General features: G+C 45.0%; 2 protein-coding genes and 1 long non-coding RNA gene across 7 annotated transcripts; 2 read left to right on the top strand and 1 right to left on the bottom strand.

The window, feature by feature from the left end:
- Positions 1-36442: 36442 nt before the first annotated feature.
- On the bottom strand, positions 36443-48679 carry BRD2 (bromodomain containing 2). 4 transcript variants are annotated; one of them, XM_040442592.1, is made up of 13 exons: positions 48261-48679; positions 47397-48161; positions 45767-46070; positions 44539-44676; positions 43904-44048; positions 42894-43093; positions 42440-42808; positions 41777-41905; positions 41475-41681; positions 40526-40761; positions 40117-40421; positions 38139-38282; positions 36443-37748 (listed from the first exon to the last, which is right to left on the bottom strand). In XM_040442592.1, exons 2-13 carry the CDS (start codon positions 47426-47428, stop codon positions 37615-37617), a joined length of 2343 nt encoding a protein of 780 aa, XP_040298526.1. In that variant the 5' UTR covers positions 47429-48161; positions 48261-48679; the 3' UTR covers positions 36443-37614. The 4 variants fall into 4 exon arrangements, with proteins under 4 accessions (XP_040298526.1, XP_040298527.1, XP_040298528.1 ...); XM_040442593.1 differs by having other exon boundaries at positions 42440-42805; XM_040442594.1 differs by lacking the exon at positions 45767-46070 and adding an exon at positions 45203-45307.
- On the top strand, positions 46077-75992 carry LOC121009470. The gene is made up of 4 exons (XR_005780765.1): positions 46077-46207; positions 64449-64454; positions 72042-72051; positions 75982-75992. It is a non-coding gene; the product is annotated as an uncharacterized LOC121009470 (long non-coding RNA).
- A 32751-nt stretch (positions 75993-108743) lies between these two features.
- Positions 108744-143549, top strand: LOC121009464 (class II histocompatibility antigen, M alpha chain). 2 transcript variants are annotated; one of them, XM_040442590.1, is made up of 6 exons: positions 108744-109192; positions 111194-111454; positions 113664-113945; positions 127704-127985; positions 139645-139767; positions 142546-143549. In XM_040442590.1, exons 1-5 carry the CDS (start codon positions 109114-109116, stop codon positions 139755-139757), a joined length of 1017 nt encoding a protein of 338 aa, XP_040298524.1. In that variant the 5' UTR covers positions 108744-109113; the 3' UTR covers positions 139758-139767; positions 142546-143549. The 2 variants fall into 2 exon arrangements, with proteins under 2 accessions (XP_040298524.1, XP_040298525.1); XM_040442591.1 differs by lacking the exons at positions 127704-127985; positions 139645-139767; positions 142546-143549 and adding exons at positions 116056-116184; positions 118382-118563 and having other exon boundaries at positions 108748-109192.
- The last annotated feature ends 630 nt before the right edge of the window (positions 143550-144179 follow it).

Raw genomic sequence — 144179 nt, 5'->3', positions numbered from 1 at the left:
GCTTGGGCCTTCCTTTGGGCCTAGGCTGCCATGCCAAGACATCAGCACCCCACGATTTCATTAGTGGGGTACCGATAGGACACAGAGGGAGTCTGTTCTCTCTGTAGCCACTTAAATGCTGCGGTCACTATTCAGAGGGGTTAAACCACCCAGATCACTGCTTCTTCCAGCCCAGGCTGTTACTGTCCCCGCTCTCCGCTGCCCAGGAGACCCATGCAGAGCTTATTCTGGGCCACCTAAGGCCCCTTAGTGACCTCCATAAAAAGGTGTATTGGTGACCACTAAATCACTAATATTTTTTCCCTTATGGTGGAGGATCCAGTGTTTATACTTTTTGTATTACTACTACTGATGTCCATAAAGGACTATTTAACACCACTTTTTCCTACACCTTTATAGCACTAAAACTTAACTTTTATTTAGATTTGCTATTAATAGTCAGTCATTAAGAAAGTGTTTTTAAAACTCTAGCTAGTCACTCAGTTTCCTCTATGCCTGTTGGTAAGGTATTCCTTCTATTATCTCATAGCTAGGATGGATACATTGTTCCCCTACTGGCTGCACGCTGCCAGTTGTCAGCGGGATACATTGTTTCAGGTTGAAGTCGTACTATTCTTTCTAGTCAGGTATCATATACATAAATATTCATGACTGAGTGCTTGCTATATTAAAACTAGTAAGCGATGCTGCCCTCCGACATGTTTCGCCGTGTACTGTGACCACTAAGGGGTTAAACAAATTTGTGGACATAGGCTTTGTGTGAAATTTGATCTTTATATTTATAACATAGGAAGAACATAACATGTATGTAGTGTGACAAGAGGCACTGTACTGTTGGGGAAAGGGGGCCCAGCCCACATCCCTTCGCTTGCTAATTAAAAGCCTTTTATAAAAATGAAAAAAAAATTCTAAATAAATATCAATTGTTTATATCATTGTTGCCCCTCCTGATTCTGCCTTGTTTTACTTTTATATGGGATGTAAAATGACAACGTATGATAAAGAAATTGTACAGTCTGAAAATAATCTGTTGTTTAGATTACATTTTTAGAATAACGACATTAAAAATGAAGAAGAAAGGTTTTTATCTACGTTAAAGAATGTGTCAGGTCCTTATGCACCCAGCCAGTAGTCTCAAATGATTTTGGTTAAAATACACTGCTCAAAAAAATAAAGGGAACACAAAAATAACACATCCTAGATCTGAATTAATTAAATATTCTTCTGAAATACTTTGTTCTTTACATAGTTGAATGTGCTGACAACAAAATCACACAAAAATAAAAAAATGGAAATCAAATTTTTCAACCCATGGAGGTCTGGATTTGGAGTCACACTCAAAATTAAAGTGGAAAAGCACACTACAGGCTGATCCAACTTTGATGTAATGTCCTTAAAACAAGTCAAAATGAGGCTCAGTAGTGTGTGTGGCCTCCACGTGCCTGTATGACCTCCCTACAACGCCTGTGCATGCTCCTGATGAGGTGGCGGACGGTCTCCTGAGGGATCTCCTCCCAGACCAGGACTAAAGCATCTGCCAACTCCTGGACAGTCTGTGGTGCAACGTGACGTTGGTGGATAGAGCGAGACATGATGTCCCAGATGTGCTCAATTGGATTCAGGTGTGGGGAACGGGCGGGCCAGTCCATAGCATCAATGCCTTCGTCTTGCAGGAACTGCTGACACACTCCAGCCACATGAGGTCTAGCATTGTCTTGCATTAGGAGGAACCCAGGGCCAACCGCACCAGCATATGGTCTCACAAGGGGTCTGAGGATCTCATCTCGGTACCTAATGGCAGTCAGGCTACCTCTGGCGAGCACATGGAGGGCTGTGCGGCCCTCCAAAGAAATGCCACCCCACACCATTACTGACCCAATGCCAAACCGGTCATGCTGGAGGATGTTGCAGGCAGCAGAACGTTCTCTACGGCGTCTCAAGACTCTGTCACGTCTGTCAAATGTGCTCAGTGTGAACCTGCTTTCATCTGTGAAGAGCACAGGGCGCCAGTGGCGAATTTGCCAATCTTGGTGTTCTCTGGCAAATGCTAAACGTCCTGCATGGTGTTGGGCTGTAAGCACAACCCCCACCTGTGGACGTCGGGCCCTCATATCACCCTCATGGAGTCTGTTTCTGACCGTTTGAGCAGACACATGCACATTTGTGGCCTGCTGGAGGTCATTTTGCAGGGCTCTGGCAGTGCTCCCCCTGTTCCTCCTTGCACAAAGGCGGAGGTAGCGGTCCTGCTGCTGGGTTGTTGCCCTCCTACGGCCTCCTCCACGTCTCCTGATGTACTGGCCTGTCTCCTGGTAGCGCCTTCATGCTCTGGACACTACGCTGACAGATACAGCAAACCTTCTTGCCACAGCTCGCATTGATGTGCCATCCTGCATAAGCTGCACTACCTGAGCCACTTGTGTGGGTTGTAGACTCCGTCTCATGCTACCACTAGAGTGAAAGCACCGCCAGCATTCAAAAGTGACCAAAACATCAGCCAGGAAGCATAGGAACTGAGAAATGGTCTGTGGTCACCACCTGCAGAACCACTCCTTTATTGGGGGTGTCTTGCTAATTGCCTATAATTTCCACCTGTTGTCTATCCCATTTGCACAACAGCATGTGAAATTGATTGTCACTCAGTGTTGCTTCCTAAGTGGACAGTTTGATTTCACAGAAGTGCGATTGACTTGGAGTTACATTGTGTTGTTTAAGTGTTCCCTTTATTTTTTTGAGCAGTGTATTTTTATAAGGACCTCATATTCATTTATATAATGAATATAGCATTAGTTTATATATTCTATCTTTGCTGTATGCATTTTGTATTATCAGCCAGAGTGATGTCGATAGGGCATACACTTATATCTTGGGACACCAATAATAGGAATTATACATATTATATCATACAGAAGCACACGATCCTAAAACTTGTTGCTGGGAACATCTTTCTCTTATAGGTACAGAGATGCATCCACTGCCAATCCTCCAGAAGTATACCACAGCAGGATCCCATAGTTGTCTACGGGGGCAGTATTACAGCTCTTTGTAACATCTCTGAGCAGTAACATAGCCATGAGCCCTTAGAAACATAGCTAATACCTGTAACAAGTGGGTGTATATATGTGTGAGGTGCAGGTGGACCAGCAACACAGAGACTTAAAGGCTATATATACCTTTGGGGGCATTCTTTTTATTATTGCATTGTACTCATTTTGAGCTAAAAGTAATTTTTAAGCTGGTCTTTATTAAAAATATGGCATCCTTTTTTCCTGTACAGAGCGGTGATGCTCTAAGTAGCACCCTTTGGATTTTCTGTCTTTCCATCAGACCAGGAGCTGACGGACCCCTTATCTCTGCTCTCTGACATTATAAACACTCCTTATAACTCAGTTCTTATCTTAGTGATCAGAATGTGGCTTAAATAAGTGTTTATGACCTCTCAGTAGTTTAGAGATAAGGTTTATTATATGACCGTCACAAAGTGAACGTGAAAGTACCATTCAAACAGCTAGAAAATCAGTTTGTGACAGAACAGCTCAATATTTTTAATAAAGTCCAACAGAAAAAATTATCTTTAGCCAAAAATCAGTAAGATGAAATCCTAAACAAAAATTGCCTTCGAAAGTGTACATAGGCTTTAAGACGCAGTTAAAGCTTAAGGAACATTTCCAATGCGTTGATGAACAAACAACTGTCGGGAAGGAAACGTTCCTCTCTGACAATTATCTGCTCGTTAGTGAAGGTGATGCTCTTCATTCACATGAAGTGATCATCCCTACAGTATGAGGAAGGATGAGCAATGGCTACTGCTGCATTGTCTCTGGACAGCAGGGTGCAGTGTAGACAGCATGATTTGCTGCCCAGAAACAATGACTGAGGTGTCCACCCCAACATTAGTTTCACCCGATGAATGGCTGTTTCGCTCATTTATCGGGGGATCTGCAGCACCTTTAGAAGGGCAGTTTTTCAGGAACAAGTCTTTGTAAGAATGTTCGTTCCCGTTAATCTGCCCAATTTGGCAGTCTAAATGAGGCATTACTTTACTGGAACAACTGGACAGTGCCATTCTAGGACAGTCTCTTGAATGAAAGGAGAGCAAAACTGTGAACAACCTAAACACAGTAACATAAAAGTCCACAAGAGTGAACCAGGAGGCCGGTTTCTTGCAGTCGTTGGCACCACTTCTCCGTAACGAGGCCCTGAATACCCAGGGTATTTCCTCTGATGTCACAGATATTACCAGGGGCAGACTGGGAACTTAAAGTGGCCCTGTAAAAAAAAAAACTAAAAGTGGCCCTAATGTTGTAGGTCGGTCAAAATTGACAGATGTGTCAACACAAGTAGGTAAGGCCAACACAAATACATGGGTCCCACACAAGTAGGTAGGGATAACAGAAGTAGGCTGGGCCTGCAATACCATAGTGTAGTACAAAATACTGCCACCTTCACCACAGTATTCAACTGTATAATTGTCCTGAGGATGGTGAAACAGTTGAGTTCAGGACGGCACCTGCGGCTGTTGGCCAGGTGCATAATAAGTACTTGATGCCAGCAGTATTTATTAATGCTGAGAGCATCAGATCATTATGTACCCAGCCGGTGGGCGTGGGGAGGGCTTGAGTGACCCCATGGTCATCGCCCCACCAGGAAATTTCCCTGTAGGGTCTATGGCGCGTCCACCTTTGGAGATTACACAGAGACTGAGCCTTCTCTCTGGGATGTACCGCTGTACACAAATCATACATGCACACTTTCTTCACTGGACACAACAATGGCCAGAACACCTCCTGATGTGATTTGCATTTGAATAGAAGTCAATAGGCAGATGCATCCAACATACCCTGTTTTGGATCTATCTAGAAAAAAAGCAACAGCACCACACAAAAAAATGCAATAAATAGTGCAGGTTTTTTTGCATTTTTGTGCATTTTTGGTACAGATTTCATGCAGATTTTCTGCAGCCACCCTTAGGCTGGTTTCACACAGGCGTTGCGGAAAAAGATGCGGGTGCGTTGCGGGAACATACGCGATTTGTCACTGTGCTCATCACATGGTCCATCACATGATCTTTTACCATGGTGATGGATCATGTGATGGACCATGTGATAAGTGCAGTGACGTCATCAAAGGTCTTTTTCCTGTGCACAGCAAAGATGAAGACAGAAGAGAAGCCGGGCTGCGTGAGCAAGTGGATTAAGGTGAGTTAAATAATTTTTTTATTTTTTTTTAACCCCTCCAGCGCTATTGTACTAAGCATTCTGTATTAAGAATGCTATTATTTTCCCTTATAACCATGTTATAAGGGAAAATAATAATGATCGGGTCTCCATCCCGATCGTCTCCTAGCAACTGTGTGTGAAAATTGCACCGCTTCCGCACTTGCTTGCGGATGCTTGCGATTTTCACGCAGCCCCATTGACTTCTATTGGGCCTGCGTTGCGTTAAAAACGCAGAATATAGAGCGTGCTGCGATTTTCATGCAACGCACAAGTGATGAGTGAAAACCAACGCTCATGTGCACAGGCCCATAGAAATTAATGGGTCCGGATTCAGTGCGGGTGCAATGCGTTCACCTCACGCATTGCACCCGCGCAAAAATCTCGCCCATGTGAAAGGGGCCTTACAGTTTTATAAATGCATAAGGTAACATGGAAATTCGCTGTTCTCTGCAGTCTCTGTCAAGAATGTAAACAGCCACTAGAGGGCAGAAGAGGTTTAACAAGTTTTAAAAAAAGGGGAATTCTGGGGACCATATGTTAGTTTTATTTTTTTTACTTGTAACTATGAATGAAATCAAGTTTGGTGTACAGGAAAGGACCGAAGAAGTGGCGGGCAATTCAGAACTTTTAATATACCTTTTGTGTGCTAAGAAGAAAAATAATTAAAGTGGTATTCCCATCTTAAAATGTATGGCATATTAATAGAATATGTCATAAATGCCCTAAAGGTGGGGGTTCCATCTCTGGGACCTGCTCCTATATCAAGATTGAAGCCCTGTTGTGAGCGGAGATTCTTGACATAGGAATGGGTCCCAGAGGAATTATATAAGCAACATATTCTCAAAAGTTGGCTGATTTCATACATGGCTTTTCATTTCAGGTGTATTTGCTAACCTTGTTTTTTTTTTGACCTGCCTTTTTTGGTGTTTAAAAAATAAATAAAAAAATCAATGCTACCTCCCTATGTTACCTGTAAGTCTATAGGAATTTTGAAACGCAGTACACACACTTGCTGCTTTTTTTTTTTTAGCAACATTTTATTTGCACTTGCTGTGTTTTTTTTTGGGGTTCATGGTGTTTTCTTTGCTCTGGGTACAGTGTCCTTTTTGCAAGTTTTTACCCATACGCTTGTCTATAGGGGGAAAAAAGCTAAAATAAAGCATACATCAAAAATGCATGTGAACAAAAATAAACTCTAAAAAACTATTATAAAAAACAAATGCATACAACGAATTAATTTTTACAGGTATTTTGACAAAAAAAGGTACTACCAAAAAAACAAAAAAAGAACTCCTAGCATGCTGTGACAGTCGTAGGTTGTTAGGGCATGCTGGGAGTCAGTCTCCCAAAAGACAAATAGCCGCAGGTTGAAGACCTGAATTACTGTTTTTCCAAACGTAAATGATCAGTTTAGGCCTCATGCACACGGCCGTTCTGTTTTTTGTGGTCCGCAAACCGCAGATCCGCAAAAAACAGAAGCCGCCCGTGTGCCTTCCGCAATATGCGGAACGGGAGGCTCATTGTAGAAATGCCTATTCTTGTCCGCAAAACGGACAAGAATAGGACATGCTATATTTTTTTTGCGGGGCCACGGAACGGAGCAAAGGATGCGTACAGCACACGGAGTGCTGTCCGCATCTTTTGCGGCCCCTTTGAAATGAATGGGTCCGCACCCGAGCTGCAAAAACTGCGGCCCGGATGCGGACCCGAACTTCGGTCGTGTGCATGAGCCTTAGATGACAGATGTTAATAGAGGTCACCACTAGAGGGTGCATAAAACTGCATCTGATTACGACTTCCTTCACATCGGCTAAGAGAGGGATGTGGATCACGCCAACACTTCTGAGGAATACTTTCCACAAAAAGCGTCAATTTTGACGTAAATTTGTTTTCCCTTAGTCCTAACAGCAGCACAAGTGGGGTATCCGCCCCTGTGAAGCTGGTCAGGACAGGCGGAATTTTTGCTGAATAAAATTCTGCATCTCTAGTAATTAATTAATTAATTGACTCCCCCCCCTTATATAGGCCGCCCTCACACAGGGCTAGTTGCTTTTTTTAACAAGTAAACATAACAGCATAGAGGGAGGGATATTTGTGTGCTGCTGTTAGGACTAAGGGAAAACAAATTTACGTCAAAATTGACGCTTCCCTTTCGTCCTAACCAGCAGCACAAGTGGGGAAGTAGCAAGGAACCTCACACAAATCTTGGGAGGGCAAAGGACTAGCACTAAGTAGCTAATAATCCCACAGGAGTTAGAGAGCTGACCTATGGACGAGCAGCATCTAACACGGACCGTCCAAAGGCTGTTCCCTCAGAACGCCTATTCTCTAGGCGGTAATGGGCAATAAAGGTGTTTTGCGTGCTCCACGAGGCAGCCGCACAAATTTGCTCTAAGGGGATTAGCTTCCTTTCCGCATATGATGTAGAAACTGCCCTTGTAGAATGGGCAGATAAGAAAGATGGCGGTGGTAAGTCTTGGGACGTAAAAGTCAGCTTAATAGCGTCCTTAATCCATCTGCTCAAGGTGGGCTTGGAAACCTTGAGCCCTTTATTGTTCCCCGAATAAGAGATCAGCAGGTTTTCTGATCTCCTAAACTCTTCCGTTCTATTCAAATAAATTCTAAGGACTCTTGGGATGTCCAAGGAAAGTAATCTCTCCTCCTCAGGAGAGTTAGAGGTAGGAGAGAACACCGGCAGTGTTATCGTCTGGTTGGTGTTCGCAAACGAAGGTACCTTTGGCAAAAAGGTAGGCAGAAATCTTAACAGGACCTTGTCCTGCAGAAAACTTAAGTATGGTTCCGCTGCCCCCAGAGCCTGGAGCTCCCCAACCCTCTTGGCTGATGTTATGGCCAAGAGAAAGGTAACCTTGAGGGAAAGGTACTTTAAGTCTACCTGTTCCAAAGGCTCGAAGGGGGGGGAGCACAACCCCCTTAGGACCACTGGCAGCTCCCACTCAGGGATTGGTCTCTGGATGCTGGGCCTAAGCCTCTGAGCACCCTTAAGGAACCTCTTAATTAGGGGGTCCTGAGAAATTGGCTTACCAAGGCATGCTGACAAGGCAGCGACGTGAGCTCTCAATGTAGATGGGCTTAGACCCTTGTCTAGACCATCTTGCAGGAATTGAAGAATCTCAGAGAGAGGAGGATCTGAGGAAACTACCTCTCTATCCGTGCACCATCGCATAAATATCTTGAATATGCGGGAATATTTCTGATTCGTAGAATCCGCTCTGGAGTGAGAGATTGTTCTCAGGACCTCCACCGAAAGCCCTCTAGCTACTAGAAGGGACCGGTCAGTCTCCAGGCTGTCAGACTGAGCCTCCTCAGATCTAGACAGGGACCTGTGTCCTGATACACAAGGTCCTGTATTAGGGGAAGTCTCCAATAATTGCCCTGACTCATCTGCATGAGCTGGGTGAACCAAGACCTCTTCGGCCAGAATGGGATGATGGCTATCACTGAGGTCTGGTCTTGCTTGATCTTCATCAATACCCTTGGTATCATGGAAATTGGAGGGAATACATAGGCCAGCCTGAACCTCCATGTTATGGACAGAGCATCTATCGCTACCGGATTGTCCTCCTTGTACAAGGAGCAGAATTTTCTTACTTTGGTGTTCAGACGGGTTGCCATCAAATCGATCTCTGGAGTCCCCCAGCGTTGGACTATCCTGGAGAAGATGTTGTCGTTCAGGGACCATTCTCCTGGTACCGGAAGGCCCCGACTTAGGCGATCTGCTACTATATTGAGATCCCCTCTGATGTGAACTGCCACTAGATGAGATAGATTGCTCTCTGCCCAAGATAAAATCAATCCCACCTCCCTCAGGAGGGTCCGGGATCTCGTTCCTCCCTGTCTGTTTAGATAAGCAACCACAGTCGTGTTGTCGGTCCGTACTCTCACGGCTTGACCTTGGATGAGAGGTGAGAAGTGATTGAGGGCTAACCTCACAGCCCTTAGCTCCCTCAGATTGGACGACAGGAGTCTCTCCTGAGGATTCCAGGTATTCTGAACTGTATTGTGTCCCAGATGGGCTCCCCAGCCCAGAAGGGAGGCGTCCGTGGTCAGGATCACCCAAGTAGGTTGGGTTAGAGGCATTCCATCTACTAGGTTCTTCCACCACCTGAGGGAGGAACGGACTTCTGCAGACAGGGAGTGGTTTCGATCTAGGTCTCTGGGTTTGCGATTCCAAACCGCTAAGACTTCCTCTTGTAGTGGCCGAAGATGCCACAAGGCCCAAGGTACTGCCTCTGCAGATGCTGACATGTGGCCTATCATCCTCATTAGAACCCGAATAGACACCCGCCTGGGGGGTAGGAGAAACTCTGCAGCCCTTATTACTTTGTCTCTCCTCTGAGGAGATAGATATAGGGTCATTAGTTGTGAATCTATCACAAACCCCAGAAATCGCCTTGTAGTAGAGGGGACCAGCTCTGATTTGTCCCAATTCACGAGCCACCCTAGGTTCTGCAGAGTGTGGAGAGCTTGTTGAAGCTGGGCTTGTAAGATGCCTGCGCATGCGGCTTTTAAAAGCCAGTCGTCTAAATAAGGGACGACCTCTAAGCCGAGGAGCCTTAAGTGGGCGACCACAGGAGCCACAACCTTTGTGAAGGTGTGTGGAGCAGAGGAGATGCCAAAGGGCAACACAGCAAACTGGTAGTGCTTCACTACCTCCTTTATGCAGACGGCAACTCTGAGAAATTTCCTGTGGGCCGGACAGATAGGAACATGAAGGTAAGCATCCTTCAGATCTATCGTCACTATCACGTCTGCCGGGTTCAGGATGTTGAGGACTGAGCGAATGGTTTCCATCCGGAAACGCTTCTTTCTGATAAACCGATTTAGGTAACGCAGATCGATAATCATGCGCCAGTCTCCTGACGGCTTTGGAACGAGAAAGATGGGAGAATACACTCCCTGACCGAGCTCTTGAGGAGGAACCTCCTCTAAGGCCCCTTTGACAATGTACTGGAGTACAGAGTCTTCCAGGATCAGTTGTCTGCTGGGTGTTAGACGTCCTGTGAGGACGAACCTCTCTTGAGGTTGGGAACTGAAATCGATCCTATAACCGGTGCTGATGACCTGCAGCACCCAAGGATCTGGAATTATTTTTTCCCAAAAATTTCTGAACAAAAATAAACGACCTCCTACTGGAGGATTCAGGCAGGGAGATTCGTGTGGGAGTGAGGGGGGTGGGGACGGGGAGGTGACGGGCTGCCGAGAGTCATTGCTCAGCCCTGCGGTTCCCGCGACCGCGACCTCTACCTCTCTTGTTAATTTCGGAACGTCTCTGGTTCCTCTCTCTTCCTTGGAATCTCCCCCCTCTGCCTCTCCCACGTCCTCGAAAGGACTGCTGAGGGAGTGATTTTCCCTTCTTGTCTGCTAGACTCTCCATGAGGCGGTCTAGCTCGGAGCCGAACAACCTGCCAGGCTCGTAAGGGAGGGAGCACAAATTACATTTTGACATGTTGTCCGCTACCCAGGGCTTCAGCCATAAGGGCCGTCTGCTGGCAGCAGACAAAGCCATTGACTTGGCAGCAAGCCTTAGCTGCTGCTGAGACGCATCCGCCAAAAAATCAATGCCTAATAGAAGGGTCTTGAATTGATCCAGAATGTCATCTCTGGCGATTCCCGAGTCTATGTCTGCCTGGATCTTCAGCGTACGGGCGCGAATGAACTCAGACACCTCGGTACCGGCTATGGCCACAGAGGCAGAGGCGGACGCCGCAGCATAGTTGCGCCTAAGCGAACATTCTGCGCGTCTATCCAGGGGATCCTTCAGGTTACTCCCGTCATCGGAAGGTACCAAAGTTCTTTTAGAAAGCTTGGCTATCGCCATATCCACCTTAGGCGGAGGGACCCAATCCAGGGAGTCCCCGTCCTGTAGGGGGAACATCAGCTTAAACCTCTTGGTTAAGACCGGTCCTTTTTCTGGATGTTTCCATTCGGTCGCCATTAGTTTTTTAAGCGACTCGTCCACTTTGAAGGCCCTTGGCCCCCTAGCGGTGGAGTGTGGAGCTTCCCCATGCTCAACATCCTGGTCCCTTGACCTGATGGAGCGCAGTAATCTTTGTGTCTTCTCCGCCGGAAAAGAAAAGACCGACTCCTCTTCCTCAGAGGAAGAATTCTCGCCAAGCGAGATCACATCTTCTGACATAGGAACAGGCCCCGGCGAGGCCTGCCTGGGTCTCTTGTTGGAGACCGCCCCCTTGATCTCTGCGACGGAGGTGTCCAAGAACTCCTTCATCCAGGAAAACATTTCAACAACCGTCGGCTCAGGATTGGCTGGCCTAGGGCGGCAGCCTGGACAACGATGAAACTCGTAGCTGTCGGGTAACGGGGTGCCACAACTGGAACAGGCCAGGTGCTTCTGCTTGTGGGCGACTTTTCCTAGAAAAGAAGTAGGCACTATTAAAGCTGGTTTCAACGCGCCCAGAGGGTCAAGCGCAGACGTCAATCTTACCTTGAGATGGTGACGTCATGACTCTAAGAACTCTGAACAACCTAGAACCTTCTGATCAGAGTAGGTACTCTCACAGCCTTAGCACTGGATCAGCAAAAGTCAAGATCAGCTGCACACAGGAACTGAGTGCAACACTGACCCTGCCAGCAGCCTGGCCTTATATAGCAGGAAGGGGAGGACCAGGGGGAGGAGGAGTAACAGCTCCTCCCCCAAAAATCTCCAGGCTCCCCACTGAGGGACCCATTTATAAAAAACGAAATTTTATTAGCAACTTAATCGAATTCGCTCCTCCCCCCCTCCTCCACAAGTACATCAGCTAATTTGCGCTAATTCGCGCTAATTTTTATCGCGGCGGCGTCTCTTTTTTTTTTATTTTTTTTTTTTTTCCGGACCGGAAGTGACAATGACGCACTTCCGGTCTCGTGTCCGATACACCGGAGCTGAGAACGATCTCAGGGCCGGCCGCAGATTACAGAGGAGGTAGGAGGGGAGCGCAGGAGCGGAGCGGAGAGGAGACAGGGGGGAGGGAGCTCCCAGCTCCGCTTACTGAGTACACCCTGTCAGAACTTACCGGCTACCTGCAGCCAGACCGTTTCCATACTTACGCTCCCAGCCAGGCAGGGACCCTGTAAAAGAAAATTGTAACATTAAGACAAAATAAAAGCAGAACTTCAGCAAGTTTTTCCCCCCAACTACTGAGGGAGAGACTCTGAATAGAGTCGAGCCTGTCAGACCAACACACAGGACAAAATAAAAGCAACTAGCCCTGTGTGAGGGCGGCCTATATAAGGGGGGGGAGTTAATTAATTAATTAATTACTAGAGATGCAGAATTTTATTCAGCAAAAATTCCGCCTGTCCTGACCAGCTTCACAGGGGCGGATACCCCACTTGTGCTGCTGGTTAGGACAAAAGGGAAAGCAAGAGTTCCAACATGAAAACAGTTCTTTCTCCGAGAATCGTTGATGCAAGATTTCACTGACGTCGCGGGTGGAGTTGAAAGAAGATATTGAGGTCGCAGAGGAGGAGGCGGACTGGAAGGTACTGGGAACAAGTGAAGAGGCGGGCTTAGGCTACTTTCACACTTGTGGCAGAGTGATCCGGCAAGCAGTTCCGTCACTGTAACTGCCTGCCGGATCAGGCAATCTGCATGCAAACGGACAGCATTTGTAGACTGATCCGGATGCGGATCCGTCTTACAAATGCATTGCAAGAACGGATCCGTCTCTCCGGATGTCATCCGGAGAAACGGATCCGTTATATATTTGTTTCACATTTTTACCGGTCTGTGCATGTGCAGACTGGAAAGACGGATCCGGCATTGGGGTATTTTTCAATGTAAATTAATGATTCGGCATTCCGGCAATTGATCCATAATTATGGACGGAGATAATACCGCAATTTCCTCCGTCCAAAACGCCGTTCAGTGACTGAACTGATGACATCCTGAATGGATTTCTCGCCATTTAGAATGCATGGGGATAAAACTGATCAGTTCTTTTCCAGTATTGAGCCCCTAGGACGGAACTCAGTGCCGGAAAAGAAAAACGCTAGTGTGAAAGTACTCTTAGGTTCCCGGAATCATTAAAGCTATGTACACCTTTGGGGGCAATTTTTTTTAACCGCCTCACGTCCGCCCATAGACTATAAACGTCCTATGGGTGGACGTCTATTTCTGACAGCACGTTTTAGAACGTCCTGTCAGAAATAGCAGCTGCACGCTAATCGTGCAGCTGCTGATCGGGTTGCCCGCTGTCAGTGACAGCAGGGCAACCCTAAGACAAGGCAGGGACAGTTCCCAGGTGTCCCTGCCTTCACGATCGCTGCAGACACAGCGCTCACCGAGCGCTGTGTCTGCAGAGAAGGAAGCGCACAGCTCCGGACCGGAGAGTGCAGGGGCTGTGTGAGGTCTCTCAGAGACCTCGATCAGCCCTGCTGTGAGGCTGTACACCGCAGGATTGCTGCTGTACAGCCTCTATAGGGGTGCATTTCTTCTGTAACTGGGGCTACTATGTCAGCCCCAGTTACAGGAGAAATCAACAGTGAAAAAAAAAAGAAAAAGTGAAGTAAATGTCCCCCAGAGGTCTTGTATGACCTTATGGGGGACGAAAAGTGTAAAAAAAAAAAATAAAAAAATAAAGGGTTGAAAAAATAAAATAAAATAAAGTTTCACATGTAAAAAAAAAAAAGTTCCCAAGTAAGGAATAAAAAAAAAAAATTAAAAATAGAAAAAATAAAATAAAATAGACATATTAGGTATCGCCGCGTCCGTAAAAACCAGCTCTATAAAAGTATCACATGACCTAACCCCTCGGGTGAACACCGTAAAAAAAAAAAAAAAAAAACTGTCAAAACAAGCAATTTTTGTCACCTTGCATCACAAAAGGTGCAACACCAAGTGATCAAAAACGCGTATGTCCCACAAAATAGTACCAATAAAACCGTTACCTCATCCCGCAAAAAATGAGCCCCTACATAAGAAAATCTCTTAAAAAATAAAAAAACTATAGCTCTTAGAACATGGAGACACTAAAACATCATTTTTTTGGTTTCAAAAATGCTATTATTGTGTTAAAGTGAAACAAATAAAAAAAAGTATACATATTAGGTATTGCCGCGTCCGTAAAAACCAGCTCTATAAAAATATCACATGACCTAACCCCTCGGGTGAACACCGTAAAAAAAAAAAAAAAAAAACTGTGTCAAAACAAGCAATTTTTGTCACCTTGCATCACAAAAGGTGCAACACCAAGTGATCAAAAATGCGTATGTCCCACAAAATAGTACCAATAAAACCGTCACCTCATCCCGCAAAAAATGAGCCCCTACATAAGAAAATCTCTCAAAAAATACAAAAACTATAGCTCTCAGAACATGGACACATTAAAATATAATTTTTTTGTTTCAAAAATGCTATTATTGTGTAAAACTTTAATAAATGAGAAAAAGTATACATATTAGGTATCGCCACGTCCGTAACAATCTGCTCTATAAAAATGTCACTTGACTGAACCCCTCAGGTGAACGCTGTAAAAATAAATAAATAGAAACTGTGCTAAAACAACCAATTTTTTGGTCACCTTGCCCCATAAAGTGTTATAATGAATGATCAAAAAATCATATGTACCCAAAAATAGTACTAATAAAACTGGCACCTTATCCCCTAGTTTCCAAAATGGGGTCACTTCTTGGGAGTTTCTACTGTAAGGGTGCATCAGGGGGCTTCAAATGGGACATGGCATCTAAAAACCATGTGGAGTTCCTTTTCTTCTGCGCCCTGCCGTGTGTCCATACAGCAGTTTATGACCACATGTGGGGTGTTTCTGTAAACCGCAGAATCTGGGTAATAAATATTGAGTTTTGTTTGGCTGTTAACCATCGATGTGTTAAAGAAAAAAATTTATTAAAATGGAAAATCTGCCAAAAAAGTGAAATTTAAAAATTTGATCTCCATTTTCCTTTAATTCTTGTGGAACGCCTAAAGGGTTAACAAAGTTTGTAAAATCGGTTTTGAATACCTTGAGGGGTGTAGTTTCTACAATGGGGTCATTTATGGGGGTATCCACTATGTAGGCCCCACAAAGTGACTTCAGACCTGAACTGGTCCTTATAAAGTGGATTTTGGCAATTTTCTTAAAAATTTGAAGAATTCCTTCTAAACTTCTAAGCCTTCTAACGTCCTAAAAAAATAAAATGACATTTCCAAAATGATGCCAACATAAAGTAGACATATGGGGAATGTTAAATAATAAATATTTTATGAGGTATCACTTTCTGTTTTAAAAGCAGAGAAATTGAAATTTTGAAAATTGCAAATTTTTCAAATTTTTGGGTAAATTTGGGATTTTTTCATAAATAAAGGTGAAATATTTTGACTCAAATTTATGACTATCATGAAGTACAATGTGTCACGAGAAAACAATCTCTGAATGACTTGGATAAATAAAGGCGTTCCAAAGTTATTACCACATAAAGTGAGATATGTCAGTTTTGCAAAATTTGGCCTGGTCAGGAAGGGGGCAAAGGGCCCAGATGGGAAGTGGTTAATTATTGTATTGTACTCATTTTGAGCTAAAAAAAAATCTTTTTTTCAGTTGGTCTTTATTAAAAATATGGAGTCCTTTTTTGTGTACAGAGCTGAGATGCTCTAGTAGGAGCCTCTGGATTTTCTGTCTTTTCCCATCAGTTGGGGAGCTGACGGGCTCCTTATCTCTGCTCTCTGACCTTATAAACACTCATTATAGCTCAGTTCTTATCTAAGTGATAGGAATGTGGCTTTAATAAGTGTTTATGACTTCTGAGTAGTTTAGAGATAAGGTTTATTAGGGCACAAAGTGAAAGTAGGATTCACACAAGCTAGAAAAACAGTTAACCCTTTGTGACAGGACGGCTCAATATTTTTAATAAAGGCCAAATGATAATATGATTTTAAACCAAAAACGAGTAAAATGCAATCATAAACAAAGCCGAAGGTGTACATAGCCTTTAATGGCCCCACTGAGCAATTTGAGACTGCTTATCATACCAAAGTTAATTTTCTGGAAAGGTGGATAATAAGGCCTTATTCACACGTCGGTGTTTGATCAGTGGTTTCCATCAGTGATGTGAGCCAAAACCAGGAGTGGAAGCTACACAGAGGTTAGGGGGAATTGTTCATACCAGCGTTTCGTTTCCATTATAGTATTAAAACGAAAAATAAAGGAATTGCTATAATGGGAAGCCAAACGGAACTCGTTAAGGCATTACATTTTAATCCGTCCTAATAGCGTTGAAAAGAGGAAAAAATGGCATTGCGTCTGGTTTCCGTTATTTTGGATGGAAAAAAGTCCTGCAGACTTTGACGGTTTGATGTGTATCAAACCTTGTGACTTTTTACCTCCAGAGGCTACTAACTGTCCCACTTTGTCTGTAGTGATTTTTATAATACACTATAGACGTTAACATCTGGCAAGATGGAGAAAAAAAATGCAAAAAAATAAATAAATGCAAAGACACACAACAAAAACTCTATGGGCCAGATTTATCATTAGCTCAGGTCAGAATAATGGAGTGAAAAAGTCCCAAAAAAAGTCCCAATCGCTAAAACTGCGCACAAATTTGCGACTTTTTTCTGCTCTGCACTATGCTCGCTAGTTTTCTGAAAGTGGGCGTGTTTTCTTATGTAAATGAATCTCTAGACAGATTTACTATTGGGACTATTTAAAAAGTCGCAAAAAAGTCGCAATTTCACTCCAGTGAGGACCATGCTTATCTTATGAGACTTTTTAATAGAACATGCGACTTTTTCATAAAAACGTGCGACTTTTTCGTAAAGATGTGCGACTTTTGTAAAGCTGCTTACTGACGGATAAACTGCTACCGTCAAACCACATAGAAACATAAAAACATAGAATGTGTCGGCAGATAAGAACCATTTGGCCCATCTAGTCTGCCCAATATATCTGAATACTATGGATAGCCCCTGGCCCTATCTTATATGAAGGATGGCCTTATGCCTATCCCATGCATGCTTAAACCCCTTCACTGTATTTGCAGCTACCACTTCTGCAGGAAGGCTATTCCATGCATCCACTACTCTCTCAGTAAAGTAATACTTCCTTATATTACTTTTAAACCTTTGCCCCTCTAATTTAAAACTGTGTCCTCTTGTGGTAGTTTTTCTTCTTTTAAATATGCTCTCCTCCTTTACCGAGTTGATTCCCTTTATGTATTTAAAAGTTTCTATCATATCCCCTCTGTCTCTTCTTTCTTCCAAGCTGTACATGTTAAGGTCCTTTAACCTTTCCTGGTAAGTTTTATCCTGCAATCCATGTACTAGTTTAGTAGCTCTTCTCTGAACTCTCTCTAGAGTATCTATATCCTTCTGGAGATATGGCCTCCAGTACTGCGCACAATACTCCAAGTGAGGTCTCACCAGTGTTCTGTACAGCGGCATAAGCACTTCACTCTTTCTACTGCTTATACCTCTCCCTATACATCCAAGCATTCTGCAGGCATTTCGTGCTGCTCTATTACATTGTCTTCCCACCTTTAAGTCTTCTGAAATAATTACTCCTAAATCCCTTTCCTCAGATACTGAGGTCAGGACTGTGTCAAATATTCTATATTCTGCCCTTGGGTTTTTACGCCCCAGGTGCATTATCTTGCACTTATCCACATTAAATTTCAGTTGCCAGAGTTCTGACCATTCTTCTAGTTTTCCTAAATCCTTTTCCATTTGGCGTTTCCCTCCAGGAACATCAACCCTGTTACATATCTTTGTGTCATCAGCAAAAAGACACACCTTCCCATCGAGGCCTTTTGCAATATCACTTATGAAGATATTAAACAAAATTGGTCCCAGTACAGATCCCTGTGGAACCCCACTGGTAACATGACCTTGTTTTGAATGTTCTCCATTGACTACAACCCTCTGTTGTCTGTCACTCAGCCACTGCCTAATCCACTCAACAATATGGGAGTCCATGCTCAATGACTGCAGTTTATTGATAAGTCTTCTATGTGGGACAATGTCAAAAGCCTTAATAAAATCTAGATATGCGATGTCTACTGCACCTCCACCGTCTATTATTTTAGTCACCCAGTCAAAAAAATCTATAAGATTTGTTTGACATGATCTCCCTGAAGTAAACCCATGTTGTTTTTCATCTTGCAATCCATGGGATTTTAGATGTTCCACAATCCTATCCTTTAATAGGGTTTCCATTAATTTGCCTACTATTGATGTCAGACTCACTGGTCTATAGTTGCTCGATTCCTCCCTACTACCTTTCTTGTGAATGGGCACGACATTTGCCAATTTCCAATCTTCCGGGACATTTATTACAGTCTTAAAGGGCCGATCATAAATCTGACTTGGCTATAACTGACTTTAGCCATATGTTAAAGTGGAGTGAGCTGTCAGAGTCATGATAAATCTGGCCCTATGTGTGCAGAGACGTAGGGAGCACATTATTGCACCTATTTGTTAAAGCGACATGGTGGCACTTGGCTAAGAATAATAATATAGCAGACTTACCGCTCCGCTGTACTCCTCCACGCTCCCCCTCTTTGCTATGACTGACACATATACCTGTGTATACAGCTGCCAGTTAATCCCTGTCCTGACGAGGTCATAACTATGACGCATAGATGGTTTTTTGAACAAAGTTATAACTTTTTATTTGCCACAAATACTTCAAGTTCTTTGCAGGGCCTGATTCTGACTTCTGTGCATGCAATGCCACGAATGCCTTGTTAACCTTTGTGCCAAGTGCCTGTGATACTATGAAATGCCTAGTGACAGCCACTCTATTGTACCCTTTGTGTTCCGTAACCATTCTCTATAATTGTGCAAAAAAAAAAACTGAAAGGAGGTGCCCATTTTTTATCTTCTGTCCAATGGGTGATACAAAAAAAATCACACGAATCAAACTGCATTCTATGGATCAAAAGGGAAATCTGCTGTTTTTTTTTTTTTTTACCAAACATTACGTTGTGATACACAAGGTGCCCATGAACGAAGAGTGCCGAGTGTGTCTGTATTCAGAAAACACATGGGTGTGACGGCATATTGTGAACATTTTATTATTCGGGCTATTGGTGTATGTAAAAGTGTTAAAACTTGTCTTTATCTTGTCTTAGACTTCTTTAACATGAGCAATACGGATTGTGTTCAGGAAAAAACAGATGGTTTTATACGCAAGTTTAATCAGTTTTTTCTGAAATAACATTGTGTTTCCATTTTTCTATCCAGATTGTATGTGTTTTTCACACACTTGAAGAAAAACCTGAAGAATTAAAAACTCTCCTAGCAGCCATCAGGGAAAAACGTATTGCATCCGGATGCCTCCGGTTTGTAACGCGAGCCCCATTCACTCCATGGAGCCAGGGTTTGCGTGAAAAACGCACAATATAGAACACGCTGCAATCTTTCCTGAACTCTGAGGTGATGAGTGACAAAACAATGCGCATGTAGATGGACCCACCTAAATGAATGAGTCAGAATTCGTCCCAGATGCGGTGTGTAGTTAAAAACAGAAGGCATCCGGATGCAATGCGTTTTTCACTAGATGTAGGGGGGGTCATCTATGGGGGCACTAAGAAGGGGTATTTTATACTGGCACAACATGGGGGCACTATGGGGGGCATTACAAGGGGGTATTTTTTGTCTATTATAAGGAGAATTATTACTACTGGGGGGGCATTATGGTGGGCTTTATTGCTCCCCCATGGTATGACCCCCTAGTAGCAGAACCAGCCTCTCCCTGCTCTGCTATCCCTCTGCCCATTCTCCAAATCCTTATTATGAAATCTTTCTCATTAGGATAAAACACAACATCAGCTCCGCCGAGCCCCCCAGCCAAGTGTTGAAGTGGCGTCCGAGATCCCCAAGGGCCAAGCCAAGTAACTGTAAGTTTTCATGTGAAATATATTTATGTTATACACATATAGCATACACTGTGCCACACAATATACAGTATACGTCTACGCTGTGTAGTCTTGTGGCAGCGGACAGAAAATAATCTGGAAGTGCCCCTCCCGAGACCAGGCTCTGGATCTGCCACTGCACTGAACGGCAAATAGGCCCTTACATTTTTCCACTAATACATGCTAAAGAAGGCTTTAGAACATATAACTGCACTGCTGAAAGGCAAATAGGCCCTTACTTTTTTCCACTTAAACACGCCACAAAAGGCTTTAGAACATGTAACTGCACCATTGAATGGCAAATAATATATATTTTTGTGCCACTAATATACGCCAAAAAGGGCTTTAGATTATATAACTGCACCGCTGAACGGCAAATAGGCCCTTTCTTTTTTCCATTAATACACGCCACAAAAGGCTTTAGAACATATAACTGCACCACTGAACGGCAAATAATATATATTTTTTTGCCACTAATACACGCCAAAAAGCGTTTTAAAACATATAACTACAGCGCTGAAAGGCAAATAGGCCCTTACTTTTTTCCAATTATACACAAAAGGCTTTAGAACATATAACTGCACTGCAGGAAGGCAATTAATATATATTTTTGTTTTACTAATAATAATAAACACCCCAAAAAAGTCTGTAATTTTCTCACTTCACCACTAATTAGCCCTTTTTTTTTCCACTAATACACGCCAAAGGAGGCTTTAGAACATATAACTGCACCGCTGAATGGCAAATAGGACCTTACTTTTTTTAACTTATACACGCCACAAAAGGCTTTAGAACATATAACTGCACCGCTGAATGGCCAATAGGCCCTTACTTTTTTCATATAACTGCGCCTTTGAACGGCAAATAGGCCCTTACTTTTTTCCACTAATACAGTTGCAAGAAAAAGTATGTGAACCCTTTGGAATGATATGGATTTCTGCACAAATTGGTCATAAAATGTGATCTGATCTTCATCCAAGTCACAACAATAGACAATCACAGTCTGCTTAAACTAATAACACACAAAGAATTAAATGTTACCATGTTTTTATTGAACACACCATGTAAACATTCACAGTGCAGGTGGAAAAAGTATGTGAACCCTTGGATTTAATAACTGGTTGAACCTCCTTTGGCAGCAATAACTTCAACCAAACGTTTCCTGTAGTTGCAGATCAGACGTGCACAACAGTCAGGAGTAATTCTTGACCATTCCTCTTTACAGAACTGTTTCAGTTGAGCAATATTCTTGGGATGTCTGGTGTGAATCGCATTCTTCAGGTCATGCCACAGCATCTCAATCGGGTTGAGGTCAGGACTCTGACTGGGCTATTCTAGAAGGCGTATTTTCTTCTGTTTAAGCCATTCTGTTGTTGATTTACTTCTATGCTTTGGGTCGTTGTCCTGTTGCAACACCCATCTTCTGTTGAGCTTCAGCTGGTGGACAGATGGCCTTAAGTTCTCCTGCAAAATGTCTTGATAAACTTGGGAATTCATTTTTCCTTTGATGATAGCAATCCGTCCAGGCCCTGACGCAGCAAAGCAGCCCCAAACCATGATGCCCCCAACACCATACTTCACAGTTGGGATGAGGTTTTCATGTTGGTGTGCTGTGCCTCTTTTTATCCACACATGTTGTGTGTTTCTTCCAAACAACTAACTTTGGTTTCATCTGTCCACAGAATATTTTGCCAGTACTGCTGTGGAACATCCAGGTGCTCTTGTGCAAAGTGTAAACGTGCAGCAATGTTTTTTTTTGACAGCAGTGGCTTCCTCTGTGGTATCCTCCCATGAAATCCATTCTTGTTTATTGTTTTACATATTGTAGATTCGCTAACAGGGATGTTAGCATATGCCAGAGACTTTCGTAAGTCTTTAGCTGACACTCTAGGATTCTTCTTCACCTCATTGAGCAGTCTGCGCTGTGCTCTTGCAGTCATCTTTACAGGGTGGCCACTCCTAGGGAGAGTAGCAGCAGTGCTGAACTTTCTCCATTTATAGACAATTTGTCTTACCGTGGACTGATGAACAGCAAGGCTTTTGGAGATACTTTCATAACCCTTTCCAGCTTTATGCAAGTCAACAATTCTTAATCCTAGGTCTTCTGAGAGTTCTTTTGTGTGAGGCATCATTCACATCAGGCAATGCTTCTTGTGAAAAGCAATCCCAGAACTGGTGTGTGTTTTTTATAGGGCAGGGCAGCTGTAACCAACACCTCCAATCTCATCTCATTGATTGGACTCCAGTTGGCTGACACCCCACTCCAATTAGCTCTTGGAGATGTCATTAGTCTAGGGGTTCACATACTTTTTCCACCTGCACTGTGAATGTTTAGATGGTGTGTTCAATAAAAACATGGTAACATTTAATTCTTTGTGTGTTATTAGTTTAAGAAGACTGTGATTGTCTATTGTTGTGACTTAGATGAAGATCAGATCACATTTTATGACCAATTTGTGCAGGAAATCCATATCATTCCAAAGGGTTCACATACTTTTTCTTGCAACTGTACATGCCACAAAAGGCTTTAGAACATATAACTGCACTGCAGAACGGCAAATAATATATATTTTTTTGCCACTAATACACGCCAAAAAGCGCTTTAGAACATAACTACACCGCTGAAAGGCAAATAGGCCCTTACTTTTTTCCACTTATACATGCCACAAAAGGCTTTAGAACATATAACAACACCACTGAACGCCAAATAATAATCTACTTCAACAAAGCCAGAATTGAATACATAAAAAAGATAAGGTGTAATTCCAACCACATACGCTCAAACTATTCTGCAGGTTTCCCTTCTCTTTCCCTTAAAGGGTTTGTCTCACTTCAGCAAACGGCCTTTATAATGTAGAGAAAGTTAATACCAGGCACTTCCCTTACGTCCTAACCAGCAGCACAAGTGGGAAGTTCTCCTCTGTGAAACTGGTAGGACAGGTGGAATTTTTATTGATTAAAATTGCTACCAATACAATTAAACAATTAACCCACCCCCTATAAAGGGACGCCCGCCCCTAAACCAGTGCTTTTTTATCTGTCCTATGGACTGAGGACAGGTTCAGGCGCTGCCTGTTACCTTACAGATTCGTTTGCTACCAAGTCTTGGTTCATGTGGCCGTTTTTTTCCTAAGTTCGGCCGGGTTGCGGCCTCTGCCGCAGTTACATGGAGCGGGGGGCCTGTTAGCACCTCTATTTCCCGGCTATATCCCTTTGGGTTCGGCCTGTACTCGACCACGGTCCCGGCTGCCGCGCTCGGCGTTTCCCACGCATGCGCGCCATACCCGGAAGTGCGTCAGATGACGACTTCCGGTTCAGCGGCGCGCGTATAGTCAGCGGCTATTTTAAATGCGCTTTCGGCCCCTGGTGTGAGAAGCACCTAACTTGTGCCAACTGCGAGATGCCGATGCCGGACTTCTATGAATACAATAGGTGTCCTATATGCCGTCCTCCTCCGACGCATCCCACGATGGGTGACATGTTTGGCTGGATGAAGGAATTCATGGGTAATTCCATTATGGAGATCAAGAGCGCCCTTTCTTCTAAGAGGGCCAGAGTTTCATCGCCAGGTCCTTTACCTATGGCTGAAGACGTCATTTCGATTGAAGACCGTTCCTCCTCCTCTGATGACGATGCCACTTACCTTTTTCCTGCTGAGAAGACGCAAAGACCTCTACTCTCCATCCGATCAAGGGATCATGATGTTGAGCAAGGGGAAGCTCCACCGTCCACCTCTAGGGGGCCAAGGGCCTTTAAAGTGGATAAAGATTTTAAAAAGCTTATGTTAACTGAATGGAAGCATCCTGAAAAAGGTCCAGTTCTCACGAAGAGATTCAAACTGATGTTTCCTCTCCACGAGTCGGAATCAGAACTGTGGATACCGCCTCCGAAGGTCGCTATGGCGATCTCCAAGTTGTCTAAGAGGACCTTAGTTCCTTCTGATGGCGGAAGCAACCTTCAGGATCCATTAGATCGGAGGGCCGAGTGCACTCTGAGGCGCAGCTATTCCGCAGCTGCAGCCTCTGCTTCAGTTGCTTCCTCAGAAGTCGCGGATTTTGTTCGGTCCCGCGTTCTCAGAATCCAGGCGGACCTGGAATCTGGAGTCTCCAGAACTGATGTGCTAAACCAGTTCAAGAACTTGCTCCTTGGAACTGACTTTTTGTGTGACGCTTCCACACAGCACCTGAAATTAGCCGCCAAGCGCATGGCTTTCTCTTCCGCCAGTCGGCGGCCCCTATGGTTGCGTCCCTGGGTTGCCGATAACGCCTCCAAATTCAATCTGTGTGGCTTACCATATAAACCAGGAAGACTCTTTGGTTCAGAATTAGATAAGTTAATGGAAAGCCTGGCGGATAAAAAGGGAAAGTCCCTCCCCCAATAATCCTTCCGGGGCCAGAGTAGGCCCAGAAGTTCTAGAACCCAGGGGCCCTCCAGGTCTCAGAGACGTCAGGAGTCATCCAGACGCGGATGGGGTCGTGGAAAGGACCGTAGAAAGGAAGCAGATCTATGTCCTGGGTTTTCTTGTAGACTCCGAACGGATGACCCTTTCCCTCTCTCCAGAGAGAAAGGATCGAGAGATAAGAGCCGCGCAGTTCCTCATGGCACCTCAGCGGGTGTCCATCAGAACACTCATGAAGATGTTAGGCCACATGTCAGCATCTGCGTAAGCAGTTCCTTGGGCTCTATGGCACCTACGTCCACTTCAGGAAGAAGTGTTAGCAGTCTGGAATCGCAACCCCAAGGGGTTGGACAAGACGGACTATCTGTCTACCAAAGTCCATTCCTCCCTCAGGTGGTGGAGGAACCTATCAGATGGGAGGTCCTTGATTCAACCTCGTTGGATCACATTGACCACAGACGCCTCCCTTCTAGGTTGGGAAGCCCATCTGGAGGACAATCCAGTACAAGGTACCTGGAGTCCGCAGGAGAGGCTTCTCTCGTTCAATCTGAGAGAATTAAGAGCAGTTCGTCTCGCTCTCTACCACTTTGCTCCTCTTATCCGCGGGAAGGCGGTAAGAGTCCACTCGGACAATACGACGGTAGTCACTTACATCAACAGACAGGGAGGCACAAGATCTCAACTTCTTCTCCAGGAAGTTGGTTTAATTCTTGCTTGGGCAGAAATCAGTCTATCCCACCTTTCGGCTGTTCACATCAGAGGGAATCTCAACATAGTTGCAGATCAGCTGAGTCGGCGTCTGCCAGTTCCAGGCGAATGGTCATTGAACAGAGACGTTTTCACCCAGATCACACTCCGATGGGGTTTTCCAGAGATCGACTTGATGGCGACCTGCTTGAACACCAAGGTGGACAGATTCTGTTCCCTCTACAAGGAGGACAATCCTCTGGCGATAGACCAGACCCTGGTCACTGCGATAATACCATTCTGGCCGAAGAGGTCTTGGTTCACCCAGCTCATGAAGATGAGTCAGGGTACATATTGGAGACTTTCCCTAACGCAGGACCTTGTGTATCAGGACACAGGTCCCTGCCTAGATCTGAGGAGACTCAGTCTGACAGCCTGGAGATTGACAGGTCCCTACTAGAAGCTAGAGGGCTTTCTGCGGAGGTCTTGAGAACCAGGGCGGAGTCTACAAACAAAGCTTACTCAAGGATATACAAGATCTTCCTTCAGTGGTGTGCTGATAAAGAGGTTGTACCCTCAAGAGCCTCCTCTTTCAGTGATTCTACAGTTTCTGCAGGACGGCCTGGACAAGGGTCTAAGCCCGTCAACGCTCAGAGTTCATACCAGTGCGCTTTCTACCTTTTTAGGCAGACCTTTAGGTCAAGACCCCCTACTCAGGAGGTTCCTGAAAGGAACCAAAAAATTAAAACCTAGAATCCTGAGACCAATCCCTGAATGGGATTTATCTGTGGTTCTGAAGGGGCTATCCTCTCCCTCCTTTGAACCCTTAGAAAATGTGGACCTTAGATTTTTATCTTTGAAGGTCACATTTCTACTGGCCATAACTTCGGCCAAGAGAATTGGAGAACTTCAGGCCTTAGCGTCCGCTGAGCCTTATACCCTCTTCCTCCAGGACAGAGTTCTGTTGAGGTTTCTACCGACCTTTGTCCCCAAGGTACCATCATTTAGAAATACTAATCAGACCATACCGGTTTTATGTCCCTCTCCCTCATCTCCAGAGGAAGAAGCCCTCCATTCCTTGGACATTTCAAGAAATCTCAGAATCTATCTGAACAGAACTGCGGACTTCAGAAGATCCGAACACCTCCTGCTGTACTTGTCGGGGAAAAACAAAGGTCTAAAGGCCTCTAAACCCTCTTTGAGTAGATGGGTAAAAGAGGCAATCCATGAAGCTTTTCTAGCTCAGGGGTTAGCTCCTCCATACTTTGTCACTGCCCACTTTACAAGGGCAGTATCTACTTTGTGCTGCAGCCTCTTGGAGCTCCCACAGTACCTTTATAAAGCATTGCCGCCTAGACTCTAGGTGCTCTGAGGGAGTGGCATTTGGACGTACCATTCTCAGTGCCGCCCTCTCATTTATATATATATAAAAAAAAAAAAAAAAGAGAACGGGGAACCCTCCCAATTTGTCTGTTGCTCCTTGCTAGGTCCCCACTTGTGCTGCTGGTTAGGACGTAAGGGAAGCGTTAATTGTAACGTTAATTTGTTTACCCTTAGTCCTAACAGGAGCACACAAATTTCCCACCCTATTTTTGTTTGTGTACTTGCTGATAAAGCACTGGTTTAGGGGCGGGCGTCCCTTTATAGGGGGTGGGTTAATTGTTTAATTGTCTTGGTAGCAATTTTAATCAATAAAAATTCCACCTGTCCTACCAGTTTCACAGGGGAGAACTCCCACTTGTGCTGCTGTTAGGACTAAGGGAAAACAAATTTACGTTAAAATTAACGCTTCCTAAAGTATTGTGATTCTCCATATTGCTTCCTTTGCTGGCTGGATTAATCTTTTCCATCACATTATACACTGCTCGTTTCCATGGTTACAACCACCCTGCAATCCAGCAGGGGTGGTCGTGCTTGCACACTTTAGAAAAAAGCATTGGCCACGGGAGTGCACATCGGTTAGTGCGTTTTAACCGCCTCCGGACCGCCTAACGCAGGATTGCGTTCCGGAGGCGGTCGATTCATTCCTCCTTGACGCGCCGGCGCGTCATCTCGCGAGACGCGAGATTTCCTGTGAACGCGCGCACACAGGAGCGCGCATTCACAGGAACTGCAGGTAAACGAGCTGATCTACAGCCTGCCAGCGGCGATCATTCGCTGGCAGGCTGTAGATCAGATTTTTTTAACCCCTGAAAGGTATATTAGACGCTGTTTTGATAACAGCGTCTAATATACCTGCTACCTGGTCCTCTGGTGGTCCCTTTTGCTTGGATCGACCACCAGAGGACACAGGCAGCTCTGTAAAGTAGCACCAAACACCACTACACTACACCCCCCCCTGTCACTTATTAACCCCTTATTAACCCCTGATCACCCCATATTAGACTCCCTGATCACCCCCGTCATTGATCACCCCCCTGTAAGGCTCCATTCAGACGTCCGTATGTGTTTTGCGGATCCGCGGATCCGCAAAACACATACAGACGTCTGAATGGAGCCTTACAGGAGGGTGATCAATGACAGGGGGGTGATCACCCCATATAGACTCCCTGATCACCCCCCTGCAATTGCGGACAAGAATAGGACATGTTCTATAGGCTCTACAAAAAACGCAGTGTTCGCCCGATCAGGCCTGATCTTGTGCGCACACTTGCGTTCAGTCCGCCCCACCGCAATGACAGAATATTTTTTTTTCTGATCACTGCAAAAACACCGTAAAATCGCAGCGGCGCTATAAAAAGATCACTTTTAAGGGGCATGGCGAGTTCATAGAAGATTTATTTATTTTTTTGTCACAAGTTAGCGGAATTTTTTTCTTTATTTTTTTTTCTTACAAAGTCTCATATTCCACTAACTTGTGACAAAAAAATTAAATCTCACATGAACTCACCATACCCCTCACAGAATCCAAATGCGTAATTTTTTTTAGACATTTATATTCCAGACTTCTTCTCACGCTTTAGGGCCCCTAAAATGCCAGGGCAGTATAAATACCCCACAAGTGACCCCATTTTGGAAAGAAGACACCCCAAGGTATTTCGTGAGGGGCATGGCGAGTTCATGTAAAATTTTATTTTTTGTCACAAGAAAAAAATAAAAAAAATAAATAAATAAAAAAAATAAAAATCATTTTCCGCTAACTTGTGCCAAAAAAAAAATATTCTAGGAACTCGCCATGCCCCTCACGGAATACCTTGGGGTGTCTTCTTTCCAAAATAGGGTCACTTGTGGGGTATTTATACTGCCCTGGCATTTTAGGGGACCTAAAGCGTGAGAAGTAGTTTGGAATCCAAATGCGTAAAAAATGCCCTGTGAAATCGTAAAGATTCTCATTGGAATTTGGGCCCCTTTGCGCACCTAGGTTGCAAAAAAGTGTCACACATGTGGTATCGCCGTACTCAGGAGAAGTAGGGCAATGTGTTTTGGGGTGTATTTTTACATATACCCATGCTGGGTGAGAGAAATATCTCTGTAAATTACAACTTTTTTAAAAAATTTATACAAAGTTGTCAATTTACAGAGATATTCCTCTCACCCAGCATGGGTATATGTAAAAATGCACCCAAAAACACATTGCCCTACTTCTCCTGAGTACGGCGATACCACATGTGTGACACTTTTTTGCAGCCTAGGTGCGTAAAGGGGCCGAAAGTCCAATGAGTACCTTTAGGCTTTACAGGGTTGCTCACAATTTAGCCCTGCCCAAAATGCCAGAACAGTAAACACACCCCACAAATGACCCTATTTCGGAAAGTAGACACCCCAAGGTATTCGCTGAGGGGCATATTGAGTCCATGAAAGATTGAACTTTTTGTCACAAGTTAGCGGAAAGGGAGACTTTGTGAGAAAAAAAAAAAATAATCAATTTCCGCTAACTTGTGCCAAAAAAAAAAACTTCTATGAACTCGCCATGCCCCTCACGGAATACCTTGGGGTGTCTTCTTTCCAAAATGGGGTCACTTGTGGGGTATTTATACTGCCCTGGCATTTTAGGGGACCTAAAGCGTGGGAAGAAGTCTGGAATCCAAATGCCCTCCTAAAAGGTACTCATTGGAATTTGGGCCCCTTTGCGCACCTAGGCTGCAAAAAAGTGTCACACATGTGGTATCGCCGTACTCAGGAGAAGTAGGGCAATGTGTTTTGGGGTGTCTTTTTACATATACCCATGCTGGGTGAGAGAAACTGGGAAAAGTTGACTTTTAGAGAGATATTTCTCTCACCCAGCATGGGTATATGTAAAAATACACCCCAAAACACATTGCCCTACTTCTTCTGAGTACGGCGATACCACATGTGTGACACTTTTTTGCAGCCTAGGTGCCCAAAGGGCATTTTTTAGGCATTTGGATTCCAGACTTCTTCTCACGCTTTAGGTCCCCTAAAATGCCAGGGCAGTATAAATACCCCACAAGTGACCCCATTTTGGAAAGAAGACCCCCCAAGGTATTTCGTGATGGGCATAGTGAGTTCATGGAAGTTTTTATTTTTTGTCACAAGTTAGTGGAATATGAGACTTTGTAAGAAAAAAAAATCATCATTTTCCGCTAACTTGTGACAAAAAATAAAAACTTCTATGAACCCACTCACTAAATGACTACCAGATTTAAAGAACGAGGATACCCTTTAGATATATTATCTAATAGTGGTGCTGACCAATCGATTGTGAGAGTAAAATACAAGAAAAGGGATGATACTAGAATAGCATTTTTTTATTTTTTATTCTTTATTTAAATGAATACGGAAGTCCAACCGTGCATTAGCAAAGTCATACAGTACAACCATTGTATCAGAGATATAGCACATCAACGATATCACCTTATACGTCAGCTAACATAACAATATCTAATGGCACTTGTGGTATAATGATAGGAACCTCGCCTGAGCAGGAACCCTTTCGACTGATCCATAACCACATCAGGTTAAAAAAATAAGAACATAATCCTGGCATTAAAACAAAGTTACCAGGAAGAGTAAAGCGCATAAATGCACAAAGACTAGAAGGAGCAACCTTTAGACAATAAACAACAAAAGGAGGGAGACAATACATACAGACAATAGACACTAAAGGGGGGGTGGGTACTGAATAGGGGGTAAACCCACAGAGTACAGAGTAAGATCCGCAGCTTAGGCCAAAAGGTCCTGAAACTCCTGAAAAGAAAACCAGGGAACCCATGAATCAAGGAAGGCTTTATGCTTGGCTCTCAGCTGCGAGGTGAGTTCCTCCATTCTCCGGATCTCCTCCACCTTTTGGATCCAACAACTGATAGTTGGAGGCGCAGAGAGCTTCCATCTCGCAGGGATACATGATCTAGCCGCTATCACCAGGGAGCACAAACATGACTTCCGGAGCACACTCATTGGCAGATCCGAGAGAAATAATAACTAGAAACCAGGGGTGTGTGGTATCGTAAATCGGAAAATTGAGGACAAGGTCTTATGGACCAACTGCCAAAAAGGACAAATTTTTGGGCAATCCCAGAAAATGTGCATCATGGAGCCCATACCGGAGTCACAGCGCCAGCAAATAGGAGACGCCGATGTGAACATTTTCTGCAATCTGGTTGGAACATAGTACCATCTGGACATTATCTTATAACCCGCCTCCTGGAACCTACTCGCTATGGATGACCTGTATAGCAGACTGAAGAGTTTTGACCAGTGATCGGGGAAGATGTTCACTCCCAGGTCTTGGGACCATTTAGCCACAAACGGTGGAAGATAGTCTTGTCGAGGGGCTACCAAGGACTGATAACATTCAGAAAGGGAATGTCTATAGGTGCCCACCCCAACACAAATTTTTTCAAACGAGGTGAGAGCCCTGTCATACCCCGTGGAGGTCGGAATAGAGGATAAAAAATGCGTCAGTTGTCTGGATCTCCAGAAACCCAAAGAGCAGGGATCTGTTATACTCAAAATCTTGTCATAGGTGTGCCATCTGCCTGAAGTTCTGAAGAAGGGAGCGCGGGACCTACCATTAGTCCTCCACTGCAAGAACGGTCCGCCCTTGCAACCCGCTGGCAAAGTAGGATTCCCTAAGATGGGAAATAAAGGTGAGGGGGAGATCAGGGGATTATCTCTAATTCTATGGAACTGTGAGATAGTGGGTCCGATTGTGGGATGATTAGCCAGGGCTGAAGGTGGTTTCAAATCCACCCAGGGCAGGGACGCTAACGGACAGTTCGAGCATAGTTGTTCAATTGATACCCACTGCTTGAGCTGAGAATGCCTACACCAATCCACTATCCTTTGGAGCAGGGAGGCTGAATGATATTTACGTAAGTCAGGTACACCTAGCCCTCCTTTGTCCCTCGGTATGTGTAAGAGAGATCTGGCGAGTCTCGGGCTACCCTTTGCCCAAATAAACCTAAATATGTCCCCATGAATCCTGTTGAAGAAACTAGCGGGTAGTTTGATGGGAAGGGTCTGAAAGAGGTATAACACTCGTGGGAGAATATTCATTTTGAAAATGGCACATCGTCCAAACCACGTGTGCAGTCCTTTCGACCACTTCTTAAGATCTTCTCTAATCCGATCCCGGAGAGGGATAAAGTTTCTGTGGTACACCTCTTTCAGATCCGTGGGGATAAATGTGCCTAGGTATTTCACTGCACCAGAAGCCCACTTGAAAGGGAAGGAGGCAACTAGGTCGGCCACGAGCGTGGCTGGAAGGGACACATTCAAGGCCTCTGATTTCTGGAAGTTAATCCTCAGATTCGAGAGGCCATGAAACGTGTGGAATTCCGCCATCAAATTCGGGAAGGAAGTCTTGGGATTAGTTAGAGTAAACAACAGATCATCCGCATATGCCGCTATCTTAAATTCTTTACCCTCCCCCGAGAGTCCCGATATATTCGGGTTCTGTCGGATTGTCCTCAGGAGCGGCTTCAGGGTAAGAACAAAGATCAATGGGGAGAGGGGACAACCCTGGCGGGTCCCATTCCGTGTCGCAAAGGACGGAGAAAAAACACCATTCACCTTTGCGGACGCAGAGGGAGACTCATATAAAGCTCTTATCCATGATGCCAAAGGACCGGTGATACCGAGATATCGCAACACCGTGAACAACCAAGGCCAACCCACCCTGTCAAAGGCCTTTTCAGCATCTGTGGACAGGAGACAGAGTGGGGTATCTCAGATCCTGGCATGATGAATCAGATTTAGAACCTTAGTGGTATTATCCCTCGCCTCACGCGACGGAATGAAACCCACCTGATCATTGTGTATGAGATCAGAAAGCAGTCGGACCATCCGCGTGGCCAGAATTTTAGCGAACAACTTAAGGTCCACATTTAATAAGGAAATGGGACGATAGTTGCCGCATAGTGTGGGATCCTTCCCTTCCTTATGTATCACGGTAATATGAGCATGTGACATGTCAGCGGGGAGAGGACGTCCTGTGCTAAGTGTGTTGAGAGCCTTAGCTAGCGGGGTCTGGAGCAGTGGTAAGAATCTCTTATAATATGACGCAGGGAGACCGTCTGGTCCCGGGGCTTTACTGGGTTGCATATTTTTCAAAGCCTCTGCTATTTCTTCTGTCGAGATCAGTCTATCTAAGTCCCTAAGGGAGTCTGCAGGTAGTCTCGGCATGCCCGAATCCACCAGATACTGGTTCATCTTTTAGAATAGCATTTATATATAAATTTTACCCTTTCAATATACAGATCGATAATATTGTCAGAAAACACTGGCATTTGTTGGGTAAGGCCTATCCAGAGGTCTTGGAATTTAAAAGTCCACCCCTAATCTGCAATAGGAAGAATCCTAGTTATAGGGACATGTTAGTTAAAGCGGACATAGGGGGTACCAAACATCGGTTGCGCCAAAGTGTACTATCGACACCACGTAGAGGTACGTTCCCCTGCCTGCACTGTCTCCAATGTTCGCATATCATAAAGGGCCCTACATTTTACCATCCACATACTGGACATCCGTTTGAAGTAAAAGGTTTTTTTTACATGCGAGTCCTCAAAATTCATTTATCTTATCAAATGCCCTTGTGTCTGCTGTACATTGGTGAGACAATGCAGGCAGTGAGGGACAGAATTAATAAACACAAATCAACTATTAGAGCCAAAAATCTGTTATTACCCATACCAAGCCATTTTGAAAAATGTAGACACTATTGCCCAGCTGAAATTTCAGGTTCTAGAACAGGTGACTAGACCACGGAGGGGGGGGGTGACATCAAAATAATTTTGTTACGGAGGGAAGCCTTTTGGATCCATACGTTGGACACATTACACCCTAGAGGCCACAATAGGGAATGCATTTGTAAAGAAACAATTCTGTTACGTGTTTACAATATATGTATCATTTATTTTTCAGACGTCGAATATCTGAACATGCATAAGAAAATTGTCTACAATATGTAAGATAGAATATGTATCCAAGTGTTTTTTGCTCTGTTCACTTTATATTGATTGCACCTGTCTTTTTGTGGCCACTCCCTTTATGGGATAGACCTCCTGCCCCTGTGGGTGGTGACTATAGTATATATAGCTTGTTAGAATTACTTTTGGATATACCTTTTGATAAAGGCACATCGCCAAAACGCATCCTGGTTATAGGACTATTTCCATTTATGGAATAAAAGATACCTGATTTGCATCAAGACACGACTGCTGGGAATCCATCCCATTGAGTGGTATGGCTTCGGCTACTTTCACACTTGCGTTCGGAGCGGATCCGTCTGGTGTCTGTACAGACGGATCCGCTCATATAATGCAGACGCTTGCATCCGTTCAGAACGGATCCTTCTGCATAACTTTTTTTCAGATCTGATTTTTCACTTCGATCGGCCCCCCTCCCTCCCCTATATTTAACTCATTGGTGGCCAGTGCAGCCGCGCCGCCCCCCTCCATTTTTAACTCATTGGTGGCCAGTGCAGCCGGCCCCCCCTCCCCTATATTTAACTCATTGGTGGCCAGTGCGGCCGGCCCCCCCTCCCCTAAATTTAACTCATTGGTGGCCCGTGTGGCCGGCCCCCCCTCCCCCCCTAATTAAAATGAGCGACCCCCCCATCATTGGTGGCAGCGAAGAGTTCCGATTGGAGTTTAATCACTGGGACTCAGATTATGGCAACCAGAACGCTACTGTATTCCTGGCTGCCATGGTTACTTAGCAATTTTAGAAGCATTAAACTTACCTGCGATGTCTGTGACCGGCCGGGCGCTCCTCCTACTGGTAAGTGACAGGTCTGTGCTATAAGCAATGCGCCGCACAGACCTTTCACTTACCAGTAGGAGGAGCGCCGGGCCGGGCCCAGACATCACAGGTAAGTATAATGCTTCTAAAATTGCTAAGTAACCATGGCAGCCAGAAATGCAGTAGCGTCCTGGGACTCCGATCGGAACTCTCCGCTGCCACCAATGATGGGGGGGGGGGGGGGGCGGCTGCACTGGCCACCAATGAGTTAAAAACGGGGTGGGGAGGGAGGGGGGCTGGCCGCACTGGCCACCATAGAGTTAAAAACGGGGGGGGGGGGGGGGGGGGGGGGGCGGCCGCACTGGCCACCAATGAGTTAAAAACGGGGGGGGCGGCCGCACTGGCCACCAATGAGTTAAGAACGGGGGGGAGGGCGGCCGCACTGGCCACCAATGAGTTAAGAACGGGGGCGGCAGCAGTCGGCAGTCATGTACACAGTTCTTTTAGTATATTCTAACTTGAAGCGTCCCCATCACCATGGGAACGCCTCTGTTAGAATATACTGTCGGATCTGAGTTTCACGATCTAACTCAAATCCGATGGTATATTCTAACAGAGGCGTTCCCATGGTGATGGGGACGCTTCAAGTTAAAATATACCATCGGATTGGAGAAAACTCCGATCTGATGGTATATTAATAGGGACTCCTGACTTTACATTGGAAGTCAATGGGGGACGGATCAGTTTGCAATTGCACCATATTGTGTCAACGTCAAACGGATCCGTCCCCATTCACTTGCATTGCAAGTCTGGACAGATCAGTTTGGCTCCGCATGGCCAGGCGGACACCCGAACGCTGCAAGCTGCGTTCGGGTGTCTGCCTGCTGAGCGGTATGGAGGCCAAACTGATGCATTCTGAGCGGATCCGCATCCACTCAGAATGCATTGGGGCTGTACAGACCCGTTCGGGGCCACTTGTGAGAGCCTTCAAACGGAACTCACAAGCGGAACCCCGAATACAAGTGTAAAAGTAGCTTTAGGCGTGATTACATCTGCTCATCGCTGCGGATGTGACGGCGTGCATGTAAACCAGGAGGCAGCGCTGGAACAGCTTGCGCTCTCTTTAAACAGCTGATCGGCAGGGGTGCAGGGTGCCAGCCGCCACGCCTATCTGATATCGGTGACCCATCCTGAGGATAGGTCATAAATATAAATAACTTTGACAACCCCTTTACCTTTTACTACATAATACTATTTTGCTTAAGCCTCATTCACACAACCGGATTTTGTTTCTGCATTTTTTGCAGATCCCAAGTGGACCCATTTTTTTCTATCGGGCCGCACAAAGTGTCATCCATGTGCTGTCAATCCCCCAAATTATAGAACATGCCCTATTGTCATTGATAGGCTATTTCTAGTACTGGGCCTGCGAAAAATGCAGCATGCACAGGTCCATAGTTTGCAGTGTGCAACCTGTGGATCAGCAAAATACACATAGTTGTGTGCAGTAGCTTTAGGCCTAAAAACACTAATGAAAAATAGTATGTGAAAGTGGCCTACCCTACAGGACAGGCTGAGAAAATCCCTCTACTGCACGTTTTAACTGGCCTAGATGTGTGCTGTACATACCCCAACTTTTGTTTCAGTTTCAAGCCACTAATCTGTGCACCAGTACAGGCCTCATGCACACGACCATTATTCGGTCCGCACCCGAGCCAGTTTTTGCGGCTTGGGTGTGGACCCATTCACTTCAATGGGGCCGCAAAAGAGGCAGACAGCACTCCGTATGCTGTCCGCATCCGTTGCTCCGTTCCGTGGCCCCGCAAAAAAAAAAAAATATATATAAAATAGAACATGTCCTATTCTTGTCCGTTTTGCAGACAAGAATAGGCATTTCTACAATGGGCCACCCTGCTGCTGTCTCAGACATACAGGAGAAGAGAAGGAAGACGGCATGTGCGCACTGCGGGCACCATCTCCCCGTACAGCCGAACGGTTGTTCAAATGTGTATGGGCGGCTTTAGAGTGACAAGTCTCCCTTTCCAGTTACCAAACTTACTTTCTAAGACCCAGGAAAATGACAATTTTTTTTATATAAAAATGAAGACAACCATACATTTGGAAGTATATTTTTTTCTTTATTTACATGTTTCCAAACTAAAGGGCTTGAACAGATACAAGAGACAAATAGTAAAGACATCATACGTAGCGACAAACAAAACGGTCAATAGAAAGAAAATAAAAACATTTGCTTCCAGGTAAAAAATAAAGTCACCCTTTATATTGAGAAACATGCCACTTGTGCAACTTGTAATATATATAATATATATATATTTATAGATATATACAGGGCTTATAAAATCTTACATCTACACTGGCCCCTGTATCAACAGGAGCCTTCTGTAATTATTTTACATTATAAAACAAAAAAAAAAAAAAAGGTTATTTCCTTCTCTCAAAATAAATACAAAAAAAAAAAAACCACACAAACATGAAAGGCTATACAACACTTCTGTAGATGGGTTTGGATACAAGTAGGCAGTGTCCAGAGATAGAACTTGTCTTCTAATACACTGCATGCATTAGAGAGCTGAAGGGATTACGTTAAGTGTGTTCGATAACATTAGGTATAAAATCTCATCCAAGCGTCTTAAACTTTAAGACATTTTGAAGGCAAATCTTCAGGACCCTTGAACAGATCTCTTTGCTGTGCTAAAATTCCTCTATCTGTAATTCTCCTGCCATGGAGTGAATACTCCAGCAAAGTAACCATCCTGTTACACACCAAATAGGAGGGGAGAAGAAAAAAAACAGGAGAATACTAGATGAGTCAACTGTACACTGTAAAAAGTAAAAACTACCAGAGGCGCTCTTCAAATTGTCCCAGTGCCAAGACGAGACCAACCAAAGACTCCACTTCCTCCGGGTATCTGTGCGTTCCATGAGAACTTGTAAACAGAATAATGAAAGGACACTGCATCAATGCCATCACTCGCCCACCCACTCTCAATAACGCTTATGCCAACATTGGAGTCCAACATGAAGGGTGATGCCTCATGCTCCAGGAACTTCCCCAGCTGCGTTTATATGTGTCCCACTTACAGTGAGAGAGAAAGGCAGGGAGTTCAAACATCCAAAGGCCTCAGTTTGCTTATCCCCCTGCTTTAAAGGGGCGTCAAGTCTGGTTCACAAGGGTTCTGTTCCTGCAGATCCTTTAAGAACCATATACAAAGCATAACCCCCAGCCTTCCTGCCCTGTTCCAGTGAAAGGTGAATCGACGTCACATAACCCACCCTTCAACCAGAATCAGAGTCACTTGTATCTGAGGAGCTGGACGTGGAACTGCTGCTACTGTCAGAGTCTGAGCTAGAGCTGGAAGCACTGAGACGGGAGACGGAGATCGGCTGCGCAGATTCTGCCTTTTCATGCGCTGCAAAAGGAAAGAAAAAATTAAATTAAAACATGACTTGGAAAGTAAATAACATTGTATACAAGTAGTTGCTGAATCATTTACAAACCACCATGTTCGCACCCGTTTAAATCTCAGTAGCAAAGCTAAAACCGCATTACAAAGGAAGGGAAGAGGGACATGCGAGTCCTCCTCGTTCTGTGGGCGCCATGACTAAGACAGGCGCCAGCCAGACCTTTTTTTGACAATTGAGCTACAGCTGTAGTGCAAAGCAGTAAATGGACTTTACCGGCATCGGGGCTAATCCCAGTGACAGGATCAGTTAATATGATACTTATGTTTTCAAGGCAATGCAGTATGGTTTTAACCAGATTTAATTCTGCTCCATCATTATAGGTTCCCACCACTCACGTTTTTTGGGTGGCTTTTTGGTTGAATTTAGCTGCCCGCTGACATCCTGTAGTCTTTTCTCCAGCTCCCTTTTCTTCTCCATAGCAATCTCTTCTTTTGTTTTCCCCATCGGCTTTTTCAGTGCAGAGAGCACAGAGTTAGGAGCTGAAGAGAGAACAAACAAGAACATGTGTTATAAAACAGCAAAGATATTCTCTTCAATATAAAAAAAACTGCATAATCATAAAGACAAATCTATAGGGTCATGGTAGTTCATAGACAAAGTAAAAGACTACAGGCCGCAGTACGCCAACAGTCTGGGGCCTTATTTTTTTCCGTTTTTAATAAACATTTTATGAACTTTCTATGCTACTGGAGGCTATTATGAAAGTAGGACATTTAGGAGCCTCAGTGTATTGTAACCAATAAATCTGCACATGGACATCAGAGGTGACCTATCCGTCCAGCTTTATCTGGTTGATGACCAGTAATGTGATTTATTACATTAACATTTAAAGGGGTTGTGCAGCAGGTAGATATTGATGACCAAGCCTGAAGTGAACATATTACTATGCGCAGCAGAGTCAACATGCAGTGTAATCTTGAAGAGGACGCAGCACTCGCTTGAGCGCCACCTCGCCTTAAAACATCTGATCTGTGGGACCCCTGATCAGCTATTTGAGAAGGCACTAGCGCTCACAGTAGCTCTGCGGCCTTCCCTCCGCTTTTCTTAGGCCAGTGACATCACATTCGTCGTTTAAATGGCCTAGGAACAGATTGGCCCATTCAGGTGAATGAAGCTAAGATCTGCAGGGGTCCTGGGTGTCAGACCCCCAAGGATCAGATAATGATTAACCCTCCTACTACACAACCCCTTTAGAACTCTACAGCACATGCAGCTTAGGCCACTTTCACACTTGTGGCAGAGTGATCCGGCAGGCAGTTCTGTCGCCGAAACTGCCCACCGGATCCGGCAAAATGTATGCCAACTGATGGCATTTGTAAGACTGATCAGGATCCTGATCAGTCTTAAAAATGCATTGAAATGCCGGATAAGTCTTTCCGGTGTCATCCCGGCATTTATTTTTTTTTGGTTTGCGCATGTGCAGACCGGAATATCGGATCGGCATTCTGGCATTTTGAATGGAAAAAAATGCTGGATTCGGCATTCAGGCAAGTGTTCATTTTTTTTTTTTTTGGCCGGAGATAAAACCATAGCATGCTGCGGTATTATCTCTGACCTGAACAGTCAAAAAGACTGAACTGAAGACATCCTGAACAGATTGCTCTATTCAGAATGCATGGGGATAAAACTGATCAGTTCTTTTCAGGCATTTAGCCCTTTTGACGGAACTCAGTGCCAGAAAAGAAAAACGCTAGTGTGAAACTACCCTTAAAGGGGTTCTACAGTTTGTTTTAACTGAATGGAGCTTAGTTCCCGTCCAGGCGTTACTAGTCGTGACGTCACTGGGCCAGAGGTAAAACAGTGAGAAGGCCGCGGCGCTGCTGCCTTCACAAACAGCTGATCGGCAGGGGTCCCGGGTGTCGAACCCCCGCCGATCAGATGCTGATGAGCTATCCAGAGGAAAGATCATCAGTTAAAACAAACTGTAGAACCCATTTAACAATATTGCACCCAGTTTATGAGGAACTGTGGCCATCTTAAGAATACAAAGAATTACAAAAATTGGTTACGAACAGGAAGGAGCATAAAATAACCATAATACCGCTATTAAATATCCTGCTGCTACAGACCTGCAGTGATGACATCACATCGTTCACGTGACCCCTGCAGACAGTTCTTAACCATAGCGGTCATGTGCAGCTTGTGCCAGAATCAGTCTAGAGGTCACGCAAACGACTTACATGACATTGCTGTATGCGCGCGCCTGGAGACTTAACAGGTAATGTTTTTTTTTTTTACCGATTCCTGCTCTAATCTACACTAAACCATATTTCCAGTTGTTCCCAGTAAAGTAGTTGGGGATAGGACACTCACCGTAGAGCTTTCGTGGCTTCTTTCTTAGACAAGACATCACGTATCTTTCAAGCTCCCGAAGAGTGGAAGGTTTTAGAGTCTCAAAGTCAATTTCAATCTCCTCAGGGTTGGAATCTCGTAGTGAAGGTTCCCGGGACTGAATAATGTGTACGACGCGACCCAGCTTCTCGCCAGGTAGCTTGTTGATATCTAAACTCAACTGCCGCTTCTCATCATAAGTCATGGGCTTGGTTTCCTCCTCTTCTTCAGAGTCATACATGACTGGTGGAGGTGGAGGCAGCGATTTTGAAAATTTCTTAGAACTCCTGAAGGAGGAAGTAAAAAATTTAATAAAAATAAAACTAGTCAAAATACTGCAGAACGAGCATGTGCACGGTGTAAGTAAACCGCAAAGGATGAAAAAGCTTACTTTGAAACTGCTGGAGCTGTGCTGCTTGTGCTAGCGGAACCTCCAGATGAGGATTTCTTGGAGGACTTTTTATTCTGTGATGGGCGTGCTTTGCCACACCGCCATTCATCGTCCTCTTTCACTTTCTTCTTTTCAGATTTCTTCTTTTTCTTTTTTTCCTTCTTTTCTTTCTTCTTCTTTGGCTTCGAAATTGGACCCTGTGATAGTGCAGCGAGCTGCTCATGTACTGCGCGAAGCTGTAAACATTAGAAAGTGTTAAATAACAACCAAACTGCATTAAATCCCAATTTGTAGCTGGTCCTTAAAAACGTTGTCCAATACTAAGGATATTAGATGGGGTTCCAGCTCTGCACTGCCACCAATCAGCTGTTTGAAGGAGCGGCTGTACTACAGCAAGCGCTGTATCCGTCACTGGTTACTAGGCATAACGCCATACATTTTTTTAATGGCTGGCAATTCCATAAAGGGGAAATGGTGCTTATCAGATCGCCACAGGCCCCTTTAAATAGCTGATCAACAGGGAGCCCAAGAGTCACCCCCTCAATATTGATGCAAAGGCAAAAGGATGGAGAAGACCCAATTCTACATAACCAGGTAACTCCCATTAATACAACTTACTAATTATATTCCACATGAAATGACCCATCTGGAGTACCTATTCTAATTATGTATGTTATGCTGTTCATCTATTATTCCCACTAGAAGCTTATGAACTGCTAACTGAGGGTTACCAGTCTGGGGGGTGTCCTTGTAGTCTGAAACAAGCCAGTGCTGACAGCAAACTGTGCAGAGACACTGGAATGATCCGAAACAAAACGTCACCCTTCAAAAGTATCATGTAAACGCTACGGCTTGCACAGCACGCCTTGTGCGCGAAAACTAAAATTTTTACATATGTACAGTAAAGCACCCCTGCTCCGACATAATTACTCGACTTATGGAAGCATACCTGCTCCTGAAGTTCTGCCAGTCTGTTCGCTCTCTCTTCCTCAGAGTCATCCGAGCTCTCGCTCTCATCAGAGCTGTCGCTGCTACTCTCGCTGGAAGATTCAGACGAAGACTTGGAGTCAGAGGGAGGCTGCTGTGTGGAGGTGCTCAGAGGAGTAACTACGAGTGGCTCATCTGGCATTTTAGCGTAACGGAATTCAAACACATCCTGGAAGGAAGACAGAGCAGATCAGTCTAGATGCCCATCAAAAATACATTTTTTTTTTCAAGATTTTAACACAAACCCACCCTTCTCATTCTCACCTGCAATTTCCTTGCCATGGCAACAACGTCATGATCTGGAGGATTATACTTGTAGCAGTTTGAGAACATGAGCCTGACGTCTGCTGCGAACTCTTGCGCATCGCGGAATTCCCTATTTTCCATTTTTTTCTGTACAAGAAAAACATCAGTGAATACCATTATAACCAAACGCGAATGGTATAAAGATCATATATTCCTTACGACAGCTCAAAAGATTATGCATAAAGAGGACCTTTCGTGATTTTTTTTATTAATTGCGATAAATACCTTTACTTGCGGAGTAGCCCCCTGATTATGCTGCCACCCTGCCTGATTTTTTAAAATATCGCTCCTGCGCCCCACTGCACTTTTCCCGCTCAATGGGAGTCTCCTTCTCCCTGGCTGTGCCAGAATCCAATCACATCGGAGAGCGTCACAGCCAGAGAGAAGGAGATGCCCACTGAGAAACCCTGGCGTCTCCTCATCCCTGTATCGATGCTCGGTATTAGCATACTGGGAAGGAAAAGTAGGTTCGGTGCTACAGCGGGGCGTAGGAGCGATGATTATTTAAAAAAAACTTTCCTTGTACCTCGCAAGGAAAGTTATTTCTCTCAGAAAAAAAACAAAACATGAAAGGTCCTCATTGATGCAAACACGTGTGGCTATGTCTGTCCCTCAACCCACCTTAATGGTGCTGAGATCCATGGGATATTTAATGATATCATGATAATCATGCAGTCCCAGAGCAGAGGCATCCACAGGTTTGTAAAAAGGCCAGGCATAGGCAGCATGTTTCTTGGAGAGAACTTCTTTAAGTATGCCGTTGCAGTATTTGAGTTGCTCGGAAAGCTTGCCTTTTTTAGACGTTTGATGCTGCTGAGAGTCCGGCAGGTCTTTTCGAGGCGGCTTGATCGGCCGGCCACTTTCCCTACGGGCAGGGATCTTAGCAGGCTTGTTTTCTGATGGAGTTAGAGGGGAGGAATCTCCACTGGTGGCAATAATAGCAGGGGTGGTTGGAGTTGTAGTGTCTGCTTTTCTTTTCACCCCTTTCTTCTGAGGAGAGGAAACCGTGTCAGATACAGTACAAGCACTCTCTTAGAGAAAAGAGGAACAGGTTAAATAAGAAGTGGCAGCTTACCTTAGAAAGTGGCTGTGTGGCTGCTGGAACAACTGGCAGCATTGTCTGAGCAGAGGCCATGGATTTCAGCATGGGGCTAGACAGGACTGCAGGATGTGGTAAAGTAATGACTGTCGTGGGCACTTCAGGAGAACTTGGGTATAGTGTAGACTGAGACATGGAGGAGACAGCTGGCACTTGGTGTGCAGATGTGATTCCACCTGTAACAACGGATAAAGTGTCAATATTAAAGGGACGCGTCCAACAACCTATATGTGAATATATTAAGTACCTGAATGTTTTCTACTTCCTGTCCTGGCTCTTGAACTTCCTTTAGCACAGCAATTGATTTTTTTTTTCAGATAGACCATAACCGCGCCCGAAAAACACACCACCCCATAGTTACTCAATGAGATCATACATTACACTAATCAGTGCAATGTTTCCCCTCACAGCAGCAGTAAACTGCATCTATATAGAAGTGTTTTCTCTATCCTAACTGCAATAGGAAGACAGTGGAAGCCATTTATCATGGCCACTGGCGCCAGTTTTAGGCATAAAAACGTGCGTGGGCTTAAATTTAGGCGAACACAAAACATTTTACGGCATCCTCGCCGGTTCCCAGGTGCAACGGATGTTCCAAACCTACTCCAATTAGGGACAAGAGTAGATTTCAACCTAGACGCACAGACTACCAGAAGATGTGCCTAATTTATGAAAAGACCAGAGTTTCATCATGGGGGCTTCCAAAGACTGCTTAGAACGGTAATCTTTGATAAATGACCTCTAGTATTCTGTGTAGATCTTTATTATTATATATTTTACTTCAAATTCATAGAAACCACCTTGACCATTTTTCCCTTGTGATTTACACACAAGGGAAAAATGGTCAAGGTGGTTTCTATGAATTTGAAGTAAAATATATAATAATAAAAATACTTTCTGATGTTCTGATGAAAGTAGCCTAAGTCAGCTTTGCTCCTCATGTGGGTAAACAAGAGAGATCTATAAATGAGGTTTGAAAATCTTACCTGGCGACTTGGCATCTGGCGATTTCACATGTTTGCTCTTAGTAGCGGTATTTGGGATCTCCTGCTCTTCCTGGGGCATCTGAGCCACTTTCTGCAGGAACATCTTCTCCAGGCTTTGGGCCATGAGCACAATATCATCTGTGGGCTTTAGTAGAGATAGTAAAATAAGTTACTAACTAGGTTACGTTAACTATTCTCAGTAAATCTCTTCCATCACATTAAAAAAAGGGACCGTCTTATGGCAAAAACCATGTCATCAAATGTAGCTCCCCCACCCAGGAGCGCCTCTGTAAGGGCCGATTCACATGACCATGACATGGTCCAACCAGGGCCATTGCACTGTACTTACATGGTCATGTGAGCACACTGTAATAGTCCCACCGTCAGACGGTAATTTAAGATACAGTCAGTCTGGGTTAGGGGAGCCACCGGTCGCCCAGGAGATGGGGCCAACACACAGACCATATTTTCCAGGCCGATCAAGGCCGCAGGCCCTAAGCCAGAATCGAAAGTGAATCTGGGGCCTGCCACGCAAAGCTAAACATTTCCTGTCCGGCCATGGTTCTGCCACAAGGGGGGAAAAAAAACTATGAAAATCAACTGTTATCTGATGCGACAACAGCAGCGACACATACCTTGTTATAAATGTAGCAGTTTGTGAACATAGTATTGAAGTCCTGCATACACTCCAAAGCGCTCCAGTAGTAGTTGTTCTCCAGCCTCTTTTTGATGGTGCCCATATCCATAGGCTGCTTGATAATTTTGTGATAATCCTGTAACGCCAGCAAAGAACCACACAAAGCGAGAAAAGAAAACAATGAGCCCTTTATATCGTATCCAGCATCGGAAGGCATGGTTAAAATATAATCATGGAACTGGGGGATTTTATAACTGCCAAGCAAAAAGTTGTGCGGCTACAAAAAAAATAAAAATAAACCCACACACATCTCCACGACTGACCAACTCAAAGGATGACTGCTTCTGTGTACAACACGCCTGGTGACAGCTCTGGGATATTGTGAGGACTGAATTATACACGTTTCCGAGGCAGTTTAAATACCAGAGTAACACCAGTTATGAAAGAGACCGCCATACAGCCCCCAAAACTCTGAATGAAACCAAAGCGTCTTGGCATAAAAGATCCATCAACAGATGAACGAGTTGTCAGCTCCGCAGGACACTGCTCGTCCCATACGTGTACTGATATCGCCAGGGTCTCGGGGCAAACACAGACAGGGCGGTGATGTGGTGCAGGGAGAATATAACTGTACTCTAAAAGCTAAATAATAGGACACCTACCAGTTTAATGTACCTTCAAACTTCTAATCCAAGACATCTCAGTATGTGTAGCTTTAAATACTTTGTCACAGTTGGGGTCCTGTACAAATTCATGGATGGGCAGATCTGCAAAATGTATCAATTGGAAATTTGCATTTCACAAAGTAAAAAAAAAAAAAAAAAATTTCAACCAGTTCACAAAATATAGGGTTTGTGGCTACGTTCTATGAAGCTTTGAACTATGCGGCGCATCGAGACATCCATACAATCGTAGGGATGAATGGGAAGGGGCAATGGAGGACAAGATGGGAGCGCCCTTTCCTTCACATGAGAACTAAATATGTTACAGACACCAAGGAACGACTCTCCTTCAAGATGCAATAACATGTCCGGTTCCCTGTGCCCCACAGCACCAGATGCCTCAAACTGTCTGCAAACCAGAGCTGTCACCAGGTCGTGTCAACAATACATCTCAGTACAGTCCACAGAATGACAAACCCGTCACCGGGATAAAACGGTGGTTATTAAATGACTGAGGCCCACCGTACCTGCCCCCAACCTAAAAGTCACACCCCAGGAACGTACCGGCAAGCCGAGCTTCGCAGCATCCACGGGCTGGCGGAAAGGCCAAGAAAACTGGTGCTTCCACAGAGACTTCATCACCGCCTTGTGCAGGTACTGCAGCTGATTGGTGGAGCGCCCGGGCTTCTTCGGATTGCTGACTTCTGGAGGTGGTGGACTGACTTGTGGGCTGTGACCAAAGACACCCGACGTCATGTTGTTAGGTCCCTCAAAGTCCTCATACAGCAGGGAGGGCTTGCGGATACGTTTTCCTGGTGTTCCCTCCACAGACTGACCCATTATAGCATGGTTTATATCCAGAGGTGGCCTGCGGACGGCAGAAAGCCTAGTGAGTGACCAGTACCCATCACGAGCTCCTGTCATAGCAGAATAGTCAACCGCAAACCTACAGCTCATACCCCAAAGGACACAACAACAAAATTAAAAAAAACAAATAGACCTCCTGTAGTACAGCCCAATCTGCCATATTTAAAAGAAATACCGGGGAAGGGGCTGCTCCATAAGTCTTGGCTCGTAACCACATGGTGTGTGGGAGGAGCCCCCCGCACCTTACATAACGTAACTACAAAGCTCAACATCCGGGAGGACTGAGACCAACGAGACTCAATGTGCCCCGGTGAGGGCAAAACTGCTATCTCTGGGACACAAGGCGCGTCTTACGGCGATCACTGTTGATCTCTGAAACTGAGGGCCGAGCAGAAATAACAGCAATGCGACTCCACCCGGGGCGAGCACCCAATCATTCTCTGAATCGGGGGAAGTGTTGACTCATCCCCCTCCAGCCCAGCGTATACGGGCAGTGACATCATCACACCGTGTGATCCTTCTCGCTGAATACAAACAAGTCATCTGCTCGGTATCGGGGGTCACTGATTACACAAGACGCCCCCTCCCATCACTAGGGTGTAAACACGGGGCACCCAGCACCATCATGCATAGTGGGCGATAATACACACCTCAGGTAAAAAAAAAAAAAATCTGTAAAAAATATAATTATACATATAAAAACAATACACTCATCTTCAATAAAACCAAAGGCATTGGCCCCCCGAGTCTCTAGTGAGGGCCAGAGACTGACATACGAGGCAGCACAGAATACCAGAAAGTGAAGCCACATACACCTAAAGCCACAACATAACCCTGTGCACCCAGAGCCTGACCCCGGGAGGACCAGACAGCCGATCGTGAGGACACGCACTCCACAGACAGCAGTGGCCGGTGCGGGGCTGGTGTTAGCGCCGGGGCCGCCTGTTGCCGGGAGACGCAGCGTCCCCTCCCCCGGGGTATAAAGGTCTAGCCAGCCGGAAGAAAATGGCGGCGCCGCAGAGTTACTAGGGCGCAATTACAGATCTCAGAAGCGCAGTGGCTTTGAAGGCCGGCGGATAATACAAATCGATATATTGATGCCGGCTCTGGGTCCAGTGTAAAGCCAACGGCGGCCGGAAGCCGTGAACCAGACAGATTGAGTCGGATTGTATCGTTGATAGGGGACGCCATCTCTATGGATGCAAGGCCGGGGAAGGAGGGGGGGGGGGGGTACTGCGGGGAGTCTACGATTTCTAGAAAAAAATACGGATTTCTGTAACAATATCGGTTCTGTTTGGTACAACATAGCTCCATCGGTAACATGTACCTTTTAAACGCAGGGTTGAGGGTTGCCTCCATGCGGATGGATACGGATTGTGAAGCCGCCCGCTCTCCGACCGAGGGCGTAGCGTTCTCTTTGGCTCACACCACCGCTTTTTTTTTGTTCCCCCCTTCCAGCTCCGGCTCTCCGCTTCAGCGAAATGGCGCCTCGAATGCCGAGGCCGGTCTTATATAAATACAGCGGCTGTTTCCTATTGGTTGAAGAGGGCCAGCCCCTTGTAGAGCTCCATCGTTTCCATTGGCCGACGCGCCCATCTATCACAAGGTCATCCGCCCACTCCGATCGAAGCAGCTTCCCATTGGTTGCCGGGTAACACGTTGTTCGACTGCCCCTGGTGGTTGCCTTGAGCACTGCTACTGCAGCAGCGAACGAGGACGCGCCCTTTCCATCGTAGGACTCCAGGACTAGTGACTCAGCGCGGCTTCCACGTCACCCAAGAAAACCTCCTCCCTCATTGGCTGGAGCTAGGCAGAACTCGGCGGCCCCGCTCGGCGCCATTGGCTGTTACTAGGCAGCAGAGCTCAGACGGGGCGGTCTTCCCGCATCACGCGACGTGGCCGTTGTTTTCTCCTTCTCCAGCTTGAAGGGGACGGCGCCATCTTGTTGCGCAGCTCTGGTGTTCTTCGCGAGACAATGGGGAAGCCGCCATTTTGTCCTTCACTTCCCTCGCCGAATGTGTCGCGTAAAAGCGGTTTCCACCGTGTCGCGAGTCCCATTTCACAGCTTCACGGCGAGGGGATGGCGGCAAATCTGTAAAATAACCGTCAAGACACGTATAAGTTTAAACGACAACACTAAAAAGACGTAAAACAAACACATTACCACAGAAAACGATTGAACTGAACTTACCGTAAACCGACATCGGTCCGTTCTCGTCAGGTCACCTCCACAGTCCACGCAATGCGACTCGACGGTTTTACACGAGAACCAAAGCTTTTAGGCGAAAATAACCTCGGTGCCCGGGTAAATCCGGCTCCGCTTGTTAAAACGAGCCGGTTCTCGACGCATTCCGCCGTCGGAATCTCGTCCACCGTCCCCGCAGGCACACGCCGCCCCCGCCTGCTTATATCCGCCGCCATTTTGTTGTCAGGAGCCGAGGCAGCGACGCTGTGCCTCTCCATCCTCCTCCTCTAGCTCTCCTCTCCCCCTGCCGCCGCTCTCCCGCAGCTCCTGGGACGCCCCGGCCCCCGGATGCTTGTTCCCTTCCGCCACCTACTGGCGGTTGCATTATCATTTCCTCCCCCTTTTCGGTCCACACCTCCCTTTCCTCCTCTGATATGTGCACAGTCACTGCTCTAAGATGGCGGCTGCTCCGTTGTTCTATTCATTTCCCTGAACGCAAGGCGGCGGCGAAAAAAACAAACAAAAAAAACCCGCGAACAAGGCGGGAAAGAGTGGATTAGATAAGCCACCGTCAGCCCAGGTCGGTGTGAGAGCGCCATGTTCCTGGCACACGCTGTGGTGAATAGGAGCAGAGAAAGCAATGGGTGGCTGACAGAAAAGAAAGGAGCCGCCATGTTCTGTGATGTCTGCCTCACACTCCCTATAGCTGGGGCTGAACAAAGCCTGATGGATGTAGGCAGTGAGGGGACACTGAGGGGCCCCTCAGTAAATGTGGCTGCTCCACAGAGACTCCAGTTGTAAAAAAAATCGATTTGGAGACATTTGATAGTGTAAATGAGTGGATTTGAAGCGTCCTCTCCCCCCCGAGCATTGCGCCTCGCTTGCATCAGACGGCTGGTGTACTCTGAAGCGTGTCCTCCTGATCACCATGACTGTGGAGAAAGTCTAACTTGGCTTCAGAGTATTTATAATCCTTTAAGTCGACGATTGACGTGATAATTTAAACAATTTCGTGACGATTACGAGACTCATTTACAATTTAGCGCGGTTGCTAAATATTTTTGTTTTTTATCCTATTTGTTGGCTTCTTTGGTGATTTAGAATATCGCCTGTATGCTACATGCAAACAAGATCTGCATGACTTTCCCTTTCGATTTATATGGCTTTTCTGCAGCATATCCGAGCCAAAATCTGTAATTTTTGCTGCAGATCTCACACTTCCATTGAAAATGGTGGAATCCGCAACCTGAAAAGAATTGACGCGCGGTTTTGGAAATCTGCACTGTAGGTTAATTTCTGCACAGAAACAAAGTGTACATGACATTTGTGTAATCTTATACACTTTTCAGGTACTGTACTATGCTGCGTATCAACACAAAAAAATTGTCCGTGTTCCGCTACTTTCACCCTCGCGTTTGGTGCGGATCCGTCATGGATCTGCACAGACGGATCTGTTCAGATAATACAACCGTCTGCATCCGTTCAGAACGGATCCGTTTGTATTATCTTTAACCACCTCCGGACCGCTGAACGCAGCGACGCGTCCTGGAGGTGGTTGATTTATTCCTCCTGGACGCATATACGCGTCCTCTCGCGAGACGCGAGATTTCCTGTGAACGTGCGCACAGGATCGGAAGGTAAGCGAGTGGATCTCCAGCCTGCCAGCGGTGATCGTTTGCTGGCAGGCTGGAGATGCGATTTTTTTAACCCCTAACAGGTATATTAGATGCTGTTTTGATAACAGCGTCTAATATACCTGTTACCTGGTCCTCTGGTGGTCCCTTTTGTTTGGATCAACCACCAGAGGACACAGGCAGCTCAGTAATATGTAGCACCAAACACCACTACACTCCACACCCCCCCTGTCACTTATTAATCCCTTATTCACCCCATATAGACTCCCTGATCACCCCCCTGTCATTGATCACCCCCTTGTAAGGCTCCATTCAGACGTCCGTATGATTTTTACGTATCCACTGATACATGGATCGGATCCGCAAAACACATACGGACGTCTGAATGGAGCCTTACAGGGGGGTGATCAATGACGGGGGTGATCACCCCATATAGACTCCCTGATCACCCCCCTGTAAGGCTGCATTCAGATGTCCGTATGTTTTTTACGGATACATGGATCGGATCCGCAAAACACATACGGACATCTGAATGGAGCCTTATAGGGGGGTGATCACCCCATATAGACTCCCTGATCACCCCCTGTCATTGATCACCCCCCTGTAAGGCTGCATTAAGATGTCCGTATGTTTTTTACGGATACATGGATCGGATCCGCAAAACACATACGGACATCTGAATGGAGCCTTATAGGGGGGTGATCACCCCATATAAACTCCCTGATCACCCCCCTGTCATTGATCACCCCCCTGTAAGGCTCCATTCAGACATTTTTTTGGCCCAAGTTAGCGGAAATTATATATTTTTTTCTTACAAAGTCTCATATTCCACAAACTTGTGTCAAAAAATAAAATCTCACATGAACTCACCATACCCCTCACGGAATCCAAATGCGTAAATTTTTTTAGACATTTATATTCCAGACTTCTTCTCACGCTTTAGGGCCCCTAGAATGCCAGGGCAGTATAAATTCCCCACATCTGACCCCATTTCGGAAAGAAGACACCCCCAGGTATTCCGTGAGGGGCATATTGAGTCCATGAAAGATTTAAATTTTTGTCCCAAGTTAGCGGACAGGGAGACTTTGTGAGAAAAAAAAAAAATATATCAATTTCCGCTAACTTGTGCAAAAAAAATAAAAAATTCTATGAACTCGCCATGCCCCTCATTGAATACCTTGGGGTGTCTTCTTTCCAAAATGGGGTCACATGTGGGGTATTTATACTGCCCTGGCATTTTAGGGGCCCTAAAGCGTGAGAAGAAGTCTGGGATCCAAATGTCAAAAAATGCCCTCATAAAAGGATTGTGGGCCCCTTTGCGCATCTAGGCTGCAAAAAAGTGTCACACATCTGGTATCGCCGTACTCAGGAGAAGTTGGGCAATGTGTTTTGGGGTGTCATTTTACATATACCCATGCTGGGTGAGATAAATATCTTGGTCAAATGCCAACTTTGTCTAAACAATGGGAAAAGTTGTCTTTTGCCGAGATATTTCTCTCACCCAGCATGAGTATATGTAAAAAGACACCCTAAAACACATTCCCCAACTTCTCCTGAATACGGCGATACCACATGTGTGACACTTTTTTGCAGCCTAGGTGGGCAAAGGGGCCCACATTCCAAAGAGCACCTTTAGGATTTCACAGGTCATTTACCTACTTACCACACATTAGGGCCCCTAGAATGCCAGGGCAGTATAACTACCCCACAAGTGACCCCATTTTGGAAAGAAGACACCCCAAGGTATACTGTGAGGGGCATGGCGAGTTCCTAGAATTTTTTATTTTTTGTCACAAGTTAGCGGAAAATTATGATATTTTATTTTTTCTTACAAAGTCTCATATTCCACTAACTTGTGACAAAAAATAAAAACTTCCATGAACTCACTATGCCCATCACGAAATACCTTGGGGTGTCTTCTTTCCAAAATGGGGTCACTTGTTGGGTAGTTATACTGCCCTGGCATTTTAGGGGCCCGAATGCGTGAGTAGTGGTTTGAAATCAAAATCTGTAAAAAATGGCCGGTGAAATCCGAAAGGTGCTCTTTGGAATGTGGGCCCCTTTGCCCACCTAGGCTGCAAAAAAGTGTCACACATCTGGTACCCTGTTTCCCCGAAAATAAGACAGTGTCTTATATTAATTTTTGCTCCCAAAGATTCGCTAGGTCTTATTTTCAGGGGATGTCTTATTTTTCCATGAAGAAAAATACGGTACACATTTATTGTTGAACAAAAAAAAAGGAAATCAGGGTGGGGAGGGGGATCACTTAAAATGGCACAGGGTGATCAGAGAAGGGAATCAAAATGACACAGGGGTATCAGGGTGGGGAGGGGGATCACTTAAAATGACACAGGGGGATCAGAAGGGGGAATCAAAATGGTACAGGAGAATCAGAGGGGGGGGGATTACTATAGCATTTTAGTACCCCCTTATAATCCTCCTGTGTCATTTTTATTCCCCCTTCTGATCCCCCTGTGTCATTTTAAATGATCCCCCTCCCCACCCTGATCACCTTGTGTCATTTTGATTCCCCCCTCTGATCACCCTGTGTCATTTTAATTACCGTTTTTAGTCTCTCCCGCATCTTCACCAGACATCCCCCACCTTCCATCAGATATCCCCCCCCCCCCCCTACCTGTCACCCCGTCCCCTGTGTGTCCGTGCCAGCCAAGTTGTGAGACTCCATCAGGGCAGAGCGAGCAGCGGGCGGAAGAAGGCGGCAGCTTGTCCTGGCGGTGGCTGCGGCCAATCAGTGAGCTCCTTACATTCTGGGGTGGCTTGCTTTATAATCGGGGAGGCATTATGTCCGGCCGATGCTTTATAATCGGGGAGGCATTATGGTATGTTCGGCAGATGCTTTGTAATCGGGGAGGCCTTATTTTCGTGGGATGCTTTATTATCGGGGAGGCCTTATTTTCGGGGGGATGCCTTATATTACAGCAATAGGCAAAACTAGAGGTATGTCTTATTTTCGGGGGATGTCTTATTTTCGGGGAAACAGGGTATCACCGTACTCAGGAGAAGTTGGGCAATGTGTTTTGGGGTGTCTTTTTACATATACCCATGCTGGGTGAGAGAAATATCTTGGCAAAAGACTTTTCCCATTTTTTTATACAAAGTTGGCATTTGACCGCTAACTTGTGACAAAAAATAAAAAGTTCTATGAACTCACTATGCCCATCAGCGAATACCTTAGGGTGTCTACTTTCAGAAATGGGGTCATTTGTGGGGTGTTTGTACTGTCTGGCCATTCTAGAACCTCAGGAAACATGACAGGTGCTCAGAAAGTCAGAGCTGCTTCAAAAAACGGAAATTCACATTTTTGTACCATAGTTTGTAAATGCTATAACTTTTACCCAAACCATTTTTTTTTTTACCCAAACATTTTTTTTTTTATCAAAGACATGTAGAACAATAAATTCAGAGAAAAATTCATTTATATATGGATGTCGTTTTTTTTTGCAAAATTTTACAACTGAAAGTGAAAAATGACATTTTTTTGCAAAAAAATCGTTAAATTTCGATTAATAACAAAAAAAGTAAAAATGTCAGCAGCAATGAAATACCACCAAATGAAAGCTCTATTAGTGAGAAGAAAAGGAGGTAAAATTCATTTGGGTGGTAAGTTGCATAACCGAGCAATAAACGGTGAAAGTAGTGTAGTGCAGAAGTGTAAAAAGTGGCCTGGTCATTAAGGGTGTTTAAGCTAGGGGAGCTGAGGTGGTTAACATAGCTAAGACGGATCCGTTTGTATTATCGTTAACATAGCTAAGACGGATCCGTCTTGGACACCATTGAAAGTCAATGGAGGACGGATCCGGTTTCTATTGTGCCAGATTGTGTCATAGAAAATGGATCCGTCCCCATTGACTTACATTGTCAGAACGGATCCGTTTGGCTCAGTTTCGTCAGACGGACACCAAAACGCTGCAAGTAACGTTTTGGTGTCCGCCTCCACAGCGGAATGGAGACAGAACGGAGGTAAACTGATGCATTCTGAGTGGATCCTTTTCCAGTCAGAATGCATTAGTGCCAAACTGATCCGTTTTGGACCACTTGTGAAAGCCCTGAACGGATCTCGCAAACGCCAGTGTGAAAGTACTTCCACACGAACGATACAGATTGTGGCAGGATGCGTTCAGTGAAACTCGCACCATTTCGCAAGTAAGTTCAGTCAGTTTTGTCGGCAAATGCGTTCAGTGTTTCAGTTTTTTTCCACACGGGTGCAATCAGTTTTGATGCGTTTTTCACTGAAGACATACAAACCAACATCTCTTAGCAACCATTAGTGAAAAACGCATTGCATCCGGATGAAATGCGTATTTCACTGAAGCCCCATATGCTTCTATGGGAACAGGCCAGGGCTGCTTGAAAAACGCAGAATATAGAACATGCTGAGATTCTCACGCAACTCAGAAATGATGTGTGAAAAACAATGCTCAAGTACACACACCCATTGAAATAAATGGGTCAGGATTCAGTGCTGGTGCTATGCGTGTACTTCATGCATTGTACCCGCGTGGAAAACTTGCTTGTGTGAAAGAGGCCTTAGGGTACTTTCATACTTGCGGCAGAGGATTCCGGCAGGCAGTTCCGTCGCCGGATCCGGCAATACAGATGCAAACGGATGGCATTTGTCAGGCGGATCCGTCTGACAAATGCATTGAAAAAACGGATCCGGTATTTTTTTTCCCCACAGATTTAAAGGTCTGCGCATGTGCGGACCGGAAGAACATATCCGTCAATGCGGCATTTTTAATGGTACCCAAAATTAAATCTGCAGCATGTCATTTGTGCGGATGTGTGGCTGATGCAATGTGGTTTCCCAAAAGGCGTAGAGCTGTTAACATACATCAAAAAGTGCAGAAAAACCATGATAAATAGTGCAGATTAATGGGCGTTTTTTTAATCCCTTTTTTTGATGCTGTTTTCATGATTTCAGATTTTCTGCATACCAATCCGCACAGTGTCCTTTTTACCCTGATATGGTCACGGAACAATTAAAACACCTGTGTGAAGTTGGCACCCCATGTTCTTAAATTTCAAAAATAAATACACCATTCGTTTGTGCTGCAAAAATGAACGTTTGCGCCGCTTTGGGTTCCGAGATATTGCGCGCTTGATTTGCTGAAACCCCGCCCACTTTCCACCCCATGTTCTTAAATGTAAAAAAAAAAAAAACATTCGTTTGTGCTGCAAAAATGAACGTTTGCGCCGCTTTGGTTTCCGAGATATTGGCCTGGTCATTAAGGGTGTTTAAGCTAGGGGCGCTGAGGTGGTTAACATAGCTAAGACGGATATTGCGCACTTGATTTGACGAAACCCCGCCCACTTTCCACCCCATGTTTTTAAATTTCTAAAAGAAATACACCATTCGTTTGTGCTGGTTTGTGCCGCAAAAATGAACGTTTGCGCCGCTTTGGTTTCCGAGATATTGCGCGCTTGATTTGCTGAAACCCCGCCCACTTTCCACCCCATGTTTTTAAATTTCAAAAAGAAATACACCATTCGTTTGTGCTGCAAAAATGAACGTTTGCGCCGCTTTGGTTTCCGAGATATTGCGCGCTTGATTTGCTGAAACCCCGCCCACTTTCCACCCCATGTTTTTAAATTTCTAAAAGAAATACACCATTCGTTTGTGCTGCAAAAATGAACGTTTGCGCCGCTTCGGTTTCCGAGATATTGCTCGCTTGATTTGATGAAACCCCGCCCACTTTCCACCCCATGTTCTTAAATTTCAAAAAGAAATACACCATTCGTTTGTGCTGTGTTTGTGATTTTTTGTGCTGCAAAAATAAACGTTTGCGCCGCTTTGGTTTCCGAGATATTGCGCGCTTGATTTGATGAAACCCCGCCCACTTTCCACCCCATGTTCTTAAATTTCAAAAAGAAATAGACCATTCGTTTGTGCTGTGTTTGTGCTTTTTTGTGCTGCAAAAATGAACGTTTGCGCCGCTATGGTTTCCGAGATATTGCGCGCTTGATTTGATGAAACCCCGCCCACTTTCCACCCCATGTTCTTAAATTTAAAAAATAAATACACCATTCGTTTGTGCTGCAAAAATTAACGTTTGCGCCGCTTTGGTTTCCGAGATATTGCTCGCTTGATTTGATGAAACCCCGCCCACTTTCCACCCCATGTTCTTAAATTTAAAAAACAAATACACCATTCGTTTGTGCTGCGTTTGTGCTGGTTTGTGCTGCAAAAATGAACGTTTGCGCCGCTTTGGTTTCCGAGATATTGCTCGTTTGATTTGATGAAACCCCGCCCAGAAATATCTCTCTAAAAGACAACTTTTCCCATTTTTTTATACAAAGTTGTCATTTGACAGAGATATTTATCTCACCCAGCATGGGCATATGTAAAAAGACACCCCAAAACACATTGCCCTACTTCTCCTGAGTACGGCGATACCACATGTGTGACACTTTTTTGCAGCCTAGGTGCGCAAAGGGGTCCAAATTCCAATGAGTACCTTTTAGGAGGGCATTTTTAGATATTTGGATTCCAGACTTCTTCCCACGCTTTAGGGCCCCTAAAATGCCAGGGCAGTATAAATACCCCACATGTGACCCCATTTTGGAAAAAGACACCCCAAGGTATTCTGTGAGGGGCATGGCGAGTTCATAGAAGATTTTTTTTTTTGGCACAAGTTAGCAGAAATTATTATTTTTTTTTTTTCAACAAAGTCTCCCTTTCCGCTAACTTGGGACAAAAAGTTCAATCTTTCATGGACTCAATATGCCCCTCAGCGAATACCTTGGGGTGTCTTCTTTCCAAAATGGGGTCATTTGTGGGGTGTTTGTACTGCCCTGGCATTTGAGGGTCTCTGCAATTATTACATGTATGGCCAGCATTAGGAGTTTCTGCTATTCTCCTTATATTGAGCATACGGGTAATGATTTTTTATTTTTTTCCGTTCAGCCTCTGGGCTGAAAGAAAAAATGAACGGCACAGATTTCTTCATTCGCATCGATCAATGTGGATGAAAAAATCTCTGCCAAAAAAAAGGAGGGGAAAGGCGTCTGCCAGGACATAGGAGCTCCGCCCAACATCCAAACCCACTTAGCTCGTATGACCTGGCAAACCCGATTTCTCCATTCACATCAATCGATGTGGATGAATAAATCATTGCCGGGATTATTTTTTTATAAAAAATGTTTGCCAAAGCATATGAACACCGCCCCTCAGCTCATAAGCCTCGGCAAACGTATGTTTTTTTATAGGACAAACCTCTCCTTCCCCATGGAACAATGTGCAAAGCGCAAATCGCCCAGAGATGTGGCGAAGTATATTATGCACTTTGTCCCAGGTGAAAGGAGAGGTTTGCAGCAGCTCTGTGTGAAAGTACCCTAAGACCCCTGTGTGCCTGTCCTGTGTCACGTGATCCCTACACTAATAGTGTACCTGTGTGTGGTACTTGCGGAAACACTCCCCTATGCATAGGGCAGGGTGGTCAGGACAGTCAGGACAAAAAAAGGTGGTGTCACGCATTATTCCACCCCTGCTACAGACAGGGCCGGACTGGCCTACCGGGATACCGGGAAATTTCCCGGTAGGCCGCTGGCCCTGGGGCCGCTTTAAGATATTCCTGCACTTATTCGGCGGCCGGCAGGCCGAATCCGAAAGCTCTGACTCTGAGTTCTGTAGTGGTGGCCGGTGGGTGGAGCTGAGCAGGCCGGCCGGCCTCCGTGGGAGCGGCACTACTCCCTCCGACCACCTGGTGTCGCTGTGAGCGGCAGCCCCTGATCCTCCTGGCCCGGCCTGGCTGGCTGTCCTGTGTGTGGGCGGCCGCCCCTCTCTTCCTGCAAGTGGCCTCAGGCTCCCACCGCCTCACCTCCAGATTCAATATGCCGGGCCCAGGCCGCAGACCGGAAGCAGAGCCAGACCCAATGGAACACAGCCCTGAGAGGACTTGAGGAGCCGCAAATACTGGGGGTAAGAAGGGGCCAGGCTGTGCCCACATGTGACTGTGCAGGCTGTCAGGGTTATGTAGTGTATATTATTTACATACAGTCTTATAAATTATAAGACTGTATGTACACTAATATACACTACATAACCCTGACAGCCTGCACAGTCACATGTGGGCACAGCCCTGGCATCCAATACATGTCACAGAGAGCTATACTGTGCATTATAAGCTATACTGCACAGTATAGCTCTCTGTGACATGTATTGGATGCCAGGGCTGTGCCCACATGTGACTGTGCAGGCTGTCAGGGTTATGTAGTGTATACTATTAGTGTACATACAGTCTCCAGTTTACAGGAATCTCCAGGAGTGGCATCAGCTGGGCAGATCAGCATCTAGGATCTGGGCTCCATGGGCCCTCTGTGGCCCTCACATGCATCACAGCAAGGAGATGATTGGGGCAGTTGACAGCAGGGCTCTGGCTGGAGGTAACACTTTGTGAAAGGTTGTCACACAGGTTGTCAGGGGCTGGGAGGGGAGAACATCTTGGTGTGTAACCTGGTGTCACTGTGCTGTACCAAGGATCTGCTGGGCATGGTGCCTCCACAGAGGGCAGGGAATCAGATTGACTGAGGAGGGCTTGTACTTTGGAGAAGAATATGTGGCTTCATGTGACAGAGCAGATGAATCGCACAGAAGAGTGTGTGGATGAGGATACGTCGTGTCTCCAGGAGCTCTGCCCCTGACATCTCCAAGTGACAGACACTGCTGGACATCCCTGGCACCCTGTACACATTATACATGCACAGTATAGCTTTCCCTGATATGTATTGGATGCCAGGGCCATGCCCACATGTGGCAAGTGGCGGTGCATTATACACAGCAGCACGGTGTCCGGTACTCACACAAAGACGTGGTAGACAAATGCCCAGCCCCGGGGTCTCTCCAACACGTTGCGCAGGTAGTTATGCAGCCTCCGGTACTTCACGTTCCTCCGGCAGCTCTGGCTGCTGTTATACGACAGCGGCTTCCCCAATAAGCTCATGCAAGCTCCCTGCTTCCCCCGGCGGCTCTCCTGCAAGCCCCCTCCCGATCCCACACCGCTGCCCCTGTCAGTGTCACTGGTGCCCAGGAGAAGCAGCCCGTCCCCTCTACTGGAGTTCAACAGCACCCTGTTGCCCCGACCCGTAGTAACGGTCCCTGCCCCTGCCTTAACCTCCAGAGCTGCTTTTTATCCAGAGCCTCCCACATCACCTCCACTATGGTTGCGGGACATGGCATCACCGGCGTGGGCACAGAGGGCTCCGGGTGCATGCACAGGGACAGGGTGGCAGCGCTTCCTGGCTGCAGACTGTCAGATCTGATCACAAGTTTGCACCAGCCATACATACATGAAGGCTCTGTGTGCAGGGTGCCAGGGGGGTCCAGCAGTGTCTGTCACTTGGAGATGTCAGGGGCAGAGCTCCTGGAGACACGACGTATCCTCATCCACACACTCTTCTGTGCCATTCCTCTGCTCTGTCACATGAAGCCACATATTCTTCTCCAAAGTACAAGCCCTCCTCAGTCAATCTGATTCCCTGCCCTCTGTGGAGGCACCATGCCCAGAAGATCCTTTGTACAGCACAGTGACACCAGGTTACACACCAAGATGTTCTCTACTCCCAGCCCCTGACAACCTGTGTGACAACCTTTCACAAAGTGCTACCTCCAGCCAGAGCCCTGCTGTCAACTGCCCCAATCTCCTTGCTGTGATGCATAAAGAAGCATGTGAGGGCTACAGAGGGCCCATGGAGCCCAGATCCTAGAAGCTGATCTGCCCAGCCGATGTCACTCCTGGAGAGTCCCTTGCTGCTCTCTGTACAGGAGGGGACAGTGATCACACAGCTCTCTGCATCCAGCAGGCTGCTCAGCCTCCACACAGGCAGCTCCCAGCAGTCTACTGTGCCTTCATACATAGAAGCCTGGAGGTCACTTCCAGGCAGCTGAAACTCCATGCATGATGGTCAGAGTGGCTGTGAGAAGCTTGGAGCCCACCACCTCCAGGCAGATGCACTTCAACAACTTTTCCAGGAGAATCCAGCAACTCTGTGACAGCAGGAAGGGGTTGCCAGTCACTCACTTGTCCCTGTGCAGCCTGCAGCTCCAGTCCTTCTCCTGGTGCTGCTGCTGACATACATTCAAGGGGGACAGAACGGGAAGGGAGGGGGGGAAGGGGGGTGAGGAAGAGGGGGAAAGCCAGGTACTTACAGGAGGACTATATCTGAGTATAAATTAAAGGGGTTGTTCGGGTTCAGAGCTGAACCCGGACATACCTCCATTTTCATCCAGGAAGCCCCCCTGACTTGAGCATCGGAGCAGTTCATGCTCCGATGCTCTCCTTTGCCCTGCGCTAAATCGCGCAGGGCAAAGGCATTTTTTGAAGATCTGGTGACGTACCGGGGCTCTCCATGGGGCTGCCAGGAAGCCCAGTGACGTCACCGTCGGCCGGGATTTAGCGCTGCCCTAGCCAGTAAAACGGTAATATGAACAATGGGGTTCTACAAAAGAGCTATTGTGGGGCAAAGTTCATATTCGTGTTTACACACGTGTTTTAAAATGAATGCTTTCCCCTTTTATAAACAAGTAAATAATGACGCAACGCCGTGGGGCTGGTGTGCAACTTTTTCCAGGGCTGGTTTTTATCCCCAGTCCGGCCCTGGCTACAGACACGACATATTTTTCTTGGGGAACGTTGAGTTGGGTTACCAGGATAGACAGACGGGAAGTGTCTGCCATGTAGCCGGATCACTACATCAGGGACTTGGGGCACAGACCCTCCTGGATACAGGATACAGGATTTCTGAAATGATCTCTTCCTGGAATTTTAGGAAGGATCCTGTTCTCCCATCCTTACTGTAGAGAACAAAACTATTATATACAGCCAATTGAATCAAATATACAGACACCTTCTTATACCAGCGTCTGGTGCGTCGGGAAACTAAATAGGGAGCAAACATCTGGTCATTGAAGTCCACCCCTCCCATGTGAAGGTTATAGTCGTGGACAGAGAGGGGTTTCACAATGACTCCAGTTGCCCTTTCAATTTGGACAGTCGTGTCTGCGTGAATGGTGGACAGAAGGTAAACGTCCCTCTTGTCCCTCCACTTCACCGCGAGCAGTTCTTGGTCACATAAGGCAGCCCTCTCCCCCCCGTGCAAGTCGGGTACTAACGAGCCGTTGGGGGAAGCCCCGGCGACTAGGTCGCGCGGTGCCACAGCATTGAATTCCGACTAGATGTAAGTGCCGAAAGAGGGCCACGCTTGAGTAAAAATTGTCCACGTATAAGTGGTACCCCTTGTGGAGTAAGGGTGACACCAAGTCCCAGACAATCTTGCCACTGCTCCCCAGGTCGTCAGGACATCCGACCGGCTCCAGTTTTGAGTCTTTTCCCTCATAGACCCTAAAATGATACGTATAGCCTGTGGCCCTTTCACAGAGCTTATACCGTTTGACCCCATACCGGGCGCTCTTGCTGGGGATGTACTGTTTTATGCCAAGGCGCCCGGTAAAATGTACTAGGGACTCATCTATGCAGATGTTTTGATTAGGGGTATACGCACAGGGATGGACTGGGACAATAAAGTGGCCCTGGACTTCAGCCAGACCGGCCCACTTTATTTTTCCCAAACACACTCAAAAAAAAATATGTGAATGGCGCTGTTATGGAGGGGATCTGTGAATGGCACTGTTATGGAGGGGATCTGTGAATGGCACTTTTATGGAGGGGATCTGTGGATGGCACTGTTATGGAGGGGATCTGTGGATGGCACTGTTATGGAGGGGATCTGTGGATGGCACTGTTATGGAGGGGATCTGTGGATGGCACTGTTATGGAGAGGATCTGTGGATGGCACTGTTATGGAGGGGATCTGTGGATGGCACTGTTATGGGGGGGATCTGTGGATGGCACTGTTATAGAGGGGGATCTGTGGATGACACATACCGTATATAGCATCTTATGCTATGTGTCATCCACAGATACCCCTCCATAACAGTGCCATTCACAGATACCCTCCATAACAGTGCCATCCACAGATCCCCCCCATAACAGTCATCCACAGATCCCCCCATAATAGTGTCATCCACAGATCCCCCCATAACAGTGTCATCCACAGATCCCCCTCCATAACAGTGCCATCCACAGAACACTGTTATGGAGGGGGATCTGTGGATGACATTGTCATGGGGTGGATCTGTGGATGACACATATAGCATAAGATGTTATATACGGTATGTATCATCCACAGATTCCCCATAACGGTGCCATCCACAGATCCCCCTCCATAACGGTGCCATCCACAGATCCCCTTCCATAACGGTGCCATCCACAGATCCCCCTCCATAACAGTGTCATCCACAGATCCCCCTCCATAAGTGTCATCCACAGATCCCCCTCCATAACAGTGTCATCCACAGATCCCCCTCCATAATGGTGCCATCCACAGATCCCCCCCATAAGTGTCATCCACAGACCCCCCCCCATAAGTGTCATCCACATGACAGACCCCCCCCCCATAACAGTGCCATCCACGGATCCCCCTCCCTATAACAGTGCCGTCATCCATAGATCCCCCTCCCCGCCACTCACAGTAGTATACATTAATAAATCGGTATCCTGCAGGCTGCAGACAGTAACTTTAATTTTAACACAGCGCTCATCTCTTTACTACCTTACATTCAGCTCCCTCCAGCCTCCAGTAACAAGTGCGGGCGGCAGCGCTCACTCACTGACGTCACGCGCCTGCGCCGCCTAGTGGGAGGAGCAGGCGTGTGACGTCAGTGAGTGAGCGCCGCCCCCACACTGCCTGCTGTTACTGGAGCTGAGTCAGTGTAAGATAGTAAAGAGATGAGCGCTGATTTTAAAGTTAACACACTGACAGCAAAAAAATTAAAATGGCTCGGGACCGGCCGGGCCCCCCCGGGGTCCGGGCCCCTTACTGGGGTATCGGCTTTACCCCCCTGATGGCGGCCCTGGCCGGCCCATAATTCGATCGGCCCACCGGGATTCTCCCGGTACTCCCGATGGCCAGTCCATCGCTGTATACGCATCTGCAAATCTTGATGACAAATGGTCTATAAGGGGCCGAATTTTGTGGAGCCGGTCATAAGCAGGGTGGCCTCTTGGATGACAGGTGCTATTGTCAGCGAAATGCATAAAGCACATGATGACCTCAAAACGTGCCCTGGACATTGCAGCAGAGAACATGGGCATGTAATGTATTGGGTCTTTAGACCAATATGACCGCAATACATTTTATTTAGTTAGACCCATGCTGAGGATAAGGCCCCAAAAAAAATTTAACTCGGAAACTGTGACTGGTTTCCACCGGTAAGGCTGGGCATAGAGGCTTTCCGGATTGGCGGTAATAAACTGTGTGGCGTAGCGGTTGGTTTCTGCCACAACTAGGTCATAGAGATCCGCGGTGAAGAACAGCTCAAAAAACTAAAGGGCCGATCCTAAATGAGCCGTCTCCACGCAAACTCCAGGCTGGCCGGTGAAAGGGGGCAATACGGGTGTGGCGGAAGCAGGGGAGTGCCAATTAGGATTTGCCAGCACCTCTGGGATACTAAGGGTTCTACGGGCCTGTGAACGCGGTGGCTGCGACGGGGGAGTTATTGCACGTGCCACCGTACCAGCTGGAACTGCCCTTCTGGTGCTCACCACTTCACCAGGGAATACGGCAGTGCTGGTAGAAGGTCCAGGATGTGCTGCGCTGCTGGTGTATGCCGCACCATAAACAAGATCAGCGCTAGCACCACTCTGCTGCAAATGAGGCTCATCATGCGGGGTATGCAGAACACTGACATGGGATCGGGTACGCCTGACTGTAGCAGGGACCTCTACCTCGTCATCTTCGCTAGCGGTTAGAGTGCCACTGCTGTCTGCAGGTTCATATTCTGAACTACTGGATTCAGCGGGTGAGGCGTCCCCATCGCTTTCAGCCATCACGGCCAGAATCCTGTAGGCCTCTTCAGCGGAATACCCCTTGTTTGACATTTTGGGTTCACTAAATTTAGGGGGTATTCCTCTGAGACTACCCAGGAAAAAGAGCAAACCTACTTAGTAAAAAGGAGTGCTTGCGAAGTAAAGCTGCGTTCGCTAATAAAGATCCAAAAAGCTCAAAAGTGATCTTTATTGCGGCGCAGCGATTTTACTGTGTTTTTGCAGTGATCAGAAAAAAATAATTCTGTCACTGCGGTGGGGCGGACTGAACGCAAGTGTGCGCACAAGATCAGACCTGATCGGGCAAACACTGCGTTTTGTAGAGCCTAAGGTGACCCTAATGTACTTATATAGATCTGATTGCGATCAGTCTTGATCACTTACAGATACTATATAGTACTAGTGCTGATTAGCGACAGCGATGACGCTAATCAGCGACTAATCAGTGACTGCGGTGGGCTGGGCGCTAAACTACCTAGCAAGTAGCTAACTACCTGGCGGTGATGAGGGACCCTTACAGGGGGGTGATTAATGACAGGGGGGTGGACAAGGGGGTGATCAGGGAGTCTAATATGGGTGATCAGGTGCTAAATAAGTAGTTAATAAATGACAGGGTAATGTCTAATGTGTAGTGTGGTGATTTGGTGCTACTTACAGAGCTGCCTGTGTCCTCTGGTGGTCGATCCAAGCAAAAGGGACCACCAGAGGAGCAGGTAGCAGTTATATCAGACGCTATTTTCAAAATAGCGTCTGACATAACCATTTCATTGGTCATTTCAAAAATCCACAGCCTGCCAGCCAATGATCGCGGCCGGCAGGCTGCAGATGAACTTGTGAACTACGCGATCCTGGCTACTTTCACACTAGAGTTTTTTTGCGGATCTGTCATGGATCTCCAAAAACGCTTCTGTTACAATAATACAACCGCATGCATCTGTCATGAATGAATCCGGTTGTATTATGTCTTCTATAGCCATGACAGATCCGTCTTGAACACCATTGAAAGTCAATGGGGACGGATCAGTTTTCTATTGTGCCAGATTGTGTCATAGAAAACAGATCCGTCCCCATTGACTTACATTGTCTGTCAGAACTGATCCGTTTGGCTCCGCTTCGTCAGGCGGACAGCAAAATGATGCAGGCAGCGTTTTGGTGTCAGCCTCCAGAATGGAATGGTGACTGATCGGAGGCAAATTGATGCATTCTTATCGGATCCTCTTCCATTCAGAATGCATTAGGGAAAAACCGATCCATTTTGGACCGCTAGAGCCCTGAACGGATCTCACAAACGGAAAGCCAAAACGCTAGTGTGAAAGTTGTCTAAGGCTACGTTCACACAGTGAAAAAAATGGCCATTGAAAACTGACACACTGTCAGAATTTCATGGCCATTTTTCAACCATTTGTGCAACCATTTTTTGGCCATCTGTCTGTTTTTAATGGCTGTTTTGCATCTGATTATCGTGGCTGATAAAAATGGATAATTTACATTGGCTTTTTTTTCCCTCATTTATTTGAAAGCACTGTTAATTTTATGCTGTGCATCAAAAGGGGGTTAAAGATACATAATATAAAACACAAGGGGGTACAGAGGGGGAAAGGACCCTGCCCACAAGAGCTTACAATCTACAAAGAAAGGGGGAAGAACCAGGCAGGTGAGGGTAAATGCGGCTCATTTGGCTGTCTGGTGGCAGCATGCTTATTGCAGGTGGTAGAATTTTCTGAATAGGTGGGTTTTCATGTTACTTTTGAAGGTTTGTATGTTGTTGGGGGGGAAGGAGTCTGAACAGAGAAATAGGTCTTGCAGAGATTGCGTGTGGGGATGTATCGAGAAAGCAGGTCAGAGACGTAAGAAGGGAACAGGTTGTGGACAGCTTTATATGTAGTTGTAAGTATTTTAAAGGGGTTCTGCAGTTTGTTTAAACTGATGATCTATCCTCTGGATAGATCATCAGCATCTGATTGGCCGGGGTCCGACACCCGGGACCCCAGCCGATCAGCTGTTTGAGAAGGCAGCGGCGCTACAGGAGCGCCGTGGCCTTCTCATTGTTTATTGCAGGCCCAGTGTGACGTCACGAATAGTATCAACTGGCCTGGGCGCGGCTAAGCTACAATCAAGTGAACAGAGCTTAGCTGCGCCCAGGCCAGTTGATACTAGTCGTGACTTCACTGGGCCTGCAGTAAACAGTGAGAAGGCCGTGGCGCTCCTGAAGAAAATGTAACAGACAAATTAGTGATTATTTTTTACCTGTCTACTAGATATAGCAGGGGTATATCACACCCAAAAATTTGTGAATTTCACCCGAGAATGTAACAAATTAGTGAAATTTGTTTACCTGTCTACTAGGTATAGCAGTGGTATATCACACCCAATAATTGGCGAATTTCACCCGAATATGTAACAAACAAATTAGTGAAATTACATAAAATAAAATACGTACAAATAAAAATAAAAAAAACTTGATTTAGGAGGTGGAGGTCCATATGTAGTAGGAGTTTGAGGAGGCGGTGGACGTATCGGTGTAGGTAGAAGCGGCGGTGTCGGAGGACGAGGTAGCCAACACTGTTTTTTGGTTATAATTTATATATTTTTTTTAATTAGGGTACACTCCAAAAGAGTGTGAAATATCCAAAATACAACAATGAGCAATTGCGCTGCAGTATAACAATGGCTGGTTAAGGCCGGTATACATGTCTATTCTGCACAAGGTACGGACAAGATGCCTGGTTCATTTTAATGAACATGAGCTTGTCCACATTGGCTGTGGACAGGCGGCTGCGCTTGTCTGTGATGACGCCCCCTGCCGTGCTAAACACACGTTCAGACAATACACTGGCTGCAGGGCAGGACAGCACCTCCAAGGCGTAAAGGGCAAGCTCAGGCTATGTGCCCAATTTAGAGACCCAGAAGTTGAAGGGGGCAGACCCGTCATTCAGTACGTGTAGGCGTGTGCACACATACTGCTCCACCATGTTGCTGAAATGCTGCCTCCTGCTAAGACGTTCCATATCAGCTGGTGGTGCTGGTTGTTGTGGCGTGCTGACAAAGCTTTTCCACATTTCGCCCATGCCAACCCTGCCTTCTGAGGTGCTGGTGGTGCCCCAGCTGCTATGGCGACCTCTTTCTCCTCCTCTGCCTTCGCCTTGTGCTTCCACTGTGCCCCCGCTGTCAGGTGGGAATGCCACCAGCAGCGCGTCTACCAGCGTGCGCTGGTACTCGCGCATCTTACGATCACGCTCCAGTGACAGAATTAAGGACGGTATGTTGTCCTTGTAACGGGGATCCAGCAGCATGTTAGAATGTGGGCACATGTTAGAATGTGGGCAACTCGGCGGTCGTTGCGGAGACATTGCAGCATGTAATCGCTCATGTGTGCCAGGCTGCCCAGAGGCAACGAAAAGCTGTCCTCTGTGGGAGGTATATCGTATGTGTTCTCTGTATCCCCCCAGCCACGCACCAGTGATGGCTATGAGCTGGTTTGGGTGCCACCCTGCTGTGAACATGGTTCCTCCTCCTCCATCTCCTCATCCTCCACCTCGTCATCCTCCAGAACTGTGCCCTGGCTGGACAATTGTGTACCTGGCGTTTGTGGGTGCAGGAACCCACCCTTGGAGCCACTTGTGAATGACTGGCCGGAAACCCTATGAAATGATCCCTCTTCCTCCTCCTCCTGTGCCACATCCTCTTCCATCATCACCAGCAGCGCTTTTTCAAGGAGGCATAGAAGTGGGTTGGTAACTCTGAGAACAGCGTTATCGGCACTGGCCATGTCGGTGGAGTACTCGAAACAGCGCAACAAGGAACACAGGTCTCGCATGGAGGCCCAGTCATTGGTGGTGAAGTGGTGCTGTTCCGCAGAGCGTGCTGCAGCTGAAACTCCACTATCCCCTGCTACTGCTCGCACAGTCTGGCCAGCATGTGCAAGGTGGAGTTCCACCTTATGGGCACGTCGCATATGAGGTGGTAAGCGGGAAGGCCAAAGTTACCCTGCAGTGCTGACAGGGGAGCAGCAGCAGGGTGAGAACGCCGAAAGCGCACAGACGGCCCGCACTTTCTGCAGCAGCTCTGACATATCGGGGTAATTTTTAAGGAACCTCTGCACCAAATTCAGCACATGCGCCAGGCAAGGGATGTGCGGTCAAACCCGCTAGTCCCAGAGCACCTAAGAGATTTCGCCCATTATCGCACACCACCAGGCCGGGCTTGAGGCTCACTGACACCAACCACTCATCGGTCTGTTGTTCCATGCCCGTCCACAGCTCCTGCGCGGTGGGGGGGTTTGTCCCCCAAACAGATACGTTTTAAAACTGCCTGCTGTCATTTACCCCTGGCTGTGCTGAAGTTGGTGGTGAAGGTGTTACGCTGACCGGATGAGGAGCCTGTAGAGGATGAGGAAGCATGGAAGGACATGCGCCAAACTGCTATCCGCCTCAGGCCCAGCCACCACTGCATTTACCCAGTGTGCTGTTATGGAGATATAAAGTCCCTGACCGTGCTTGCTGGTCCACGTATTCGCAGTTAGGTGGACCTTGCCACAGATGGCGTTGCGCAGTGCACACCTGTTTTTGTCCCCCACTTGGTTGTGCAGGGAAGGGATGGCACGCCTGGAAAAATTGTGGCGGCTGGGCACGACATACTGTGGGACAGCCACCGCCATAAGACTTTTAAAACTCTCAATCTCCACCAGACGGAATGACAGCATTTCAAAGGACAGTAATTTTGAAATGCTGGCATCAAGGGCCAGGGATCGCGGGTGGGTAGGGGGCTACTTCCTCTTCCTCTCCAGTGTTTGGGAGATGGAGAGCTGAACGCTTCCGTGGGACATTGTGGAGATGCTTGGTGACCCAGGTGGTGGTGTTGCTGGCAGATCCTCTGTTTGCAGGGTGGCACTGTCACTCCAGAGGTGGATGAAGAGGCCGCGACTGCAGCAGAAGAGGAAGCAGGAGGAGCCAGAGACCTTTCTTGGTTTTTTAGGTGTCTACTCCACTGCAGCTCGTGCTTTGCACTTAGATGCCTGGTCATGCAGGTTGTTCTCAGGTTGAGAACGTTTATGCCTCGCTTTAGGCTCTGATTGCACAGCGTGCAAAACACTCGTGTCTTGTCGTCAGAACATTGTCTGAAGAACTGCCACGCCAGGGAACTCCTTGGAGCTGGCTTTGGTGTGCTCGGTCCCTTGCTGCGGTGGGCAGTAGCAGGTGTACTGTCTAGGAGACGGCCGCTCCGCTTTTGCACCCTGCTCCCTCTTCTGCTGTGTTGGTGGCTCTGTGCGACCACCGCCTCTTCCTCCGAACTACACAGGTCACTCGCATGACCTTGATTCCATGTGGGGTCGAGGACCTCATCGTCCTCCACATCATCTTCCACCCAGTCTTCACCCCTGCCCTCCTTGTCGGTCTGCACACTTTCGAAAGCCAAAGCAGTTGGCACCTGTGTTTCGTCATCATCCGAGACGTGCTGCGGTGGTCCTCCCATGTACTCAGGTTGCAGGTGCCAACTCTGATCTTTCAGCAGACTGGGTGGGAGACAATGTAAGGGAACTGGAGGCACTATCAGCAACCCAATCTACTATCGCCTGTACTTGTTCTGGCCTCACCATTCGTAGAGCTGCATTAGGACCGACCAAATACCACTGAAGGTTCTGTCGCCTACTTGCATCTGAGGAAGGTGTTTCACTTGTGCGTGTAGCTGGCACAGATCGACCACGTCCTCTCCCTGCAACAGGAGCTCCACCAGCAGCACCACGGACTGGGGACACGTCCCTTATTTGACGCTCTCATATTTCTCAAATTTAGGATCTTGCTCAAAATGGTTGTTTTTTAATAACAGAATAGAACAACAGTATCTAATGCGTGTATCTCACAATGACAGATGCAGCAAAGACTGCAAAATTAAGATTTTTGCCCTAAATGGGTGTTTTTTTAATAGCAGAATAGAACAATAGTATCTAAAGCGTGTATCTCACACGTACAGATGCAGACAAGGTCGCAAATTAAGATTTTTGCCCTAAATGGGTGTTTATTTTATACCAGAATAGCACAGCAGTATGTAAATGCTGTATCTCACAATGACAGATGCAGCAAAGGCTGCAAAATTAAGATTTTTGCCCTAAATGGGTGTTTTGTTTATTAGCAGAATAGAACAGTATCTAAAGCGTGTATCTCACACGTACAGAATCAGACAAGGCCGCAAATTAAGATTTTTGACCCAGCCCTCCGTAATCAATTCTGTCAAGGGTAATCCGAGAACATGAAGGACGCATTGGCATTTCACAAATATCCAGAGTCATTGGAGGTGGCCATGTCTCTGGCTGTACGTATTGATAGACGCCTGAGGGAGAGATCTAAGATCGCTCGAGTCGCACTATTATATGGGAAAGCAGCCTTTTCCGACACTTTGGGTAGGGAGGCACTTGAGCTAATGTCTGATGATGAGCCAATGCAGTTGGGAGAAGTCACTCCTGGACCTGGTGATAAAAACATTAGGGTTAAGAAAAGACTCTGCTTTTTCTGTGGTAAAAGGGGACATCTTGTTAACTTATGTCCTTATGTTAAATGTCAAGGTGAGAAAGAGAACCAATGTGTTTAGTCCTCTTCTCACTCTTGGTAGTGTGGGTGGGGAATCTGAGAATGTACTTTTTTTCATTTACCGGTAGTACCGATTTCTCCTGCCTGCCAATGTGGCGCTAGACTCCAAAACTGTGGGAATTGAAGTATTTATTGACAGCGGGGCAGGGGTTAAAGTATTTGTCACAAATTGTGCAGGACATTCCCCTAAAGGTGGGAGATTCTCATCAAGAATCTATTTCATATTTTGTGCTGGAGGGTCTGCCTGCTCCTCTGGTGCTAGGTTTACCGTGGTTATCCAAACATAACCCTACCATCGATTGGCATGCGAGACAAATTCTTGATTGGAGTGATTTTTGCATAAACAACTGTCTTAGGGCTCTTTCACACTTGCGTTCTTGTCTTCCGGCATAGAGTTCCGTCGTCGGGGCTCTATGCCGGAAGAATCCTGATCAGGATTATCCTAATGCATTCTGAATGGAGAGAAATCCGTTCAGGATGCATCAGGATGTCTTCAGTTCCGGAACGGAACGTTTTTTGGCCGGAGAAAATACCGCAGCATGCTGCGCTTTTTGCTCCGGCCAAAAATCCAAAACACTTGCCGCAAGGCCGGATCCGGAATTAATGCCCATTGAAAGGCATTGATCCGGATCCGGCCTTAAGCTAAATTCGTTTCGGCGCATTGCCGGAGCCGACATTTAGCTTTTTCAGAGTGGTTACCATGGCTGCCAAGACGCTAAAGTCCTGGCAGCCATGGTAAAGGGGAGCGGGGGAGCAGTGTACTTACCGTTCGTGCGGCTCCCCGGGCGCTCCAGAGTGACGTCAGGGCGCCCCAAGCGCATGGATCATGTGATCACATGGATCACGTCATCCATGCGCATGGGGCGCTCTGACGTCACTCTGGAGCGCCCCGGGAGCCGCACGGACTGTAAGTATACTGCTCCTCCGCTCCCCACTACTACTATGGCAGCCAGGACTTTAATAGCGTCCTGGGTGCCATAGTAACACTGAACGCATTTGGAAGACGGTTCCGTCTTCAAATGCTTTCAGTACACTTGCGTTTTTCCGGATCCGGCGTGTAATTCCGGCAAGTGGAGTACACGCCGGATCCGGACAACGCAAGTGTGAAAGAGGCCTTAGCACGTCGCTTTCTGTTGTAACCACTAAAATTGTGCCTTCTATTATTTCGGATTTTTCTGATGTATTCTCTGAAAGTGGAGACCAGGAATTACCTCCACATCGGGAGTATGATTGCCCTGTCAACCTTATTCCCGGAGCTTTGTAAAAAATGACAGAACCTTTAGGCCATGTTTGGACTTCCGTGAGCTTAATCGCATTACTGTCCGTGATCCCTATCCCCTTCCTTGGATCCCAGATTTGTTCAATCAGATTGTCGGTGCCAAGGTGTTCTCTAAGTTGGATTTGAGGGGGGCATATAATCTGATAAGGGTCAAGGAGGGGGATGAATGGAAGACAGCCTTTAATACCCCCTGAAGGTTATTTGGGGAATTTGTTCATGCCTTTTGGGTTGACCAATGCTCCTGCTGTTTTTTAAACATTTCATCAATGACATCTTTTATCATCTGGTGGGCAGGTTTGTGGTGGTGTATTTGGATGACATTTTAATTTATTCCCCCGACATGGAGAAGCATCAGGATCACGTGAGACAGGTCTTATAGATCCTTAGAGAGAATAAATTGTATGCTAAGGCTACTTTCACACTCACGTTTTGGGCGGATCCGTCATGGATCTGCAAAAACTGATCCGTTACAATAGTATAACCGCATGCATCCGTCATGAACAAATCCGTTTGTATTATCTCTAACATAGCCAAGACAAATCCGTCATGAACTCCAGTGAAAGTCAATGGGAGACGGATCAGTTTTCTATTGTGCCAGAGTGTGTCAGAGAAAACAGATTCGTCCCCATTGACTTACATTGTGTGCCAGGACGGATCCGTTTTGCTCAGTTTCGTCAAGCGGACAGCAAAACGCTGCAGGCAGCGTTTTGGTGTCCGCCTCCAGAGCGGAATGGTGACTGAACGGAGGCAAATTGATGCATTCTGAGTGGATCCTTTTCCATTCAGAATGCATTAGGGCAAAACTGATTCCTTTTGGACCGCTTGTGAGAGCCCATGATGGATCTCACAAACGGAAAGCCAAAACGCTAGTGTGAAAGTAGCCTAAGATTGATAAGTGTGTATTTATGGTTCCGGAAGTGCAATTCCTGGGTTACCTACTCTCCTCTTCGGGTTTTTGTATGGATCCGGAAACAGTCCGTGCTGTGTTGGACTGGGATCGACCCGAAAATCTGAAAGCGCTCATGCAATTTTTGGGGTTCACCGACTACCGTAAACTTATCTTGAATTACTTGACTGTTGTTAAACCATTAACTGATATGACTAAGAAAGATGTGGATTTCTCAGTCTGGTCTGATGAGGCATTACAAGCCTTTTCAGCTGTGAAGGAATGTTTTGCTTCTGCTCTTATACTGGTGCAACCTGATGTCACAGCCATTCATTGTGGAAGTTGATGCATCCGAGGTAGAGGTTGGAGCAGTCTTGTCGCAGGGTCCTTCTCCTAGCAAATGGCGCCCATGTGCTTTTTTTCTCAAAAAAAACTCTACTCCTGAAAGAAATGATGATGTAGGTAATAGAAAGTTGCTGGCCATTAAGTTGGCTTTTGAGAAATGGCGTCATTGGTTGGAAGGAGAGATTCATCCCATTACGGTAATTACTGATCCAAAAAATCTGGCCTATCTGGAGTCGGCTAAATGTCTGAACCCAAGGCAGGCCAGATGGTCATTGTTTTTTACCAGATTTAATTTTGTTGTCACCTATCGATCTGGGGTTAAAGCTGATGCTTTGTCCCGTAGCTTTCCCGGGGGTGATTCGGAGGATCCTTGCCCAATATTAGCTGATGGGGTGATTGTATCCGCCCTATATCCTGAACTTGAGGCAGAGGCGTTGGAGGCCCAAGGAGATGCACCTGATTTTTGTCCTCCAGGAAAGTTGTTTGTTCCTTCGGAACATGTTTCAAGAGCATCACAGTATTGTTCTTATGGACACCCTGGGAGCAGATCCACGGTTGATCTCATTTCCCAGAGATTCTGGTGGCCAGGATTGCGTAAATGTTTTGAGGGCTATGTGTCAGCTTGTGCGTGTGCCAAGGTGACACATATTTGCCCTTCAGGATCTCTTCTTCCATTGTCTGTCCCGTCCCGACCATGGACTCATTTGTCCATGGACTTTATCACAGATTTGCCGAATTTTTAAGGGAAAACTGTGATTCTAGTGGTTGTTGATCGCTTCAGCAAGATGTCGCACTTTATAGCATTTATCAGGTCTACCTAATGCTAAAACTTTTGTACAAGTGTTTGTTGATAACATCGTGAAACTACATGGTATCCCCTCTGATGTGGTGTCTGATAGAGGGACTCAGTTTGTTTCCAGATTCTGAAAGGCGTTCTGTACTCGCCTGGGGGTACAATTGTCCTTCTCTTCAGCCTTTCATCCTCAGTCGAACGGACCGACTGAGCGCGCTAACCAGAATCTGGAGACTTATTTGAGATGTTTTGTCTCGGAGAATCAGGAGGAGTGGTCTTCATTTTTGTCGTTGGCTGAGTTTGCCATAAATAACCGTAGGCAGGAGTCCTCTGATAAGTCGCCATTTTTCTGAGCGTATGGGTTCCATCCGCAGTTTGGCACATTTTCTGGTACTAAGACTTCTGGTATACCGGAAGAGGAAAAATTTTCCTCTTCGTTGTCATCTATTTGGCGAAAATTCAAAGCAAAAAAAAAAAAAATGGGCAAAAAGTATAAACGTATGAGTGGTCCGGACCTGAGAGTAGGTGATTCTGTGTGGCTGTCCACAAGAAAGATTAAGTTAAAGGTACCTTCTTGGACGTTGGGGTCAAGGTTTATTGGGACATATAAGATCTCTTCCATTATTAATCCAGTTGCTTTTCGTCTTGAACTTCCGCAGGCTTTAAAAATTCATAATGTTTTTCACAAATCATTACTGAAAATATATGTCAAACCTGCTGAACTATCCTTCTTACCTCCGGCTCCAGTCTTGGTGGACGGTAATCTTGAATTTCAGATTGCCAGGATAGTGAACTCACGATTTCTCTGTCAATCTCTTCAGTATCTCGTGCACTGGAAAGGTTACGGTCCAGAGGAAACAATGTGGATTCGTGCGACCGACGTTAATGCCAGTCGCCTTGTGAAGGCCTTTCACAGGGCGCATTCTGATAAAGTCAGCCCTCGGTGTCTGAAGGTCACCCGTAGAGGGGGGGTGGGGTACTGTCACTCCCATGACAGAGGTGAGAAGATCGGAGAGACTGGCGGCACGTAAGGGTATCTGAAAGTCTCTCTGTTTTTTCCTTTAAGTGTTGTGTTTGATAATGACCACACCTCTTGTCTGGTGCATCTTGAAGTAATTACTGAAGCCCTATTTAGTTCTGACTCTCACTGCTTACCATGCGGTTGCTATTTCCTCCTGGAGTTGGTTGAGCTGATGTGTTGTTCCTTTGGATCTCCTGCTCCTCCACTCTGCTTTAAGCTAAGTGCATTTTGTCTTGCATTTTGTTGTCGCTTGTATGTGTTGTTGTCTAGGCCTCAGGGAGATGCTGGTTCCATCATCTGGGAAGGAACCAGTAATCTCATTCCTTGCCACCATTCCTAAGGCCTTCCAGGGTCTTCAGGGCCTAGGGACCGGTGTATGAGTAGTTCTACCTTCAGGGTCTACTCATACTGGCAGGAGTCAGGAAGAGGTCTAGGGATTCCTAGGAGGTCACATCCATCTACCTTAGCATTGAGGCCTAGACTGCAGTCTATTCCTTCTGTGTGTCATTTGGTGCTATCCCCTCCCCATTACCTGTGACAGTTACTAACGGTATTCTTTGAGACTGTGGTCCTAACTCTCTTCAGGTCATTGAACAGATCCTCCCGTGTAGTTCTGGGCTGATTCCTGACCTTTCTCAGAATCATCCTTTCCCCACGAGGCGAGATCTTGCATGGAGCCCCAGACCGAGGAAGATTGACAATCATTTTGTGTTTCTTCCATTTTCTAATAATTGCGCCAACAGTTGTTGCCTTCTCACCAAGCTGCTTACCTATTGTCCTGTTACCTATGCCAGCCTTGTGCAGTTCTACAATTTTGTCCCTGGTGTCCTTAGACAGCAATTTGGTCTTGGCCATGGTGGAGAGGTTGGAGTGTGATTGATTGTATGGACAGGGGTCTTTTATACAGGTAACGATTTCAAACAGGTTCAATTAATACAGGTAATGAGTGCAGAGTAGGAGGGCTTCTTAAAGAAAAACTAACAGGTCTGTGAGAACCAGAATTCTTGCTGGTTGGTAGGTGATCATGCAATAAAATGCAAATTAATTATTTAAAAATCATACAATGTGATTTTCTGGACTTTTAATTTTATTTCTGTCTCTTACAGTTGAAGTGTACCTACGATTAAAATTACAGACCTCTCCATTCTTTGTAGGTGGGAAAACCACCACTGTTTCAAGAATGGTGCATCCATCCACCAGTCGTGATCTCCCTGCACCTGGCATGAGAGGCAGAAGACTCTTAAGTCGGCACATCTCTGCCCTGCCGTGCACCAGAACCTGAAGTCTACACCAGCTACAGTCTTTTAAAATACAATGCACTATCCTTATAGTACTATACTGACATTGACCAGGAGGCTAGATTTACGGGATGCCGATGGGAGACCGAGTGCCATTGCCAACAGCGTGTAAGGGGTTAAACAGCCTGAATCGGCACTTCTGCCAGTCTGGGCCCCATGGTAACCACCGTAAAAAGATGTATTGGAGGTCTCTAAGGGGTTAATGTCCTTTAGATGACTGTTAAAAATAGTCCCATTAATTTCAGTGGGGTCTGTCTGGCTGTGATCACATGACCCGTGTGACTAGCCCCATGGACTTCCATTGGTTCTAAAAATGCTCTTGTCAAGGTTATAACTAACAGCTGTCACATGGACATTTTTCCTGTTCGTGTGAATGTAGCCCAAATGGAGTTCTGTAATGTCTCGTCTCATTGTTGGCATGTCACTAGAATATGCCAGCAATGTCCGATAGTTGTGGGTCCCAACTTTGACAATCTGAGTCTGGGGCTGTGCAAACTTTTAGAGTGCTCTTAACCCAGTCCCTGCCCTACCAACCAGAAATATCCCCCCCAAAAATGTCACGTTTGAAGTACTTGTGAAAGAGGGAAGGATACTGTCCCATGTGCCCATCACAACCATGCCCCTACTTTGGGGAGTCTTTTTAGAAGTTAATTTGTATTCATATATCTGTTTAGTTTATATGCTTGCCAAGTAGGGAGGAATTCATTTAGGCGAGGTTGTACAGCAGAGCAGGAGTAATGGTGTAGCAGAGTTGGAGAACCAGAGTGAGAGATTCTGTGTAGTGGAGATGATGTATCTGTAACAATGACAGTTTTTTCACAAGACCTCAGAACTGGACTTCTTCTGTAGCAGTTACACTTCCCAGGGGCTAACCGTGTCTCATGGTACTCGGATACCTCCAATATTTAACCCCTTTCTGACATCTGCCATATATCTACAGCGTAGTGGGAAGTGACTTCCCGACAGCCACCATACAAGTACAGCGTGCTTGTCAGGCGGGTGCAGGAGCTGCGCTTGCTCGTTCAGCGGCAGGGGCCCAGCTGTTCTTGACAGCCAGGCCCCTGCTGCATACGCCAGCATTGATGCTGGCGCATTAACCATTTGTATGCCACAGTCAACACTGACCACGGCATGCATGGAGTTGCGGAGGGAGGCCCCTTCCACAGGCATTGGGGCTTCTTCCCTATGGAAACCGGGGAGACCAAGCCCCCTGGCTGGGTCTCATAGGCACACTGTCAGTGTATTACACTGGCAGTACACTATGTATTGTAATGCATTGTAGAGGGGATCAGACCCCCAAAAGTTAATTTGTTTAAGTGGGACAAAAAAAAAAGTTCAAAAAAAGTTTTTAGTTTTTTTTTTATATAAAAAGTACCCTTTCCCCTCATCAAGCCTTACACAATAAAAAGCAAAAAATAAATAGACATAGTATATATCTTTGTGTCAATAACCGGCTCTTTAAAAACATCACATGATCTACCCTAGATGAGTGCCATAAAAAAAAAAAGGCCGGCAAAATAGGCATTTTTTGGTCATGTTGGCTTACAAAAAGTGTAAAAAGCAATCAAAAAGTACTATGTACTCTACAATGGTACCACTGAAAACGTCACCTCATCCCTCCAAAAATGAGCCCCTACACAAGACGATTGACAGAAAATGAAAAATAATATGGCTTTCAGAAAATGGCGACACAATTTTTTTTTCAAAAATGCTTTGATTGATTGGTCTACCCCTTAAGGTGAATGCTGTAAAAAAAAAAACTCAAAACAGCCATTTTGTCAGCCATTAAAATAAAATAAAAATGGCACCAAAATAGCCATTTTTTGGTCACCTTGTCTTACAAAAAGCGTAATAGCGAGCGATAAAAAAGTACTATGTACCCCAAAATGGTACCAATAAAAACATCAATTTATACCGCGAAAATAAGCCCCCACACAAGTAAAAAAAAGAAAAAAAATCTAAAAATATGTCTCTGACAAAATGGTGAGACAAAAACAGGGTTTTGTTTTTTTCAAAAATGCTTTGTGTAAGAGTAGTAAAACGTAAAGAACTGTATAAAATTGGTATCTTTGGTATTGTGTCCTTTTTCCCGCACATGTTCACCACAATAACAAAACTCAAAAAGCAATGGCAGAGTTGCCTATCTTTATCCTGCTTCCCAAAAAGCTAAATAAAAAGCGATCAAAAAGCCATATGTACCCCAAAATAGAACCAATGATAAAACTCCATTGAGAGAAAATTAAAATGTATGGTTGTCAGAAAATAGAGGCTGATCAATAGCAACATGGCACCTATAATCCATTCCACTAAAATCTGCCCTCCAAAAACCATGTGGTGCTCCTTCTCTTCTGATCCCTGTTGCGTGCCCAAACAGCAATTTATGACTACATATGGGGTTTTGCCATGTTCAATAAAAATGCTTAACAAAATTTGTGGGGCTTTGTATCCTGTTACCCCTTGTGAAAATGAAATATGGGGAGCTTATACATTTTATTGAAAAAAATTAACATTTTCAATTCCACAGCCAAGTGTTTCTAAATGGTATTATAAGCCTGTGGGATCAAAGTGCTCAGTACACCCCTTCAATAAATTCTTTCAGTGGTATATTTTCCAAAATGGGATCACTTTTTCAGGGATTCTACTGTGGGGGTACCTTAGTGTGCCTTCAAATGTAACATGATGCCCAAAAACCATTCTAGCAATATCTGCTCTCTTTTCCTTCGAGTCCTGCCGTGTGCCCATACAGCAGTTTAAGGCCATATAATAGGGTGTTTCTGTAAACTGTTGAATCAGGCTAATAAATATTAAAGTTTGTTTGGCTGTTAACCCCTGCTGCCTTACAGGAAAAACTGGATTAAAATGTGAAATCTGCAAAAAAAAATGTTGAAATTTGGCCTCCATATTCCTTTAATTCTTGTGAAACATGTAAAGTGTTATCAACCTTTGTAAAATCAGTTTTGAATAACTTGAGGGGTGTGGTTTCTAATATGGGGTAATTTATGGGCAATTTCTAGTACATAAGCTCCACTAAATTAAATTGGTCTTTAAAAAAGTTGATTTTTGGAAATTTCCTTAAAAATTTGAAAAATTTGTTTCTAAAACGCTAAGCCTTCTAATGTCCTAAAAATAAAATGACATTCACAAAATGATGCCATCATGATGTAGACAGATGGTGAATGTTAATTAATAACTACTTTGTGAGGTATCACTATCCAAGCAGAGAAATTAAATTTAGAAAATAGCTAATTTTTCAAATTTTCAGTACATTTTGGATTTTTTTTATAAATAAAAGGTAAAACACTCAAATTTACCTTAAACATAAAATACATTGTGTCACAAGAAAACATTCTCAGAATGGCTTGGATAAGTAAAAGCATTCCAAAGTTACTACCACATAGATAGACACCGGTCAGGGGGTAGTTCAGTAATGGAGTGTATTTTTACATATACCCATACTGTGTGAGAAATATCTCTGTAAATGACAACTTTTCCCATTTCTTTATACAAAGTTGTCAATTTACAGAGATATTTCTCTCACCCAGCATGGGTATATGTAAAAAGACACCCCAAAACACATTGCCCTACTTCTCCTGAGTACGGCGATACCATATGTGTGACACTTTTTTGCAGCCTAGGTGCACAAAGGGGCCCAAATTCCAATGAGTACCTTGAGGATTTCACAGGGCATTTTTTACGCATTTGGATTCCAAACTACTTCTCACGCTTTAGGGCCCCTAAAATGTCAGGGCAGTATAAATACCCCACAAGTGACCCCATTTTGGAAAGAAGACACCCCAAGGTATTCCGTGAGGGGCATGGCGAGTTCCTAGAAGATTTTTTTTTTTTTGGCACAAGTTAGCGGAAAATTATTTAAGTATTTTTTTTTTCTTACAAAGTCTCATATTCCACTAACTTGTGACAAAAAGTTAAATTTTACATGAACTCGCCATGCCCTCACGAAATACCTTGGGGTGTCTTCTTTCCAAAATGGGGTCACTTGTGGGGTATTTATACTGCCCTGGCATTTTAGGGGCCCTAAAGCGTGAGAAGTAGTTTGGAATCCAAATGCGTAAAAAATGCCCTGTGAAATCCTCAAGGTACTCATTGGAATTTGGACCCCTTTGCGCACCTAGGCTGTAAAAAAGTGTCACACATGTGGTATCGCTGTACTCAGAAGAAGTAGGGCAATGTGTTTTGGGGTGTATTTTTACATATACCCATACTGTGTGTGAGAAATATCTCTGTAAATGACAACTTTTCCCATTTTTTCATACAAAGTTGTCAATTTACAGAGATATTTCTCTCACCCAGCATGGGTATATGTAAAAAGACACCCCAAAACACATTGCCCTACTTCTCCTGAGTACGGCGATACCACATGTGTGACACTTTTTTGCAGCCTAGGTGCGCAAAGGGGTCCAAATTCCAATGAGTACCTTTTAGGAGGGCATTTTTAGACATTTGGATTCCAGACTTCTTCTCACGCTTTAGGGCCCCTAAAATGCCAGGGCAGTATAAATACCCCACATGTGACCCCATTTTGGAAAGAGGACACCCCAAGGTATTCCGTGAGGGGCATGGCGAGTTCATAGAAGATTTTTTTTTTGGCACAAGTTAGCAGAAATAGTTTTTTTTGTTTTTTCCACCAAACTCTCCCTTTCCGCTAACTTGGGACAAAAAGTTCAATCTTTCATGGACTCAATATGCCCCTCAGCGAATACCTTGGGGTGTCTTCTTTCCAAAATGGGGTCATTTGTGGGGTTTTTGTACTGCCCTGGCATTTGAGGGTCTCCAAAATCATTACATGTATGGCCAGCATTAGGAGTTTCTGCTATTCTCCTTATATTGAGCATACGGGTAATGAGATTTTTTTTTCCGTTCAGCCTCTGGGCTGAAAGAAAAAATGAACGGCACAGATTTCTTCATTCGCATCGATCAATGTGGATGAAAAAATCTCTGCCAAAAAATGTGCAAAAAAAAAAAGGAGGGGAAAGGCGTCTGCCTGGACATAGGAGCTCCGCCCAACATCCAAACCCACTCAGCTCTTATGCCCTGGCAAACCCGATTTCTCCATTCACATCAATCGATGTGGATGAATAAATCATTGCCAGAATTTTTTTACATTTTTTTTTTTTATACAAAGTGTTTGCCAAAGCATATGAACACCGCCTCTCAGCTCATAATCCTTGGCAAACGTATCTTTTTTACTGCAGAGGAGAAATCTCGTCTTGCAGCGCAATGCTTCTGTCAGAATGCACATCAGTGCTGCAGCTCGTTCATCGCTTGGTCCACCTAGAAGGTAAAAAAAAAAACAGGCAGCAACGCAATAAATTTATTAACATTAACTTTATATAACATTTGAAACAGAACATTAACTTTTATAAACTTTATTGAACTTTTGAAACAGAACATTAACTTTTTTGCTTACCTGTGATTTTTTTTTGTTTTTTTGTTTTTTACCTTTAGAGGATAAACCTCTCCTTCCCCATGGGACAATGTGCAAAGCGCAAATCGCCCAGAGATGTGGCGAAGTACATTATGCACTTTGTCCCAGGTGAAAGGAGAGGTTTGTGGCAGCTCTGTGTGAAAGGGCCCTAAGACCCCTGTGTGCCTGTCCTGTGTCACGTAATCCCTACACTAATAGTGTACCTGTGTGTGGTACTTGCGGAAACACTCCCCTATGCATAGGGCAGGCTGGTCAGGACAGTCAGGACAAAAAAAGGTGGTGTCACGCCTTATTCCAGCCCTGCTACAGACACGACATCTTTTTCTTGGGGAACGCTGAGTTGGGGTACCAGGATAGACACTCGGGAAGTGTCTGGCATGTAGCCGGCTCACTACATCAGGGACTTGGGGCACAGACCCTCCTGGATACAGGAGTTCCGAAATGATCTCTTCCTGGAATTTTAGGAAGGATCCCGTTCTCCCAGCCTTACTGTAGAGAACAAAACTATTATAGGCAGCCAATTGAATTAAATAAACAGACACCTTTTTATACCAGCGTCTGGTGCGGCGGGACACTAAATAGGGAGCCAACATCTGGTCATTGAAGTCCACCCCTCCCATGTGAAGGTTATAGTCGTGGACAGAGAGGGGTTTCACAATGACTCCAGTTGCCCTTTCAATTTGGACAGTCGTGTCTGCGTGAATGGTGGACAGAAGGTAAACGTCCCTCTTGTCCCTCCACTTCACCGCGAGCAGTTCTTGGTTGCACAAGGCAGCCCTCTCCCCCCGTGCAAGTTGGGTATTAACGAGCCGTTGGGGGAAGCGCCGGCGACTAGGTCGCGCGGTGCCACAGCATTGAATTCCGACTAGATGTAAGTGCCGAAAGAGGGCCACACGTGTGTAAAAATTGTCCACGTATAAGTGGTACCCCTTGTGGAGTAAGGGTTAAACCAAGTTCCAGACAATCTTGCCACTGCTCCCCAGGTAGTCAGGACATCCGACCGGCTCCAGTTTTGAGTCTTTTCCCTCATAGACCCTAAAACGATATGTACAGCCTGTGGCCCTTTCACAGAGCTTATACCGTTTGACCCCATACCGGGCGCGCTTGCTGGGGATGTACTGTTTGATGCCAAGGTGCCCGGTAAAATATACTAGGGACTCGTCTATGCAGATGTTCTGATTGGGGGTATACGCATCTGCAAATCTGGATGAAAAATGGTCTATGAGGGGCGGAATTTTGTGGAGCCGGTCATAAGCAGGGTGGCCTCTTGGATGACAGGTTTTATTGTCAGCGAAATGCATAAAACGCATGATGACCTCAAAACGTGCGCTGGACATTGCAGCAGAGAACATGGGCATGTAATGTATTGGGTCTTTAGACCAATAGGACCGCAATACATTTTTCTATTGCGGATAAGGATAAGGACCAAAAAAAAATAAATTCGGAAACTGTGACTGGTTTCCACCGGTAAGGCTGGGCATAGAAGCTTTCCGGATTGGCGGTTATATAGTCTGTGGTGTAGCGGTTGGTTTCTGCCACAACTAAGTCATAGAGATCCGCGGTGAAGAACAGCTCAAAAAACTCAAGGGCTGATCCTAAATGAGCTGTCTCCATGCGAACTCCAGACTGGGCGGTGAAAGGGGGCAATACGGGTGCGGCGGAAGCAGGGGAGTGCCAATTTGGGTTTGCCAGCACCTCTGGGATACTAAGGGTTCTACGGGCCTGTGAACGCGGTGGCTGCGACGGGGGAGTTAATGCACGTGCCACCATACCAGCTGGAACTGCCCTTCTGGTGCTCGCCACTTCACCAGGGAATACGGCAGTGCTGGTAGAAGGTCCAGGATGTGCTGCGCTGCTGGTGTATGCCGCACCATAAACAAGATCAGCGTTAGCACCACTCTGCTGCAAATGAGGCTCATCATGCGGGGTAGGCAGAACACTGACATGGGATCGGGTACGCCTGACCGTAGCAGGGACCTCAACCTCGTCATCATCACTAGCGGTTAGAGTGCCACTGCTGTCTACAGGTTCATATTCTGAACCACTGGACTCAGCGGGTGAGGAGTCCCCATCGCTTTCATCCATCACGGCCAGAATCCTGTAGGCCTCTTCAGCAGAATACCCCTTATTTGACATTTTGGACTAACTAAATTTAGGGGGTATTCCTCTGAGACTACCCAGAAAAAAGAGCACACCTGCCTAATAAAAAGGAGTGCTTGCGAAGTAAAGCTGCGATCTCTAATAAAGATCCAAAAAGCTCAAAAGTGATCTTTATAGCGGCGCAGCGATTTTACGGTGTTTTTGCAGTGATCAGAAAAAAAAAATTCTGTCACTGCGGTGTGGCGGACTGAACGCAAGTGTGCGCACAAGATCAGGCCTGATCGGGCGAACACTGCGTTTTTTGTAGAGCCTAAGGTGACCCTAATGTACTTATATAGATCTGATTGCGATCAGTCTTGATCACTTACAGATACTATATAGTACTAGTGCTGATTAGCGACAGCGATGGTGCTAATCAGCGACTAATCAGTGACTGCGGTGCGGTGGGCTGGGCGCTAACTACCTAGCAAGTAGCTAACTACCTGGCGGTGATGAGGGACCCTTACAGGGGGGTGATCAATGTCAGGGGGGTGATCAGGGGTTAATAAGTGACAGGGGGGGGGTGTAGTGTACAGTATGTGTGGTGATTGGTGCTACTTACAGAGCTGCCTGTGTCCTCTGGTGGTCGATCCAAGCAAAAGGGACCACCAGAGGACCAGGTAGCAGGTATATCAGACGTTATTTACAAAATAGCGTCTGACATACCCATTTCATTGGATCTTTTAAAAATCTACAGCCTGCCAGCCAATGATCGCTGCCGGCAGGCTGTAGATGAACTTCTGAACTGCGCGATCCTGTGAACGCGCGCTCCTGTGAGCGCGCGTTCACAGGAAATCTCGGGTCTCACGAGATGACGCCTATTGGCCTATCGGCGTTAGTGTGACGGGAGGAGGTTAAAGACTGGGCATTCAACAGCTGCTCTGCATTAACCAACCAAACTAAGCGATGACCTTACCCAGTTTGTGCAGCGTACTCAAGTTAGGGTTAATAGTGTTCCTGGGTGTTGTAGTGCAATTGTGTCCACTAACCTGAGACAGCTGACTCTCTGCAAGGGCAGGTAATGATAAGTAAAGTTTGTGACGCCAGTGCCAATTAAACGGTGGCACGCCATTTGCTGATAGCAGGAATAACTGAGGAACCACGTGATGTTAAAACAGAACTCAAACTTTAGTAGTCATCATACATGGACATAGATGGAAGCGCAGTTCCTTTGCAGACAGTTGGTTGCAGTACATTTGATGCAGGCAATATATATAGCAAGGTGACTTCAGAGTGTTAAACACAGGACTTGCAGTACAGGCGGCTTGCACTCTATTCCTGACTGATCCTGGAACTTAGAAACTCTTCTCCAAGGCCCGATGCCCTAGCTCTGGCTTATATCCTTGGTTTTATAATGATCAAGTACCTCCTCTGTTGTCCTTAGTACCTCTTGCTTTTCTGGACTTGCCTCTGTCTCTCTCAGTTTCCTCAGGCTGATTAACTGTGGTGTTCCTGCTTCTGCATATATGAACTCAGGAGGGGAACCTTCTCCTTGGATCTGGAACCCGGTTACAGGGACTGCAATACCCTCTCCTGGTCCGCAGGCTTCAGGCCTGGACTTGACTCAGACATAGTCTAATCTCCAACTCCAACTCCAACTCCTCTTCCTTTCCCTGACTGGGCCTTATATAAACTAGGGCTCCCTAGCTCCCTCTAGTAACTAAGAGCTGGAATGACACCCCTAGCAGGCCTGTAGATGCACATTTTACAGTAACAGGGAAGTACATAGCATTACATTACATTATATTTTATAAAGATGACTCATACCAACCTCCCCATAAATAAGGGGAAACGACAGCACACAAGTGACCCTTCTGTAGTGACGGGCATTACAGCTCCCGTACACTACATTTGCCCCAAACAATGTTGGAAAATAGGTGAGGAAGAGGCAGCAAGGAAATCCTTGTTGCTTGTATCAGGAGCCAAGATAACTGAAGACCAGTGTAGCTGAGTTATAGCAGTGAACAGAAGATTGGTGTAGTCGAGTAGAAATAATGTAGTGGAGTAGAAGCTGATGTGCAGGGAAGCCAAGGGCAGAAGAAAAGACTGAACCAGTCAGAGGAGGGGTCAAGGCAGTGCATGTGACTGGATTCAGGACAGATGAGGGACCTTCTCAGAGGAGTTTAGCAAAGGGAGAAGATGTTGGCATGGAAATTCCTAAAAACAGAAGCATTAAAGCGGTTGTCTCACTTCAGTAAATTGTATTTATCATGTAGAGAAAGTTAATATAAGACACTTTCTAATGTATTTTGATTGTCCATATTGCCTTATTTGCTGGCTATATTCATTTTTCCTTTGTAATATTATTATTTATTATTAAAGCGCCATTCATTCCATAGTGCTGTACATATGAGAAGAGGTATACATACATAATACAGACAATTGCACTAATCATAAACAAGACGAGTTACAAACTGGTACAGAAGGAGAGAGGGCCCTGCCCGTGAGGGCTTAAATTGTACATGATTATATACTTCTAGTTTACATGGCTACGACCACCCAGCAACAGAGGCCATGCTTGCACACTGTAGGAGAAAGCGGTATCCTATGTGCACTCCCACGGTCCTGGCTACCATAGATTGTTGCGCTGCTCTATTGCAATGTGGTTGTAACCATGGAAATGAGGTGTATAATATTTATTTATGTTATGCACTTATATAGCGCTGCTAAATTCCACAGCGCTTTACAGAGATTAGTTTCAAGCTGTCCCCACTGGGGCTCACAATCTAAGGTCCCTATCAGTATGTCTTTGGGGTGTGGGAGAAAACCGGAGTACCTGGAGGAAACCCACGCAAACACGGGAAGAACATACAAATTCCATGCAGATGTTGTCTTTGGTTGGATTTGAACCTGGGACTCCAGCTCTGCAAAGCACCAGTGCTAACTACTGAGCCACCGTGCTACGATGGAAAAATGAAATAAGCCAGCAAAGGAGGCAATGTCCTTTTTAGGAGCCCAGCTTTCCATTTTGGACCATGACATTGACAGACTGCTTGACTTCTGTGGAGAATTTGAAGACAGAAAATAAGGACATGGAAACTGTTAGAAATCTTGAGAGTAGAAGGTACTGTAGCTTTAACCAGATAACTCCTTTAATTTGTTCAAGTACTTTGAGAAAGTTTCTTGTAGGCAGTTTTGAAGAAGATGTTTTTTGAAGAGATTTAAATTGTATCTCCTGTGAAAATGGGAGTAGGGAACCTATGTTTTTCAGTTCTCTTAGCATTGGCCACAGCTGAGGACAGATTCACTTGAACCTTGATGTCACGGGAATCAAAACAAATCTGTTCCATGGCTGGAAGCCGACACTGAGTAGGGAACAGAGGAAGGCAAGGCTCCAGTCAAAAGTTACTACAGAATGTTTTTTCCAGTATTAGTAGATTCAGCCCAAGGAAGGCATTAGTAAACATTTTTACTTATTGCTCCTTGGATTCATTCTCTCAGTCTAGCCTAATCTTGTAGATCAGGGATGCTCAACCAGCAGCCCTCCAGCTGCCAACTCCCAACATGCCCTAAGAGCTGTTGGCTGCAACAGCTGGAGGGCAGCCGATTGGGCATCCCTTTTGTAGATGATAAGCAGAGGATTAGTCTATGGAAATCTTCAGCACTTTACACAGATGTCTCCAGCACTTAGAGACAAATTCAACTTTTCAGCCTGAAAGAATGTGAGACAAAAGGCCATAGAAACAAAACAATCTTCCTGAAAAGATTTGGGCAAATGGTGAGAAAGAGAACTGTAATAAATTCTATAAATAATTCGGACCAGGGTATGGGTAGAGGCGGTAGAGGTCTGAAAGGTGGTATATTAGCGAATGAACTCTTTCACATCTTGTCCCCTATTGGGCCACCAGTAGAAATAGAAAAGCAGTCCTGTGGTGCATTTGACTATAGTTATGTTGTTTGTGGTCTAATGAAGCGGCCGGTCCAGCCCTAAAATACATCACCTTTAAATAACTAATAAATAAACCATTTAAACCAGGGAGGACCAACATGCCCTGATAGCTGTAGGCTGTCCGGAGCATGCTGTGAGGCGTAGTTTTGCAACAGCTGGAGGGCCTCAGGTTGGGCATCCCTGATTTACACAATACAAACGTATTTGGACTTACCTTGGTTGCACTGCTGCTGTATCCTGCACTCTAAATAAGCTTGTTTTTATGGTCCACAATGTGTTCTTTTATCTTGTGAACAAACATATTTTTGGATATATTGCATTTCACTCTGGCCCAGTTTACTTTCCTGGCTAAAATGAATGGTATATCAGACCAGAATGCTGTTTACAAGGGCATCAGGATGACACAAATGTAGTACAACTGCTATGTAAGCAAGACATAGTCACATGTATAGGCAAAATGTTGTAAAACATTGGAGTAGCATTTAGATAGATGAGCCTGGCTGCTGCTTTAAGGATAGATTTGATAAGGGACAGTTTAGTGAGTGCGAGACCAATTAATAATGAGTTGCAGTAATCGAGACAAGAATGGATCAGAGCAACAATGAGACTGTTTGTTGTTTCCACAGTAAGAAATTGGTGGATTCCAGAAATGTTTTTGAGGTTCAGGCAACATGAGTGAGAAAGCGATTGAATATAGGGGTGAAGGAAAGATCTGTGTCAAACATAACACTGTGACAACGGACATGATGCCTAGGCATTATGGTAGTGCCGCATACTAAGATGGTTTTCTTCTGGCCGATTCTCGGCATATTTGCTAGGTGGCGGCTTGATCTCCGCTGATCCCTATTATTTTTAATGAGACTGGACTGAGATGCTCAAGGTTCTGGCTATGCCGGAATGCAGAGAGATCCAGTAGGCTGTTCCCTGCCAGAACAACCTGCTGGATCCCTATTACTAGTCTGAAACCAGCCTTAGGTACGTTAGTAGATGGAGAAATCACCAGTAGTTCAGTTTCAGATAAAGAGAGGACATGATGTTAGAGACAGTAGACAGTCATAGGTGTTCTGAAGTACAGCAGGGGTGAGGTCACGGGATTAAGTGTATAGCTGAGTGTCGTCAGCATGGAGATTGTACTGAAAACAAAATCTATCAGTCTGTCCGATAGGTGCTGCGTAGAGAGAAAAAAGCATAGGACCTAGGACTGAACCCTGAGGAACCCCAACAGGAAGAGGGAGAGGAGGGGAGGTAGAGCCACCAAATGACACACTGAAAAAGTGGCACAAGATATAGGAAAAAACTAAGAGAGAGCAGTGTCCTTAAAGGGGTTATCCGATATCTAAAATATCCCACCCAATGCCTGGGCCCCTTGTATGGATTATATTTACCTGCTCCCCGACACCCGTGTCTCTCCGAATCCCCACACGGCCGTCGTTGCATCTCCCCGTCGCTCGGTTAAAAACATCCGGCGATGGGGGAAGCAGCCAGTAGCATGCCACAACGGTGACCAGCCTCAAGGGGGATTTTCCCCGCCACGGCCTGCTATTGGCTGCTCCCAAAAGCAAGCCGGTAAAGAGGAGGAAGGGAAGAAACCAAAAGGAGAGGTTGAAATTTTTTGTTGGGTAGTGACAGCTGGGGAGAGAGAATGAAGGAGATGTGAGGGAATAGAGTCAGTAGTGCATGTGGTAAGGTGAGAAGAAGAGAGAATCCAGGAGACTTCTTCTGTTACTGGGTCGATTGTGGCAAGTGAGCCTGGGCAGGTCAGTAGGGAAGGAGATCGATGACATTTAGTAGCTGGGCGCTAATTTCCTGCCGGATGTATTGAATCTGGAGCATCGCTAGAGAAAGCAGATTTGAGGTGTGTACTAGGGTCGCATTAGTCTCTGTTTGGAGGGTCTCAGTGTAGGGGGTACTACTTCATCCAGGGTGCTTCTGAGGGTGTCATTATAGTGTTTTACAGCCAGATCAGGACAGGAAAGGGAAAATATTGGGAACAATGATGACTGTAGAGTGTCTAAGTTTCTTAATAGATTTCTGAATATGTGATAAGTAGGAGTGTCCTGATATGGATGAGAATTTAATAAAGCTTGTGAGCTGTACATGGGTGAGGGAACGAGAGGGCGGCTGATGTGGATAGAATGTAATGGAGGGGTAAAAGGACCGTGAGCGTGAAGAGAAACAGCACATGTTAAAATTAGCATAGATACAATGAATGTAGTCATTGACATATGAGCAAATGTGTTTGAGTACTGTATGTCTCATACCCTACCAGTCTTCTACCCTGTCTAACTGCCATGTTTATCTGCAAGACACCGAGTGACGACAGTTTGTGTAGGACGTGTTCTACCCTCGCGGTCCCCTATGCTATGTCTAAATTTGTAGGGGAGTGTGTGCTTAGATATATTTCTAATTAAGCTCGTTTACTCTATTTTTCATCTACACTTGAAAATAACTAGAATCAAGTTATGGGAATTTTTATTTTATTTTTTGCTGTTTTTGATAATCTTGCAACACCTCTTTATATGGAGTTACCAAACTCATAGACGTAAATAATGTAAATTTTGTTGTTACTCCAATCAAGCTTTTTTAGATCGGGGGAGGGGGTCAGCTTCAGACTTCATACAGCGACAAATGTCCCACATGGTTTACTACAAAGAAATAACTAATTGACTATTGGATTACTTTTTAGCAATTCTTTTTAAAGGTAAGCTTGTAACTAATATGCAATTCAATGGATACGCTGGACCTTTTGTTATTTAGCATTTTCATCTTGTTTAGGGAAGACAGACTGTCGGACCAGTTTGAAAAGCTTGTTCACAGGCCTACAGCTATACTGGAATGCTGACATTACTACAATATGACTTCATTATTCTGCTTACATTAAATCAGCACTGATCTCAACCCTATAATATATTCATGTGACATGGACAAATATCCTTTACTGAATGATGATTCATGTTGTTTTTTGGCTATGTCACTGATCACATTCTATAAGCTTGCTGATCCACCTTAATTAAAAAGGGGTATTCTGGTTATGTCAAGTCAGCTTTTATCCACAGGCTAGGCAACAGCTATTAGATCGGTGGGAGTACACCCTGGAACTCTCACAGAGATGCCTGAACTGCTGCTCCTTTTTATTTTGGGGGGGTGGGGGGGGGGGGGCAGGATCCACATTCCTGTGATTGGTGGGAGGTCCCAGCAGTAGTACCTGGACTGATCTAATCGTTTCCCTCCTCCTGTGGATAGGGGATATAGCTTGCCACAACCAAAATACCCCTTCAAGTATTAGGCTCCATTCACACGTCCGTAATAATGGGTCCGCATCCGCTCCGCAAATTGCAGAACGGGTGCAGACCCATTCATTCTCTTTGGGGACGGAATGGATGCGGAGAGCACACAATGTGCTCTCTGCATCCGCATTTCCGGAGCACAGCGCCGATATTCCGGTCCGCGGCTCTGGAAAAAAATAGAACATGTCCTATTCGGGTCCGCAATTGCGGACAAGAATAGGCATTTCTATTGGGTGCGGATCCGCAATGCACTACGGATGTGTGAATGGACCCTTATAATGGTGATTTTATAATTTTACTAAGGGTCAGGGTGCACCTAGCCTTTCTGCTGCCTGAGGCGAAAACTGAAACTGCGCCCCCCAATGCCAATTTCTTAACCTAACCCCTTTGCCACAATGAAAGCGCTCTTTGCCCATGGCCCTTCTGCTGCCCTCCTCTCCTTGCCCATTCCTGGTGCTGCCTGAGGCGATCGCCTCACCTGGCCTCATAGGTGATTTACCCCTTCCTCCAGTTATTGCACGGACTGCCTTTATGGACTCAAAATTCACACACTCATCACATTTAATGCAGTCACCAGGCTGGGTTTACACGGGCCGACTGAGCGGCTGATTGTCGGGAAGGAAGCGTTCCTTCTCCACGGTCGGCTGCTCGTTCAGTGAAGGAGACCTCTGCATTTACATGCCGCAATCTCCTTCGATGTATGTGGACGAGGGATCGCTATTTATTGTCTTTATTGTGTTTATTATATTGATTTTTTCATGCAATTACTGAATCTGCTTGTAGAAAAATGTGACATGAAACTTTTAAGAGGACCTTTCACTGGTCCCGACGTTACAGTATTAGTACCTGGTAGTGTAGAGCTTTATTAGTAGATGTCAGGGTGCTTCCACGAACACCGTCCGTGGGGCAGCCGCAGTGTATCGCGTACCTATTAACTTTAATGGGTCCGCGATCCGCCCGTTCCGCAAAAAGATATGTTCTATCATTTTGCGGAACGGAAGTACGGGATGAAACACTATGGCAGCACTCCGTAGTGCTTCCGTAGGGTTCCGTTCCGTGTTTCTGTTCCGCACCATTCCGCATTGAAGCAAATGGGTCCGCATCTGTGATGCGGAATGCCCACGGAACGGCGCCCGTGTATGCGGTCCGCAATACGGCAACGGGCAGCACACGTTTGTGTGCAGAAGGCCTAATTAGCATACAAGGAACCAAAAGTGATAGGGGGGGCACAGCGGGAGAATGGAGAAAAGAAAAAAAAGCGCCCTAATATCTACTAATAAAGTTATACACTGCCAGGTACTAATATTGTAACTTTGGGACCAGTAAAAGGTCCTCTCTAAGGTCGATGTACAAGCAAGATTGTCGGGAAGGAAGCGTTCCTTCCCGACAATCTGTTGATCGTTAGCGGACGAGACTGGTGCATCCCCATACAGACTCGTGTTTCAGTCATCAAAGTTCTTGAGCAGCGAGAGGCTGCCCCCGCTGCTTAATTGATGGGCTAGACATCTCGCCGTCCCTGACAATCTTGCACCTTCCGGGTACCTGGAGGTGTAGTAGCACTTGCACAGTCGCTGCTCTGGTAGCTGGAGCAGAGCCTCTGTGCTACTTATCACTACTGTCCGGCCCTGTCAGTCCAGCAGCAGGGGGGAGCCTCCTGAGTAGCGGGGACAGGTCCTTGCTGCTCAGGAACTGTTTGATGAACTAATCAATTTCTATGAATCTATTTATTCATCTGTAGTCCTGACTAAGAGACCTTTATTTATGACATCTATATCCTATAATAGTTCATATAGACAGGTTTTGAACAATTCCTTTGACAGTTGCGGAAATGAAATAAAGTCACCTTTTTGGAGAATTACGTTTTTTTTTTCAAGGAATAGTTATTTTTAGAGACGTTTGGGTGTTAATAAAGTCCACCAATTGCAGGTTGTGTATTTATAGACTGGACTAATTTTTGTCTGTAATACATTTGAATATTTTCAGCTGAGGCTCTAGAGATACTTGTGTGAAACCTCTCCAGACGTCACACCACCTCTTTGAGAAGACCACCCCCTTATCTAGACCAGATTTCTTTTGACAGATTTTCAGCTGCTTATGCATACTTGTCATCTCAACACCATCCCCTAGAACAAGGATCAGCAGCCTCCGGCACTCCAGCTGTTCTGCAACTACAACTCCCAGGATCCTCCTTTCACTTTTGTGGGAGTTACAAGAACAACCAAGTAAGTTTGCATGCTGGGAGTTGTAGTTTTAAATCAGCTGGAGTGCCGAATGTTGCTGATCCCTGCCCTAGAAGACCACTTTTGAAAGTATCATAGAGGTTTCACTGCATGTTTAAATTATATTAAAAAAAATTGCCAAGTTTTATTTTGCCATTTATAGATTTTTTATACGTTTTGTTATATCTTTAGGAGTAGGACATATGTACAGTATATATTTTGTCTGTTATATATTATGACTTATTTAATAAAAACATGTTTTGTGAAGAATTTTATTATAACAGGAGTCACTTGACATCCTGCACTTTCCTATAAGGCTTCTTGCACACAAACTTTTATTTTCCATTTCCGTTCTGTTCCGTTTTTGCAGATTCCGTTTGTGGTCCGTATGAGGAAACCATTCATTTCAATGGTTCCGCAAAAAAAACAGAATGTACTCCGTGTGCATTCCGTTTCTGTATTTCCGTATTTCTGTTCCGCTGAAAGATAGAACTTGTCCTATTATTGCCCGCAAATAATGATCCATGGCTCCATTCAAGTCAATGGGTCCGCAAAAAATACAGAATACATACGGAAATGCATCTGTATGTCCTCTGTTTTTTGCGGTTCCATGCCCACTTTGCCCATGTGTATACTGTAAAAACACATTACTGTACATTACATTAATCATTAAAAATAGGACAGTATACTACTACAGAGGGATCTGGATAGATTGGAGGCTTGGGCAGATAAGTGGCAGATGAGGTTTAACACTGACAAATGTAAAGTTATGCACATGGGAAGGAATAATGCAAGTCACCCGTACATACTAAATGGTAAAACACTGGGTAACACTGACATGGAAAAGGATCTAGGAATTTTAATAAACAGCAAACTAAGCTGCAAAAAACAGTGTCAGGCAGCTGCTGCCAAGGCCAATAAGATAATGGGTTGCATCAAAAGGGGCATAGATGCCTGTGATGAGAACATAGTCCTACCACTTTACACATCACTGGTCAGACCACACATGGAGTACTGTGTACAGTTCTGGGCTCCAGTGAACAAGGCAGACATAGCAGAGCTGGAGAGGGTCCAGAGGAGGGCAACTAAAGTAATAACTGGAATGGGGCAACTACAGTACCCTGAAAGATTATCAAAATTAGGGTTATTCACTTTAGAAAAAAGACGACTGAGGGAGATCTAATTACTATGTATAAATATATCAGGGGTCAGTACAGAGATCTCTCCCATCATCTATTTATCCCCAGGACTGTGACGAGGGGACATCCTCTGCGTCTGGAGGAAAGAAGGTTTGTACACAAACATAGAAGAGGATTCTTTACGGTAAGAGCAGTGAGACTATGGAGCTCTCTGCCTGAGGAGGTGGTGATGGTGAGTACAATAAAGGAATTCAAGAGGGGCCTGGATGTATTTCTGGGGTGTAATAATATTACAGGCTATAGCTACTAGAGAGGGGTCGTTGATCCAGGGAGCTATTCTGATTGCCTGATTGTAGTCGGGAAGGAATTTTTATTCCCCTAAAGTGAGGAAAATTGGCTTCTACCTCACAGGGTTTTTTTTGCCTTCCTCTGGATCAACTTGTAGGATGACAGGCCGAACTGGATGGACAAATGTCTTTTTTCGGCCTTATGTACTATGTTACTATGTTTCTGTTTGCGATCCGCAAACAACGGATCGCATACGGAAACCATACGGAGATTTTTTACGGAACGGAAATGAAACGGAAACACAACGGAAACAAAAAACTGAACAACGGACCTGTTAAAAACGGACTGCAAAATACTGAAAAAGCCATACGGTCGTGTGCAAGCGGCCTAAAACAATGGGAAATAAATGGGAAATAAAGATAAACATCTGACTAGTTTTTGCCTAATTTTTGGTGAATTGTTTCAACAACATGCTGATCGCTAGTGGAGGAGAACGGTGCATTTACAGGCAGCGATCTCCTGCAGAGTATGGAGAGGAGCAATCACTAATGCCATGGTTCTTCCCCATACTGTCTCGTTGTTTCCCAACAGCAGATCGTATTTACACAGCGCGATCTGCCCCCGGGAAACAATGATCTTTTGTGCTGCACAAAAAACACAATTACCCAATGAACAAGTGTTTTGCTCGTTCATTTGGTAATCGGTGGTGCATTTACACCGCAAGATCATCGCTAACGAACATTACTAGTAACACTCGTTGGCAATAATCTGTTCAGTTTTCTGCATGTGTACAGGGACCTTAAGGCTCCATTCACACGTCCGCAACGTGTTTTGCGGATCCATGGAGCCGCGGATCCGCAAAACACGGAAAGCGGCAATGTGTGTTCCGCGTTTTGCGGACCGCACATTGCCGGCACTAATAGAATATGCCTGTTCTTGTCCGCAATTGCGGACAAGAATAGGACATGTTCTATTTTTTTAAGAACGGAAGTGCGGACCCGGAAGTGCGGATCCGCAATTCCGTGTCCGGGCAGCACATTGTGCGGAACGAAATTGCGGACGTGTGAATGGAGCCTAAGTGTTCAGAAAGCACTGTGTAACTTTCAGTCTACATTCACACGACCATATGCGGTTCGCAAAACACTGATCTGCAAAAAATACAGATGACGTCCTTTTGGCATCCGTATTGCATCCGTTTTTTTTTTGCAGATCCATTGTAACAACGCCTATCCTTGACCGCAAAACGGAAGAGAATAGAACATGCTCTATATTTTTTGTGGGGCTACGGAACAGACATACGGATGCGGACAGCACATGGTGTGCTGTCCTCATTTTTTGCGGACCCTTTGAAGTGAATGGGTCCTCATCCAATCCGCAAAAGAAAAGAAATGGACACGGAAACAAAATACGGTCGTGTGAATATAGCCTTAGTTGTAGGTTAGTTGCAAAATGGAAGTATAGGAAACAAAAAGAAAACCACATTGTGGAAAAAATTTAAAAAGTTGTTGAAGTTGACAGTTTCTTACACATGTCACTACATTCAAACGAATGTGAAAAAAAAATGGTAATGAAAAACGGATACACTGTCAGTTTTTCACGGCCATTTTTCAACTACTTTTGCATCTGTCTGGTGAGATATATGAGGCTACTTTCACATCTGCGTTTTCTATTCCAGTTTTGAGATCCGGCAGAGGATCTCAAAACCGGAATTAAACGGTTCAGCTTTGTCCCTATTTATTGTCAATGGGGACAAAATTGATCAGGATGTAGATGCATCCGTTCCAATTTTTTGCATTTTGGTGCTGGACACAAAACCGCTGCAAGCTGCGGTTTTGTGTCCAGTTTGTGAAACGGAACATAACGGATCCGGCATGAAAATCAATGTAAGTCGATGGTGCCAGATCCGTTTCTCTGGTTAGCAAAAAAAAAAAACACTTCCAGCGCCAATTGAATTACAATGTTTTTAATACCGGATCTGGTTTGCTCGGTTTTGATTTAGTACAACCGGATCTGACATAAATTGATGCATCAGGATGTATTAAATGCAATGGATCCGTTTAATTCAGGTTCTGAGATCTCAAAACCTGAATTAACAACGCAGATGTGAAAGTAGCCTAATTTTAATTGGCTTTTCATTTTTATCCCAACCCCTGCAGTATACATAATACCCCTCATAGTGACCCTCAGCATTAATAATGTCACCGTGAGGACATATCCTATTCTTTCACTCCCACTATTCACGGGTCGTTAAAAAACGCCCTATAGACTGGAAAGGTTCTGAAAACGGCCATCAGGTAATATAGCCTAATAGTTCCATTGGTAGGAGTTGAACAACAGGGATCTGATATTGATGACCTATACTTAGGATTAAAGTTGTGGAACACCCCTTTAACATGTGTACATATGTGTTTGCCGAGCTTGCTGGTGGTTAGACGGCCAATCTAGGGCTATGGCTCTTTTTATAAACTCAATTTTTTGCTCTAACTAAATCCTTAAAAGTAATAATATTCTGGAATACTGTTATCTTATGTTATCTTACTTTCCAGCTAAATTAGTCCTAGTGCTTAATTAATATAAGTTGCACAGTCACACTGATGTGCCAGGAGAGGGCAGCATGTCCAACCCCAAAAGAGAATGAAATCTGTAGAAGGAAGAGCTATTAAACCAAATACAAAGCAAGAAAATGGGGAAGAACTGGGAAATTTGCATTTGTATTTGCTTTGCTATTTTTTTTGTTAAACTACATATGATATATGTACAATAATAGCAGAGCAAAAGCTCAAATGGAAAATCATCTTTAGAACCAACAACACCTCTGATGGTTTATTTCTATAAATTACATTTATGTATGCATAGATTGTAAGCTCTGATGGGCAGGGTCCCCTTTCACGTTGTGAACTACTTGTGATTTTACTTGTTGTTGAGGAAGGGTTGAGACATATGCATATATACCCATACATGCATGCAATCACGTGCGGCCATGTATGGTATATATGCATACATTTACTACCGCATCCTGGGATGATGTGCACAGATGTGCCCAGCATCTGTGCACGTTTGCCCATGGGTGCCCACAGGGACTCATGGTGGCCCCTGTGGGAAATATATGCCCCCTTAGCATATATACTGTGGCCCCTTGTTCTATATATATATGTATATGTATTTCTATAATCCCCCTTTATAATATGTATAGGGCAGTGGCCCCTTGTATACATGTGTATACATATTAGGATATGTATACATGTATATAACTGGGCCCCTTATGCCCCCTGATGTGTGTGTGTATATATATATTCTTATGTTTGTCCCCCCATGTTGGTGTATACATGTGTATGGATGTGCCCCATGCATCCATACACATATATAGATATATATTATATGATATCCCCCCCCCCCCCTCCATACATCTGAAACCAGATGCATCGGTGTGAATGTCCCCCAAGCATTCACACAGAAGCAATCTGGTTGATTGTATCAGAATGACCAGACTTAGGTCCGGCCATCCTGATAACTTCAAAGGACTCAGATTCCACAGAATCTGAGTCCTTTGATATAATTGTCACCAGCGCCGCTGGAGACAATTATACATGATAGAAGAAGGGGAGAATCCTCCTCTCCTTCTATTATGCGCATTCCGGCAGCAAAATTAACATCTCGCTGGCCGGAATGCTGAATGCCACAGGCGGGAGATCAAAGGCTTCCCCCGCCTGTTGGCATGTAAGCGCGGCCCCGATGCGCTCGTTCAGGAGACGCACGGGCCGGCGCAGTGACATCATCTCACTGCGCTGGCCCACGTGTCTCCAATGGTGGTGTGGGCAGTGCGGGCCGTGGGATATAAATATCCCACGGACCCAGCACTGAGGTAGAAGAGCCGTGCCGCCCCCCCGCCGCTGAAGGAGACCCCCCCTTAGACGAACGAGCGACCCCTGGACAACGAGCATTAACACTAAGTATCTCTATATACCCCCCTACTCTATACCTGTATACCCTCCGGACCCCCTGCACTATCTGTATACCCTCCGGACCCCCCTGCAATATACCCCACTATTCTCTCTCCCTATATACCCCCTACTAAATATACCCCACTATACCTCCCCACTATATACCCCCCTACTATACCTCCCTACCATATACCCCACTATATACCCCACTCTGATATTCACCCCACCATATACCCCCTTGTTATCCCTATATACTCCCCTGGTAACCCTATACTCCCCTGGTAACCCTATACTCCCCTGGTAACCCTATACTCCCCTGGTAACCCTATACATCCCTGGTAACCCTATACATCCCTGGTAACCCTATACATCCCTGGTAACCCTATACATCCCTGGTAACCCTATACACCCCGGGTAACCCTACACACCCCTAGTAACCCTTTAATGCTTTGTGGTTGGCTTACACCCTTGTAAGACCACTGTCAACTTTCGTCTACCCCATAGGGATAGTTTATAGTACTAGGTGGGTGGGCTGTTAATATTGAATGTGTGTATTGTATAGTTAGTTTATGGGTGGAATTGGGAACGTGTAGTGTAGTTGAGTACTGTATAATTAGTGCTGTATTGTTAGTGTATTGCGCAGTGTATTGTTAATAAATACTGTTATATTTGTATCTATCTGTGTAACGTGTAGTTATTGGCGATAGTTAGTAAGGCGCATGCAGCTAGTGTAGCGATCAGTGTAAGGCATAGTGAAAATATTGTTATTGTTATATAAAGGCATAAATAGGCGGAGTTATCAATAGTTGGCTCCTCCTATTTATGAATATTAATTACCGATATTTGCATAAATATTGGTGATTAATATTCCCCCTTTACACTTGTTCTTTCCACGATTGTCATGCTCTGTGAAATGTGTACGCTATTAAAGTAAGCTTGTTATTACTCATGTGTGGGAAAGATCTTTTTTGGCCATTATAAGAGGTTGTCCTTACATTTAAATAATATTTTATAATTTCACACTTAATGTGACAGTATTAAAGGGGTTATCCAATAGTACAAATATCCCCCACAATGCTCGGGCCCGTCCTATAGATGATACATCCCTCTAGATCCCTGCACGGCCACCACTGCATCTCCCCATTGCGCCGATCAAAACATCCGGAGACGGGTGGGAAGGGGGGGGGGGGATAGTCAGTAGCAGGCCATGATGGTGACCAGTCTACATATCGTCAACCACAATGCTAGGGAGACTGCCCCCCCCCCCTCAGTTGCTGGATGTTTTAATCCGCACGAGATGCAGCGATGGCCGTGCAGGGATCCGTCTATAGGAGGGGCCCAGGCATTGTGGGGGGTATTTGTACTATTGGATAACCCCTTTAATCTCCCTGGCAATTGAGAAAAAAGGAACATGTTAATGTAGCTGTACTAAGTGTGACACAGTGAGAGGTTTTGTCTGGAAAACAGGTATTTTGCTCCCAGCATGTGCTGCTGGGCTGATTTACAGCCAGGTGAGGTCAAATACCAGACCGGATTTTAAGTGCCGGTCCGGGTTTTGGCAGCACCTGGCTGTCCTTAAATAGGCAGCTGGGCTCAGAAGCGAGCTCTCTGTGTTGGAATCTGGAAGCCTTGTGGCTGGATGAAGGCTTGCTACCTGTTTGGCGGTAAAACAAGTTGGTGCTGCTATGCTCAAGGACTCTTTGAGGCATAATTGCCGCATGGTGTGAATTACCACCAACACCGCAAGGTGACTTTTTGTTTGAATATGACTGCTTGTTTTGCCACTTGCCTAAAGTGTGAATAAAACACTGAACTGTTTGATACAAAGAACTTGTTGTTGCCTCTATACTGCGTCCGCTAATCCTGTCTACCAGAGCGAAACCCCAAAATTGGTGGAGAATGCGGGCAAGAGCAGTGAGGCTGGCGTGAACGCCGATATTATTGGTTTCTGCATTTTTCAGGCATGGTTGTATGTCGTACATTAAACCAGCTGTATTACAACCAGTGCCCCACAACAAAATGGAGGCTGTTGTGAGGGCCCTCATGAAGGCTAATCTGCAGCAGCGAGAGACAAACCTGCAGCAACGCAAGGCTAATAAGCAGCAGCAGGTGACTGACCAGTTGCTGCTACAACACGTGATGGCTTTGCAGACAGCAGGAGCAACCCCGGGCGTCCACGATGCCCGGAAAGCAGTCCGTGCCACGATTCCTAAAATAACCCCCGTAGACATCGAAACCTACCTGGCGATGTACGAGAAAGTGGCCATCAGGGAAAAGCTACCCTGTGACCAGAGAGCTGAGGTCGTCGCTCCGTCCCTGGCATCCGATTCCCAGCGGGTGTATTTCGACTTACTGGACGATCAAGCGGCCGACTACCAGAAAGTCAAGGGTGAGATTCTCGTAAGACTGGGGGTGAATGTGTTGGTCCGGGCCCAACGGGTGCATCAGTGGGGGTTCAACCCGGCTGAGCCTGCAAGACCCCAGTATTATAACTTACTTCACCTCTTGCAAAAATGTCTACAGCCTGAGGTGCTGAGTCCGGAGGCTTTTTGGGTTTTGGTTTTTGGTTCTGGTGCCAACCGTGGACAGTAAGTTCCTGGCTAGGTGGCAGGGGCCCTATGAGGTACTCAAGAAAATTGGAGATATAAACTACAAGGTACACCAGCCAGGGCGGCGAAAGCCGGAGAAGGTTTACTATGTGAATTTACTCAAACCATGGAAAGATAGGGAAACCTGTACAGAAAACAGCCCATGGCCGGGTTTTGTAGGAGAAGAGGTACCGGCCCCTCTGTCTGATGCAAGAGAGGCAGCTGCCACAGTAAAAACTGTCTTCAATACTGTCTCTATGTTCCTGGATAGGTTCCTGCGGGTCCATGCAACCTCGTCTCCCTCATACGTCAGGGATACTGGCGATTTTCTCTCAAAATTAAAAGCAATTGCATTACCTAGTGAATTTAGGTTGGTAAGTTTTGATGTTGTTTCACTTTATACCTCTATTGACCACACTTATGGTTTAAATGTCGTCGATGTGGCCCTGGCCAGCATGGGACTCTCCCTGGGCGCTTGCCATCTGATCCTCAGCCTCCTGGAGGTGGTCCTGAGGAGGAATTATTTCCTCTTCAGGGACACCTTCTATCAACAGAAGCGGGGTGTGGCCATGGGGTCCAATGTGGCCCCCACCTACGCTAACATCTTCATGGCGGAGGTTGAGGACAGATTGGTATATTGCTCCCATTTCTCTGGAAGGGTCCTATGCTGGTGGCGCTACATCGACGACATTTTCATGATTTGGGGTGGGACTGAAAATGATCTTAAGCAATTCCACCTCCATTTGAATAGTGGTGTCCCGGGGTTGGAATTCAAATTGACGGCATCAATGGAAGAATTACAATTCCTTGATGTATGTGTATACATTGAGAATGGAGAAATCAGGACTGATCTCTTCCAAAAAGTGACCGACAAAAACACATTATTGATTTATGACAGTAATCATCCCCGACGCATGGTTGATTCTTTACCATGGAGCCAATTGTTACGTGTACGAAGAATAGTATCCGATGATGACAGATTCCTTACCAGAACAGATGAGATGTGCAGGAAGTTTATGAAAAGGGGTTATTCTCGCACTTTACTGCAGAGGACTAGGAGTAAAGTTTTGGCGGTCAAACGTGAAACGGTTTCGAGTGTATCCACATGGACAGGGACTGAGAACAGGATTCCTTTTGTGTCCATCTTCAGTGGCGATAGTGGTGCGATATCTAATATCCTGAGGAAGGATTGGCATATCCTCCATCGAGGAATGCCTGATACGAGGGAATTTGCATCGCCCCCGATGATGGCATACAGAAGGAGTGTCTGTATACAGGACAGACTAGTCAAAACCGATGTGGGCGGAGCTAGGACAGAAAAACAGACTTTATTGGCATCTAGGAAAACGGGTAATTTTCCATGTTTATCATGCTGTAACTGCAGTGGGATCATGAAAGGTGATGTATTTACCCATCCATATAGTGGGAAAACCTTCAAGATTAGGGAATACTACACCTGTAGATCAGGAGACGTAGTTTACATGATACATTGCCCCTGTAGCTACATTTATGTGGGAGAAACCACTATGGAGCTCAGGGAGTGATAAAATAAACACAAGAGTACCATTACGAAGGCCATGATAGAAAAACCGGTAGCGAAACACTTCATTGACTGCGGGCACTCCATTAACCAGCTCCGTTTTCGTGCAATAGATTCTGTGGGGCCATTAAGGAGGGGAGGTGATAAAAATAAATTACTCAGGAGGAAGGAATTGAAATGGATCCATACTTTGAGATCGCTACAGCCCTATGGGCTGAATTTAGAGTTTAATGTAGCCAGTATTGATTAGGTTGGTGGATGATCCTCATCAGTGTTCTATATGGATAGTGTTTTTATGATATTCTATAGGGGGCTGAGGTCCCACCCATGCTAGGATTCATTTTTTCTTTTAAAAATTTTTTTTGTCAGATTTGACTATATCATGCATCACCATTTAATATATCTATGCACACAGACGATACACCTGTTGCCTGGTGCAGTGTAATATGTTCTATTCAGCGCCCAATCTGTGTGATAATAATATAAGATGACAGTTATTTACACTGCATTTATGGTTTGATCAGTATCCACTGTGATATACGCTGTGGATATTGAGCATATATGTTGTCCCAGGGTGTTTCAGTTGTGGTCATAAATTATGGTTGCTTCATACGCAGTCCCTATTCACTGACGCGGATGCATCCCCTAGGTAACGCGACGCCTAGCTCCATGTCTGCGCGGGCGAGCGGGGTGGAGTCTCTATGATGCTGTGGTCAGCTGTTTCTGACGTCGGCTATCGCGGGACTTCGCTCCGGGAGCGCGTGTGTGACGTGGAGCGGGGCCAATCGCTACATGGACATGCGCAGTGTGGTTTTGAAGACGCGGACCACAGCTGAAACCATTGCGGATAAGGAGAGGGTAACTACAGGTGATGTGATTAGTATGGGAGTCTTTGTGCAGAGAGGTAATGGGATGGGTGGATGATATGGCTATGTTTAATTGGTTCTGACAATTGTGGGTGTTCCTGGGTGTGGGTATTTATATGCAATTTTGCCATATGTTTTTTATGCTTGACAAAGGCTGTTGTACAGCCGAAATGTTGCTGATTTTTTGTATGCTGTGAAGCTCTAATAAAGATGGAATGATGGGAGATGCTGCCACCGCTGTTTGATTTTCACGTATTTTCTGGCTGATTGGATCCGCGGCTGTTGCGGGGCTGTTGCAACTCCCTACAACAAGGACGGACCGTTGAGTGCTGCTCCTGCACTTTTGTTTCCACTAGGCAAATAAAGTCATTCCTGGGAATTACATGAGGTTTGTTTCCCACTTTGCTGCTCTAGCCGCGCCCTTGACAGGACTCTTGAAGGGACACAATTCAACGATGGTTCGCTGGGATGATCGGGCGGAAGAGGCTTTCTCCGATTTGAAGTCGGCCCTGTGCGGGTCCCCGGTTTTGGTGACGCCCAACTTCAAAAGGGAGTTTATAGTACAGACCGACGCCTCCGAAGTAGGCCTCGGTGCTGTACTGTCTCAGGAAGTCAACGGGGAGGAGCATCCCGTTGTCTTCCTCAGCCGTACGCTCACCCGCCGGGACCCGGTATAGTATAGTGGAGAGAGAGTGCCTGGCTATCAAGTGGGCACTAGAATCTCTCTGCTATTATTTATTGGGGGGAAAATTCTACCTGGTGACTGACCATTCCCATCTCAAGTGGATGAGCCAGGCCAAGGACAGAAATGCCCGGGTCACCCGATGGTTTCTCTCCCTACAAAACTTTACATTTTCGGTGGAACACAGGGCAGGCTGGTTACAGGGAAATGCGGATGCCCTGTCCCGGGTATACTGTCTGGCGTGTGTTCACCCCCTCAGGGTTGAACAAAGGGAGGGAGTATGTGACACAGTGAGAAGTTTGGTCTGGGAAAACAGGTATTTTCCTCCCAGCATGTGCTGCTGGGCTGATGTACAGCCAGGTGAGGTCAAATACCGGACCGGATTTTAAGTGCCGGTCCGGGTTTTGGCAGCACCTGGCTGTCCTTAAATAGGCAGCTGGGCTCAGAAGCGAGGTCTCTGTGTTGGGATCTGGGAGCCTTGTGTCTGGATGAAGGCTTTCTACCTGTTTGGCATGAAAACAGTTTGGTGCTTCTATGCTCAAGGATTCTTTGAGGCAAAATTGCTGCATGGTGTGAATTACCACCAACACCGCAAGGTTACTTTTTGCTTGTTTATGACTGCTTGTTTTGTCACTTGCCTAAAGTGTGAATAAAACACTGAACTGTTTGATCCAAAGAACTTGCCTCTATACTGCGTCCGCTAATCCTGTCTACCAGAGCGAAACCCCACATAAGCTAGCACAAAGCCACTTATGGAAGTTTGTGGAGTTTGACAACTCAAGTAGGTACTGTTTTAATATTAAACAAAATAATAAAAAGGAAGGCTGGATCCCTGCTGCACCCCCAGGGACAAGACGATGTGCAACCAATCTTTGGCAGCGTCAAGGCATCTTCCAATGCATGAGAGGTTTTTACTGTAACATAAAATCTATCTAGCCTGGAAGCCTGCCATTAACCTCACTGAGCTTTCATATGTGTTATACACAGATGGGTTATTTACAGCACATACAAGTAATGCTGCTGACCATCATCTTAATGCTGTATAGTAATTTCAGCAAATCAGCATTAGGTCATTTCTGAAAAATATGCATACATTACTTATGTTGTACAGATGGAGTATGGTTATGGAGACTGGTGGGGAGGGCACAGCGTAAATTAGCATAGGTTAACTTTATTTGTTCTTCCTCATTCAATAGAAGTCTCGGTAACCACCTAACTTTTGTCTATATAAATAAAGAGGGAAGGAGTAGCCTAGCAATGCAGCAGAACAATCTCTGAATATCTTGTTGAATTTCCAAAAACTCTCAAAAGCGCTATACTCTGGAGAGTTTGGCTCACCCCGGACACTCCTCTTCTGTGAATGTTTCCTTCTCACACTGCCTGGTATGCTGTCCTTCCCTGTTATAAGCCAGACACAGCAGCCATCAATGACTCATGTAGGTGTACTCAGAAGAAAATCTGTTTGTAAAAGTTCTATTTGCATCTTGGAAATCACCTAAAGTCATGAGATTTCCCTGAAGGTTCCCTATTTGTTAAATTAAGGCTGAGTTCACATGGGCGAGTATTCCGCATGGGTGCAATGCGGGAGGTGAACACATTGCACCCGCACTGAATCTGGACCCATTCATTTCTATGGGGCTGTGCACATGAGCGGTGATTTTCATGCATCACTTGTGCGTTGCGTGAAAATCGCAGCATGCTCTATATTGTGCGCTTTCCACGCAACGCAGGCCCCATAGAAGTGAATGGGGCTGTGTGAAAATCGCAAGCATCCGCAAGCAAGTGCGGATGCGGTGCGATTTTCACGCACGGTTGCTAGGAGACGATCAGGATGGAGACCCGATCATTATTATTTTCCCTTATAACATGGTTATAAGGGAAAATAATAGCATTCTGAATACAGAATACATAGTAAAATAGCGCTGGAGGGGTTAAAATAAATAAATAAATAATTTAACTCACCTTAATCCACTTGCTCGCGCAGCCGGCATCTCTTCTGTCTTCACCTTAGCTGTGTGCAGGAAAAGGACCTGTGGTGACGTCACTCCGGTCATCACACGATCCATCACCACGGTAAAAGATCATGTGACGGACCATGTGATGACCAGAGTGACGTCACCACAGGTCCTTTTCCTGCACACAGCTAAGATGAAGACAGAAGAGATGTCGGGCTGCGCGAGCAAGTGGATTAAGGTGAGTTAAATTTATTCTTTTGTTTTTTTAACCCCTCCAGCGCTATTTTACTATGCATTCTGTATTCAGAATGCTATTATTTTCTCTTATAACCATGTTATAAGGGAAAATACTACAATCTACAGAACACCGATCCCAAGGGTTTGGGTACCAAACATGCACGATTTTTCTCACGCGAGTGCGAAATGCATTACAATGTTTTGCACTCGCACGGAAAAATCACGCATGTTCCCGCAACGTACCCGCACCTTTTCCCGCAACGCCCAGTTTGCTCCAAGCTGATCGAAGGGCACACTGCCAACACTTTATTGATGGTCAAAAAGAAAGGAAAAAAAATCTATTTATATGGTTGTTAGCAGTGGGCTTCCATTTATACCCAAATGTGACCCACAAAGTGTTGACCCACCTGGTTCTTAGTAGGATGTGTGAAGTTATGAATTAACTATAAGCTCTGAGGCTTATTTACTAAAGTTAGCCATGGTAGGATGCAGCAAATTTATTGAGCGGTGCAGCATATTTGTGCTGTAAACCACTAGGAGTAGGGGGTATGGGACGGCACTGCCCTCACATGAGTCACTTTCCTGTATGCACTTTGCTCCCAGGACCTTGTTTGTAGTGGTGCTGAGCAGTCAAGTATAAGTTCATTCTTATAGGACACAACAGAGAAAACTGTGGCACTCATCATACAAAGTCTTCTTTATTGCAAATCCAATTACAAGTAGCAGTTTAGGATGTGGCACTAATGCAGGATTTACACGGCCTGTTGTTTGGGTTGATTAACGGAAAAAAACTTGTTCCCAAAAGTTGGCCCGTCTAAAGGTCCCACAGATTTTTTTTCTCTTCTGTTTCTTCTTTTTTACCTATTTTCTTGCTTTTTCCTTTCTGTATTCTCTTTTCTGTTGTTGTACGTTCTCTTGCAGCCATGTTAGGCTAGCAGGAGATTTCACTGATGGTTGCGTTTCTGATCAGATTTGCGTTAGATGTGTGGATTTGCTTACATTTTATCAGTTTATAAAGTCTGATTGCTACTCTTGTCATAATTCGTACACTGACTCTGTTTATTCTGTATGCATAGCATTGTTTAATGTACAGTAAATTGACTTTCAAACGCATTGTCATTTCATTTTTGTTGCACTTAGACTTAATGAAATCAGAGTAAACCTAAAGGTGCCGCAGGATGCCCAATGCGTGAAACGCTCTTTTATCGGGTGAATCAGACGTTCATGCAGACGCCTCAATGATCATTTCTGAGCAGCAGATCATGCTGTCTAAACAGCACTCTGCAGTTATATGAGGATGAGCAATAGCAGTAACCGTCCCTCGTCCTCATACTGTGGAGGTGATTGCTGCATGTAAATGCGGTGCTTTACCTCCACTAACGCAGGCGAACGCTTCCCTTCCGACAATCGTCTGCTCATTGTTGCAGTGTAAATACCCCTTACCTGTGCTTTATCTGGTTTCTTGTGTAGTGTTGATCAAACTTGTGTTTTAAGTTCGGCGTCCAAGGTTCGGGTTCGGGTTATCGGAGAATTCTATGATGGCTGATAAGAGGCATTCCGTATTGCATTCCGTGATAATAGAAGTCTATGGCCAGCATATTCCAGCATATGGAATGCCTCGTATAGGCTACTGTGGTGCATGCCATCATAGAATTCCGTTATGGTCCGTGGTAGCGGAATCCAAAATGAGATTCTCTGATAACCCAAACCTTCGATGCCGAACTTAAAACACAAGTTCGCTCAACACTGTTCTTGTGCTCTCCGTGCGCCAGAGATTGAAATCTAGACCAGCCAGATTTCTGTTATAATTTGCACCATTTTTTTGCCATAAGTTATTGTAAATGTGGTGGGCCACAGTGACCCTGCCCTTGTCCAAAAAAGCTCAGCTGCCGAGAGAAACGGACAACGGTTAAAAGTCACAAATATGTGCGCAAAATGATGTAAGCTCAAACACCTGGCGTATAGTACATGTGCCCCAGTACCCCTAACCCCTCAACCATAACCTCCCATGCGAAGCTATGCAACCGGTTTAGGCAAGAGTTGACCAAACCCTGCATCAACCACAACATGGTCAATTTGGTCGTTTTACCACCACGTTGTCATTCAAAAGTTGCTTGCTATGTCACCTATTCACATGGATTGCGCCACAAGAGAAGATAATAGTAAATCATTTGTAAGCAGCAAACCAATCACCAGCGATTACAAACACAACCATCACGAGGTGCAAGTAGTCACAACCCTCCAGCGCAGAACCTACTGAGTAACCCTGAGTCCCCCTTACTCGTCATACTTTCAGAACCTAGCCTCTTTACTCATACATGTATAAATACTTTGCCATCTCTGGACTTCTTTTATAGTTACAGGATTTATTTTCTCTACATGTATAATTAAAAAAGGTGATAACCATTCAGTTTTCCAGCAAATCACAAACAGATGAGTCTGAGAAAAGAGTCTACCAAGCAACAAGCAACGAGACTCAGCAGAGCTCCTTTATTGGTCAGATGTGTCAGTATAAAGCATAATAGGTGTGTTCTACACAGTGCAGCCAGTCCTGTGATGCTATCAAATAGACTTATGCTGGTGGCATTAACCATGCAGAAGTGACAGACTCCATGCAGATCTCCCACTGGCAACTTTGTGACTGCAGAAAAAACTCGAGATGCAGCACCACATGAAGTAGATGACCTCCGCACTCTATTATTATTATTATTATAAGCTAGCTGTTCTGGAGCCTAGGAGCCGTGCACAGGAATGACCGGTCACCCAAGCATCACTCGACTAATACTGGGCCGTAGAGCTAGATGTGTCGCAGCTCAATAAATGCTTCACCGGTTGTAGAAGGAACCCACTGACGGAGCAGCCATAAGCAGTTCTCACTCCGTACTAAGAAGATTTTCTGAACATGCCGCGGCTCTGCTTGAACAGTCCTCAAAATACTTTGGTGCTGCTGGTCCCCCTGCTGGCCATGCTGGGTCACTGCGGTAGGTGACAATATTTCTTCCTTGCTACAATGTGAATGGCCGCACTCTTGTACCATGTCTATACACTGGAAGCAGCGGGTCTCGTAGTATTATTGGTTTGGCTAGAAAGATATTAAGTTATGATCCTAATAAAAAGGCGGACATAGAATTTTCCTAATGCAATGTTATATAAAAATATATTTCACATCTCCAGTGCAGTCGTAGGGTGGTCCAAATTTACTGTAATAGAAATCTTATTTTCCACAACTTCACATACAGTACAGACCAAAAGTTTGGACACACCTTCTCATTCGAAGAGTTTTCTTTATTTTCATGACTATGAAAATTGTAGATTCACATTGAAAGCATCAAAACTATGAATTAACACATGTGGAATTATATACATAACAAACAAGTGTGAAACAACTGAAAATATGTCATATTCTAGGTTCTTCAAAGTAGCCACCTTTTGCTTTGATTACTGCTTTGCACACTCTTGGCATTCTCTTGATGAGCTTCAAGAGGTAGTCCCCTGAAATGGTTTTCACTTCACAGGTGTGCCCTGTCAGGTTTAATAAGTGGGATTTCTTGCCTTATAAATGGGGTTGGGACCATCAGTTGCATTGAGGAGAAGTCAGGTGGATACACAGCTGATAGTCCTACTGAATAGACTGTTAGAATTTGTATTATGGCAAGAAAAAAGCAGCTAAGTAAAGAAAAACGAGTGGCCATCACTACTTTAAGTAATTAAGATCAGTCAGTCAGCCGAAAAATTGGGAAAACTTTGAAAGTAAGGGCTATTTGACCATGAAGGAGAGTGATGGGGTGCTGCGCCAGATGACCTGGCCTCCACAGTCACCGGACCTGACCCCAATCGAGATGGTTTGGGGTGAGCTGGACCGCAGAGTGAAGGCAAAAGGGCCAACAAGTGCTAAGCATCTCTGGGAACTCCTTCAAGACTGTTGGAAGACCATTTCAGGGGACTACCTCTTGAAGCTCATCAAGAGAATGCCAAGAGTGTGCAAAGCAGTAATCAAAGCAAAAGGTGGCTACTTTGAAGAACCTAGAATATGATATATTTTCAGTTGTTTCACACTTGTTTGTTATGTATATAATTCCACATGTGTTAATTCATAGTTTTGATGCCTTCATAGCCATGAAAATAAAGAAAACTCTTTGAATGAGAAGGTGTGTCCAAACTTTTGGTCTGTACTGTAGATGCACAGTGTCAGAAACAGTATTAATAGGATAAAGAATGCATAGTAGTCAATCAAAGTTGATGATTAGTACATAACATCATCATTAATACCATCATCAACTATTGTGCTTAGACGTGCAGAGGTCAGCTTGGTTCCTAAAGTCAACCTATCAAGGTATGGTGCAATTTTCCGTACAGTTAGCAGATCAATTCTGTGTTGCAAATTTGCTACCAAAAATTTGATTAATGTAGTTTTGCGAATGAGAATTTAAATGGTCGACAAAAGAAAGGGTAGAACATTCCCCTAGAATCTAGACATAGAATTTCATTTTAATTTTTAAATTTTTATTTAAAGAGCATCTCACCAGCCTTTCTGGTTTCATAAAGGCTCTGCCAAAACATAGCAGATTGACTAACAGACATTAAGAAGCATGGACGACTTTATCAGTGCATCCCTTATTACTGACTAGCAAGAAGGGGACACTAGACATGCTGTACAGTGACACTTGAGGCTGTAGGTCCTAGGATATGACCACGTGATGCTTCTCAACTAGTGATTCCAACTGGTGCCATCATTAGCAAACAGTGTACACAATAATGCAATACAAGAGTGGACAAGTTATTGAAGACTTTAAGAACCACTTAGAACAATCACAGAACCTGTGGACTCTGGCCAGGTCATGTAAAACAGTCCAAAAAGTTAAGTGCCAGCAAACTTCTATGCATTTTTTTGGATCTGTTTTGCTTTAGTGTAATATATATATTTTTGACCCCCCCCCCTCCCCATCACTTCTCACCTCCACCTTTTATATTGTCTTTTTCAGATGGTGATCATTTGTTAAGTCAGGTGTTGTTTTGTCAGCCCACCGAGCCATCATCGGGGCTTCTGAAGATGTTTGATGAAGATCAGATGTTCAGTTACAACTTTAGTGATAACACTGTCACTCCTTGGATCAGAGACTTTCACAAGTGGCGTGACCAGGCTTTCTCTAACCCCTCAACCATAACCTCCCATGTAAAGCTATGCAACCGGTTTAGGGAAGAGTTGACCAAAGCACTGGAAAATATTACTCCTGAAGCCAGAGGTAAGATTTTAGAAGGGTTCCATATTTGCAAATAATTTAGGATCATTGAGGGTCAGCTTGCAGGGATCCTCAAAGATCCCTTTTTTTTACGTGAGCCACTGTACCTTCTGAAGTCCAACTTAACCCCTTAGGGTCTGATCTGGAATTTCCATAATTTGCAAAATTCAGTGTAGCGTGTGTACGAAAGCTGTTTCTGATTTGTGGAATGTATATTCTTCTAGCCTCAAGATGAGTAGCCAAACAATGATTTCGGTTTGACAGCAGGGTCAAGGACTGGCCCACCAGAGCACCAGAGGATCCTCCGGTGGGTCCAAGCTATGACAATAATGGACCTCTTGTAAAAGAGGACCCTTAAGGTCCTATATACACACAGGGTGGGCCCTCAGAATCATTTCCTCTGGTGGGCCCAAGGAACTTCAGTCTGACGTTGTTTGACAGCCACTTGTTTCAAGTCATTTGACATGTTTTCATGTATGCAAATCAATTCATACTTTTACAATAAGTTTCCATACACCACTGGAGCTCCTCAATGAGAAACAGTGCCTCCAATATGTTTTCAATAGAATACTCACCCAAACTTTCAAAGTTTCCATTCAGTTTTGTGGAAATGGTTGTATAGGTCAAGGTTGTATATTGTACATCTTTTTCGCATCATTTTCTCATTTATGAAATTCACTTTGTAAGTACAGTGTGTTACTAATCTTGCACAGATTTAAAGGGGTTCTGCACTTTCATTTAACTGATGATCTATCCTCTGGATAGATCATCAGCTTCTGATCGGCGGGGGTCCGACACCCGGGACCCCTGCCGATCAGCTGTTTGAGAAGGCAGCAGCGCTCCAGTAGCGCCGAGGCCTTCTCACTGTTTACCACCGGCCCACTGACGTCACTACTAGTATCAACTAGCGTGGGCGGGGCTAAGCTCCATTCAAGTGAACAGACCTTAGCCCCGCCCACGCTAGTTGATACTAGTCGTGACGTCACTGGGCCAGTGGTAAACAGTGAGAAGGCCGCGGCGCTCCTGAAGCGCCGCTGCCTTCTCAAACAGCTGATCGGCGGGGGTCCTGGGTGTTGGACCCCCGCCGATCAGAAGCTGATGATCTATCCAGAGGATAGATCATCAGTTAAATGAAAGTGCAGAACCACTTTAAAGTTACAACCTGTATTCTCTCTCCTGGCATTCCCTGCTTGTTCAGGGTCTTAAAGAGTAATCTGTTATAAGGAAAAATAAACGGTGCCACAGCTAAGCAATTAAAGTGACTATCCAGTTCCCCATAAACAAAAATGCACGATGCTAAAATGCCAGGTGCCCTTCTTTGTTCCTGCCATGGTTCCTATGATTCCTAGTTCCCTGTTCATTTTTGTGAAATGGGCACCATCTTCGCAGACTACTCTATGCACACTGTGCTTTGGTAATCTGACTGAAACACTCCTCTCTGCAATTTGATGAACCAGCCAAAAGCAGGGGGGTGTCTCAGAAAACCAAAGCACAGAGTGCATTTTACACAAATGAAGAAAGGCCTGTGAATTGATGGAAATGAACCAGAAAGGTCAAAAGAAGTATTTCAACTACGAATTAGACATTTTGTTGAACCAGAGAACCGCTTTATAGGTTTATTTCAGGATTTTCATATTGATTACCTATTCTATCAGTATCTGCTCAGTAGGGGGTCTGACACCCCAGACCCCCAGAAGATCAAATGTAGAATTCTGAACACAGCTTTAGACTTAAAATCCCCAAAAATATGTACAGTTTGAAAATTTATTCTATGCAAGAGGCCTTTATAACCAGTGATGGTCAGTTCGCAGTGTTCGCCAGCGAACACATGCGGGCTGCCATCTTTAGTAAGGTAGACTCACCCGTCTGGCGATGCACAGGTGAGCCCTTACCTGTGCCTGTGCCGGGAGCCGGTCTGAAATCAAATGCGGTCACCGGGAGCAGGCAGTTCCGAGAACAGCCCGATGAAGGCCCCCGGCGGCTGTTCTTGGAACTGCCTGCTCCCGAGGACTGCATTTGATTTCAGACTGGCTCCCGACACAGGTAAGGGCTCACCTGTGCATTGCCGGATGGGTGAGTCTACCTTACTAAAGATGGCAGCCCGCATGTGTTCGCTGGCGAACACTGCGAACCGACCATCACTGTTTATAACCAATAGATTATATACCTTCAGTATCCAGATTTTACAGTCTTTCTGTGTTTCTTTGTATAGGTGGTGCACAAGTGACCGTTTTCACTGGACATCCTCTGAGACTGGGTGTGGAAAACACATTGATCTGTGCCATTAGTGATGTCTATCCCCCAGCTCTGACCATCACCTGGAGGAAAGATGCCAAACATTTGACAACATCTTTAATCTCCTCTCAATATTTTGCTAAGGTTGATCTGTCCTTCCAGGCTTTCTCCTACCTCAATGTCACTCCCTACCACAATGATGTATTTTCTTGTGAAGTACAAGTGGCGGGAGATAACAGAACTATCGTACAGTACTGGGGTAAGTGCATCGCTGTCGTATAGGAACGGAGTCTAAACTCACATGCTTCATCTCATTCTAGGTGCGGGGGGGCAGGATCTTATCTAACCTGACGTAAAGCAGTTACATGGGTTTTCCAGGAATGTTATATTAATGACCTATCCTGCCCATCATGTGACGATGGTTCCCGCACTGCAACGCCATCTCATTATATCATAAAAACTACGATGCAGATGTGAACAGAGCCTAATTCGTATCAGTCTGTTGTCATTTTCCGAAAATGAAGTTAACAAATCTTAAATCAGCATCTTTTGCTAATAATTAAGCTTGAATGAATCAAGTGATTTCTTTCAACCAAATTGGGGGGTCATTTATTAACCCCTTCCTGACTGCCCACTGTGTATATATGTCCTATCTGCACATGCCCTGTGCAGATCGCACATACAGTATATACACGTGCAGGCAGCGCTTTAATCCCAGCACTGATCAGCGCTGGGATTAAAGGTCCTGCTCCTGCAGTCTAGCAGGAGCAGGTCGGGTCCCGGCTGACAGACACAGTGGGGACCCTGAGGAGAAGACAGGAGCGGTTTATTATAGCTTCTGCCTTCTCCTGTGCTGGCAGCAGAGCGCTGTACGAGCGCAGGGAGGAGGGCAAGAGCCGCTTCCTCTGCTAGTCCTGGTGGTCACGTGACCGCTGGGGCTGTCTGGAGCAGGAGCAGAGTTGCAGGGTCTAAGGAGACCCTGATCAGCTCTGCCTGTGTGAAAGCCCCAGTTACAGTGGAAACAGTGAAGAAGAAAAAAAGGTAAAAAAAAAAACAATGACCTCCTGGGGGACATATTATGTGCACAAAAGAAATTAAAATATAAATAAAATAATAATAAGAAGAAATCCTATCACACATGGATCACCTAGTTTAAAGCTAGCCCTTCAATATATATTCCAGAAAACTCCTTTAGGAATGTTGTGTGCCCGTGACCGTATCACGGATGCGGACCCATTCACTTGAATGGATCCGCAATCACGGAGATGTTACGGAAGCACGGATGGGAACCCCACGGAAGCACTTCGGAGTGCCTCCGTAGTGTTTCTGGCCGTGCCTCCGCACAGCAAACAAATAGAACATGTTCTATTTTTTTTGCGGTGCAGATGGATCACGGACCTATTCAAGTTGCAATTTGCGGTCCCCAATGCACGGAATGGACGCACAACGTTCGTGTGCATGAGGCCTTAAAGAGGACCTTTCACCGATCCTGACATTGTGAACTAAGTATCATGACATATACAGCGGCACCCAGGGATCTCACTGCACTTACTATTATCCCTGGGCGCCGCTCCGTTCTCCCGTTATGTCCTTATGTTCGGGGACTTGGTTATAGTAGGCGGAGTCTCCCCTTGTTCTGCTGGGCGTCTCCTTCTCCTAGGCTGTAGCGCTGGCCAATCGCAGAGCAGAGCTCACAGCCTGGGAGAAAAAAACCTCCCAGGCTGTGAGCTCTGCGCTGCGATTGGCCAGCGCTACACTAGAAGAAGGAGACGCCCAGCAGAACAAGGGCAGACTCTGCCTACTATAACCAAGTCCCCGAACATACCGGAGGACATAACGGGAGAACGGAGCGGCGCCCAGGGATAATAGTAAGCGCAGTGAGATCCCTGGGCGCCGCTGTATATGTCATGATACTTAGTTCACAATGTCAGGATCGGTGAAAGGTCCTCTGTAGGACCACCACATCCATGTAAAGTAGCTGTGAATGGGCTCATATACCTGACTGTGACTTCACGAAAGCTGGAATTCTTTAAAACTTTATTACTGGCCATTGTAAAAAAGAACTATCACCTATCCACAGGTGAGAGTTCAACCTCTGGAACCTTCACCAATCACAGGAACAGGGGTCTTGTGTCCCTCCGAGCATGCGCACTGCCACTCCATTCAGACTCTATGTGACTGCCAGGGACAGCCTAGCACTGTTCTCAGTCCTATAGAACCTTGTGTTTGCTAAGTTCTGCTTTCAGTATATCTACTTCTCCAACGTCTTCTTTCATATACTCACTACACAGATCCTGTAAATTAAATGAAGTGCGGTTTTATGTTAGGACACTGATGCTGAGTGTTCATCAATCCTTCCTGTCTTTCAGTTCCTCAGTATCCAATACCTTCTGATCTGATGGAGAACGTCCTGTGTGGTTTGGGTTTCTCTCTCGGCATCATCTTCCTCCTTGCGGGTTTCATTCTCTTGTGTTTTGCTAAGAAGTTGCGCAATATTGGTAAGCTGGTGGCATCCTGTACTAATATCTGATCCTTGTACTTGTTACCGTATGATAATTAGAACTGTAGATATTTATTTAAATGATCATCCAACTTTTTTTAAAAAAAAGATTAAAAAGCAGCAACTATTTTAGGCCTAATAATACAAAAAAACTGAATGAATCACTATAGTACCCCATGACAGAAGTTCTAGTGGTGCCCACCCCTGTGAGGCCAACGTATGACCGCTGCAGCTAATCAGTGGCCTCAGTGGCCACGTGCCTTCCTCCCATCGATGATCGGGGCTACAGTGATAACATGCCGCTGCTTGTAATCAAAGATAGGGAAACCGCTTGACCTTCCATGATGGATCAGCGGGATTGGGGGGAGGGGTATTTGAAAACATTTACAGCTGTTTTTAATTTTTCTTCATAAGGTCAGATTACGACTTAACAACACGTAGCTGCTACATTGAGGATTGTCTGCAGCAGCAAAATCCGCACCAAATGGAATGGATTTGGTGGTGGAAATTATTGTGGAGTTGCTGCAAGTTTGCTGCAGATTTGATACTCTGGAAATCCTCAGCAGTTAGGCCTCATGCACACGACCGTGGTGTGTTTTGCGGTCCGCAAATCGCGGATCCGCAAAACACGGATGGCGTCCGTGCGCGTTCCACAATTTGCGGAACGGCACGGACAGCCTTAAATATAAATGCCTATTCTTGCCCGCAAAGCGCGGACAAGAATAGGACATGTTATATTTTTTGTTAGCGGGGCCACGGGTCCATCACTAATGGCATATACAGTAATTACATAGAAAAAATTGGGCTGAGCATAACATTTTCAATAGATGGTTCCGCAAAAACGGAACGGATACGGAAGACATACGGAGTACATTCCGTATGTGTTCCGTTTTTTTTTTATTGCGGACCCATTGACTTGAATGGAGCCACGGAACGTGATTTGCGGGCAATAGTAGGACATGTTCTAGCTTTCAATGGAACGGAAAAACCTGCAGCGGTGAGCAGGTGTAATTACACCTAACCGTCCCATTCATCGTTCCCATACGATCTGATATTGATGACCTATCCTGAGGATAGGTCATCAATATTAAAAGCCCGGAGAAGCCCTTTAATGATCACTGATCCATTTATGGTAAATGACGAGCACTAAGGATGAGCGAACTTGTGTTTTGAAGTTCGGCATACAGTTTCGGGTTCGGGGTATCTAAGAATTCCATTATGGATTCTGCTACAACAGACCATAACGGAATTCTATGACGGCATGCACCACAGAAGCCTAGAGGAGACATTCCATATTGCATTAAGTCATAATAGAAGTCTATGCTGGATTAGATAACCCGAACCCGAACCTGTATGCCGAACTTGAAAACACAAGTTTGCTCATCCCTAACGAGCACCAAACGAAAATGCTGTATCTTATGGACAGATTATCTGCATATATAAATAGGCCATTACTCTCGTCCAGGGATCAGCAACACTCCAGCTGCTGTGAGACTACAACTCCCAGCATGCAAACGTGCGTGGCTGCTCTTCTAACTCCCAGAGAAGTGAATGAAGCATTCTGGGAGTTGTAGTTTCTGAACAGCTGGAGTGCCGGAGGTTGTTGATCCCCGCTCTAGTCCATCTGCCCCTATTTCTTAAGGGACCTTTACATTCCCCTATGTTTGGGCGGATTATCGTTTCGTATGGGTGCTCGTTAGCAATAATCTGCATGTGTAAAGGCGCCACCGATTATCTGATAAACAAGCAAACCGGTTGTTTAGCGCATAATAGATCTTTGGTGCCGTCACCTAAATCATCGCTAGACAGCAGCAGCAGATCGTTCCGTCTAAACAGTGATCTTCGGCTGGCAAATAATGATTCCATATGGGGACGAGCGATGGCATTAGCAAACACTGCTCCCCATACCGTGGAGGAGATCGCTGCGTGTAAATGCAGCGGTCAGCGGTCTTTTTAATTGAAGAGCAAGTGAATGTCGTGAAGGAATGCATCACTTGCTACATGGGGCCATGCAAAGTGGTTGTTAACCTGTAAGCAGTAGAGGAACAACAGAATATAAATAGGTTATAAAGCATTAGATTCAGATAATGGTTTTTCATCACATTTATATGATTTGGGGGATTTCTGTAGGACTGTTCCCGTGGAAATAAATATTGTTCATTAACGCTGTATTTTTCTTGCTTTGTTCCCTTCAGACTGATTTTTTTACTTCTTCGGATCCTTTTTGAAGACTGTAGTGCCTGGATTTTTCGTAGTGCCTGGATCATTACGTGACTTGATTCCCAGACCTCCAATAATTAATTACCAATAGTAGATCTTAAAGAGGACCTGTCACCTCTCCTGACATGCCTGTTTTATTAACTACTTGCATTCCCTGTGTTAGGCCTCACACGACCGTTGTGTGCATTCGCGGCCGTTGTTCCGTTTTCCATTTTTTTTTGCGGACCCATTGACTTTCAATGGGTCCGTGGAAAAATAGGAAAATGCACCGTTTGGCTTCCGCGTCCGTGATCCATTTTTCCAGTCCGTGAAAAAAAATGACCTGTCCTATTTTTTTCACGGACAACGGTTCACGGACCCATTCAAGTCAATGGGTCCGTGAAAAATCACGGATGCACACAAGATAGTCATCTGCGTCCGTGATCCGTGTCCGCTTTTCCTATCATTTTCAATGCAAACTTGACTTAGGTTTTTTTCACTTTTCATGTCCGTGGATCCTCCAAAAATCAAGGAAGACCCACAGAAGAAAAAACGTTCACAGATCATGGAACAACGGAAATCCGTTTTGCGGACTTCAAAAAAAAACGGTCGTGTGCATGAGGCCTATTAGTAATTCTGGAGCATCTATTCTTATGGCTCTATGTTGTGCCATTCCTCTATTATTTCTACTAGAAGTTTCTGAATGAATTGCTAGCAGTCTGCAGGCAGTAAGTGAGTCTGTGCAGGGACACCCCCCCAACTGGTTACCACCCCTCTGTACCCTTAGGCCTTTTTCACAAGGCTAAGAATCATGCGATTTTGCCTGCGAGTGGGGTGAGTTTTGTATGCGATTGCGTTGCGTTCTTCAGTTTTTTCCGCGCGAGTAAAATGTATTTTGCATGCGCGTGAGAAAAAACTGAATGTGGTACCCAGACCCAAACCCATACTTCTTCACTGAAGTTCGGGTTTGGGTTAGGTATTCTGTAGATTTTAATATTTTCCCTTATAACATAGTTATAAGAGAAAATAATAGCATTCTTAATACAGAAAGTAAATTAGGGATGGAGGGGTTAAAAAAAATAAAAAAATAATTAAACTCACCTCATCCACTTGTTCGCGCAGCCCGGCTCGTCTTCTTTCTGCTTCTTTGAGGACCTGGGAGAAAAGAACCTTTGGTGACGTCACTGCATTCATCACATGGTCCATCACCATGGCGATGGACCATGTGATGAGCACAGTGACGTCACCAAAGGTCCTTTTCTCCCAGGTCCTCAAAGATGAAGAAAGAAGACAAGTCGGGCAGCGTGAACAAGTGGATGAGGTGAGTTTAATTTTAATTTTATTTTTTAACCCCTCCATCCCTAATTTTCTTAGCATTCTGTATTAAGAATGCTATTATTTTCCCTTATAACCATGTTATAAGGGAAAATAATAAAGATCGGGTCCCCATCCCCATCGTCTACTAGCAACCATGCGTGAAAATCGCACCGCATCCGCACTTGCTTGCGGATGCTTGCGATTTTCACCCAGCACCATTCACTTCTATGGGGCCTGCGTTGCGTGAAAAACGCAGAATATAGACCCTGTTGCGATTTTCACGGAACGCACAAGTGATGAGTGAAAATCACTGCTCATGTGCACAGCCCCATAGAAATGAATGGGTCCGGATTCAGTGCGGGTGCAATGCGTTCACCTCACGCATTGCACCCACACGGAAAACTCGCCCGTGTGAAAGAGGCCTCACTGCAGACTGCTAGCAATTCATTCATAACTTCTAGTAGAAATAATAAAGGAATGGCACAGCATGAAGCCATAAGAATAGATGCTCCAGAAATGGTGTTACACAAGGAATGCAAGTAGCTACTAAAACAGGCATGTCAGGAGCAGTGACAGGTCCTCGTTGATATGGGTGGTTTGAGTTTCTGCCTGGTCCTAAGACCTCTGGGTTTCCCATGGCCTCCTAAACCACTCACCATCCTAATAGACTGTACGTGAGTTTGAAGTTTTGCTAAGGCCACCATAGCGGAGCTACGGCAGGCCGCACTAGCAGTGTTTTTCCATCCATCCTACTTTCTAGTATTGCAGACAACAGTTGGCTCTGGCACTATCACCGTGGGGTGGTAGTTATGATGTCATCAGCTGTCATATAATGAGAAGGTGTTAGCCCTACGTGGTGGAGGAATAAGGTGTGAATTGCAACCGTACACCAGACCTGCGTTATGGAGCCAGGATCTATGGAGAACTCTCAACAAGTCACTGAGAAGTGTGGTTCTTCAGTATCTGCAACTCCTAAAGCTACACTGTAACAATTTCCACGTGATTTCAATTGACTTTTATGTGACTTTGATGCAAATTGCTTTTTAATTTCCTTTTTTTTTAAATCTGGGCTCAGAATAATAATAAAAAAAAAGAAAGATATTTTGGCCCAAAAATAAAACAAAATCCAATATGCTGTTCTTAATGGTTCTATCTTCGGGTACGTAGAATAACAATGGCAGGGTAGAAGAGAGAACTATTAGGCTAGGTCTACACGACGACATTTGTTGCGCGACAATAAATCGCGCGACAGATAGGGCGCAACATTTGTCGCGCGACATTTTGTTGCACCAATGTCGCGCGACAATTTTTATAATGGCAGTCTATGGTGTCGCACTGCAACATGCAACATGCTGCGACTGCGACGCAACAGTCGCAGAAAAATCCATCTCGAATGGATTTTCTGCGACTGTTGCGTCGCAGTCGCAGCATGTTGCATGTTGCAGTGCGACACCATAGACTGCCATTATAAAAATTGTCGCGCGACATTGGTGCAACAAAATGTTGCGCGACAAATGTCGTCGTGTAGACCTAGCCTTAAATTATGGCCACACATGTTTATAAGAAGACCTGCTTTGTGTTACCATGTGTCTAAGTAAACGATTATTGCTGTGTGTGCGTGCAGGTGTATGTGTGTGAATAGGTATGTGTGTGAATAATCGGGAACGACCGTTCGCAGGAACGGTCGTTCCCAGTAATCTGGGCGATTATTGGTGCGTCTAAATGCACCTTTAGTTCTGGAACCATGTTTATGTAGTCAGCTGGTTCTGGTACACTATCTATATAGTAAGTTTGATTTTGTTTCTGTCTCTATTAAACTTGTTTCGGTTTTGTAGTATGCTAATTTCTTGTACGGCATTTATGTAGTAGGCTCTGTTCTGTCATGGTATCTATGCGGTAAGCTTGGTTCTTTTGTTATGTCTATGCAGTTAGTATCAGAACATTTTACAACTTCAGGGACCCATTTTCTTCATACAGCCCATGGCCCACTTTAGTCTTAAACTGGAAATACACATTAGATGTATATCTGTCTAACTTGTCGACTTCCACTGGACCAGCTGGCCATCTAACGGTTATGTGACTTCCCAACTCTCACCTGACAGCAGATGTCGGGGGCGGTGAGGATCAGGCTACTTGGACTGTCCAATCCTTTTGTTCTTGGGTAGCTACAGCAGGTGTGTTTTTCCATCCATCATACTTTCCAGTATTGCAGACAACAGTGCTAAAAAAGTCTGGCAGAGGCTTCCCCCCCCTCTTCTTATGGAGAACATAGTCAATATATATGAGCAGATTGCATGTGATAGCTATCAACCGACAGCTATCTTATGTATAGGGCCAGCCTATCTGCCCCATGATTTACTGAGCCGTTTCCTATGGTGACATGTTATATAGCATAAAGTCACTAGGAGAATTTATAAAAGAGTCTGAGCAATGATATATAGCTACTGTCCTACGCAGATATGCTGCTTTTCATGTCCAATTTTCAGGACAGATGTCTTTGGTGGAGCCATTCATGTCACAGACCATCCAATCTAGATGCATTTATTATATAAATTCGAATGCAAACAGAAATTTCTATAGGGGTGAGTGTGCTGTCACGGGCTTCCTCCCTCCCCGCCGGGCCCCGAAGCAGTCGCTTCCCCTGCTTCCCTAATTGCTACGCCTCTGGCTGGCTGGTTGTAGATGAGGCTGCGGATGCACTGAACTTCCTCTATAACCAGCCATTAGCTACAAAGAGGACTAACAGTCGCATTTAAGGCAAATATTTGTGTTTATTCTCAGCCTACAGGTTGGTTTTCTCAAGAACATGCAGGGAAACCCAGTTTTCTATTATTACCATAATTGTCATTCGAATTGAGTGAAAGGGTTTTATGGCTTATAAAAACAAAGTGGTACTGTTTGACGGCAGAATAGAAAAAAAGGTTTACAGAATACTTAACCCGTTCGCTCCTGCAGCGGGACCATAGCCGGCTGGTCTCTGCTCTTTTAAACAGCAGATGCCCGCGGCTAATGTTGACGACTGGCAATATTGCCGATCACGGTCATTACAGCCTTTCGATGATCAAGTGTGATCACGGCATCTAAAGGGTGAAAAACTTGGAAGGCGAACCTCCGGGTTAATACCGGCATCCCAATGCGGCGTTCAGGGATGTCAGTAATAAATTCTAATAGGCTGGGTCTCTCTGAAGAGACCCAGCGTATTAGAGCTGCAATTTCTATGTTGGTCAGCAGGTCAACAGCAGGCCAACATAAGAAATCAGGAATTCATGTAATACTATACACCCTATGGGAGTATAGAAATAATTTATTTAAAAACAAAGTAGTGGACATTGTAGACTCCTAGAGTTGCTACAAAAACATTAATAAAAGTTAAAAAAAAAGAAATATAAAAATTTAAATCACCCCTATTCCTTAGAATAAAAAATAACATAAATAATAAAAAAATATAAACATGATGGACATCGCTGCGTCCGAAAATGCCCCTACTATTAAAATATAATAATATTTTTCTAATACGGTGAATGGTGTAACGGAAAAAAGTATCAAAATGGCCGATTCGCCATTTCTTCATCAAAAAGTCACAGACACTCCAAAATGGTATCAATAAAAACTACAGATCTTCCTGCAAAAATGAGCCCCCACAGGGTTCACAGCCTAAAAGTCTAACTCAAAATAAGCCAACCAATATTTAGTATAGAGTCAGAGTAAACTGTCTGTTATTGCACTACATCATTCAGTCTGAGCCCCTATGATAAATATGATGCAAGTTGACAGCTATTCTAAGCTTACACCAACTTTACAAATAGTAAATCTGGGCCAGACTTTTCATGTTGCCCCTGTGTTTCCGTCGGTTTCTTCTAGGTTCTCTGACACTCCGTAGGACCTCACTTGTGATAATAATAATGTCTTTATTCAAGAGCTTCTTGAATAAATACATTATCGCAAGTGAGGTCCTAACTTCCATTCTGGACAAGCTGTGATTTGAGATCTACATGCAACGTTGGCAAGGGAGTGAAAGGTTTGAAAGACTCTAGCACTTTATCTGGCTAACCTACCTCCCTGGTAGAGTGAGTACTTGTTTCTTTGGGTGTTTACATCTTTGGTTTGAGTTGGTGCCTCCTGTAGTATATTTTTTGGTTGTTCATATCTGTTCTATTGTGGTACCCTCTGGTGGGGACTGAACCTTCTGGCGGAGTGCTGTCATTTCTCATTTCCTACTGCTGGACCCTCCATCTTTGAATCCATCACCCTATCTCAGGTGTGTGTATTATACATCTGGTGCCATGTTGGCACCCCTCGCTTCTTTTTTAGTCTCTCATTTTTATCCTTAGAACCTGCTAAGAACCTGCTAAGTAGACTTGGTCTTTTAGCCCTATATAACCATATTTCTCATACTTATACATTTATTCCTTTATATTTTGGTGCTTTTTTTTATAGTAATGGAACAGTATACCAGGGAACATTCCTTTAGATATATAATAAAAAACTAAAAAGTCAATAAAAATGCAAACATCTTTCTAATCATGAACAGTAATTGCAGTCTAAGCAAAGAGTCTACCTAGTAACAAATGAAGAGACTCGGCAGAACTCTTTTATTGGTGGGAGGTGTCAGTATGAAGCATAATATGCGTATTGGCCATATCAGCTGTGGCCATATCAGCTGGTCCTATACTGCTAGTATGAAAAATGCAGAAGTGACAGACACCAAGCAAATCATACACTCGTAGCTTCCTGACTGCGGAAAAGACTGAAAACATGATCTAAAGGAATCCTGGTCTGGATTAAATCACCTTTATAATAATTATAAGCTGCTCGCGAGCCTAGAAGCTGTGCACAGGAATGACTGGGCCCCATGCATCACTCAACTAGCGCCATGCTGTAGAGTTTGCTCAATAAATGCTGCATCGGTTGTAGAAGGAACTCACTGACGGAGCAGCCATACACAGCCCTCACTCCCTACTTGGAAGAGTTTATGAACATGGCGTGGCTCCGCTCATCCCTGGACAGTCTCAATACATTGGTGCTACTCCTCCCCCTGTTGGCCACGCTTGGTCACTGCGGTAAGTGACAATACTCCTTCCATGTGTTGGCCCTAATTTAATGCAGATCGATTAGTTTATTTTTGTCAATAGGAATTACAAAAGTTTGACGCAATATTAAGAGAGGGCAGGAAAGCTGCAGAACATTACCCTGTCTGGGTCCCAGCTGGTCTCCCCTTCCTGGTTCTTGTCTTCACACACAAGAAATGCCTGTCCAGCCAATCACTGACTCGTTCACATTTCGTTTTTTCACGGACGTGTGCTATCTGCATTTTCCATGGACAGCACACGTTTCCATTCATTTTAATGTGTTTTTTCACACATCAGTAGTTTTTCACTGGTCATGGGTCAGTGAAAAAATATCACGGGGACATGTATTACTTTGGTCTGTGTTGTGGACCAAAAACGCCCAGTGAAGTCTATGCGACCATGAAAAACCACTGACACAACACGGATGGCATCCATGTTTGGTCCGGTTTTCAATGACCTATGGTAGGAGATTCTCTGGGAATTAGTTTTCAGCTGAGCAGTGTCCGTGAAATACAGATGACACACGGAGGGCTAAAAGCAGACGCGCGGATCAAACGGACATCTTCACAGATTTTCCCATGGCTGTCAAATGGACCTGGAAATGTGAACAATGCCTGAGGCTGGTCACAACTGCGGGTAGTGATTGGCTGAGGGGGCATTTTAAGAAAGCAGAGAATGGGATTGGCAAGGATGAGGTATCTGTTCTCTTTTTTTTTTTTTTTTTACATACGGTACTCTGAGCCTGTTGTCACTATTATTTTCCCCAGTGATCAGACAGTTTTAAATACAGCGGAGGAGTACATTTATTAAGACCGGCATTTTAGACACCGTTCTTAATAAGCCCTATATCTGGCGGTGGATCCGCCGAAGTTATGTAGAGGCGCTGGCATCTACATAACTTCAGCAGATCTACCGCCGCTTCTAAATGTAAGACAGCTGCCTTGCCGGCCCATCCGCCTTCCCACCCACACCACGCCAACTTTTTTAGACCTGGCATGAGTGGCGAGAAGTCGCAGATTGTGGCGCATTGGACCTTTGTGCCTAAATTTGCGGCAGAAATATGGCTAATTTAAGCATATTTCTGTTTCATAATTGACCCTCTGAGCATTAAGCTAAAAGCTATCCAAGGTGTATGTTCAGCTTTACTTGTAGAGCCGTTGTGAGACCTGTCAAGTGATCCCTATCGACAAGGTAGAACATACCGGTTTCTATAAGGAGGGCATAAAATTCCTTTTAACTTCCTGATCAGGACAGTGGGGCCATATAGACCATCAATTAATCTTTCTACAGACATAACCCTTTTAAACTGTGCCGCATTGGGTTCTGTTTCTTGAACTCTTGATTGCTTTTCAAAAGTCCAAGCCGTTTACTAATCATGGCACCTCCTAATCTGATTAGCTCAGAGGCACCATATAGTGATGGCTGCCTCTCCTTTTAGCATACAAGTGCCATGGTCATGACCTTATGTAGAAGCAAACACAATACAACAGCACTCGGCAAACATCGAATATAGGAATTAATGTTATGTGTACTAAATAAAATGAATATGAAGTACTTAGCAAATATCATTTGAGCCCATCCACCACGGCAAGGTGATGGGACGATGGAAGATAACTTACTCTATATGATACTTCTCTCTGTGCCAAGCAAACCCAAAACCATTAAGGGAGAGCAGGCTCCACGTCCATACTATGTCTGTCCCATACAATACCTCTCTTTGTGCCAAAAAGGCCTCACATGAATTCAGGGAGAACATGTTCCACATATATTCTGCATCTGCTGACCTTGTGTAGCCTCTCAGCCAATTAGACCAGGTGGTACTGTCATTAGCAAATGTATACAGTACATGCTCTTTATTGAATGGTGAAAGATTGCATTTAAAGAGGTCCATATACTGTACATTTCCTTTGTACTCATTTTTGTCAAAATGTTTTAGGTTCTATTCTAATCTGCATCATGGTTTCGGTTATGTAACTATTCTGTACCCAAACTATAAAATAGTGTACAGTGCACATTGTTTTTATTGGCTAAGTCATGGAAAACAATCCCAAAAATTAAATCTCAGCCAAAAAAATTTAGGCACCTTTTTTCCGGGATCTCTTTTCCGCTAGTGAAATATATCAAACTTCTATATATTGTAAATTGTTTGAAATCTATGTCTTTGTACAATGATTTGAGTCTCCCCGTCAGTTTCACCTCTATCTTTTATATTGTCTTTTTCAGATGATGGTCATTTATTGAGTCAGGTGTTGTTTTGTCAGCCCAACGAGCCATCATCAGGGCTTCTCAAGATGTTTGATGAAGATCAAATGTTCAGTTATAACTTTAGCGATAACTCCGTTTCTCCTTGGATCAAAGACTTTGACAAGTGGCGCGACCAGGCTTTTCCTGACCCCTCAACGATATTCTCCCATGTGAAGCTATGTAATCGTTTTAGACAAGCGCTTACTGAAGCACTTGAAGATATTACTCCTGAAGCCATAGGTTAGATATCAAATGGGTCTTCCTTATTTGCAAATTAATATGGATTTTTTGTGGTCAGTTTGTAGGGATCCTCATGGATCTTTTAGTTTAAGAGAGCCACAGTACCTTCTGAAGTTCAACAGGAACCCTTTTAAAGGGGTTATTCAGGGACTAAAAATTTTTTAGTTGTCTCATTCATTGTATTATCCCTGCATATTCTAACCATATCTGTCCACATCCCCCTCAAAACTCCATGCAGATGTTGTACCTTGGACAGATTTGACCCCAAAGCTCTAAGGCACCAGTGCTTACCCTCGAAGCCACCATGCAGCAAAATCCACACTGGACTTTATCCTGTACCACAGAATTCTAGTATACTTCGACTTAAAGTCACATAATTTGTCTAGAGTTTGAAAAATGCTTCAGTCACTGTCTACATACAATGTCTTATCCGTGCTTCTTCTTTTAGGTGGTGCACATGTGACGGTTTTTACAGCAAATCCTCTGAAACTGGGTGTAAAAAACACATTGATCTGTTCCATTCACGATGTCTATCCCCCGGCTGTGACCATCACTTGGAAGAAGAACATGGATGTTCTGACAAGATCATTAATCTCCTCAAAATATTTTGCTATGAGTGATCTGTCCTTCCAGGTGTTCTCCTATCTCAATGTCACTCCCAAGAACGATGAAGTCTACTCTTGTGAAGTACAATTGTCAGGAGATAACCGAACTATTACAGAGTACTGGTGTAAGTACTTCACTGTCATATAGGCACGGAGTGTAAATACTTTATTTCATTCAGGAATAGAGGGTTATTGCCAGATTCAACGTTTTTCTGAAATATGTAATTAATTGCACCTTTATTTTCTTGAAATGATGCATGTGAACGCTGCAGCCAATCACTCGCTCAGCATTCACATATCGTACATGGTAGCATCACCGTGGAGGCTAGTGATCGGAGCAGCAGACACGTGTTGGTATAGCACAATATCCATTTAGGAAAATAAACAAAGACTGGTGGGGACCACCCGAACATATTTAGCAGGTAATAGTTTCTCTTTTTAAAATTGATACCATTTCTTGTAACAATTTTACTTTGTCAAACAGTTAACCTCTTTCACTAAAAGGGGTTGTACACATCTCGGGAGGGGGTCGAACAAATGCCCCCTTCTGGGCAGATCTGCAAAGGGAAGCATACTTACCTGCTTTCCAATCCTGACTCCTGCGCACTCCGGCCTCTGCTGGTCTGCTCAGGTCCCTGGATGTAAACTTCTGGTTTGACTCTGCTGGAACCGAATGCTGGCTGCAGCAGTGACCTGCTACCCTTGCGTGGCCACCACATGACCCTTTACATCCAGGGACCAGAGCAGACTAGCAGAGGCCAAAAAGCGAAGGAGCCAGGAGCCAACATCAGGAAGCGGGTAAGCAAGTCCCTTGCCAAATGTGCACAACCCCTTTAAAACTGGTCTTTCACCAGAACTTGCTTCCCTGTGTAAGAGCATTATAGTACAGGGACTTGTCTGAACGGCATAAAATTATCATATGCTGTGTGGATAATAGGAGGAGCATGAGAACACACCCGGTGGGCCGGTGCCCAGGGGGCCTCCTGAAAACTCCTCACGGCTGGCCAGTGGACGTTTTTGGGGATGTATTTTGTGCTGCTGGGTGTATTTTGTGATGGACTGTGGTATTTGGCTCTTTGGGTGTGGTATAATGTGCCACAATATGGTATTTCTGGCCCTGCCTACTTGTGTTAGCCCTGCCAACACAATGGGGGCCACTTTTAGTATTTTCTCCAGGGCCACTATAAGTTCCCAGTCCGCCCCTGGTTGGAGTAAAATGTGCATGCTTCATAATAAATTTGGTTCATTTTCTCACAGTCAGTGCACCTGAACATTAACCCCTTGGCGACCCATGACGTAGTAGTACGTCATGGCCGCCAGTGCCTTGAAGACTCATGACATACTAGTACGTCAAAATGATCGTACGGGCACTGGAGCGGCATACACGGGGCTTGCTGATTGTTCCGGCTCCCTCCCCATCCCCATTGGGTCCCCGCGCTGGGGGCGTGATTGGGACCCGATGACTGAGAAGGCAGCCCGATGATGCCTTCCACAAAGCCTATGAGATCCAGCCTCATTATGGTCTCCTAGGCAACTGTGAAGACAGTGCTCACACACAATGCATTACTTTACAGATGATCATCTCTTGCTGTCGCTAATGGAGCTTACAATCTAAATTCCCTATCAGGAATTACACCTGAAATCTATGCCAAGGCTCCGATTTCAGTTTCTGTCCCAAGCAGCAGAACAGTTAGGTGCACCCCTTTCTGCATGTGGTGCTCGAGTCGTACTGACCTTTCTATGATCCTTCTCCTTATTGGTGTAATTGTGTATTTTTAATTCTAAAACAAATCAGATAGTAATGACTTGGACCAACTACCTTCAATTCATGGATCTTCTTTGTGAGATGTGGTCATGAAGACAAACAGAAATATTATTCCATAATAAAGATGGTCTGGTCCTGAATGGCATCATGTGGAGTCTACATCACTGTGCAGGTCTGGATCTTCAGAAGAAGGACACATTGACACTCTGAAGAGGCATGTGCATCTTAAGCCAGCAGGCTTTATTCTTAGATTGGTTTATGGTGTTAGTAAATTTGCCCCCTAAAAGGAGAGCAGACCTGCCCCCATAGTATGCTGCCTTTACTGAAAGGGAACCTGCTCTGTTCACTTTAGGAAAGAGATATGACACCTTCCTTTAGGCTTCAGGTCCTCATCCTCACAGCTTTTGAGTTGCAATGAAGCCATGAAATGCAGAGTATTCATATCAGCCGTGATCCAGAAAGCATTTGATACTCCATTGGGATATGAAAGAGAAGACAGAAGAACCCTTTCATACTGTTAGTTACAACGGGAAGAGAGGTTATGCTACATTAACAAAAAGTGGTGTAGCTTAACTATACCAGACACTAAAAAGACCTGTAAAAATCAGGATACAATGTGAATCAACGAGAAAGAGATTTGTCTTTACTACTGATAACTGTCCTGCAGGGATTGGGCTTGTGATTTAAGTCCTCACAATGTGTCATCTTATTTTATGCTGTTGTAGACATCTTTAAAGGAGTTCTCCAGGATTTTGATATTGCCGGCCTATCCTCAGGGTAAGGAATCAATATCACATCGGTGGGGGTCCGAGTCTCGACACACTTGCAGATTAGCTGTATGAAGAAACTGCGACGCTCCGTGAGTGCTAAGGCCTCACATGGCATTCAAATGAATGAGCCTCAGCTGCAATACCACGTACAGCCACTATCCAATGGATGGCACTGTGCTTGATAAGCTATGAGGAGGCTGCAGCACTCTCCAGAGCTCCGGTTAGCTCTGTGAGGATAGGCCATCAGTATGTAAATCCTGGAGAACCCCTTTAACTGTATAAGGATCTAATTATAAGATTGTGTCATTTCTAGGTTGTAATTACACTTGTGTTAGCGGCTGCAGGTAACGGTTGTGCTTTATTGACACTTGCCGGGCTGCACTTGGATTTGCTTTGTTCCAAGTTGCAAGTTCAGGTGCAGCCCAGCAATTGGTGGTCAAGTTCGATCATTACTGGTGGCTAAAGTCAGCTGAGCGTCTGAGCTATTTAACCCCTTAATGACCAGACTTGAAAGTCCTTAAAGGGGTTCTCTGGGAATGAAGAAAATGAAAATACGTAAATATTATAATTTATTATAAATATATTCCCAAATGCCTTTCATTAGTTATAATGACTTGTTTTATGTAGGGAACAATTATCAGGGGAAATAAAATGGCTGCCGTCCTATTTGTACACACAAAACCTGTCCTATTCACGCAGGAGGACAAGTTACTTCAGAAAACTGAGCTAAAGAGCTACCTCATCCTCATCTCCTACTCGTCGGGTACAATATTATGATTAATGAATACAGCTGAATATCTGTAGGACTGGAACTCACGAGGAGACAAAAAGTACAGAGGATGGACAGGACAGACTGTGGTAATGGAGACTGCATACAACCTCCTCTCTGTACTTCATGTCACCTCATGAACTCCATTCCTGCAAAGATTCAGCTGAAGAGCTTATCAGCTGTATTCAAAATCATAATCCCTGACAAGCAGAGAGGAGGCCGAGGCAGCTCTTTAGCTCAGTGTTGAGAAGTAACTTGTCCTGTGTGATTAGGACAGGTTTTTTGTGTATTAATAAGACAGTGGCCATTTTATTTCTCCTATTAATTGCTCCCTAGACAAAATGAGCCATTATAACTAATTAAAGGTATTTGGGAATATATTTATAATAAAGTAATATTTTAAATATTTTCAGTCATTTTATTATCTTAATTCCTGGGGAACCCCTTTAATGACCAGCCCTTTTTCCCCCTGCCTGTATTACAGCAGCCATAACTTTATCATTTTTTTTATCATGTGGGAGAAATGCTATAATATTTTTTCTAATTGTTTGTGGGTAAATATAAACTACAGTGTAACTTCTGTAACTTTTTTGCTGCGTAAATATAGAAAAAAGCAATTTTTGGCTTTTTAACTTTTTTTTTAATGCTGTGCATGTTTCACACAAAATAATGTGATAATTAATTCCTCGGGTTATTATGATCATGTGGGAACCTGACGTATATTTTTTGATTTAGTGTGTACACTAAGTAATAGAAATAATTTTGGGGGATTGTTATTTTTTTTACATTTTTTATTACATTATTTATAACATTCCCATCATGGCACTGTTTTTAGCTTTATTTCACATATATAATGTATTAGCCTACCCCTATATGATAATACATATTGCTCTGTGTCGGTATGAGGCTAAGGCCTCTTTCACACTACAGTATGTCCATTTCAGTGTTTTGCGTTCCGTTTTTAACGGATCCGTTGTTCCGTTTTTTTGGTTCCGTTGTGTTTCCGTTTCCGTTCCGTCGTTCCGTTCTTCCGTATGGCATATACAGTATACAGTAATTACATTGAAAAAATTGGGCTGGCCATAACATTTTCAATAGATGGTTCAGAAAAAACGGAACGGAAACGGAACGGAAACGGAAGACATACGGATGCATTTCCGTATGTGTTACGTTTTTTTTGCGGACCCATTGACTTTAATGGAGCCACGGAACGTGATTTGCGGCCAAATATAGGACATGTTCTATCTTTCAACGGAACGGAAAAACGGAAATACGGAAATGGAATGCATATGGAACACATTCCGTTTTTTTTGCGGAACCATTTAAATGAATGGTTCCGTATACGGACCGCAAAAAACGGACCGCAAAACGGAAAAAAAAAACGGTAGTGTGAAAGAGGCCTAAGGCTGTAGTGCCCTAACTGCAGGCTCACTGTACAGACAGTCCTGGGTATTAAGCTGGCTGACATTACCGATGTGTTAATGTCAGCTGAACATAACTGTATTAGTAACATCTCCCTGCGTGGCGCCGTTATTGATAAATTAGTACTTTTATAATATGCAAACGAGCCTCTAGGAGCAGGGGGGCATTGCTCCTGCACCTAGAGACTCCGTTCTCTCACCTCTTGACAAGCCCTGCTAAAGTTGATTGACAGGGCCAGGCATCGTTGGTCTCCTCCAGCCCTGTAAATCCTGCGCTGTCCCGTTTAGTATTCGGTGAAGGCGCAGTGAGTGAAGGACGCTCACCTGCTGCTGTCTTCACTTCCGGGCAGCACTGTGACGTATTCGGCGCAGGCGCAGTGAGCGTCCTTCTCTCACTTCGCCTGCACTGAATACTAAACGGGACGGCGCAGTTGCGGGATTTACAGGGCTGGAGGAGACCCAACGATGTCTGGCCCTGTCAATCAACTTTAGCAGGGCATGTCAAGAGGTGAGAGAACGCACCTCTTGGGAGCAACGCCCCCCTGCTCCTAGAGGCTCGTTTGCATATTATAAAAGTACTAATTTATCAATAACGGCGCCACGCAGGGAGATGTTACTAATACAGTTATGTTCAGCTGACATTAACCACCTCAGCCCCCAGTGCTTAAAGAGGACCTTTCACCCATTCTTACCCTATGAACTAACTATACAGACATGGAGAGCGGCGCCCGGGGATCTCACTGCACTTACTATTATCCCCGGGCGCCGCTCCGTTCTCCCGCTATGCCCTCCGGTATCTCCGCTCACTAAGTTATAGTAGGCGGAGATTTCAGTCACTAAGTTATGGTAGGCGGAGTCTGCCCTTGTTCTGCTCTAGCACTGGCCAATCGCAGCGCAGAGCTCACAGCCTGGGAGGTTCTTTTCTCCCAGGCTGTGAGCTCTGCAATGCGATTGGCCAGCGCTACAGAAGAACAAGGGCAGACTCCGCCTACCATAACTTTGTGAACGAAGATACCGGAGGACATAGCAGGAGAACGGAGTGGCGCCCGGGGATAATAGTAAGTGCAGAGAGATCCCCGGGCGCCGCTCTACATGTCTGTATAGTTAGTTCCTAGTGTAATAATCGGTGAAAGGTCCTCTTTAAACACCCTGAAAGACCAGGCCACTTTTTACACTTCTGACCTACACTACTTTCACCGTTTATTGCTCGGTCATGCAACTTACCACCCAAATGAATTTTACCTCCTTTTCTTCTCACTAATAGAGCTTTCATTTGGTGGTATTTCATTGCTGCTGACATTTTTACTTTTTTTGTTATTAATCGAAATTTAACGATTTTTTTGCAAAAAAATGACATTTTTCACTTTCAGTTGTAAAATTTTGCAAAAAAAACTAGATCCATATATAAATTTTGCTCTAAATTTATTGTTCTACATGTCTTTGATAAAAAAAAATGTTTGGGTAAAAAAAAAATGGTTTGGGTAAAAGTTATAGCGTTTACAAACTATGGTACAAAAATGTGAATTTCCGCTTTTTGAAGCAGCTCTGACTTTCTGAGCACCTCTCATGTTTCCTGAGGTTCTACAATGCCCAGACAGTACAAACACCCCACAAATGACCCCATTTCGGAAAGTAGACACCCTAAGGTATTTGCTGATGGGCATAGTGAGTTCATAGAACTTTTTATTTTTTGTCACAAGTTAGCGGAAAATGATGATTATTATTTTTTCTTTTTTTTCTTACAAAGTCTCATATTCCACTAACTTGTGACAAAAAATAAAAACTTCCATGAACTCACTATGCCCATCAGCGAATACCTTGGGGTCTCTTCTTTCCAAAATGGGGTCACTTGTGGGGTAGTTATACTGCCCTGGCATTCTAGGGGCCCAAATGTGTGGTAAGGAGTTTGAAATCAAATTCTGTAAAAACTGACCAGTGAAATCCGAAAGGTGCTCTTTGGAATATGGGCCCCTTTGCCCACCTAGGCTGCAAAAAAGTGTCACACATCTGGTATCTCCGTACTCAGGAGAAGTTGGGGAATGTGTTTTGGGGTGTCATTTTACATATACCCATGCTGGGTGAGAGAAATATCTTGGCAAAAGACAACTTTTCCCATTTTTTTATACAAAGTTGGCATTTGACCAAGATATTTATCTCACCCAGCATGGGTATATGTAAAAAGACACCCCAAAACACATTCCTCAACTTCTCCTGAATACAGAGATACCAGATGTGTGACACTTTTTTGCAGCCTAGGTGGGCAAAGGGGCCCATATTCCAAAGAGCACCTTTCGGATTTCACTGGTCAGTTTTTACAGAATTTGATTTCAAACTCCTTACCACACATTTGGGCCCCTAGAATGCCAGGGCAGTATAACTACCCCACAAGTGACCCCATTTTGGAAAGAAGAGACCCCAAAGTATTCGCTGATGGGCATAGTGAGTTCATGGAAGTTTTTATTTTTTGTCACAAGTTAGTGGAATATGAGACTTTGTATGAAAAAAAAATAAAAAAATAAAAATCATCATTTTCCACTAACTTGTGACAAAAAATAAAAAATTCTAGGAACTCGCCATGCCCCTCACGGAATACCTTGGGGTGTCTTCTTTCAAAAATGGGGTCACTTGTGGGGTAGTTATACTGCCCTGGCATTCTAGGGGCCCAAATGTGTGGTAAGGAGTTTGAAATCAAATTCTGTAAAAAATGACCAGTGAAATCCGAAAGGTGCTCTTTGGAATGTGGGCCCCTTTGCCCACCTAGGCTGCAAAAAAGTGTCACACATCTGGTATCTCTGTATTCAGGAGAAGTTGAGGAATGTGTTTTGGGGTGTCTTTTTACATATACCCATGCTGGGTGAGATAAATATCTTGGTCAAATGCCAACTTTGTATAAAAAAATGGGTAAAGTTGTCTTTTGCCAAGATATTTCCCTCACCCAGCATGGGTATATGTAAAATGACACCCCAAAACACATTCCCCAACTTCTCCTGAGTACGGAGATACCAGATGTGCGACACTTTTTTGCAGCCTAGGTGGGCAAAGGGGCCCATATTCCAAAGAGCACCTTTCGGATTTCACTGGTCATTTTTTACAGAATTTGATTTCAAACTTCTTACCACACATTTGGGCCCCTAGAATGCCAGGGCAGTATAACTACCCCACAAGTGACCCCATTTTGGAAAGAAGACACCCCAAGGTATTCGCTGATGGGCATAGTGAGTTCATGGAAGGTTTTATTTTTTGTCACAAGTTAGTGGAATATGAGACTTTGTAAGAAAAAAAAAAAAAAATCATCATTTTCCACTAACTTGTGACAAAAAATAAAAAATTCTAGGAACTCGCCATGCCCCTCACGGAATACCTTGGGGTGTCTTCTTTCCAAAATGGGGTCACTTGTGGGGTAGTTATACTGCCCTGGCATTTTCCAGGGGCCCTAATGTGTGGTAAGTAGGTAAATGACCTGTGAAATCCTAAAGGTGCTCTTTGGAATATGGGCCCCTTTGCCCACCTAGGCTGCAAAAAAGTGTCACACATCTGGTATCGCCGTATTCAGGAGAAGTTGGGGAATGTGTTTTGGGGTGTCATTTTACATATACCCATGCTGGGTGAGAGAAATATCTTGGCAAAAGACAACTTTTCCCATTTTTTTATACAAAGTTGGCATTTGACCAAGATATTTCTCTCACCCAGCATGGGTATATGTAAAATGACACCCCAAAACACATTCCCCAACTTCTCCTGAGTACGGCGATACCAGATGTGTGACACTTTTTTGCAGCCTAGATGCGCAAAGGTGCCCAAATTCCTTTTAGGAGGGCATTTTTAGACCTTTGGATACCAGACTTCTTCTCACACTTTGGGGCCCCTAGAATGCCAGGGCAGTATAAATACCCCACATGTGACCCCATTTTGGAAAGAAGACACCCCAAGGTATTCAATGAGGGGCATGGCGAGTTCATAGAATTTTTTTTTTTTTGGCACAAGTTAGCGGAAATTGATATTTTTTATTTTTTTCTCACAAAGTCTCCCTTCCGCTAACTTGGGACAAAAATTTCAATCTTTCATGGACTCAATATGCCCCTCACGGAATACCTGGGGGTGTCTTCTTTCCGAAATGGGGTCACATGTGGGGTATTTATACTGCCCTGGCATTCTAGGGGCCCTAAAGCGTGAGAAGAAGTCTGGAATATAAATGTCTAAAAAATTTTACGCATTTGGATTCCGTGAGGGGTATGGTGAGTTCATGTGAGATTTAATTTTTTGACACAAGTTAGTGGAATATGAGACTTTGTAAGAAAAAAAAATAATAATTCCGCTAACTTGGGCCAAAAAAATGTCTGAATGGAGCCTTACAGAGGGGTGATCAATGACAGGGGGGTGATCAATGACAGGGGGGTGATCAGAGAGTCTATATGGGGTGATCACCCCCCTGTCATTGATCACCCCTCTGTAAGGCTCGATTCAGATGTCCGTATGTGTTTTGCGGATCCGATCCATGTATCCGTGGATCCGTAAAAATCATACGGACATCTGAATGCAGCCTGACAGGGGGGTGATCAATGACAGGGGGGGGTGATCAATGACAGGGGGGTGATCAGGGAGTCTATATGGGGTGATCACCCCCCCTGGAAGGCTCCAGGGAGACGCCTGTATGTGTTTTGCGGATCCGATCCATCTATCAGTGGATCCGTAAAAATCATGTGGACATCTGAATGGAGCTTTACAGGGGGGTGATCAATGACAGGGGTGTAATCAATGACAGGGGGGTGATCAGGGAGTCTATATGGGGTGATCACCACAGTCATTGATCACGCCCCTGTAAGGCTCCATTCAGACGTCCGTGTGCGTTTTGCGGATCCGATCCATCTATCAGTGGATCCGTAAAAATCATGCGGTCATCTGAATGGAGCTTTACAGGGGGTTGATCAATGACAGGGGGGTAATCAATGACAGGGGGGTGATCAGGGAGTCTATATGGGGTGATCACCACAGTCATTGATCACGCCCCAGTAAGGCTCCACTCAGACGTCCGTGTGCGTTTTGCGGATCCGATCCATCTATCAGTGGATCCGTAAAAATCATGCGGACATCTGAATGGAGCTTTACAGGGGGTTGATCAATGACAGGGGGGTGATCAGGGAGTCTATATGGGGTGATCACCACAGTCATTGATCACGCCCCTGTAAGGCTCCATTCAGACGTCCGTGTGCGTTTTGCGGATTCGATCCATCTATCAGTGGATCCGTAAAAATCATGCGGACATCTGAATGGAGCTTTACAGGGGGTTGATCAATGACAGGGGGGTGATCAGGGAGTCTATATGGGGTGATCACCACAGTCATTGATCACGCCCCTGTAAGGCTCCACTCAGACGTCCGTGTGCGTTTTGCGGATCCGATCCATCTATCAGTGGATCCGTAAAAATCATGCGGACATCTGAATGGAGCTTTACAGGGGTGTGATCATGACATGGGGGTAATCAATGACAGGGGGGTGATCAGGGAGTCTATATGGGGTGATCACCACAGTCATTGATCACGCCCCTGTAAGGCTCCTTTCAGACGTCCGTGTGCGTTTTGCAGATCCGATCCATCTATCAGTGGATCCGTAAAAATCATGCGGACGTCTGAATGGAGCTTTACAGGGGTGTGATCAATGACATAGGGGTAATCAATGACAGGGGGGTGATCAGGGAGTCTATATGGGGTGATCAGGGGTGATCAAGGGTGAATAAGGGGTTAATAAGTGACAGGGGGGTGTAGTGTAGTGTAGTGGTGTTTGGTGCAACATATTACTGAGCTACCTGTGTCCTCTGGTGGTCGATCCAAACAAAGGGGACCACCAGAGGACCAGGTAGCACGTATATTAGACGCTGTTATCAAAACAGCGTCTAATATACCTGTTAGGGGTTAAAAAAAACACATCTCCAGCCTGCCAGCGAACGATCGCCGCTGGCAGGCTGGAGATCAACTCTCTTACCTTCCGTTCCTGTGAGCGCGCGCGCCTGTGTGCGCGCGTTCACAGGAAATCCCGGCCATCGCGAGATGACGCGTATATGCGTGATTGTGCGCAGCGCTGCCACCTCCGGAACGCGAATCTGCGTTAGGCGGTCCGGAGGTGGTTAAAGAAGACCTTTCACCGATTATGACACTGTGAACTAAGAATACAGACATGGAGAGCGGCGCCCGGGGATCTCACTGCACTTACTATTATCCCTGGGCTCCGTTCTCCCGCTATGCCCTCCGGTATCTCCGCTCACTAAGTTATAGTAGGCGGAGATTTCCGTCACTAAGTTATGGTAGGCGGAGTCTGCCCTTGTTCTGCTCTAGCGCTGGCCAATCGCAGCGCAGAGCTCACAGCCTGGGAGGTTATTTTCTCCCAGGCTGTGAGTTCTGCAATGTGATTGGCCAGCGCTACAGAAGAACAAGGGCAGACTCCGCCTACTATAACTTAGTGAGCGGAGATACCGGAGGGAATAGCGGGAGAATGGAGCGGCGCCCAGGGATAATAGTAAGTGCAGTGAGATCCCCGGGCGCCGCTCTCCATGTCTGTATTCTTAGATCACAATGTCATAATCGGTGAAAGGTCCTCTTTAACACATCGCTAATGTCAGCCAGCTTAATACCCATTTTTTTGATGACAGAAACCCTTTAAGAAAAGAAAACAGTGGCTATCAAACACCATCGGTGGTACTTATCTCCCAGGGAAATTAAAAGGAATGTCTCATCTAGCCGTTACTAAGGCGTAGTACAGCAAGATATGCTGTTTCCCTGACTCAGAAACCGCATAGCTTTCCATAGTTCTCATGCACCGCAATGGGACCTACTGAAACACTGAGTGCCGGAGCACTCTGCTGTTTCCTGGCCGGGAACGTCAAGATGAGACAACCCCTTTAAGGATCAGACCTGGCCTTTGTTCATTTCCATGGGAGTGTGATAAGTTCTGTTTCAGTATATCTAGTTCTTGAACTTCAAACCTCTTTTATAAACTTGCTACACTGATGGTAAAAAATATGAAGACACAGATGCTGAGTATTTATCAATTCTTCCTCACTTTCAGTTCCTCAGTATCCAGTCCCTTCTGATCTGCTGATGGATTTCCTGTGTATTATGGGTGTGTTTTCCGGCATCCTCTTTTTGGGGGCCTTCTTCTTCTGGATGGCTAAGAACTAGCACAATACAGGTATTCTGTTCCTGTAACTGCAGTCCGTAACCTGCACTTGTTTCCATGTGATGGTTTTAACCGTACACATTGTCCAGGATTTTGGTGTTGATGGCCTATCCTTCGAATAGCTTATCAAATAGACTTGATTAAAAATCTATTGTTGTGTGAGTACAGCTCTTCCGCAGAATTATGTGTTTCCATGATTACAGACTACAAACATACCCTGTATGTAGTCTGTCCATGCAGCCATGTTTTTAACCTGCAGGCAGTAGAAGAGGGGAGAGGATTATAATTAAGCTCAAACATCTAAGAACTACTGCACTTATCTTATCTGCCCGTAACGAGCCAACTGGTTCTCCTTTACTTCCATTACAATGTAGCAATCATCCAGTATGTTCAGACAAATGATCGTTCTTACAATTGTTAGTTCCAATACAGTCGGCTTTATTGTTTATGCCACGTGCTGCCGACAGTGATTCCCATGTCCGTATGAACGATGAGTTCAATAACAAAAGAACCTTCGATCATTTGTCATTTGATTGCTGGACATATGTACATTGGGTAATGATCAGGAACAAACGTTCTTATGAACAATTGCCTTGTGTAATTGATCCTTTTGAAATGCAGAAATTAATGGGGAAAGTTTACTAAAGCTATGGATGGAGTAAACTTAGGCCCCTTTTACACGAGCGTGACGCACCATTTTGCAAGCAAGTTCAGTCAGTTTTGTCTGCAATTGCGTTCAGTTGTTCAGTTTTTTCCGTGCCGGTGCAATGCGCTTTGATGCGTTTTTCACGCGCGTGATAAAAAACTGAAGGTTTACAAACAACATCTCTTAGCAACCATCAATGAAAAAATGCCCCATTCACTTCTATGGTACCAGGGCTGCGTGAAAAATGCAGAATATAGAACATGCTGCGATTTTCACACAATGCAGCTGTGATGCGTGAAAAACAATGCTCTTGTACACAGACCCATTGAAATTAATGGGTCAGGATTCAGTGCGGGTGCAATGCATTCACGTCACGTAATGCACCCGCGTGGAAAACTCGCTCGTGTGAAAGGGGCCTTAGACTATCTGTCTAGATCGGCACCAGATTTATCACGGGGGCTCAGGCTCGATGATAGATCTGGTGCAGAAATAGACACCTTTTTCATACACTATACCAACTATTGTTGGCTTAGCTTGAGAAAGAATTATACACCAGAATTATGATGGACTTTTTTTGCTAAATGGCGCAAAGCCTGTATTAGATGGGCAGATTTTCTGCCAGACGATCTCTTACGAGTGTTCGTAGTAATGCCTGTTAGCGATCATCTGGCAGTCTAATACTGCTGCCGATTACCCGATGATCGGGCAATCCAAATCTTTTGACAGGTTTAAAAGTTATCGTTTGCAGATGGCAGATCATTGTGTCTAATCACAATCTGCTGCCGGCAAACAATGATTCAGTAAAGGGTAGAGCGATCTCCTCTGCTAGCGAACAGGCGATTACCGCGGAGGAACACTTCCTTCACGACAATCGCAGTCAGAATCAGGCTGTCTAATACAACCTTTATCCCATGTCCCTTTCCCACAAAACCATGGTCCTTCCCACTAAGCCACTGCCTCTTTTCGAGTGAGTCGTGACAAATTGTAGAAACCCTAGTTGCGCTAAACTGCACCAATTTGTGACACTTTTTAGATCGATTCTAAGCTCAGACCCATTAGGTAAACTGGGGCAATGTGTGTTTAGAAAGAAATTCATTTTTACTTAGGTTACATTTTATTATGCTTTGTGTTTAGTGTATATATATACATATATTATATATGGCTCCAGGAGAAGTATATAGTGGGCTCAGCATGCATGTTGGTACTTGCATCCCTGGATCCGATGAAAGCTGTAATGGCACCGGACAGGGTTAAAAGCAGAGTGTGCTTGGTGTGCATGCTGCACCTGCATTCCCTGGACTTTGTGTGGCTGTCATGGCCCACAAACAGGTAGGAACTAGTGTTAGGGACCACTCCATAGAGGCGACCTTGACGTGGTGAGTGGCTTATTACGCTTTGGCCAAAATGTACACCAATGCTTCATCCAGCATAGAGGCAGGGCAGAATGCTGGTTGCAGAGTGCTATTGCATTTGTGTCTTTTTCTTTGTATATGTATTTCGCCATAGTGATGTTCACCTGCATATAAGGTTGTGCTGATTGAATCCCCCACATTTTTTCTTTGTAGTATATATTGGAGGCGTGGCGATCTCCTTTGAGTCAAGCACACCTGACCAGTCAATCTGTCCTGGAGGCTGGTTTTAAAGTCAGTATAAAACTGAGTCTGCGTATATAGCACCTACCAGTAGCCATTTGGCTCTAGGAGAAGTATATAGTGGGCTCAGCATTCATGTTGGTACTTGCATCCCTGGATCCGATGAAAGCTGTAATGGCACCGGACGGGGTTAAAAGCAGAGTGTGCTTGGCGTGCATGCTGACCTGCATTCCCTGGACTTTGTGTGGCTGTCAAGGCCCACAAACAGGTAGGAACTAGTGTTAGGGACCACTCCATAGAGGCGACCTTGACGTGGTGAGTGGCTTATTACGCTTTGGCCAAAATGTACACCAATGCCTCATCCAGCATAGAGGCAGGGCAGAATGCTGGTTGCAGAGTGCTATTGCATTTGTGTCTTTTTCTTTGTATATATATTATATAAAGCAGCATTTTTCACCACATTTATATGATTTGGGCGATTTCTGTTGGACTGTTGACCTGGATATAAACATTGATCATTCACAAATATTTTCCTCGCTCTGTTCCCTGCAGACTGAATTTCTCACCTCCTTAGTCTCTCCTTGACTGTTGAAGACTGAACAAATTGCATTGCCTTGACTTTTATCTGGAGTCTGGACCAAAAGCCATCATGTGACTTCATTCCTAGACCTCCCATGATTACTGCTATTTACCATAACGACATTAGGAGCCCTTGTGAAAGTATCTGAGAAATGATCTATGGATACTGTTTTACATAGATATGCTGTTTATCATGTCCAGATAACTTTGATGGAGCCATTAATTTCAAGGACAGGAATTAGTCTAATTTTGACTACATAAAAGAATTGCTAACACACACCATAAGGTGAAACACAATTTATAGAGGTGAAAAAATAGGAATGGCATTCTCTTTTTTGGCACAACTCAGCTTTGGGTGGGTTTTCAGATGACTGCTGCTGTCCCCAATGTGGAACCAGAAAAAACCCATTGATAAAACGTATACAGTATTCTTCGAGAAGATGCTACTATGGTGCACTACATTCCTTCAGAGTTTAAAGGATTCCTCAGAATCTTTGCAAAAACTCTTTTATTGGTGATGCGTTTTGGAGTTGTGTAGACTCCGACCTGATGAAGGAGTCTGTACGAGTCTTAAAGACTATTGGACTGGCATGGAATCCCTTAGACTTTGAATGAAGTTATTACTATAGCGTTTATCTGGTGACTATTGCCTACAGTTTGGATTATTATACAAACCTCAGCTGCTAATAGGGGTTGGTGTGCACACAACATCATGTTCCTGCTTCCAGCCACATAGCAATGAGTATGGGGAAGAAGCAGGAAGGAAGATCGCTGTCACCGCAGCCAAGTCCAGGCTCTCAGGATGAAGCTTCTTATCTTACATCAGTGGTTGTGGCTGTGGACATTGAGTATCCTCTACAACCAGACATAGTTACATAGTTAAAACTGTTGAAAAAAGACATAAGTCCATCAAGTTCAACCAAGGGATAGGTGAGGACGCGAATCCCAGAAGGAAGTGAGACTCAGATTTCTACACATTTTCATAAGCATTTTCATAGATTGTAAGCTCTTGAGAGCAGGGCCCTGACTCCTAGTGTTTCAGTTGTATATTAGCCAGTTACTTTTGTTTTGTACATGAACCCTATGAATTCGTAAAGCGCTGGCAAATATGGTGGCGCTATATAAATAAATATTATTATTATCATTAATGTCATTTACTTTCAAGAATTCGTCTAAACCCTTTTTGAAACTGTCCACTGTTCCTGCTGTGACCATGTCCTGAGGAGTCTATTCCACACATTCACAGTTCTCACAGTAAAGAAGCTTCGATGCCTCTGGAGACTGAACTTTTCCTTCTCTAGTCGGAGGCAGTGCCCCCTTGTCTTTTGAGGGTATTTTACATGGAGCAGTTTTTCTCCGTATTTTTTGTACGGCCCATTTATATACTTGTATAGGTTAATCATGTCCCCCCTTAGACGTCTCTTCTCAAGACTAAAAACATTTAATTATTTTAATCTTTCTTCATAACTCAGACCCTCCATGCAACTCATCAGTTTAGTCGCTCTCCTCTGTACTTTTTCCAGCTGCAGAGCGTCCTTTTTATGGACTGGTGCCCAGAACTGAACAGCATATTCCAGATGAGGGAGTGCTTTGTAAAGTGGTAGCAT

This window comes from Bufo bufo, chromosome 8, assembly GCF_905171765.1.
Source record: "Bufo bufo chromosome 8, aBufBuf1.1, whole genome shotgun sequence".
Lineage (NCBI taxonomy): Eukaryota > Metazoa > Chordata > Amphibia > Anura > Bufonidae > Bufo > Bufo bufo.
The sequence above is the reverse complement of the archived record's forward strand: the minus strand, read 5'-3'. Positions and strand labels throughout refer to the sequence as shown.

Excerpts from the sequence above, each read along its gene's own strand:
- BRD2 (XM_040442592.1), bottom strand. The coding sequence starts at position 47,428 with ATGGAGGCAACCCTCAACCCTGCGTTTAAAAG. Across the intron at positions 44,049-44,538 it reads ACTGCTACATTTATAACAAG|CCCACAGATGATATTGTGCT; the intron begins GTATGTGTCGCT and ends TCTCTACTAAAG. Across the intron at positions 41,906-42,439 it reads TGGATCTCAGCACCATTAAG|AAAAAAATGGAAAATAGGGA; the intron begins GTGGGTTGAGGG and ends TTTCTTGTACAG.
- LOC121009464 (XM_040442590.1), top strand. The coding sequence starts at position 109,114 with ATGCCGCGGCTCTGCTTGAACAGTCCTCAAAATACTTTGGTGCTGCTG. Across the intron at positions 109,193-111,193 it reads GGCCATGCTGGGTCACTGCG|ATGGTGATCATTTGTTAAGT; the intron begins GTAGGTGACAAT and ends TGTCTTTTTCAG. Across the intron at positions 111,455-113,663 it reads TATTACTCCTGAAGCCAGAG|GTGGTGCACAAGTGACCGTT; the intron begins GTAAGATTTTAG and ends TTCTTTGTATAG.